The sequence below is a fragment of the Pomacea canaliculata genome, linkage group LG1 (genome assembly GCF_003073045.1).
Source record: "Pomacea canaliculata isolate SZHN2017 linkage group LG1, ASM307304v1, whole genome shotgun sequence".
NCBI classification, from domain to species: domain Eukaryota; kingdom Metazoa; phylum Mollusca; class Gastropoda; order Architaenioglossa; family Ampullariidae; genus Pomacea; species Pomacea canaliculata.
Window position 1 is genome coordinate 38,729,232 of NC_037590.1, and position 123,978 is coordinate 38,853,209.

General features: G+C 41.8%; 8 protein-coding genes, 1 long non-coding RNA gene and 4 other non-coding genes across 23 annotated transcripts; 8 read left to right on the plus strand and 5 right to left on the minus strand.

The window, feature by feature from the left end:
* Positions 1-10,907: 10,907 nt before the first annotated feature.
* Positions 10,908-19,137, minus strand: LOC112563528. 2 transcript variants are annotated; one of them, XM_025237485.1, is made up of 4 exons: positions 18,834-19,137; positions 18,147-18,292; positions 17,104-17,208; positions 10,908-16,920 (listed from the first exon to the last, which is right to left on the minus strand). In XM_025237485.1, exons 2-4 carry the CDS (start codon positions 18,279-18,281, stop codon positions 16,048-16,050), a joined length of 1,113 nt encoding a protein of 370 aa, XP_025093270.1. In that variant the 5' UTR covers positions 18,282-18,292; positions 18,834-19,137; the 3' UTR covers positions 10,908-16,047. The 2 variants fall into 2 exon arrangements, with proteins under 2 accessions (XP_025093270.1, XP_025093259.1); XM_025237474.1 differs by having other exon boundaries at positions 18,141-18,292.
* Positions 19,138-19,603: 466 nt separating this feature from the next.
* On the plus strand, positions 19,604-25,659 carry LOC112556730. The gene is made up of 4 exons (XM_025226008.1): positions 19,604-19,773; positions 20,541-20,828; positions 21,174-21,281; positions 21,719-25,659. The coding sequence occupies exons 2-4, from the start codon at positions 20,718-20,720 to the stop codon at positions 22,505-22,507; spliced, it is 1,008 nt and encodes a 335-aa protein (XP_025081793.1). The 5' UTR covers positions 19,604-19,773; positions 20,541-20,717; the 3' UTR covers positions 22,508-25,659.
* Positions 25,660-27,809: 2,150 nt separating this feature from the next.
* On the minus strand, positions 27,810-35,794 carry LOC112556736. 8 transcript variants are annotated; one of them, XR_003097814.1, is made up of 5 exons: positions 35,229-35,246; positions 34,754-34,792; positions 31,233-31,488; positions 30,972-31,064; positions 27,810-30,670 (listed from the first exon to the last, which is right to left on the minus strand). XR_003097814.1 is itself a non-coding variant. In XM_025226061.1 (4 exons), the coding sequence occupies exons 2-4, from the start codon at positions 31,461-31,463 to the stop codon at positions 30,536-30,538; spliced, it is 459 nt and encodes a 152-aa protein (XP_025081846.1). In that variant the 5' UTR covers positions 31,464-31,488; positions 35,684-35,794; the 3' UTR covers positions 27,810-30,535. The 8 variants fall into 8 exon arrangements, 7 of the variants coding, with proteins under 7 accessions (XP_025081846.1, XP_025081815.1, XP_025081826.1 ...); XM_025226061.1 differs by lacking the exons at positions 34,754-34,792; positions 35,229-35,246 and adding an exon at positions 35,684-35,794; XM_025226030.1 differs by lacking the exon at positions 34,754-34,792 and having other exon boundaries at positions 35,229-35,332.
* A 535-nt stretch (positions 35,795-36,329) lies between these two features.
* On the plus strand, positions 36,330-40,028 carry LOC112566400. Its single transcript, XR_003099582.1, has 2 exons — positions 36,330-36,868; positions 38,629-40,028. It is a non-coding gene; the product is annotated as an uncharacterized LOC112566400 (long non-coding RNA).
* Positions 40,029-40,363: 335 nt separating this feature from the next.
* LOC112566391 (mastermind-like protein 3) lies at positions 40,364-45,293 on the minus strand. Its single transcript, XM_025242557.1, has 4 exons — positions 45,128-45,293; positions 43,350-43,489; positions 43,076-43,177; positions 40,364-42,723 (listed from the first exon to the last, which is right to left on the minus strand). Exons 1-4 carry the CDS (start codon positions 45,129-45,131, stop codon positions 40,618-40,620), a joined length of 2,352 nt encoding a protein of 783 aa, XP_025098342.1. The 5' UTR covers positions 45,132-45,293; the 3' UTR covers positions 40,364-40,617.
* A 637-nt stretch (positions 45,294-45,930) lies between these two features.
* LOC112566059 lies at positions 45,931-52,704 on the plus strand. Its single transcript, XM_025241993.1, has 4 exons — positions 45,931-46,078; positions 46,874-47,097; positions 47,515-47,622; positions 48,659-52,704. Exons 2-4 carry the CDS (start codon positions 46,990-46,992, stop codon positions 49,760-49,762), a joined length of 1,320 nt encoding a protein of 439 aa, XP_025097778.1. The 5' UTR covers positions 45,931-46,078; positions 46,874-46,989; the 3' UTR covers positions 49,763-52,704.
* Positions 52,705-53,700: 996 nt separating this feature from the next.
* On the plus strand, positions 53,701-62,619 carry LOC112570164. 2 transcript variants are annotated; one of them, XM_025248466.1, is made up of 6 exons: positions 53,701-53,840; positions 57,188-57,393; positions 59,563-59,739; positions 60,124-60,292; positions 60,562-60,669; positions 61,373-62,619. In XM_025248466.1, the coding sequence occupies exons 3-6, from the start codon at positions 59,579-59,581 to the stop codon at positions 61,616-61,618; spliced, it is 684 nt and encodes a 227-aa protein (XP_025104251.1). In that variant the 5' UTR covers positions 53,701-53,840; positions 57,188-57,393; positions 59,563-59,578; the 3' UTR covers positions 61,619-62,619. The 2 variants fall into 2 exon arrangements, with proteins under 2 accessions (XP_025104251.1, XP_025104243.1); XM_025248458.1 differs by having other exon boundaries at positions 57,188-57,322.
* Positions 62,620-63,231: 612 nt separating this feature from the next.
* LOC112568903 lies at positions 63,232-71,039 on the plus strand. 2 transcript variants are annotated; one of them, XM_025246459.1, is made up of 2 exons: positions 63,232-63,854; positions 68,833-71,039. In XM_025246459.1, exon 2 carries the CDS (start codon positions 68,924-68,926, stop codon positions 70,289-70,291), a length of 1,368 nt encoding a protein of 455 aa, XP_025102244.1. In that variant the 5' UTR covers positions 63,232-63,854; positions 68,833-68,923; the 3' UTR covers positions 70,292-71,039. The 2 variants fall into 2 exon arrangements, with proteins under 2 accessions (XP_025102244.1, XP_025102238.1); XM_025246453.1 differs by having other exon boundaries at positions 63,232-63,743.
* A 12,954-nt stretch (positions 71,040-83,993) lies between these two features.
* On the minus strand, positions 83,994-84,065 carry Trnad-guc. Its single transcript has one exon. It is a non-coding gene; the product is annotated as a tRNA-Asp (tRNA).
* A 7,712-nt stretch (positions 84,066-91,777) lies between these two features.
* LOC112571040 (serine/threonine-protein phosphatase 6 catalytic subunit) lies at positions 91,778-98,271 on the plus strand. The gene is made up of 10 exons (XM_025249833.1): positions 91,778-91,890; positions 92,597-92,692; positions 93,032-93,097; positions 93,451-93,518; positions 94,251-94,324; positions 94,555-94,634; positions 94,861-94,978; positions 95,352-95,443; positions 96,268-96,325; positions 97,092-98,271. Exons 1-10 carry the CDS (start codon positions 91,822-91,824, stop codon positions 97,280-97,282), a joined length of 912 nt encoding a protein of 303 aa, XP_025105618.1. The 5' UTR covers positions 91,778-91,821; the 3' UTR covers positions 97,283-98,271.
* Positions 98,272-100,350: 2,079 nt separating this feature from the next.
* On the plus strand, positions 100,351-100,423 carry Trnak-uuu. Its single transcript has one exon. It is a non-coding gene; the product is annotated as a tRNA-Lys (tRNA).
* Positions 100,424-101,098: 675 nt separating this feature from the next.
* On the plus strand, positions 101,099-101,219 carry LOC112553849. Its single transcript, XR_003097130.1, has one exon. It is a non-coding gene; the product is annotated as a U5 spliceosomal RNA (small nuclear RNA).
* Positions 101,220-103,591: 2,372 nt separating this feature from the next.
* Positions 103,592-103,712, minus strand: LOC112553845. Its single transcript, XR_003097129.1, has one exon. It is a non-coding gene; the product is annotated as a U5 spliceosomal RNA (small nuclear RNA).
* Between the last annotated feature and the right edge of the window lie 20,266 nt (positions 103,713-123,978).

Genomic DNA, 123,978 nt, shown 5'->3' on the forward strand with positions numbered 1-123,978 from the left:
TACGTATTTTGACAGTGTTCCAGCATGTTAATTCACTCTAGATTAGGTTATATGTGCTCAGCAATATAAATCCACACTCTCGCCGATTCTTAACGAAACTTCAAGTGTTTTTCTTTATTACGATGTTTTCACTATATGGCTTCTTAACACGAAAACTCGAGACTGAGAGAAAATGACTATAAACACTGGGTCTATCAATTTTTTTCCACTTCATACCACTCAGCAGATATTCAATAAACATGATTTCAGCCAAGTCGATTTTATTGTTCTTTAAAATCGCATAAATTATCTAAACAAAACTAGTTGGGTTTTTTAAAATTTATGCATAGTCAGCTCATCTATCCTTCAAATTAAATTGTATCTCCCGCTTATCCTTGTTTCATTCTTTCGTTCGTTTGTTGTTTTTTTTTTCCTTAACAGCGCATACTATTTGCCTACAGTTTTATTTATGTTTTGTTATTGTTTTACGTCTTTTACTTGGTGCTCAAAAATCACTTTTTGTATTGTAAATGTTTTGCATCTCATAAAGGAAGCCAATATAGTTCACGGAATATCTTTCTGCTGATTGGATGACCGTACCTCGAAATGGAGAGAACACTTCCACAGTAATCAAACGACTAACAAGCAGTGAAAAGGCAAAGATGAAGGTTTACAATCGGGAATTCCGTGATACAAATATAGAATGGTTTTCCCACTGCTGGTGTAGGCGTTCTTCGCAGTTCTCTTCGCGCTCGGATCATTTTCATTGGTCTGAAGTGGAATCCCGTCGCACACGTTGTGCAATACATCCGATTCGCAATCGATTTGAATGTCGGAAGGATTCAAAGGCGTCAAATATACTTTGCTCCCGGGTACTACCCCAGCAGCAAAGGAATATTGGCTACAGGTGGGGACATGTCTTGAGTATCCGGGGGCCATGTGGCAAAATGGCGTCCGACCCATAGCGAAAGTGAAACCGGGCCGTAACAACGGGGTCATGTCGGTTTTACCTGTGAAACAAGCGTGGGACGCTTCTCTCCCCCTTGTGACCGCTAGTCAACCCTGATGGCTCATGGGTACGTCCCATTTTTTTTTTTTTTTATATATCCCACTATTTATATCTTCAGATTATTGGTATTTTTAGGGATTTCGGCATATCCTGATTTACATATTTCTAAATCAAGACATGCCAAAATTCCTAAAAAATACCAATATCAAATGGATTAATAATTTGTGCATTTTGCAATAATTATATATATATAACAAGCAGCAAAAGAGTGCACAAAAGTGCAAAATGTTATAAAAAAACAAACAAACATGATTTGTTATTTATTGGCGTTTATTGAGGTAAAATAAGGATAAAAAGCAAACTAAAAAAATTTTTTTTATAAAATTTTTTTAAAGCATTGTCTCATTTGTATACATAAACAATTTATCATTTATCAAGGTAAAAATATTATCACAAATAAGGATAAAAAGCAAACTAATAAAAAAATAATGTTAAAAATATACAATTTTTTTTTAAAGCATTGTCTCATTTGTATACATAAACAATTTATCATTTATCAAGGTAAAAATGTTATCATAAATAAGGATAAAAAGCAAACTGATAAAAAAAAATAATTTTAAAAATATATAAAATTTTTTTAAAGCATTGTCTGTTTGCATACATAAAAGATGTTTCCTCTTGATATATTAATGCAACATTCGTTATTTAATTATAAGTTGTAGAACGATGCAAAACCATGTATCCATTGACAAAACAATTAAAATTAAATTGCAGTTTCCTTAACACATTACATTTTCCCAAAGAAAAGGTTCAAAGATCTATGACAATATATCAAATGATAAGTATGAACTGAATTGCTGTCAAAAAAGAGTGATGCTTTAATAGACATTTCTAAAAATAAATCAAAGTCATGAAATTAACTATAAAAGGTTCTAGGTTGGATTGCAGCTTATGGTATTAACTACAATCTTTTAAAACAGATTAAAATTTTAAATTGCACCTTTATCACTAAGAAAAGGAAACCATCAAACACATGTTTGAAACACAATTATGTTCAAGAATTTTAGAAGGTATTAGAAAAGAACTGTAAACATATAAATGATTCTGAATTTACCACAACACATCTCTTATTGGATCGGGTGAAAATATCCTCATTGATAAATTAATGGGTTAGAGTAAATAATAATCACAGCACAGTTTTATATAATTATATAAATCCAGATTTAGTATATGCAGGTTTATGTACAAGAATTTTACAACTGTAGGTAGAAAGTTGCACAGCTTTACTTGTCCTCCACCCCAGAACAATTAACTGACGTATAGGCTGTGCTCAACCCTTTCCCTTCTGCCATTCTCTTGATCCCTAGCACCAGCTAACCAAGTTGATGCATGCAAGTCAGCATCCGTAGCTTCAGGATAACTTTTTCTTGCAGCATCTAAAAATAGAACAAATATAAGAATATGAGGTCTGCATAAAAAAGTAATCACTTAATTGTAGGTTACTGACCCTAAAATCCAGAATATAATGTGAAACAAAAAGAGGTACAAGCAAATTATACTGATATGTAAAGTGGCATAAAAATTTAAAGCGTTATAAACAGAAAGGAACTACAAGTGGAACTGCATTTGAATTTCAGTTAGAATTTCTATAGGCAGAAAAACTCTGGAAATTCTAATTTCAAAAACAATCCCAATACATGGGAACTGTAAAGATGTCTATAAACTGTCATTTTAATTCCTTTCTACACAGTGTTAACCAGCTGATTAAAGGACTACAGTCACTAGAAATTGCGTAAACATGTGTCCATATTTTATTTTGGCAATGTAATTCAATCACAATAAAATGAGGTAGGGACAGTTCTCCAGGCCTGATTTATCTTCCTGTCATGTTTTTTTTTTTTATGACTCATGAAAATTCTTGTCTGCACCTAGCAGAGTCAAAGGTTAAGGTTCATAACTAAAAGATAAAGAAACAATCCAAACAGTCCTATTTTATGACAGGCATGTATTAATGTACCGTATATACACACACACACAGAGTCAAATATTTAAATCCTTACCCTGAACTGTTTGTAAAATGAAGGGGTGGTTCTTGAGTCCCATTGAAGTTGTAAGATCAGGCCAACTCAGTTGAAAATAGCACAGATAGAATGCCCCTCACTACATGCTTTAATGTGAAGCCCGACGCATCACCGAATGGCATTCCTGAAAACAGACAAAAATAAATACACATCATTTAAAAAAAAAATTGCAGTGGGCAACATTATAATACCTGTTATGACAACTAGTATTTAAAGATACCCCCCCCCCCAAAAAAAAAAGACAGCAACAATTCAGGAAGTTTCATACAACCAAGCAAAAGTGGGTACAGAAAATTTACTATCTGCTCTAATCAATGCCACCATAACAATGCCTTTATTACTTTTTAGTACTGCAAACATGTCATTAGTTTTATACAATGAATGGTATGGTATGGAAACCTTTAAAGGGAATCAGATAAAAAGATTTGACTCCTCCTACTAACAAATCAGAATAAAGCACATACCAAGCATGTCCTTTTTTATGGGTCTGTCTTCATATCTCCCTCAAGACTCTCTACATCTTCTGCTGATTGTTAAGCGAGACTGGAACCCCTCTGGCAGATTTCCCGTGTCATTTGCCTTTCCTGTTCTTGTTCCTCCATCCATGTAAACATCCTTTTAAGGTTGTTTGTATCATTCTTCATCTCTTCCAGAAGAGACAGTTGTTGCATCCCAACTTTCTCTAGTTTAGTTCTAACCTAAGAACACAATAGCAGAAAACATGTAAAATACTGATCTTTGCTAGCTTTGCTATAGTTCACAATGCCTGGAAAATACCATTAATTTTGGTTAATCTTTACCATTTGTCATATCTATCTGATATGTGATCCATATTTGTTTCAAATTTTTTCACTATGGCAAAAGGCTGGGATTTTCCGCTTCCAGTTTAACTCATAAAAGCACTGTTCATAACTCTTGGCCAAGGGTAAGAAGAAAAAAAAGCTAAAATGATTATAAACAAAATGGCTTTAAATTACCTTCCAAGGGTTATGGGTCTTTATGCTGGCAGGCTGAAAACCAGACAATGGAATCGGAAGGCGCTGGGGGTGTGAAGGCAAAGGTGAAACAGTCCTTTTTTGAAAGCTGCTACTTGGGGACACCCTTGAGATGGTGCCAACCACTAGTGGCAAAGAGTATGGCAATGGTGGTGGACATTGCTGCATAACTGAATGGTCAGCATATAGTGATTCCTCGGCATCCTTCTCTCCTTCGCTGTTAGCTGTGCATCCCTGTGTCAAATGAATACATTTGCATAAACTTTTTTCAGCTTAGTACATTTAAAACTGTCAGCTGCTGATAGGTTGTTAAAATTTTTTTAAAGAACATTTTATTGTTATTGTACAAAACTTGTTTATCACTGTATGCTATTTTACCAGAAAGAGGACACAGCCTTGTGTCCCTACATGATGTCCACCAAAAAAATTCCCTAAAATTAAGCAGAGGAAATGAAAACAGACCGAAATCTAATCGGAGTTATCCGTATCCTTTTTGGTTGAGTGGGAGCATTTTTGTCATCACTCTCCACCTCCGACATTTTTGTCCCTTGCAGATTCAGCTAGATTCTTGGTAGTTACCTGCATGGAAATAAATATAGAAGGCAAATAAGATTTCACAAATCAAGATCAAAAGTATAATAATAACACACTCTTATAGTGCAGCATCACAACAAAAGCTACACTATCTGTGGTGTAATGACTGTGTTCAAACAGTTCAGGTATTATCTTTTTCTCCTTCCTTAAATCTGCAGCACACAATAACATAGAAGTCATTTTGACCATTAATGGTCACATGCTTCATAAATTTTCTTTCTGCACAAGGATTATGAATATTATGAATCAAAAAGTAAATTGCACTTACTTAATGACTTGTGCAGGAGAACTGGAAGCATAGGACATGAGGAATCAGCTTTATAGTTCTAATTAATGAAGCTTGCATCTGGTTCAATAGATTGTGTGGGAAGTTGCACACCCTGTGACCACTTTCATCTTAAAATGCCAGCAGCCAGCTATCTAGAATAACAGTAAAATAAATTATTGACCATTATGCAGTTATTATGATTTGTTGTTGAAAAAAGACCATTAAAGTTGTCTGAAATGATACTTCCAGTCACAATCAGTTGTCAATGGGCTATCTATATAAGTTTTTTTTTTGGTTCACCACTGGGAACACAATCCTTATGCTGCTCTTTGACAAATATTCTTAATTAGCTGCTGCAGTGGAAAGTTTGGTGTTTGAAAAAGTCGTTTAAGCTGGCCTAAAAAGTTATAAAATTGAGAGGCAGAGTTAAGAGTCCAAAGGACCAAATCTGTCAACATTATCAGCAATATGTGACAAAGCAAGTACATTTTACACCAAAAATCCTTTACCATACAAACACTGCTTCTTGAACAAATAAACATGAAAGGTTATGAGCCTAATAATCAGCATAGTTCACACACAGCCCAGGACTTGCAAGACAAAAAAAAAACAAACCCACAATAAATAAGAGAAAAAATATTATACTGCCCGAAGAAACCTGGCATTTTAACGCTATCGTACCAGTAAACAGACGGAACTGCGAAGCTCTGTTACGTTCCACTTTCGTAATCGCAATTTGAGGAAATTCTGACAGCTCCAAATTCTCTCCATTGCTAACGGCTAAAGAATTATCAAATACAAGCGTTCAGAACTGCTGAGCACGATTTCTACCTCTGTCTGGAAAACTTGTGCATTTATTGCGTTAATGTGTACTCTTAATCTTTTTCTCTTAGAATGATATTCTGCATTAAATTTGGACATTTCTGTAGTTAAAATCTCAATAACTATGTTAATATAGAGTATAAAAATTATACGTACTGTTATCGAAGCGTCGAACACATGTATCAGTATAGAAATTGACCGCTTGAGAAGCTTTTCTGTTGGGAAACGTATAGACTCACACAATTTGAAAATGGCGGCTTTGCCTGGCATGTGGTCGTATGTAGCACGCCATGGCAAAAAGGTCATTGCCATTGTTAGGGTCACGACCCTATATGTGGGGTGATCTCCCGCACTCTGGTTTTCGCCTCGGCGAGCGTGAGCTTGGCTTATGTGCGCATGCGCTGACAGCGACATGCAAGACGAGTCAAGCATTGCGATAGATTGACCCCCTGTATCACAGTCGGATCAAGACAAACTTGGTGGACCCCTTGAGCTTATGGTTTCCGATGCTGCTAGGGTAGTTATATGACTGGTCCCGTTTTGCAACACCGTGACAAGATCCAGTGGAGCGAGGAGAAGTGACGCAAAGACATGAAAGTCGGATCGGAGTGGGGACTTCCTCGCCCACGCGAGGTCAGGATTCTGCGCCAGTTTTTCTCTTTGGTCTGCCCGCACTGTCGTCTGCAAATGCTTACTCAGCTGAATAGTGGGCTGAAGTATATTTAAACTATTTCTTGTTGCGGGATGCAAGCTTCACAAATAAACTATTAAAGCCATAATTTTAGCATAGTATACAGTAAAATATTCACATTATAACAGAGAATTCCGGAGAGGTTGGAATCAAAATGATGATGATAATGATGATGATTAGGATGAGGATTATGATGCACTTCTTTCAAAACACCCAAATCTTACACAGCAGTTAAGTCAAAAGTTAAGGTTTAGTGAAAAAAAAAAAAAAAAAAAGCTAAACGATCAGTCATGAATTTTACCTGTGGGTCTGGTAATTTCTTTTATTGTATACTAACAGGTATCAAAAGTTACACTGCACGTTTGTGAAAAACATCAAGTAAGGATCGCTACGTTTTTGGATGATTCACAGCCTCTCCCTAATGACAACATGCGCGCGACCAGTGTCTATGTTCATACTTTTAAACGTTGTCTCATTTTGAAAATGTTCGTCCATCCCTTTACCCCTCCTGTTTATCTTCCGAAGAATTTCTGCCAACACTTCAATAATCGTAAAGCAAACAGAAATTTGACAAACGAGCTAGGATTTCGTCTATGAAAAGAAGGCGTGTACAAAAAAATGCGCAGTTAGATATTCAGATCCTAGCTTCCACTTTATTTTTAGACGTGGTGCCTTCATTGATGAGATCGGCTCTGAAATGTGAAAGGAAAAAGTGTAGTCAATGTAATTTCCTGGGCTTTGGGGAGATCCACTCGCTCGAGTGAACTATTTCTGAGCAAGATTTAATTCATCCACCTTACGTAAAGCAGTAACCCAACATCAACTTGCAAAGTCAATTAAACAAAAGCTGATTTGTTTTCATTTGCGAAAAGGAGATATTTGCGTTTTACTCTTCTTAGTTCCGCCGCTCTTCTCATATGTGTGTGTCATGTGAGCACAACATAAAGGTTCTTTTACTCAACGCTTGCAATTACGATACTGGTTCTGTGTAGACGAGTAAAGAAGCTAACCCCTTCTTAACTGACTTGGAGATTTCTTTCTTCCGCAGTTTTAAAACTTTTTTTCTCTTCCTTTTCGCCCGAACACTATTATAAACAAGCTTACTTTCTACCCAGGAAGAAAAAACGAATAACGACAAAGGACCAACCGACAGTTAGACATGAGGAGTATAAAAGGTTAAAGCACGGACAAAAAGGTGAGATGGACGAGGAAATAATTTTTGCGTGTGTCGTCTACTTTCGAGACTAACAAAACTGAATCGTTCGGTCTGACTGCATTGCTTTGTGATCTCATTAGTCTACCCGAGTAATTCCAAATTATCTGTTACTTGGTTAACTTGATATTTTTTAAAATCTCTTATGCTCTCACCCATCTAATTTCAACAGCGGAAACAAAAATCTACACACATCAGATTCAAATGATGAAATGAAATCGTTTTTGAAAAATATTTTTTGATGTTTTTTTGATGTTTGGTGTTTTGATACGGATATATTAGCTCGATAGCGATGGACACAGAATGAAATGTCACATACGTTTTTAGTAAACTGTAGCAAACGAAAGCTTAGCTCTTCCTGTTTAACTGTTTGGAAAAGAAAACCAAAAGGCAAATCGCACACTTATACACTCGATCCCCTCTGCTCTCCCCTCCACACACACACATACTCAAATGTATACACAAATATACAGGCACACATAGAACCACGTCAAACCCATAGTCGACACACATGTGCACCACAAGGCACGTACGAATTGATTACAATGTTTGGTTCTATATGTTTTCAAATGTAAAATTTAAAAAAAAATGTGCCCTGGAAGAGGGGTGGGGAATGTTGTTTCACCTACAAAGTCAGTCACGTGGAAAAGCCGGATATAGCCGCAACACGATCCAGGAAGGCTTTTGCCGGATTGTAAACCGGAACATGGAACCGCTAAGTATATACATTCGTGGAAGGTAGGTGTAAGAAGATCCTTTTCAAAAAAGCTGTTTACTGTCGGGTTACCGTTGAAGATAGAGGTACGTTTTTAGATAGGTCGGTATAGAATGACGGACGGAAGGACGGACGACGTGATAATTTTATTGGATCAGTTCATCTCTTATTGTGATGGTGACCCAGACTGTAAGCCAGGATACACGTTTCCACACATACAAAAAGACATGAAACATTTTCGCCAGTATCTGTCCTTTAGCTTCCCTGTGGTTGCTTATGGTACAGGTAATGATTAACCATTCTTTCAATATATGTTCATGTTTGCCATGGTGTCGTCCATTTGCTGACGCTTTTGTGTGTGTGTGTGGGGGGGGGGTTTGTTGTTGTTGTTGGTTGTTTTGTTTTTTTTTGTTTGTTTTTTGTTTTTTGTTGCTTTAATGGTTCGTTAGTCTTTCGTCCTCCGCACCGGAAAATAATTCTCTCGGTTTACTTTTATGTGACAGAACTTGGGAGACAGATGAGGGAAGAATGGTTGAACTGGTCGAATGTCTCAAATATGCACTCAGGACAGATTTTGTTAATTTGATAGTACGTACTTAAGTGTCAGGCAGTATTAATATTAAAAAAAAAACAAAAACACAGAGATAAAAGTTCCAATAATTTGTTGAAAAGGAAATCAGAATATTTTCAATTTTAATGGAAAGTTAAGTCTTGAAATGAATGAAATTCCAAGTTTCAATAGAACTTCGCCCCCAACATGTACGCCACAGGACAACATCTGCGAAGACGTGAATGATCATGGACACTGCAATAAATGCATTTTCAGGCTTCAATGCATACACAAAATATCCAGTTCTCCTCTGTGCATACCACTGAGCAGAAGCACTCTCCCATGCATGAACATCAGAAGGAAACTACTTCCTGCGACTTCATGCACTGGCAAAAGCCACAAAGACGTGTGACAAGGGAGACAACAAAAAATTAAATTTACCTTGCTGCTACTTCCCTTGTTTCCAGTCGCTCAGTGCTTAGACGTCACTTTTTATTATTTTTATTTAGAGAAAATATTACATCAAATAAAATACCGTGAAATTAGATTAAAAACCTGTAGAAACTATAATTTGATAATGTTTTGATTTCTTTATACCGTTTTGAGCATATTTCGTGTCATCAAAAGATGCGTGGAAGTTACCCACCGATCGATCAATTAACTGGTGCTGCAATTCGTGAGAAGTGTCTATGATAATACTGACAGCTTTTAACCTCACAGCCCTGGTGTATAGGTTTTTTAGTGGTCTTTGTGAAAAGCCAGTGACCTTGCTACAGTCTTGACCATCCTCATTAAGCAAACTTAAATGTCTTTGATTGATAGAATACTGAACCACACTGACAAGTTAAATTTGAGAGTGCTTTTGATAAGGCTGCAAAACACTGCGTTACTCTCTCTCACACTACTTGTTGTACCATGTGTAAATAATTTGTGCTACATGAAACAGTGCCACTGTGATCACAGACTTGTATGCATTTGTGATAATTACTTAATCATTCCATAAAAGATTATATTCCATCAGAGAATGGCGCTGTATGCATCACATTTATATTTTTTCAACTACAGTTTAGGGTGTTTCTTTCCTAGCAATGTGTGCATGGTTCCTCTTAATGGGACCAGTTTTAACACCCTACAACATGCCCATAATTACTGACACGGAAGTAATTAAATACCAGCAACATGAAATCAGTGTTCTGGCAGTTTAAAATCATGCTATTAAAATCATTTCCTACACTTGAGTATTGATGATCATATCGGTAAAAAGAGGTAAGCTCAGACTAAGATGCTCTTTCATTGATCAATGAGAACATGACCATAACTTTTAAAACTATAACAAACCAAACAAAACCTTTGCTCAGTGATATGAGGTGATTTACCAGAAAGATTACAACCTTCATTTGTATATTGTGATACAGAGTGAAGAATATCTTTGTGTTTCTAGAGGATGGTGCAGCATTTGTTTGATACTTCATTAGCACTGGTGTTTTTTTTTTTTTTAAGACAACTCCCCAATACCCGGGTTTATGCAAAAGAAATAAAATATTAGTATTACAAATTACAAGCAGTTAGATCAGTTTGCTCTATTCTTTTTTTATTGCAGTAAGTAAAAAGCAGCTATAGAAGCAGATATCGAGAGTGAAACTAAAGTGATCCAAGTAGTGATAGACATTCTGAACAGTTAATCTTACCTGGAATAAGCTGAAGCATCTCCAAATTTAATAGTTGTTATCTTTTCGGCTTTCAGTTTTTGAATGCTTTAGGTTTGCTTCCAAATGTTCTCATGTGGCATACCCTTGAGATGATGCAAAAAAAAACAACCAAAAGGACTATGGTGACAGTCACTTTTTAAAATGTAATGTTGTGTATTATAATGATGATGTTCATAAAGAGAAACAGAAGCTGCCAAATCTAACATGAGCAAGTTTTGTTTATGAAAACTATAGACCAACCACTTTCTTCTGATTTCCTTTCAAAGCTTTCAGTTGAATGCTTTAGTATATATTATATATTCATTACTGGTCAGTGACAAGAAGCACAGTAGATTTAATAACATGCTAAATTATATTGATGCTTGACAACCTTTTGTTTGGCATGGTAAACAAATATCCTTATAAAGAGGAAAAGATGTCGATCACAATGTACCCATCCTTACACCACCAGAAACCACAAGAAAAACCTGCCTAAAATTTCATAACAAATTTCATCTGTGAAGATATGATAAAATTTATTTAAAGTTTTTAACTTTAATGCATAGAACATCTTTTTTCTTTTGTTATACTGCTTGATACTGACTATTGTATCAATGAACAGTGTGCATGTCAACCATACTCAATAGCATGATTAAGTTACAAACTCCTCGAGTCACTCGTGTACCAGGTGATACAGACACCTGTATATGACTAATGAATTGGGATCCTTGAAACTGTGTATTCAAACTAATTAAACAAAACTAATACACTATAAACATGGTATACAGTAGCTGGTATTTTGTTTATTTATCGGATGAACATATCGCAACCCCTGACTTAAATGTCGACATACATTCATGATATTAACCATGAAAAGTGCAGGCAGGAGCTAGTGATAACTCTGCTCCCTGCAAGATTGAAAGTTGATCTTATATGTACAGGAAATAAGTACCTGTACACTACTGATGGAAAAACTGTACAATAATATTGGCGTTTTGAAGTGCTCTCTAAAACCCTTATTTACAATAGAAATTGTACAATTTCACCATGATTTTAGCTCATTTGTTACATAAATTGTAGCTTTATTACCTGAGCGTGATACTGCATTTGGAACACTTGTTCTTGCTTCACAACTAGTAATGACATTATAAAGATGGAGAAATATTCATCCACTGAAACTTACGTCATTGAAACTTTCTAAGTTTTCTATTTAATTCATTTTTCAGTTAAAAGCTTTGGCATAAGCATTTAAGTTCCCACACAAAATACCTTCAACTATAGTTATTCAGAAATTTGTAAAATGCAATGTACTTTTTCCTTCCCTACAAGCAATTCATAAGAAAAGCAAATAAGGGCAGCAATGGTAAAAAAGAAAATATTTTTATTAAAATATTGAACTTATGTCTTTCTAACAGCTGTATTTATACATTCACAGATTATGGTGTTCCCATATTTTGCTATCCATGCATTCTATCACTTATTTAGCCACTACTTGTGTAAAATCAGAGATCTCGCAAATGAAATCAAAGAGCAATTAACGCCTTATAGCTCAGAATTTCCTTCATGTCTTCCCAGTAAATTTTTGTTTTCAACTATTTGTGCTTCACCAAACTGTTGAGTTAAAGCAGCAGACCAAACTAGCTTGTAATACTTCCTTGGAAATTAGTGCCCTTTCCCTCCAAATTAAGCACTCGTTAAAGCATAAACTAGAGTAACAACTGTTATATACAAATTCAATTTATTTCATGTACTTACTGGCTTTAATTTCTTTTTAAAGAAATTCCTACCAAAGGCATAACGTGCTAAATTAGCTCTTGCTTCCTGCTTCAGAATATCATGTGCCATCTATGTGTGCATGCAAGGATTTGTCCAATATACATACCTGGTGTGATGTTGCATCAAATTTTCCAGCACAACACCAAAACAAGGTTACATAAAAGACACAGCAAAAAGGTAGGCATCTTAAATTTAACACTTGTTAAATAAGTCAAAAATCAACATGATCTTGTCTGCAGTTGGCAAGGACTGCTAAGACTGAATTATATGAAGCCAGCTGGAAACTACACTCAATGCTCTGCACAATAAACACTATCCAGTTTGAAAACAGCTTTAAATTATATATCCACTGAATCAGTCTCACCTCACTTACACCCTTCATTATTTCAACATCAACATCAGCTGTTTAATATACCAGACAATACTTCTATAGAGTTAATAAATCACCTGAAAAGTTAGGATCATATATAACAGGTAAAAAAAAAAAAAGTATCCCTGCAAGTGTTTGTTTATGTATTGCCAAAGAATGCCAAGGGAATGCTAAAAAAATTTTAACTATTTTTGTAGCAAAAAGAATTTATTTTTTACTTCTGGAATAAACGTAAATATGAGAACACTGAGATAATCAGAAGAGTTATCAAAGTCACTCAAAAGTTAAACTGAAACTAAATCTATTCTACTTTGTTTCTATGCCTATCATTTCACACTTACAGTACTGTAATTTTCAGCACATGAAACTTGGCATGATGATCAGTGCATGATCATGTACCTCTTGCAGAACATCTACAATAGATCTGTGCTGTGGCTGAAGTTTGTGCATGTCCAAAGAATCAATCAGAATGCACAAAATATGTTTCTTGATAAAATTGTGTAAAGCCAGAACTAAATAGTAGTACTTTAAAAGAAAAATCATATCCTCTGTGTAACACTAGTACCTATGTTATTTATCTCCATCCACACCCCACCTCAAACAGGCAAATATGCTGATGCAGCTGCAGCTGCACACAGCCGCATGCAAGCTGCAACATATAAGTTCACACTGAGCAAAGTACTTTTCAATGAAGAAGGTTTATGGGGTTTAAATTCAAATTTGAATTGTGTTTTCTTCTTTTCCATTATTATCCTCTTTCTGAAAATCTTTGAATAAATCAATAAAAACAAAAAGTAGAAAATGAATAAATAATGAAAATAAAGTTTTCAACAAAGTGTTTCTTCACCAACAGCAGTATGCATTCATATGCGTGTGTCCACTTGTATATTCAAATGTTTGCATATGTTTTCATGCAAATCCCCAAAAGTATATGCATTTACAGATTAATAGCTACTGCTTATGCAGACACTGTACCTCAACATGCTCAACCACTTTACCTTGTGCACCTACAACAGAGAGAAGATTGACAGCAGCACATTTTCTGGACTATGCAAACAGATCCAAGAAATTATGCTACAGTACTCTGAAAAAAAAGGGGGGACTGTACTTCCAGACAGTGATGCCTCTTCACGTCAATGTTAATTGTGAATGGATGTTACATTAAGTGAACCCAACATTACATTGGAATTCCACCCCTACACACACATTCTGAAAAGAAGGTACAGGTACTACCTTAAAAAAAAAGGGTCAGAATTACAAACCAGTTGTGATCTGGTTCCAAAGAATAATGCTAGGATGACTATATGTTAATCAACAATTGGCCTTTTGTTGAGAATGAAGGTCAGACCTTTCTTAGAAATATGGAAGCTCATGAATCACCTGTCCTGCACAATAGGCCGCTTAGCATATTGGCAGTACAGGTAGCATCACATGTTCCACTCACTAGAAAACATCTGTAATTTCCACCCTAAAAGAATTTTTACAAGAAGAAATAAACTAAGGGACACAACTCAATACCAAGGAGAAAATAAGCTATAATTTCTATTTGTACCCAGTGTAGCTATTTTTAAATTACATAAAGTGCAGGTGGGAGAGAATGTCATTAAAGAGGCAAAGGTAATGTTCCTTTTTGTAAATAAAACCATGACATATTCAACCACTGTGGTATTTTTACTGGGACAGAACATCAAATATCAGGAAACAGTCACTAAACCAATGAAAAATGTTTGAACTTATAAAACTACTTTTTAAAAAAAATCTACTGTTGCAAGATGAGTTCATTTTCTATAAGCAAAATTAGGTCTCATGTTTGATTCGCAGAAAGCAGCTACGTACTTCATAACTGGTCTTGACAAGCTAGATAACGGTCCTGTAACAGAGTTCACATGCAGCCATTGCAATGGCAACATAATACATTCCCATATTCATACCTGTAATTACCTGTACTAAGTACCTAGATACAATTGGCTAAACTGTGTCCTTGCGATAAACTTCGTTCCTAATTGAACACTACTAATCAACAGAATGACCAGCACATGTTTAGGCTGTAGTCTATGTTTGTACATGATGATATTCCTCTCATTTGTTTTCTGGTGTATTACTGGCAGGTAAAGAAAAAAAATTATAATTGAAATAAAAGTCACATTTTTTTCATTAAATAGAACTAAAGTCTACAACTGTCAACAGAAACCTAAAATGGTTTTTATTAACAACTATGTATTCAACACTAAAGGTTGATGGTTATGTTTCAAATATTGCTTAAACCTGACATCATCCTCTTATACAGCTTGCAACAGCACACTACATGTTATGTGTTTTAAAATTAAGATGATGATTGTTGTTAGCCTTTCATGCTTGGTATAAAGATGAGCCAAATTACAGTGAAAATGAAGAAGACATTTTCAATGCTATGTACAAAATGAGAATGAACAATGGGATAAATTAAATAAAGGTATAAATGCTTTTTACGTAGAGGCAGGTCTCTTCGCCTGAAGCTGGGAACACTGATCCCAAGTCACCAAACAATGTTGGGTTAAGTCATACTACACTGCTTGACGGTCTATTTGCGAAACAACACTTGCAGACATCAGACCTACCTAAACTGGGCCACTGCCAGATTTATCTAAGGTGTGAACTGCTATAAAGTAGTCGACCTGATAGAAAATGCAAAAACATGGGTCGACTGACCAAGATTCAAACATAACATTACAAAGATGTAATCCCATACTTACCGGCTGGTGTTAAAAAGACCAATAAGTGTCTTTGAATCAGAGGTAGTAAATCTGATTTCATACATTAGGGCAGCGGTTCTCAACCTTTTACTAGTGATGCCCCCCTGACGAACAAAGGTACATCCGCGCGCCCCCCTTAGCCAGCAATGTAAGCTAATTTTATTAATACCGGTTTAAGAAACTAAAAAAATGACCACCTTCGCACCCCCTTTTTAAGCACGTCACGCCCACCCCAGGGGGGCGCGCCCCACAGGTTGAGAACCGCTGCATTAGGGGACATGATACACCACTGGCATATGGTGCAACAGTAAGCCAAAACCTGAAAATTCCATGAATGTTCTAATGTTTCAACTCTTAAAGAGTGTATCAAAATTTTTAAGACTACTTCCAAAAAATCAAAGGTAAAGATGCTTGTTTCCTCAACTGGAATCATGCATAGCTGGCAACTATCTTCAATCTTTAAAACTTGGAGAAGATTACTCAGTGCTAACTGTTTCAGTGCCAGTGTCATCTGGAAGCATGCTGGAAAAAGTTATCTGAAAAATGTCACACCTTACTGCAGTCTTATAGAAGAAAAGTAATATCACAGTCGACTACATTCTGACTTCCTTCACTACTCTCATGTATGACAGAAGCCAACTCCAGGTTGCTAAAAGTTTGTCCTTGGAAAGCATGAGTCATGCCCCCTTCCAGCAACACAGCAGCCTGAGTCATGTTCACATTTTCACGGTGCTGAGGATGAAATACTTGAGGCAACTGGGATACACTGTTGTGATGTGGCACAGTAGCATTTGTCAGCATGGTTCTGGTATAGTAACTTGATGGAGATGTTGTAATTACTTCTGGTCTGCAGATATCCACTCCTTGTTGGTGTGGGTGCTTGTTGGCAGCAATCTGATTCATCAGTTCAGCATACTGGGCACGCCTTATAGCCAAATGTTTAATGGATCCATCCTTTGTTCGAACCGTGATGTAATGAATATCTGGGTCCTTAGAGGAAAGTTTTTGTGGTAGATCTTCTGCGTTGGGACTAACAGATTTCATGTTATAAGGACTATCTGAAACTCCAAAATCGAAACACTGATTTGAGGCTATTGTTTTATTTCCTGAAACCTGCCCTGTTAATGCAGTAAGAGATTCATTTCCATTTCCAGCCAAAATGGAAGAACTTGCCGTTGGCAATGGGCTCATGGATTCAGACCCAGTGCTGTCTTCAGAGCTTAAACTGATAGAAGAGCTAGAAGTATATTCCTCTGAAGGCATCTGAAGCAAGGCATCCATGAATTTATCCAAATCAGCGACTGTATTTCTTTGCTCCACAACACAGCCTTGGCGCTTGTGTTCCTCAATTTCCTTCTTGTAGCGCTTGCATTTTTTGATCAACTTCATTTTCTCGTCTGCAAGCCTTCTGTTGTCATCTTGCAGCTCCTGATTTTTCTGTGCAAACGGGACATTGTGTATACAATGAAAAAAAATTCAATATTACCAACAAAACTTTTCAACATGCATCAATAAATGCAGATTTCAAATAGGAAAAGATGACAAAAATGATAAATTTATTAAAATGTATCATCACTAGAAGAAGCAGAATCTAACTGTATCTAGAATTTTCTTCTTTACCTTCTGAAGTTCCTCTGTCAAATGCAGCTTCTTATCACGACATCGTTTTGCTGCCTCACGGTTTTTTAGTCGCCTCAGGTTTTTGTCTTCACTAGAGCATTCCTCCTAAAGATAAAGAATTTCTTTTTAATGGTCAAATTCCAGCCCAGATAAAATTTTTCTGCCTCATGTTGGCCATCTTGTACTGTGTTTTGAAACAATGAAAACTAAAATAAAATAGATGGCTTAAGGGATCAGTAAACGTTCACCAATTTTTACATGGGCATAATCATATTGTTGTAAAACAAATCAAGAGTAGTCTCCCCTGTTCAACAAAACCTACATCAATGGATATGGTCAAGCTTGTAAAGCCATAAGGAGATTGCAATATACTTCCACAGTTTTAATGAAGTGAAACTAATGCACATGCTTTAAAAAGTGGGGGGAAACAGACAATAACATTAAGAATGGCAGCTTGAATCGTGTTGTATACACCTGCTGCAAAGTTAATGGAACAGCCTAGAGTGACCTTAGACATTAACAGTCACTTTTGAAAGTGTCTGCAATTCTATCTGATGAGAGGCATGTTTTGTGGACAGAGTTTCATCAACTTTCATCAGACCGCTGATTCTGTATACCTACAAGCAGGACCACCACAATGAGGCTGTCCTTCGACTTCTGAACTCTACTGTGTGCAAATGAATGTAGATCATATGCAAGCCTGAACCATAATTGTATGAGGGTCTATATGGAACAGATATTAATGTGTTGTTTCTTGATTCTGCTTCTCACTGGCCCTCATTTGTGGTTCCAATAATAAAAATTAAATATGCTTTAAAAGACTAGCATCAGGCTTCCTCTAAAGCCGTTTGGAACAAGATTTTTTTTAAATGCACACAAGGACTGTTATCAATGGTGGTCAAAGTAAAAGGACCACAGCATTTACAATGAAAACCAGGTACTGATGCATGCACACACACACACACAATGCACAGGCATATCTAATTATATCTGCATATACAATTAACTAGAAGTTGAAATACAACCCAGATACAAACATCTACCATTGTGTGGTTTAGGTTGGCAGATGTCTGAGTACTGCTGCTTGATGCAAGATTGCCTTTATGGTCAGTGGCCTTGAATATGTTTGAAGATCCCATGGTAGAATTTTTGCTTCTCAAATTTCTCTTCGATGACATTCTACCTGTAGCTATATACACATATGACAATTATGATAATGTGTGGCAAATGATCTTCAAAGGCACCATCATGTCCATCCAAAGCACTTATAAATCAAAGTACACTTTTATGGAAACCTTTATGTCAACGGGATAATTTAACTTAAGGGCACACTGCATTACCTATGCCTATGGAAATTCCCAATACAGTTAAAACACGCTAATGGACAAAATGCACAAAAAAAATGTTAACTGCACAATGTAATAAAATCAGTGACAACAATAAAAAGGATTACAATTATAAATACGAATTTATGGCTTAAATATGTTTTACAGTACATGATTATTACAGTTTACTGCACCTGGGGAAAATGAGATTATTTTCACTCTTACACTTACAGTACAAAAAGCAAGCTTGAAAATTGCATCACGTGAACTTTTTTAAAATCGAGAACGCCCAAGTATATATATTTCTTACTCTCAATGCACTACTATATATATATATCACATTAGATGGTACTTCCATATGCAATAACGTGTATTTTAACAATACGGTAGAGCAAATATACTTACCTACTGCATGCAGCTCTCCCAGTTGTCACAGTTGCACGCTGTGGAGAGTGCAGCGCCTCTCCGTGAAGAGAACACACCGGGGGTTCAACGTTCAGTTTTAGACTGAAGCACTCACCTTCATCCTTTTGATCCTGTCTTCAATTTTCTTTTACATAAACAATTATTAATTAAAGTTCAAATGCATCTCTGTCTTTAATTTTATTACTAACGCAGGTCGGTTTTGGTTGCCTTCTCACCCCTTAGGCTTGCGGTCTGCATAACGGTAGCTGCCAGCGAAAAATGGCCAATATTTTTTTTTAATTTTCAGATTAGTAGATCGGAGAATTCCCGAAAGCACGTCACAGCAAGCAGACGAGGGAACGCGCGATGTGTGTGTACGTGAAGCCGACCAATCAGCTTGACCAACATTTGCATAATTTATGTAACTGGCATTCTAGGTGGAATATTTTCAAATCTCTTTTTTGTGTGAATCTTTAATATTCGTAGTATACTAAGTTCCTTTCTCAATATAAAATATGTACAAGTATGCCTGTTTTGAGTATGATTTTAATAAATGTTCGGTCACCTCGTATCTGACCCTTATAACATCCAAGATACCAAATAGGTGATTTGCATAAAAGTGGAAATCCCCTCTTATCCCAAACCGAAACTGTTACACCTAATCTGGCATTCGGGAAATTCCGTTCTCACACAGATTCAATGTAAAGGTACGTCACACCACTTGCCGTATCTCTAGAATGTTGACCGCTCAATTACTAGATTATAAATATAGCGAAAAGGCTTAGGCTCTTTTAGTTTGACGTCAGTTGTGCGCGAATTCCCGACATTAGGAAACCCTGACGCACGCTTAGGTGTCGCTTTGGGTCGAGTAAAAAGAGCCTGAGCCCTTCTGACCAGGAGCTAGCTATAGGCTGTCAGAAGCCAGGAGCCTTCAATACTGGTAGGTGTTGTCGTTTTCTTCTCCACCCCTTCCTTAAATAAACAATTACTTTAGTTTAAATGTTCATTTTAAAGTCAAATCTTTTTCTGATTTATATAACTATTATAACTTCTTTCGTAACAACTAAATTGCTTGAGGTTCCCTGACGTTGATATATATCGATCCTTGAAAGTGTATACATAATAGTCTATCACTTTAGCTTTTTATTATTCAATTACAACAATTATAGTCTTTGGCATAAGAATTAAGATTCTATGTTGCTTTCAATATTTGACATTTTGTCACAGGGATTCCAAACTTTTAAATAATTTGTAAAAATAATTCATTATGCCCTGTTATATGTGTGTCAGGAGAATCACAACCTTGTACAAGTATTACACTTCCGCGGGAGGATTAAGATATTAAGAACATTCGTCTTATTGACTATTGAAATAATAAATTTCTCTGTACCACTCTTAATTATAGGCTATAGTGACAGACATCTTTTTTTTTGAAAAAAGCTTTCATAGACATCAATAATCCAAAAGTTTATGTTGATCTTTAATTTATTGGTTGTGCTTGATTAGCTGCATGTCCTTTAATTGTCATGAGGCTTACTTCGATCAGCATGAAACTGGTTCAATGTGGATTTAGAATTCTTGTCATTGATGTGTAGGTGGCATACCTTACTATTGTCACAATGTTTATAGTACCGACATGCAGCATTTAGAACAAGAAAGTTACCCTATTATCACTCTGGCTGTTTTTTTTTTCTCCCCCCTATCAAGGGTTACCTGCCCTGCTGTCAGCACTATAAAGAGATAATTTCGTAATCTTTCGAGACCACGAGTGAAAAGTCTCTTTTGTGAGACAAGCGAGACGAGAGAAGAGAGAAAAAGAAGCAAAGGCAAACCAAGAAGGAAAAAAACTCTCATGTGTAGTCTAGAAGACAACACCTGACAACAATGGACGACGGGAAAAATGGGCTGCTCTCAGTACTTCGGGAGAAGAGAAAAAGTGAAGAATCAGAAGAAGACCTGCCTGAAGACCTCTCCCTAAAAAAACAATGCACTGAGGTATGTTCCCAAGACTGAGCATGATCTTTGACTTTGCTTCATTCTTAATGTAGTGTTAGTCACACTTTGCTCTAATGTTTCCATTGGCAGGCACAAAAAATTCCCAAAAAGGATTAATAAAGTTGTTTTGTATTTGTAATTTTTGTGTTTGTAACTATTTCTCATTATTTGGTATCATGTTGTTGTTGCTGTTGAGTAGGAGAGAAAGAAGTGCTTCTACCTAAAGGCAACTATTTCGTGTTATGTGTGCTCAAAGTGCACATTCCTTTTAGAAAAAAAGGGGAGATGATTATGTGGGATAGGCTTAATGGAAGTCTAAGTGTCAGATTAATCTGTCATTTGCAGATGAGCGACGAGGAAACTTCAAGACAATTGGAGAGGCGCCGAAGAAACAAAGAAGCAGCAGAAAAAAGCAGGAAGAAAAGGAAGGAAGAGTTTGAAAAGCTGCAGTCAGTAAGTACCAATGAACAGACTCATTACATTAAAATCAAAAGAGTATAATAATAAATGCAAAATTTGTAAAGCGCATACTCACACTCCTACGGAGCATGCTTTTAGCACCTAAGAACAAGAACAAAATATCAACAGCATACAAGGGACAGGAAACAAACAATATATGAACTATAACAGAATAAAATCAAATACAGAAAATGCAAAGAGGAACCAAATAACAAGAACAAGTAGACACTTCTTCAAAAAGCAATTTCATGGCGATGAAAGAGTCTTGACTTTGTCTTTCTTGACACATAAACTTAAAACCTTTAAACATAAAAAGGAAAAACCCTGTTCTCTGATTTGGAGATTTTTATCTAGAGGAAGTGGTTTATAAAAATTTTATTCCAGAGAATTATGACACTTTTGTAAATTAACGACTTTTTAAATTATAACAGGAAAATGTCAGGCTGAGTCAAGAAAAATGTGAACTGGCAGCGATGATATCGGCATTGAAAGAAATGCTGGCAAAGGAGCATCAAGATAACAAGGAACTGCAAATGAAAAATGACACCCTTAAGCGCTGGATAGCCAAAAGAGCTCAAGAACTGGGCCTCAACAAGCACAGCATCATGCAGCGCAAAGAAACTCAGCCTCAGAGAAATGGAGACAATGAGACATGCTATTCTAGTGATGAAGCATCACTTGATGAAGCTCCAACACCGAGCAGCAAAGAAGCCAGCCCACTAAAGGAAAATGCCCAGAGTTTGCCCAGAGTTGCACAAAAGGTTGAAAGAAATGTTCCAGTGTTGACCACCACAGCAACCAAAGTGAAACCAATGCTGCATACACCATGGATTGTTGGAGAGAATGATATGGCAGTTCCTGAAAAGCAAACAAGGCTGAAGATGAAACAGGATGAAAATCAAGAAAATATGACTGCTCATAAAGTACAGTCCCAAGAGCACATTAATGTTCCAGGAGATAAATATTTATACCTACCTGATGGTCGAGTCCTCATTGTGCAGGGTAGTGTACTGCAAACACCCTCCCCACCACCCAGCCCTCCTCAGCCTCAGAGCATGCCATTCTATATGCCTTATAATATTGGCAGCCAGAAGCCTGTTTTGGGTGGAGACACCCAAGAAAGTCTGATGGGCTCGCCAAATGTCCTTGACTCTAACTCCAAGGCTGCCATCGAGGCTTTGCTGAAACTTGGCTATGAGGTTAAAATATCACATGGCTAAAGTGCTGCTATTTTCCTACTTAGTCCACTCCTACATCCAGCACATTGATGACTGTTCATCAAGTCAGATATAAAATATGAATGCATGTCCCTGATAAATAAAAATGATGGTCTCTATTTATTGTATTAAAATCAAAACACTTTGCTCTACTGGATTAACATTAAACTCATGTTACAGTGAAGCAAACTTCTTTGTGAGAGATCACAAACAAGAAGTTCTGCTTAATACATGCTTTCCAACAAACATTTCCATTTTCCCTTCTCACTCTCTTGACTGATGGCTAACACTGTTTTATTTTGATGTTATTACTTCTGTGTGATTGATAAATATTTTAAGAGCATTGTTTTTGCTATATAAGGGCATACTTGTTCTATTTTACTTTAAATTTTCTTGGCTGTTTTTGGTTAGATCTTAACTGTTGACCAATATTGTAAATATTGTCTTGTAAACTGTAAACATATTGCAGCACATAGTGTCCTTTGGAAGAGCAGGTGGGCTGTCTCAGTTGACAGTCATGTGACCCAAATGTATAAGCCCTTGATAATTCTGTAATTGAGAAATAATAAATCATAAAGAGTATAGCATCAGTTTTTTAAGATGTGCTCAGCACGTTAGGTGTTAGATAATTATGATCGTGGTGTTTGGCATTTGGCTTGGCGACTGGTGTTCTTGATGAGTCTCACATTACAGTCACTTTGCTGGAGACAGCAGACTTAGTGGGATTTAGTCAAGGGCATAATTTTGAACTGGAAAATGTCTATTGTGGACCAGAAATTTTGTTATTTCGTAAAACTAATTTAGTTCCTAGGAGTATTTCATTTTAGCAAGACTAGTGTAGGTATCAATCTGGGCTGACATTTTGGGATAAGATGGTCTACTGCTCATAGTTTTTTGCTTATTTAACCAAACCCCAACCCAAATGGATATCAGCTGACAGCTTCGCCTGTTCCATGTTTCTTTCTTTTGATACAAAATCAAACAATGCTGCATGGTTCTTATGATTTTTTTATTTTTAAATGTTCATGGGAACCTCTGATGCTCCAAATATACTTCAAATGTCTTATGAATGCAGATACATATACAGAGATGTATATTTGTCTTGCATTAGAAAATGCTTTAATAAATAAGTTTTAAGAGTATTGCGATGATGTGCTTGGTAGTGGATAGAAATGGCCATAGCATGAAGAAAGGGTCACGGTGTCTGCCTTCGTGAGAGATCACATTTTGACAGACATCATAAACCTAACTTCAAGATTATATAGCAGTTTTTTTATGTAACTAATTTTATCTACACTACAGCAATTTTTATGGGTTTTTTGTTGGTATAAATGATCAAGTGTAGCTTGTGTATTACTGACTTCATTGAAAATTCTTTTTAAAAAAAAATTAACACTATTCTTAATAGATTTTGTGTTTGTAGGTCTCTTGTAATTTTTAATAACATAAGGTTTAAAAAAATTGTACTTTAGATTGTTTAATTGCATTTATGATACACGTCCTCATTATTGTTTGCTAAAAAGATCTGAGAGGTGCAGGGTGTTGACTAACTGCATGTGTGCGCATAGGTGTCAAGTCTTCTGTGGCACAACTGCCCATTTTGAGGCTACCTTTATGGTGTCACAGCTGACAGGTGTCTCTGCATACACTCAAGAAAAACTCTGTACCCTTTAGCTGCTGAGATTAGTGCTGGAGACAGTCAACTTTTTTTAAGCAGTTGTGGTTTGAGTTGAGAGTGTATGAATTAACAGATACAAAATGCTTCACACTTTATGCAAATGTGCTGATTCCTCCCTCTCTGATCTTAATTCAGATTAGAATAAGCATAATAATTAAAAATCAATATTTCTTTCTGCCAATGTAAAGATGATTCTTAAGATAAGACATATTTTTTGTATTAGAGTATCCATTAGAGTTTTTGTCTAATTTTTTATGAAGCACAAATACAAAAAATGAAAGTTAAAAGTGTCGAGCAAATAGTGTATCTGTTGATCTCTTAAACAAGAACTGTTCAGGAATCAACTGTGTATATCCTATGGAAATGATAATAATTGAAAACTATTGACAAGACAATTAGAATAGTGTTTTATATATAATTTCCATCAAGGATTTGGGAGATTCTAGCATACCTACTGGTAGCCATACCACGTAATTTTGAGAGCATAACTCCTGTTTCATTTGTTGCTAATAACTGCTTGATCATTTCCATTTTCCACTGTTGCTGTTGCTCATATTGACTTTACTGCTAAGGTGAGCACTGATGTCTGCCTAGTGAGAGATCACCTCGGGCAAGCACAGTCACCACCTATGCATACATCCTTCATTCTTAAATGTTATCATAATTTCCTCTTTCCCTAAAGAATACCACACCATAACACTACGCAATGCATGGATTAAAAAGCCAGATGTCATTTATGTAGTTTAAGGATCTATTTATCATTTAATGTGTCTAAAGTAATATTTACAGTCTGAAACTGTTTTAGAGGATCTGCACCATCTAAGGAGACATTTATCTCTTTAAAAAACTAATGCTAAAACTAAGAAGACTTAAACATTCACAACTATCAATTGATGAATGGTAAAGCTCAGATACTTTACATAAAGTTTTTTTTTTAAATAGTCTTTTTGGCTACATTTCTGGAATCTGAATTCTATGTCAAATCTTTTTAGAACAATAAACATGGAAATATACTATTTTCTGTTGCACAATTGTTTAAATCATATAAAAGTCCATGGCAAGAGGCATTGTATGTATTGAGCTACACTTTTTATATAGAAATTGTATATTGCATGCATTTCAGTGCTTTGTAGTGTACATAGCAAAATAATAATGCCCTATATCAAGACAATATAGTACCAATGTATTGAATTTGAATCATTTCCTGAATCAGAATTCAAAGATAGTGTCTTCATCAGTCCTGATTTACTTATGCATTTGACAGATTATATTTTGTTTTTAGACTATTGATTCCCGTGTAAGTATATATACAAGTTTTTTTTAATCCTTTAGTGCCATATTCAGAAGTTTTCTTGATGTTATTAACCTACCGGTGCAGTGAACTGTAGCTTGATATCTTTTTTTAAAATTGATACATTTTGCACACAATGTTTGCTTCTTTCTTTATGGTGTTATAAATAAAGCAGAGTGTAGTGAAGATTGTGTCCGTGTGATCAAATCCACACTGTTTTGTCTGATTCTCACCAAATTTGGCAGGATATTCCTTTTGACTATGACTTTCAGTCATGGGCTATATTTGGTTGCTCAAGAACGTTTTTATTTTTAATGCTTATGTTCTCCACTATGTTTTAAGACACGTTACCAGTGGCTTCAGATGAAAAAAATGAATGACTGCAACACACACATATATATATGCATTTAACAAACGTTGACAATGTTGTTATTTGAAACGGCACCAATAACCACACACACAGGTACACAGTCATATATAGTGATAGTTTCTGCAACTCTGCAGTTATTTTCCCCTTATTGTTGTGCCCCAGTTGCCCAAAACTGGCTGTTAGCTGTAGACGGACATATCATCAGTATGAGTGTTTCAGTATTGTGCTACACAGAAGCTGCGAATAAATAAGCTTGGGGCAAATTTGATAACAGCAGTCCACTCTCCATTCAACCAATGTCGAGCACCAAAACTAGGTGGAACTACACATTATTTTAGTCACATTCCCTTATAACCCCAGGCTGCGTAATTTTTTTTTAAGTCCCTGTCATCTGGTTCACTAAAGACAGTTATTAACAGCACACAACTCCCCAAACCATGTAATGGAACAAAATGGACTTATGGAGAAGCTGTCGATCATTTAAATTGCTGCATTTTTGCACCACTTGTAGTGGGGAGCAGTTGACACAGGCCTCCAGCATGATGAAATATGCTCATCCTTTACATTTCTATTCCATAGATTTTGTTTTTATTTCTAAGGTTATGATTTTTTTTATCACATAAAGAGAGAATTCAAGGCCCCTTAAGTTTTCAGTTGTGACTATATAGTTTGAAAAGTTATTTTCACTAGCTGCACAGAATAATGGGTGACCTCTGGGTCCTGTGTCACGGGAGGAGGGTGGGGGGGCAGATAAACAAGAGTAAAATGGTTTTACTGAGGCCCTAACTGCTTTACCTTGGAATGTGATATGGGACTCCTATACCCATGTATTACTATCAACAGTGTCATATGACAGTCTATGGAATAAACACCAGCACTAATATGAATAAAGTCTCGGCTACTGGCAACGATAAAGCAGATATCTGTATGTATGGAGTACAGTTAAAAGAGATAAAAAACTGTAAGTACTTGTAAGCCACACTATGACAGCTACGCAACACAGATATCTTTATCAGTATCATGATAAAAACATCAATGGACAGGGTCACAGTATAACATCAGCTTTATTACAAAGCACAATATGTACAAGTCCCTTGTACCAGTCCTGCTTTATGGATGTAAATCATGACTGCTCACCAATACAGAGGAGACAGTACTGTTAAAAACAGAACTCAACATATGGACAGCTGTACAGCTTTCTGAAGATGGTTGTCTGGAGAGGGCGGAAATACAAGGTCTGTAGAAAAGTGCAAGAAGAAATTGGACAGGGAAGTCTTCATGTAAAAGGACCATGAAAATATGAAGTACACTGAAGACTTTAAAAAAATCATGAAACTTGGCCTTGAAAAAGATGCTAAAATTTATGTAGAAATTACAGGTAGGAAGGAATGTGTTGCAATTTGCTTTTATCATGATAACACGTCACACCTGGGTGCATCTGATTGGAAGACGACTCCTCTTCACAGCCTTGATTCGGTCTTCTGGAAATAAAGTGCCCAGGAGACCAGCCTTGCACAACATGCCACTTTCTAAAATGCCAGCCTGATAGAGCATTTGTATCAAGAAAGTCCCACAAATATTACCATCAGAACATGGGACAAATGGGTGCCAAAGGGTTGGTCTGGTTAGACTTAATCGTCCTTTTCCAGGAGTGCTTTAGATTTGATGCTCCAGTGAAATGAAATGAAGAAAAGCTGGACCACTTATTTTTCTGCTACTTTTTGAAAGCAGTAACTTTGGATTGAACACATCTTCATGCACTTTTAAACATATTTGGTTCTGTGTCATCGACTCGAATAATGTACTTTGCTCCTTATCCTTTGTGTATATTTTATTCAGTGTTTACATTTTTATCATTTGCATTTGTCTGCCACCAACCTCTAAAATTTATGAGTATATTGAACTCATTGTATTTATTTGTTGTCATGTGCTGCATTCAGCAATCAAACACTTTGACGCTGAAGTGTTCCAAACAAGTTGTATTTGGCAAAAACACAGAGATCAATCATGGATGACAGAAGTGACCCTCAGCCAGAAAACCTAAAACATGAAAGCACTGGATCTTTTCTGCGAAGCGTAACACATGATAACTCGCTAATCACTATATCAACTAGTTTCATTTGCTTTTCTGCATGTGTATTTCATCCTGTATATATTGCTTGCATGTGTTATCAAGCTGCTTTACTCTATGTATATATTTTGTGTACTCTATATTTACATGCCATGAATTTGTATATGTTGCTTTGCCCTATGTATGTGCATACACAGCAACTTTTGGCGTTTTTTCTAGGCCAACTTTCATAGCCTTTGAATGTTTTTCTTGTCTGGCCTTCAGTGTCATTGCCCACTTTGGATTTATGTCACAGATCTGTACAGTTTGCTGAATATATGCTAATATATTGCACATTGAAAACATGTTTGCATCGGTTTTTTGCACTGCTCTTTTGTTTAAGTGTATAGAGTTCACTACCAAGCAGAGAAATCTGCCAGTACAATACAGTGCATTTTTGACAAAAACTGTATCCAAGCTGTAATGAATTTATTACCTATGAAAGAAAAACAATTTTATCAAAATGAAAAACAAATGAAGTAATGATCGAAGGACTATTTACAATCAACTGTCATTGTTAGTGTCTTTGTTTTTTTCCATAAATTATATCCTCCAGTTTTTAGCATTTTCTGCAGGAACATTAATTTAAAAAAATATTACTAATTATGAAAACTGCCAACATTCTGCAACGTAGGAAATATGTTTCAACATAAACAAGCCTGGATACTGGTGAAAAATGTTGCAATTGCACTTTGATGAACAAGCAAATTAAATGATTCTCTTAATGTATCCTTATATGTTCAACAGTAATCCCGTTATAGACATTTCAAGCATCCCAGTAATTTTATACCCAACACATTCAGCTAATATTTAAAAAATCCTTTTTAATAACAACACTCATTATGAAAAGCAGTTCGAATAACATCACTTTGCAATGAAGTTGAAGCAAATAGGAAGTCATCAATGTGGGGAAAAATGAGACGCAACCAACATGTGTTTAAGAATTAAATTTTGCACAGATTATTTAAATTTTAGAACATGTATTTCAAATTACTAAAGCATTTTCAATTTCTCTTTTTTTTTCTGTGGCAATATATAATGGCTTATCGTGCATATTTATGGACAGGTTGAACCCCGATGCCCCTCTCGGGGATAAGGATACAACCAGTATGTCCAATGCACAAGTAAATGGAAGAATTGAAAGCAGGAACCCAATATAAGCTTTTTCATCTGAATGGATTAGAATGCATCAGCTTTCTTAGGAAGGCCAAACTGATTTACCAAGTTTCTGTAGGAACTGGTGTCTACACAAACAAAAAACTTTCTGCATTATATGACTACTTTTCACAAATTTTACTTGTTTTAACCACTCAGTCTGGCAATGAGAAATGCACTGCCTGTATCTGGATTTCCCTATGATACTTTCTCAGAAAGTTTCTCTGCTCTCAATACTTTTCCGGTTTGCAATTTTTCAACATTAACCCTTGCTCTTCTTTTCATAACAGTATATTTACCATAAAGAATTTCTTCATGCTTTTCTCAGAAGAATCACATTTTAAGCAAGAATATTTCTTACTGCTGCAAGGAGTATCAGGTGAAACTGACAAACTTTGACTATAAAAACAGAGAATCACATTCTTATGATTTACTTTGAAAGAAGTAGCCAGTTTGACAAGTTCATTACAAATAAAAATCTTTCAAATAAGCAATGCACATGCAATAGGAAATTAATTCAAGTGTGAAAAAAAACACTTTATATATGTCACTCAAATACATCTCAAAAACACCATCAGGTCATCTTTCTTGGCATTTCTTTAGAGTGAATGGGGGAAGGGATCCCAAATAAAATCCACCTAGGACATTTTGTGGTAAAAAAGATTAAATAATAAAATGCTGTTGCTCTGTAATCTCATTCCTATAATTCTGCAAGAAGAACAGGTTTTTTTCTCACTATACAGTTATTCTGAACTTGTGTTTTGCTACTGAGAGACTGCCGTCAAGTCTTTGACAAGCTAGATATCTTGACTTCTTTGGTTGATAAATTAGCTGTTTTGATAAAGTATATAACTTACTGCTATAAACAGCAAGACGCTACATCAGCACTACAAGGCACTGTCAACTTGCTGACACACTTAATGACATCTCTGTCTAAAAAAGTGCATTTGCCAGCATTATGAAGCACCTTTAGTACTGCAGGTAATGTCTGCTTTCATATGACTCTGACCTATCACCAATCTGTATTTTTGAACAAGCTGAAACTACTTATGTATACAGTTTTGATACTAAAAATGAAATGTCATGAATCCAGACAAAGCATTCCATGTAGTTTTTTTTTTCTATAAACACAAGGTTATCTAAATCGATTCTCTTTGGCTTAGTAGAATTTTAAAATAACTGAGTACCCCCAACCTCACTCTAAACAAAATTTGTTCCAAGAAATCAGAACAGAAAATCTCTTTGAAACATTATTTTTACAGTTAGGTCTCATCAAGAAAAACAAAAATTTCATTTTTCATCAAGTGCCATCTACTCTCAGACTTTTTGCAAAGCCACATTTTGCAGCCAGCAAAAACTAAACAGGAAAAAACTGAAACTAAAATGAGATAGAAGACAGCAAAAGCATGCCCATATTGACACCCATTTTAGGCATCTTCATCTGGAAGGCAGCAAACATGTGTCATGCAAGAGTACATCTGGTGGTAGAGACGCAGGCAGTTGTTCAGAGTACGGATATCTTGTTCCAATTGAAGTTTCTCCTCGTACAGTTCCATGGACTTCTGTAAAGAAAGAATATGTAAGAATGAGAACCTCCGGCACTCAAAGAGCTAAAATAGTCTCTAGCAATAAGAATGTACACACTAGGCATGCACAATATTTTTCACATTTTAGTGAGGTTCTAAATCAGTTGTGGAAGAAAAAAACTTAAAGCTAGAAAATCTGTTTGCAAGATGATAATATGAAGAGGTCAAATGAATAGCAATCATTATCATCGTGTAGTCTGCAGCTATATATATGTATCCTAACTGATGCTAATTATGTAAATATATAAGAACCTTAAAAGTAACATTCTTCAACAACCTTCAAAAGAGTCTCCTTTCTCTTTTTCTTGGCAAGGTGAGACTTTTTAGCTGCTTCTTTGTTGTGAAGTTTTCTAATGGCAACCTTCATTTCCTGTTAACACACAAACATATGCAAAACTGAAAGGAAAAAAAACCTGTAAAATAACAGAATAGTCCTATTTTCCTTTTTTTCAACCTTTTTGCATTGGTCATATTTCACCCAAAAATGCTTAAATAGCATAAAAAAGCAGACAGTCAACTTAAATTGGATCCCACCTACCTTGGCTTTTTCTTTTCTACTAGTAACAGTTGGTGGTGGATGGTGGTTCACAAAATTGTGAGCAGTTTTGTTTGACTTTTGATTGCTGGGATGAGAATCAGGTCTCGTCTGTGAAAACGGTTTGGCAGTGTCTCCACTGCTTGTTATGAAGCTAAACAGTGTTTGTGTGGTAAATGCTTCTGAGTTTGGATGGCTGGTCACATACTGCACATGTTCACTGTACATTGGCATGTCCTCAAACTGTCATTTCTTCCTCCTAACAAAAACAGATACATATAGTACAAATTATAACTTGTAGATTAAAATGTTCAATATCAGGATGTGAAGCCTGTTAATATTTAACATAGTGTTGTCAAAAGTCAGCATGTCATTTATTTCTGTGTGTATTTGTGGCTAGCAAACATTTAATGTCAAAACATTTTTAGATGACTGTCATGTTGGTTGAAAATACATGTACATTACAGAAGGCAAAGGCTATCAATTGATTTTAGATTAATATTTTTCAAACATATTTATAACAATAAATAATAAACGCACAATTTATACAGTGCATAATCACACTCAAAAAGAAGTATGCTCTCAGCCCCTAAGAAAAGTAGGAGACATGGACAGCAAACAAAGGACTAAAGGAGAAACAACTATGCAAGCATAAAAAAACAAAGAAGACACAAAGAGGAACTAGCTAACAATGATGTAGAGTGTCATAAATCTGCAGAAGTCATAAATCATAAAACAAGCAGATGGATTAGTCAATTGACAATAATCACAACTACAATCTATTGACAGCCATGTTGATTGATGTAAGGAGTGATGCTTGTGGAACAGATGTGTTTTAAGTGCACCTTTAAAGGTGTTTGATGGTGTGTAGATGGCGGATATGGAAGGGAAGAGAATTTCAATGTTCTGCAGTAACTAAAAATCTGACGACCATATATGCATTTCAGTATAAAGTAATATCTATGACAGTTGACAAATCAGTCATAAGGTCAGGATGTCTTTATTTTGAAATGAAAGTCCCACATAGAAAGATGCATATTCACATTCTGTTGTCGAAAGATTTTAGCAGTGCCTCTACTGATCAGTGCAAGGTGATAATTATGCAGAATAATTAATGAAAAAAAGTCTTTTTTGTTATGCAATGGCTGACGTCAGACACAACTGAAAGTCGTATTACGAGCTGATCGTATGTTGAATGTTTGTGAAGTTGGCAGAATTACCCTCTAATGAAACAGAATCATGTATTGTAAGCAGATCAAGAATGGGCCAAGACTCAAACTTGTAAATGTTTACAATTCTACGTCTTTGTAATAAAATTGATATTTGGATAAATTCCTCATAAGAAAACTTTTATTTAGCTCACATCTTTCTACAATAAACTAACAAAACCAAGGATAGCCGAGAAGAGAGGAATAATAAAACACTAAACTTTCGTTTCGGTTCAACAATATGTACGCACAAAATTACTACATGATTATGTCTGTTTAGTGCGCTAAGTCAACTGCTATCATTTAAAAGCATTTGATTGACTATTCCTCAGAACATGTAGCAAGTAATTATCAAATCTTAGCATTCGTTTTACTCGCCAACTGTTTCTCGGAAACCAAGAACCGGAAACAGGAAGTTGTTCGAAGGGGAGTAACTGCTCTCAGAGTGGCTGTTGGGGGTGGGGAGATGCCATTATAGGTTTCATATGCCAAGGTTCAGCATGACAAGGACTTTTGACGTGTTGAGGAGGGTCGAATACACAGCCATAAAATAAGCAGTTTTATAATTTTATGGTTTTATACGAATTCATTTTTGAATACTCACTAAAAGGCAGACGATTTCAAGACTTCGTCTAAACATAAAATATTTTATATAGTCGATCATCGGCTCCACGATAATGATCTGATGCACTAAACAGTTTTTTTTCCTTTGTGTGTGTGTGTGGGGGGTAATCGTTGCTTTTTTTCTTTTAAGTGTAGGATGTTTACAAGACCTCACAATCAGGGATTTTCTGACTTTCTGGAGGAGTTTTATTTTGCTTTAAAGGGGGTGACGGAGTGCGTGAGTAAAAGCTAAACTGAAGCCCGTCAGATAATGTATGGCACGTATACATGACAGCGAATAACAGTGACTACAGATAAATCTAATTCATGAAAATCGAGCGCTGTTTCCATTTTTAGGGCACGCACACATATGGATGCAGGTATACACAATGACAGTGCAAAAACACGAACGTATGCACACCTCAAAAGACCAATTAAACAGACCCTGATCACAAGAAGACATAACTATTTCAAGCTAATGAGAATAAGACCAATAATACCAACCATGAGAAACTAAGGACCTAACACATAAATGCGTGTACAGACTATATTATAGTTGTTTCATGACGGAAAGACAATACTCCTTGCAAACCAATGAGAGCAAATGCTGGTACTGGCAATCTTCCTTAGCTGTTTCGAACAAATCCTGTAAGTAATACTTAGCGTATAATATCTAAATAGTGATACATGTACTGACAAGTTAGCTACTTAAAATAAGTGGCGTATGTCATACTTACGACAAACCATTTAGCGCATTTACCTAAATTGAAGTTCGTGTTAACATCATTTCAAATAATTAGGGACGTGCTTAACACTGATGACAAACTAGTTAGTGCCTGATGTATAAATGTATAACAACCTAAGCTGTTTCAAAACTGGTGACAATTATGCCTAACATGCATCATGGCAAACGGACAATTTTTGTTTCAGCTAAAGCCAACAATACGCAACACCAATGGTAAACAAGTTGTACTGGGCCTGACACATTGTTATACTGACAACTTCAGTTTGTTTCAAAAAAAAAAAAATGCTTAAGCCAGTAGTACGTAACATAACGAGTCAATCATACTAACCAACAGGTGATGTTAATGTGTAACAAACTACAAAATGGTGAACAGTTAGCTGACAGATCGAAAGGCTGCAATAACTTCCAGCTTAAAAAGACGCCATCTTTAAGCACATTTTAAATACTATAAAGTGCTTACATACATAGTATACATACCAACACAGTACAAGTTGTCGATCTAACCAGCGTCACTTGCACACTAGACGATGGAATGACTACCGGGATAACATCATTTAGTTCATGACTAATCGAAATCAGGTATTACTAAAACTGCCGAGGCCTACGCCAGCAACGTACGCTGTTCCAGGGATTACGCGCTGGAGCGTGGGCTGGTTCGCGACCTTAAGAAAGTATTCACGAGTGCTCTATGCGTCATCAAAAGTAGACCCACTACAGCAAATACACACGACTATTTTGCAACATTACACCGTCCTTCTGAACATAAGGACGTACATTAGTACAATCTGGGAAAACCGATCGACGTTGTCAGGACGTACCATTACGTCATTAGCGTAGTATTTCTTGTTCAGTAGATACAAACAACGATGATAAAATTGTTGATTTAAGCTATGTAAATAAAGGTTTTATCTTTAAAAAATTTTCATCGCTGACGTGAAGAAGATCCGAAAGAGGAAAGTTGTACTCACAGGAGTGGGTGTTCCAAATTTTCCACCACCACCACCAACCTATACAAGAAAGTGTTCATGCATTTGGCAGACAGGATTAACCGATGATTTAACTATAAGAAAAGTCAACAAGAGAGCTTTTCCAATACGGAAACTATAATATAGTAATTATGCATCTCAGCCGAGGTTTTCGTTTTCCTGTGCGGGTGAAGAAAGTGCGTGTGCGTGTGTGTGTGCGTGTGTGTGAGGGGGGGGGGGCGAATAACACGGATTCTATTGACAAGTCATCTGTTACACTAGAATTTAAGGAGTTTAATTCTACATAATCTATTGACATGCAATACTTTTAGTGTCAGAAGAGACGGAAAGGGAAGCTCGATATCGTCCAAAAAACAATGACCGTGACAGTGACCGCATGTCAAAATGCGGATTTTTCTCCATTTGCCGATCACGACTGTAAATTAGTGAAAAGCAATTCACAAACAAAAGACCTTACATTTTTCCCCCACAAAGACAGCAGTATCGAGAAGTTGACAAGTTTTATTGGCGATGATGCAGCAAGTTGAGCTAGCAAGTTATTACTCATTTCGGCAAGTCCCAATCTTGTCTGTAGAGGGACTCAATTTCCACGACTTAAGCCGATTTGGCAGGCAGCCAATGACTCATTTATCAGCACTGATAATACACTTTGCTTCTGAAAAATTGACCTATGATCTTCTGGTAATAAAACATAGGTCATCGATTATCTCAATCCTATTTTCGGGTCAGTTTAATAATACAGAAGTTTTCTACCTTCATTTTCTTTCTCTAGGCTCATTTTTTCTTCAATAAAAAACGTTCGGCATGTAAATCATTTTCAAAGTTAAAACATTAAATTGAAAAGGACAAATAAATTTAGCATCCAAAATTTATTATCTTATTGCTGATTGTAGGGTGTGTAGGTACGAGTACCTGGAGGTACGACGGCCGAGTCGCTGTCGAGGTTATAGGTATTTACAGGGTGTCCATCATATTCTAACGAGTTTCTAAGTTCCAGCATGTTCAAGTGGCTTGTCTAGCGATTCTAGTCTTTCGGAACTTACCGTAATTCGTAAACATTACAAGCGAAGTCAAAAATAGCTAATGACACAAATAGACACACCGAAGATCGACATATGCGGGCTCACGCATTTCTCAGAATATTCAAGTATTTTTTTTTTCAGATAAAAGGAAGAATTACCGATTCGACATCACCCTACGAAAGCAATGGTATTGCCTCTAGTACAACAGAATTTTCATGCCTATCCCATTGAGCTGCCACTTCATCTGTCAAGCTTATGCTTTTCTATTTATTCCAGAAAATCTAATCTTAACGGTTACTGAAATCTTACAAATTATGTGGGACGTTGTTTTGGTGCCTCAGCTTCCTGCCATGTGTTCTGAGTATAGTTAGCGTGGGTCAGTTATCGTTTTCCTGCAAAGATTTTATGACAGTGACTTTGTAATATGTAGATCTCTGCATTTCTGGCTGAATAATAGTAATTAAAAGAAGAAGTACATTTCCCCACCCGAATATGTATGCGCGATATGTTTCCCAAGTACAGATGTGGTGGGGGAAGAGGTATGAGACAGACATCACAATTGAGCACAAACAAGCACAACACGTGAACGTATATAAGCTTTACCACCCAGACATCTGTTTACATATTTCTACATGGTTGTGTAGGACATGACCTCGTCACACGTGGTTCACCTCTAAGGTAACGATCTCCACGCAATCAGATGCCGTTACTCTTCGCCAGGTGATATCTGGTCTTCCCTGTATGCTCCTTCTTTGTGGCAGTGTCCCTCCAAACTTAGTCATGCATCTCTTTCCCGTGAGACATGTTCTGTTCTTATCTAGTGAACGCTCCTTACAAGTCTGAGTATGTGCTATATAAATCTCGCATTTTCTATTATGATTATTGGACAATGCTTCATGGAAGGATGACAACTTTCTTAGATCATTGTGTATCGTCAGCCTCAGGCCGTTTAAAACACAGCTACAATATCAAATGAATGTTCATATAAATTCAAACTGCTCAAGGCTCTAGAGGTAATTTCAGTCTTCTTGTCGGTCCTGGCTATTCCGCCCAGCATCTACTTGTCTTCTTGCAGGTAAGCGACATTGCCCGAAATAATGAGGTTTCGGCAGATTTTCATCACTAGACTAGGCTGTCCAAAGTTCAGTACCATCACGTTTATATTTCTTTCTTTCTTCCTTCCTTGGACTAAGAGAGACGCGCAATCGTCTCGATCGATCCACTCTGCAAAAGTTACAAGTAGCTTTTTGTTAAAACTTGATTTTGCGACGTTGGAAGTGATTCCTTTTTATCCATTCCCTGCTGTCTGTCGTATAACCCAGTCTATGCGAGGCTGCTGGAAGCTGATGGAGTGGAACGGTTGTTTCATGTTCTCGGTTTTTACCTTGAAAATATTGGTCGCCACTGTACGGGGGTTGTTTGTTGTGTTTTGATTTGTGATTTTTTTAAATCTTAGTTCTTGAGTTCTTGTTCACTCTCCAGATGGCGAGGTTTAATTTGTTCTTCTTTTACATACTACTCCCTTCCTCTCTGGGGCGCAGGCCAATCACAAGTGCTCCTTTAGTTCGACTTTGCTTTTCTTTCTCGCTCTATTGGTAGCCTATCGTGTTTGTTTTTTGTCCTCGTCTCTAATAAGTCTTCCTTTGCTTCTTTATTTTCTATAACCATGTTCTGTGATGCTAGATGCAAGTTTTTGTAAAGTGTGACCAATGTCAATTTCTCCTTCCATGGGCTCTTGGCTCGTGTTTTACCTGAGGTCTTCAAAACTGATAGTGTCTGTCTAGTTGATCCACAGTATTTCGTGTATTAATAAAGGTCTGCAGTCCTTTCATATTTGTCTTCCGCCATGTCCCTGGCCCAGACAAAAGAAGTGAACCATGGGATTTGAACCGGTGGCCGTAGTTATAAAGGGGTCGCAAAAGGTGCTTAGGGTGAAGAAAACCTGAACAGTGTCGGATGGGTGTGATGATTTCAAAAAAAAAAAAAAAATACTCCTTTGCTTGAGTTCCCAATTTTTCCCAGGGGTAAACAACTCACCTTCGCTTCATAACTACCACCACTATTCCCTGGAACAGCTGTCGGCTGTTTTCTCCGGACACTCACACGGTTTTTCCTTTTCATCATAAGTAGTATAAGCTTGTGCTATCCATCCCCCTTTTGGAAAGCCAGAATGGGGAGCCGTGACGTTACAGCGGGAAGCGGCCATCTTGGCGAAAGTCTCTATGGGGAAGGTTATCTTGGTGAGGTCACATCCGTTGTGGCTATTTTGGTGATGTAATATCCGTGCCCCCTAATGACCTTATCTTACCAAAAAATGACTCGCCCCTTGTTATCCCACGTGTGGTTGTTGCTGAGACCCCCTTTAGTGTGGGAAAATGTCTGCATTGAAAGAGCCCGTTTCGTCAAAGCTTAGAAAAGTGTATACTTTAATCAACTTTGTCCACCAGTCGCCACGAGGAGGCAGGGCTCTGTTTGACTGGTAAAAATATTTTTGAGGCATAGAGAACAAGAAAACTGTTATCACAGTTTTGAAGATATATCACAGTCTAAACGGGAGCAGCACTCTCAAATGTCTAACGGGACGGTAGTCACCTCATCGTCGAGCACCTTTTGCTTGATGTACAGATATGACAATAAATTTCTATGTTGCTGGTAGGTAGACATAGATTTACCATCTGTTTTAAAACCAGTGTTGCATCCACCACTGGTTTATTGTGTTTATAAAACGTGTTTGAAATTGTTGTGATCAAGTTGATTTTGGTGTTTGTTTAGACTTTAGACCCTTGGTGCTAAGTTTTTGCGTGTAAACCGAAACAAATGTAAGTTTTGCTGCAGAGGAGCCACCACCAAAATGGCCGCAACGGATGTGACCTTTTCAAAATGGCCGCTCCGGATATGACATCACCAAAATGGCCGCAACGGATGCGTTCTCATCAAGATGGCCGCCCCCATAGAGACTTCCGCCAATATAGCCGCTTCTGGCTGTTACGTCACCGCTCCCAAATGGGGGATGGATAGCACATGCCTATACTATTATCATTCTATTCCTCTCAAAGCGGGAAATAGTCATTTCTCTAGTGTGTATTTGGTTACTTTATTTAGGGTGACGAACCTTTAAAACTTGAGACAGCTTACACATGTAAAGTACCATATATTAGCATACTACGCGCGTTCGTGTGTGTGTGTGTGTTTGCATGCGCTCACACATGTGAGTGTATGAGTGTATGCTTCTGAGAGAAAGAGAGCAGTTATTTTAGTAAAGAGTCGCTCTGTTTTTGTAACATCTATTGTTTTGTTTTTTTAATTTTAAAAAATGGGATGCGAGAAATGAAAGAAGAGGGAGAGAGTATGTAATGTACTGATATGCTATCTTATAATATCGAGCTGAGAGGAGAGATGGAAGAGAGTATAAAAACCAAAAGTATGTTCCTTCATCGCAATCCTTGGGAAAAGAAATATTTCTCTCAAAGTGCTTCACTTCCTTTCAATTATATATTTATTTTGAGACTTGGTTTTGGAGTAAAGAGTTACTCTTTCGCGCTGCCTACCATTTATTTATGAAGCTTCAGTATATTTGTTTACAGCCAAGATGTGTATGTACATATTTATTTACCTGAAGCTTAGCAATACAACAAATAATCCTGCTTCAGCGTGTGTTGAAAACTTATAAAAAATGCAACACAAGAAATAGTAAGATATATTCACACACACACACCTTTTTAAAAATGAATTTCTGTCACTATCACACATTTGATGAATACATTTAGTCCACATGCACACACTGCGGAATCTTTCTCTGTCCTCCATATCTCTCACACATACGCACAGGCAAACATACACCAGGCACCATCCTCACTCCACCTCCACCCCTAGACCCCCCTTCCTATTTACTTCACAGCCTTGGCACAAAATAATAATAAGCACAGTACACAGCTAATTCTAACCGACATCGAACTGCACTACATTATATGTAACAATCCAAATCTCTAGACTTTCTTTACTTTTTCTGCGATGTGAATTGTTTGAGGAAGTATTGTTAAAGATTTTAAACTTTACTACAATAACCGAAATTATTTGGAGGACTATACTAACACACCCTGTCTACCACCGACATAAGGTGAACCAGGAACATAACAAGGCAAGGGAGACAATCGCTATGCTAGTTATTGAACTATCATGGCGATGGTAAAATCACTTCCTAGGTAGCAAAAAAAAAAAAAAGAAAAAAAAAAAAAGAAATGGAGGTTGATGTGCTAATCGACGATTGTCTTAGAGGTAATGGGCAACATTGAATGAAGAGGCTCAACCGCTCATACGAAGAGTACAAAAATATCTGTGCTTCCTGATATTGTAGCTTTACATGATAAAGGCAGAAGAGACAGACTTGAGTGTAGTGCGCAGCTTAGCTTAGTTAAATCTTAGAGATGGCTATACTTAGCTAAAATTTTGCCTTTAAGAAGGGAGTGCTAGAGTAGGTGAGGTGTCACGTGACAAAAATGGTTGCAGTGAGATGTATTTCACGTACGTGCAACCGTACAACGAGTAAGAAGTTTTTTTTTTTTTTTTTTTTAAGTTTGCCTGTGCTTAAGAGCACTTATCAGCGGTGTTAAACTGCTTTTTGAGTTTTCATTTCGGGAAGAAAAACACTTTGTCCAGTTTTTCGTCTCTATCAACTATCTACAAGTCCATGGTTTTTGTTGTTTTTTTGTTTTGTTTTGTTTTGTTTTTTTTTTTTTGTTTTTTTTTTTTGCTAATTCGGCCTGCAAGGTCCCTTTAGTTTTACTAACTGTCCAAATTTATCTTCTCAGTAGCCCCATTGACTCGCTATGAGATGGACGCTGAGTCGAGGACCTCCATGCTGTTGTACTTCAAGTATTCCATTATCTGTGTCGTGCTCATGGACATCAGCACCTCTCCCGACTCAGTCTCTGTTCCTCCAAGTAACCCCATGCTCGGTTCGTCTGAACCCCAGCCATTGCTGTTCGTCTGGTCAACGGGCTGCAGGTTGACAGGGGTGTCGCTTTGGGTTGCAAAGTGTACCCCGGGAACATGCTGCATCGGGATGTTCACCAGAGTCGTGAAAGTCTTCGGCAACGGCAAGGATGTTTGTCGGGTCACTTCAGTGGAAGGCGAAGCGGTCGCACTTAGGTCACCAGGGGTGTCCTGCTTGGTCGACCGCTGTGAGTGTAGAAGGGTGCCAAAGGGTTGTCCAGTCGTCGTCATGCTTACGTCATCCTGCGAAACGGGTTTGCTAAAGGATTGAATGCTCTCGTTGGCGAAGAGCGTGGCAGGAGTCTCGCGCTGACTCGCGCAAGCAGTACGAGAGAATGTGGACTTTGTGGACCCGAACGCTGCTTCCCGCAACTTCACGGCAGGTAAGATGTCGTCATATGATGGAACTCTCACTTCCGTTGGTGCACGCGGCCCGTTGGAAAGGTTTAGATCACACTGTTGTTGTTTTGGCTGCTGGTGGTGGTGGTGCTGCTGCTGCGGATAGCCCACCATCCTTGAGGTCACATCAGCTGAAGACGTCTGAGCAAAAACGGACTGTGATGTTTGAGGTGGCCTGCTCATTGGATTCTTCATCAGCGAACCCACCTTGGCACTGGAAGTCACAAAGGTCGAGCTTGTGCTGTTCGCTTCAATTAGCCCAGGCGCCCCAGGCCGAATTTTCAGCTGGGTCTGTCCTGGAAGACTGTCAGAACTGCGAACACCAGATCGTTCTACGGTTTGCAGGTATGCCATTAAAGCCCTGATCTTTGCCTCGCTTTGCTTCTCGCCAGCTACCTTTTCTTGGGTTTCCCACATCTGTCTCGAGCTGCCAGCGACCTTCTCAACATTGCACGTAACTTTCGCTGGCACCTCCTTCTTGACGAGGGGATCGTTCGACAGGTTGCAGGAGGGCAGGACCTGAAAGTCCTGTGGCTCAGTCTTGATCGACCGAGAGACTGCATCTACGGCAAGGAACTGCAGGTTGCTCTGCAAGCTTTTGCCTTGAAGCATATTCATGAGATCTTTCTTCACGCGCTGCACGTGCTCTTCCTCGGCATCCTCCTCGGTTTTGATGGTGATGTGGGTATCAGCCTCATCTTTTGTTACATTTTTCATGACGCTGAGAATGTCATCCATGGTGTCCAGCCTCTGGCAGTTGTCGTCTTCCAGTGTGGGATCCGAAACGAAGTTGCTACTCTCAGTGTTCGTAGAAGAATTGTGGAACAATGGGGCTACGATGTTCTGTTTGATACCAGAAACTACCGGCTGCTGCTGCTGCTGAGGAGGATGTAGTTGCTCCTGCATTAGGTATTGTGGCAGCGGTTGTTGTTGTTGTTGTTGCGGCTGCTGCTGTTGGTGCTGTTGTTGTTTCTTTTGCTGCTGCTGGACAAGCTCGATCTTTTGCATGAGCGTTACATACTGGCTGTGTTCCAAGGCCAGGGTCTTAATAGACCCATCCTTATTTCTCACCCTGATGTGGTGAATCTCTGAAGCCTGCTTTGTCACGTTGGTATGGTTTACTTTTGGACAGCACATGCCGTGTGCTGTAGACCTTTCAGTAGAAGCACACTGCCAGGCAGCGTCAACATGCAAGCCAGGAGTGGGCACTGGGGGGAGAGTTAAAGCCTGCTCACCACCATAAGAGGTGGGAAGAGAAGCAGGTGGGGGGCGAGGACTGACACTAGGAGCCGGACTGGTGCTGGGGGCAGGGCTAGTGCTGGAGGCTGAGCTCGGCGCTGGGGAAGAGACCTGCGGCGGTGGGTGGGATGCTTCAGCATGCAGGACATCCTCGAGGTCGTACGGGGTTTGAAAGTGGGGCACGGAGCAGCCGTGGAGTTTGTGCTGCTCGATCTCCTGCTGGTAAGTGCGACACTTTTGAATCAGCTCCTCCTTCTCTTCTGCCAGCTGCCGATTCTCCTGCTCCAGCTGTTCGTTCCTCTGATCACACCACAGACATTGAAACGTGAGTCATTAACAGTTACTTTCCATGATACAGCGTCTTAACGAAAACACACACACACACACACACAAAATAAAAACAAACGAAAACAAACAAACAAACCGACGTACATATGTCAGTATACAACGAAACATATATTTTTCCATTTTCTAATCTTGAGACCTGGGGAATCGTGTCGTTGACCAGAACAGTTGTATTTCCATCAGCCAGTAACAAATTAACTCTAGTCATTGAAGGTCTTACTATGGTCATCTTCAATTCGATCTTGTCATAGACAAGTTTGCAATTGTTACATGCAAATTTATTCAGGTCATTAATAACAAACCATACCTTGGTCAATTCTTCCGTTTGTTGCAATTTCTTTTCACGACATCTTTTAGCAGCTTCTCGGTTTTTCTGGCGCTTCAGTTCTTGCTGGTCATCGAGAGGTTCCTGAACAAACCATAATTTTTGTCAATATTTGTTCATGGATCAACCTGTCTGTTTATTATCCCTCTGCTTGTTCGCCTCTCCCTTCTCTCGTTCTGTGTGGGTGTGTGTTATATTATACATGTGTGTGTGGTGGTGGATGTCAGACGAGCACACAAGTCACACACCCACATACCTCTTTGATCTTCCGCTTCCGTGATGAGGTTTGTTTGCTGGAGCTGCTGCTGCTGCTGTCGTCGTCGCTAGGCTCATTTCCCCACTGAGGTAATCCTGTCGTGGTGCTCTGATCCGACATTTGCGTCGGCTCGGTGATCACTGCAAGAACAAATACGATAACTAAAGAACCAGAAAAATTATGATATGGTTCCTTGTGATCATGACCTGTTGATACCGCTACCCTCTCTTCCGTAAATTCTTGGTCAATAATTTCTAGAACACTTCTTTATCCAGTTCACTCTTTAACAGGTCGCATGTATAAACACGAAAACGAAAATGAAATCGCATACATTTTTCGTTTTGTCGAAACCAAAACTAAAAAAAAAACGCAGGATAAATTTCCGGTATTGCAGTGAGGAAAAAAAACCCGGAAATGATATTATAAAATATAAAGGTAAGTTAGGGAGGGAATCAATACCGGAGACCTATCTGACCCTGTTTGACCACATGTCATTCCCTGTCCCAGGTGTAACTGGGGATTTTTATATTCTGTACTTCTTCTCCACCTAACACCCTAGAAAATTAACATGTCCATAATTATATGCATTGTATATTTGTGTATAGATTAATATGTATATGTTATTGTCCCGGTAGAGAGAGACCGAAAAAAGAGTAAAAAGTGTGAAAATTTGTCGAAGGTTAATGGAGACCGGAGACGTACAGGTGTGTAGAAGGAGGCTACTATAAAAACGACGGAAAATGACCGAAATTCTGCTTCTTTTGAAAACTTGTTTTTATTAAATTTGTTGATCTGTGTCCGCAAGGACGTGTATATAATGCGAATTAGTGATGTCTGCGAGGATGAGATGCCGAGAGAAACTAAGGGAAATAACCGCGTCACCAACATCCAACAACAGTACAGAGCACTGCGGACTCTCCCTCTTCCGCGAATAGGTGGAAAACCCACAATCTATTTATAGTAACAGAGTGACTAGACTAATCTACTCCTCCATAGTTCCGTTACGATTAGAATAAAATATCTACATAAGCCTATAAATAGTAAATAATTTACATTTATTTGCATATTACTTATTTACTTACAAGAGACGTGAGTGCTATCTCATACAAATAAAGATTAACTCCTTATATATTTACAACAAAATAGCGTAGATAGAGATAAAAGACTTATTTTCTTTTGATGTCTGAACAAAGAAGATAACCTCGGTTTGACGTTTCAAACGCTTACTTTTTATCTGCTAAACCCGTCTCATACAGTAAAGATAGTGATTGACACTAATATATAGACTACATTTGTTATTGATTGAGCATAATTGACGATACTGAGAAGAACAACTAATATATGCATATATATATAGTTCTTGTCCCTATCGAAGGAATTAGTGAATAATGTCGCTGAGTAGAATTTGTTTCGGTAAAAGCAAAACAGCAAACCTATAACTGCTTTGTAGTTGTTCGTGGTAAATTACATAAAGTTGATAGGTGTATTAGTTTCGTAATGTAATTTTAGGTAGTGGTGTCCTTTTATGTCTTGGTATAACTTTGTTATATTTTAGTTTAGTACCTCATACTTGAGTCCCATTCTGTAGTCAGTCCCCAGTTTTTTGTTACAAAACTGTAAATGATTCAATACTTGTTACAGGAGAATCTATACGAATTAATACATACGTTACATAGTTCATGACGGACATATACCACAAACATGGATATGCATAGTAAGATGATGAAGTCTCAGGCACATTAACAAGTGAATTAAAACAAATATCAAAGACAACTTACCCATTCTTAGGTCCACCCAATTTGCCAGAGTTAATTACAGCTGTGGTGTGTCTGTGTGGAAATAAGTTAATGACCTTGTTGATGCAATGACTTATTAAGTAGAATGAGACCACATCTGCTCAAGAGGCAACTACGGTTTCGACTGTGGAAAGATCATCACAGGCGTCGACGTAGTTAAATCGAAGTGTGTTATATTTAGTAAGGGATTTCTCCGATTCTATTCCAAGAATAAGATCCGCCTCCCTTATATCGTCTACTCAACGGAAGTATGAGGCAGTGAGCTAAATTTAGCATTTTTCTCGTTTACTTTCCCTTTCTTCCTAAAACAATGAAGAGAACAACGAATATCTAAAAAAGGTAGGGCTACTGGGAATGCCCGAATGAGCGGAGATTTCCGCAGACAGAAAACGTAAATTCCTGTTGAAATATCACCTACTGTCTAGAAGATTTGCCTTGAAAATGTGGGTGCACATTCGATTCGTTTATTACACATATATTTTCTTACCTTTGAGAAATGTTTATCGTCTGTTGTTTATGCATTATAGACTCCATCCATCCTTAATTTGGTTTACTTTGTTTCGTCACCTTGAACGAAATTTTTTAATAAAAGCTCTAAAATACCACAAATAATACAAACTAAATTTCTCATTGTTTAAGAGAAAAAAAGTGTTTATAAATTGTTTTCATCCAGTAACAAATTATTACAGCTATAATAAATTAATGTATAAATTATTTCGAGCATGAATGTTTCCTGTTTCCAGAAATAGAACTACTTATGACACGACAGTGGAAATCCCCTCGGGCTAAAAATGATTCTGTAGCTGCCAAGGCATGCAAGAATTTCCGATATTACAAATGCATGACTCGACTCTATTCTTGTCTATGATTCGACTCTTTACATTGCATCTCCAGTCGGCTTGAGAATCAGTTTGGCAGAAGGCTCAAAGCAAGGTAGACATTCGTTTTACCTCTTTTTTTCCTTCTTTTGCACCTGAATTTTGTATGCACTAGAATCACACACGATTTAGATAACACGTATGTTTTGATTTTAATAAATATTAATATATTTTTCCTCTACCTTTGATGAGCAATGGCGTATAGCACGACAGCCATGTTGCCGTTGTCCCTCCTCTGTAAACCTCATGTCCCCGCTAGGCATAACAACAAGAAATCAACATGTATGAATAGACTATTTTTACTGTATTCTCTTATTAATCCCGTTTTCACATTTGGAAGCAATGGTTTATTTCTGAGAGTGCTTCCAAGAGTAACCCTTATCTCTGGAACGATATTAATTCATAAAACCTTATTAGGTAGAGATGTTCTTGACATGAAAATATTTAGAAAAACGTTCTCTGCTAAACAACAGAATGTGTCAAGACAACAAGAGTCCCATAAAATACAAGTTTGTCAAACTCAAAAGATAATAGCTTAAAGCATGGAAACATGAAAATCAGACAGATTTTCCAAGTGATTGACTTATAAAAAGGTGATTTCTTTTTTAAGGAAGCCCCCATGTGTAAAAGCAATTAAGTTGATAGTTTTCGCAACATTTTGATAGTTGGTAATAAAGCAGACATGTTTACAATTATATTTTCATTTCTATACAATCATTGCAGTATCATTCTCAACATTCCTCCCACTGCTGTTTTGACTGAATACCTGTAGCTATATATCATACACAGATTTCCTCCCCAGTTCAATTCTGTACAAACTTGCAGACAAATATTTTCTTTCTTGGTTTAGAGTTCCACTGGCGTCTGAAGCGATTCATCAAAAGGTTAAAGTCACAAACTTCTTGTTGTTGTGAAAGAAACTACTAAAGACTACAGATTACACAACAGTTTTGTGTCTACGCCACCATGTGTGACGGAAAAGACAAACTTCGACAGAGACTGAAAGAAAAGAGGGTCAACGAAGGTTTGGGAGATATACCGGATGATCTATTCGAGAAGAAACCTCGTCACGAAGTAAGTCAAACAAAAAGCTTTAAAGTCTTCGATCTTGAATTTCTGTCATGTGACTGGGCAGTGGTCAAAACGAGATTTAATTTGTTCAAAAGGATGTGTCTGAATAACAGTAATTTGTATAAAACTAATCACAATATTGGTCACTTAAAAAATGTTTATTCTAATAGAATTATATCGTTCGTAAACACACAGATTTTTCTTTTTGCGTTTGGTCTGTTCCTTTTGATTTCTGTAGTTATGCAAAAAAAAAGTTTCAGTTTAATGCGGTCTATAATGACAGCAAATAAAGAAAGATCAAAGCATGTGCTTGGCACTGCCATATATACAGTCATATAACATACAATTGCTAGGTAACACTGCCACACTACTCACACACACACTCTACTCATTTACTCACCTTTTGGCTAAATGTTTCAGATGACCCAAGAAGAGAAAACCAAGACTGCAGAAAGACGAAAGAAAAACAAAGAAGCTGCAGAAAAAAGCCGAAAGAGGAAAAAGGAGGAATTTGAACGACTTCAGCTGGTATGTATTCGCAAGAAATATCTTTTAATAACGAGGTTGTAATGCTGCGGTGTTTTTTTCCCAGACACCGATCGCATCTTCTGTCTTTATGGTTAACATATGTCCTCTGGATGAAGTAATATATATGATGACAATTAGGACTTTCATATATGTCAGTAAAGATAACTCTCAGAAATTTTACTCTTGTGCAAATGCGTCAATAATAGGTAATGTCCTCCAGAAAAAAAAAGAAAAATTCTATAAGGGAAAAAAAAGGAAACAAATGCTAAACAAATATGTGGAAAATAATGATTTTGCATACACGACACTTCTTGAAAAAGCACGAACTTGTGACTTGTTTTGTATTTTAATAATAATAAATAATAATATTTTTATTTTTATTGCTCTTTTGTCAACCATTAAAGGTGGGCTCAAAGCTCTTTACTAAAATACACACAAATATAATAAGAATGGATGCTGGTCTAAAAGACAGTTGTAGAATCGCTGTATATTTGTGACCTTCCCCTATCACAGTCTGTAGTCAGTCAGATTAGTCTGAGCGGCAAATATTTCACTGAGCTTCCTGGAGGAACATGATGTCAATTATTGCAGACTGGTCTTTACTCCAAGCAAAGCTTGCTGTGATAGGTCGACATTGTGAAGCAGCTGTAGGAAGGCAATCAGAGTTTGAGGTCGACACTGCCGATACACAGACCTCACATCTAAGTAATGAGAAGATGGCGCAGATGTGACAGTAGAAATAAAACGGCAGAGGAAAAAGATGAAAAGTGGCGCAGACACAGAAATCCATTCACGAACGTAGCAAATATCGTAACAGATGTACTGATGAACACTAGACACAAAACTTCACGCAGATCAACTGACAAGTAAGAAAAGTGAGTGAGAGGAGTCACCCTCCAGCCAGTTAGGCGAAATGACATCATTCCCTTCATTTTAAACTGAGAACATTTCTGCTAGAAAATATTAAATTGATAAACCCAGAAAATAATATAAAGGAAAAATAGGAGAGTAACTAAAATAATATTTTTTTTTCCAGGAGAACGACCAGTTGACGCAAGATAAATGCGATCTAACAGCACTAATCCAATCACTGAAGGATAAACTGCAAGAGCAGAGACAGACTAACGAGAGACTGCAGCTGACCAACGAGAGCCTGAAGCGATGGATCGCCAAGAGGGCAAACGAACTGGGACTGGGGAAGCATTTCTACAAAGACCTCAAGAACAAACAACAGAAGCACCAGCACAGTACAGCGCACGACGCCGGCGACAGCATGGACTCCAGCGACTCCGTCCTTCGCGGGGATCCGTCCTTTGGAAGCCACAGTTTACAATCCGACAAAGACAATGGCAATACGAGGCTGCAGGCGTCTCCTAGGACAATGAGCTCAACCGATGCTCTTCCTGCTTCGCCGGGAAACGCGGAAAGCCCTACCCACGTAAGCTCCGCCTCCGCGCGAGATCTCCCAGCATCCTGTATCACAGAGCCGTCTGACGTGTCGTCCACGTACAACAACGTCCCGCACGAACCAAGATCCCCCGACCAAACTTGCGATGGTGAGCAGATTGTGGTGAGCGGCCACGTAGAGCATGGTGAGCAAGGCGATGTATACTATGAACATGTAGGCGAAGAAGAAGTGGTGTACCTGACACCTGGCACCATACTAGTAGTGCACGACGATCCACAGGTGCCGTCGGTGACCAGCAGCTCCTCTCCGCAACACCCGGAGGGGTCAGAGGTCGTCAGCAGCATCTCGAAGGCCATGGCAGTTCTCAACGGGGACGTTGGTGACGCCGTGGCCAGCACCGTTAATGTCAGCAGCGCCAGTCACGTTGACACAGAGGTCGCCATCGAGACTCTACTAAGGCAAGGCTATAAAGTCGAGATGCCGAGTGCAGGAGTTCTTAGGAAGAGCGGGAAGAGAGAAGCCCACGGTGAGGAGAATGTCGTCCAGGTGGAGCTGGACCACAACTACAGGACTGTCCCAGTGGGCCTGGCTCCCCAGCTTCCTGCCACCACAGGCGTGGGGGCTGCTCCCCCCGGGACCGGGGTGCAAGTGACGGCTGGTTCTCAACAGTTTCGCATGATTCCGATCAGTGAGAGCCAGTACTTAACTCTCAACATGCCGGTCACAGTGTGAGGTCAAGCAGATGAACCGTGCGCCTGACCTGACCAGGACCATAATTAAAGCTGTTTGTAGTAGAATCTGAAAACTTTTTATCATCTTATATCTTGGCTATCACATCGACTGCCATTGACCTGTACCTAAAGGCAGTCTTAATTATTTTACTAAAGTTCGGAAACTGTTTGAAGGCATCAGCTGCCTCAGTAATCTTATTTTAAAGAAATCAAGGTGGAGAAAACTTTGAGTCAGTTTGTACTTGTAAACATGTATCGTTGTGAGTGGAGTGAGAGGTAATGCATTTTGTTTTAATTTTGGAGTTTCAGAAGAAAATGATTTGTTTCATTGGTGGCCAAGGCTTTCCCTCTTGTGTAGTTTATTGAGAGATAATACTCCAAGAGAAGGTAAGCCAAGAAGGCCTACAACTTTTCTGAACGCCTTCAACTGCTTTTGAGACCAAAATGGTTGTCATTTGATCAAAAATTGACCTGAACCTTCATTATCAATTGTCTTGTTTGACATTACATCCTTTGACATGAACTTTCTTTCTCTCTGTCTTTACTTTTTCCTTTCTTTCTACCTTCTTTTATTCCCTCCTTTTTTCTATGTGGTGTTTTATCAGCTCCTATTTCCCGTTACAATTTTTTAATCTGTCATTTGACTTAAATGTTAACATATTAAATTATGTACCTAGTGTTCATATTTGAATATCTGTACTTGTAATGTTTTCTCTGTGTAATGTTTTATTTTCTTTCGATGCTGACAGATTTTTAAATGTCAAATATTTTTTGTTAACTGTGTGTTTTGTTTTCGGAAAGTTACTAGCATATGTTACATCATGCTTAGGGATAAATGTATTTTGACATAATGTAAATGGCATAAGAAAATAAGAAAATAAGTGAATAGTTTAAGTGTAGTACAGACCTTCCTCTTTGTTGACACTGAGCTGGTGCAGAGAGAAGACAGAAAGCATCTAGCTGCATTGACTTGAATATGAAGATGAAATTTGTTCAGGATAGCATTGCCATGAAATAGTTGAAATGCTAATGTTATGAAGTATCTTTTATAAATAACCTCGACAAGATGTTTAAAAGGGAGATTTAAAATTTAATAATAAAATTACTGATTACCTGCGCACATTCCTACGGATTATATACATGTATTTTTATGTAAACATTTCTATAGAAATCTTTGAATGTTATTTCTCAGTTAGAAAGTAATGTAGTTCAAATGGTTTTTTTTTTTAAATTTATGTTTACATATCTTTTGTCAGCATCGGATTTAAACGTTTTCGCTTTTTTTCCGATGACTGTTGGCCTGCTGTAGGTTGGCCTCACTTTTCTAGCAGGCCAGACAGTAAAAATTTCACAATATCTAGGCAATGGCAAGCATGGTCTTATCTGCCCCGGGGACGGGGTGAAAGAGAGAGACAAAGAAAAGAAAGAGTAGGAAAGAAACAGCTGGAGAGTTATAGCTGGCGAGGTACTTTTTTTTCATAGTTAAATTTTTAAACATTGTGAATAGATGAGATAAGTAATTATCCCTGCTTTGAGTACAGTATTGTTATAGCATACAACTGTTTGTGTTGTTAAGTAGTTAGTGTGTTTGTCTTTTTCTGGATGCGTGAAATTGTCTGCCTTGCTCATTTTATAATCAAATCGACCCGCCGTAGAGATAATGAGCTTAGAGCAATGTTTTCACTTTATGTGCATTACCTATGATCTAGTTCTGTGATGATAGCTCTTGAAAAATGTACCCTTTCCACTTACACCTAGAAATAGCTGGCTTTGTCCAGTATAGATACAAAGAGAGAAGTTAACCAGTTTTCTCGCAATTCAGATATGTGTAAAAGATTATTGTATCTCCGCAACAAAATTTGAATTTCTTCTTTACGCTTCTGTAAACATGAGTTATCCGTGGATATGGCCTAAACCATATTTTGCACCACTCTTTTTTTTTTTTTTTTTTGCCGCTTGCTGTGTCTCCCACCCAACCCCAGCCACCACCCTTTTCCCCTCGCGGAGATAAAGAAGGTGATATGGAATGTTAACAGAGTAGTCTCCTCACGCTCATTCATCTGCTTTCTAGTTGGCTAGGGGGCGTCGTCTGTGACATACACTAAGAGCACCCGGACGTAGGTCCTCTTCCTTTCATCAAGTTTTGCCAAACAGGGATTTCCCCCAGCAGTGTGTCACGTGTCACTGTGTGTGGGGAGGGTTGGGGGACGGGAATGTTGGTGCGAGAGACGTTTGAAAACTGAGAAGTTTTTAGCATAACGTCTCATCGCACCGATGTTAAGATGTAAAAAAATTTAAAGTATGGTTCAAATCTGGATTTTAAAATGTGTTTTTCCGTACCAACGTATCTGATTACATTGCCAAAAAACTGCACAGCGTTGTTAAACTTTGTTAGCAATGTAAAGTAAGGGGTGTGTCTTAACTCTTATCTTTTTATTCATCTTTACTGGCCGGTGCACCATTACCTTCTGCGCCGGGGACATGGCTATAAGTGCTTCTTGATAAGATGACTTGCTTGAGTGAAAATATATATATAACATACTCTGCAGATATGTCGTTCACAACTTATCGTCCTCACCCAGGCATGGCTTAAGGGGATCTTAGAAAGTTGTGCTTGATAGGCACCTTTGCTAACAGTGCCGGAAGTATGGACAACAAATAAGCGATATTTTCCACACATTGGAGTGGTACAACTGAGTCATTTTCCTGATACATTAAATAATTCATCCTCCTGCACAAGGGAACCACCTGTTATTTTAGGAATTAAAATTGCTGTGATGCAAAAAATATGGTTATAATTATACATATGAAGAGTGAATGTCTTAGTAGAACCCTATATGATGGAAGCAAATGGATGGTGATATAATTGTTGTCAAGGTGCTGTGTGTACTCAAGGAAACCAGCACACCTTGTCCTAGAGGAAAATAAAGAATACAAAAAGTTCACAATACTTTTGAGTTTGTAGTGCGCGAGCAGGTGTGTCTCTTTGTGCCTGTGTTAGTGTATGTGTTTTGATTATTTCACTTGAATGTTATTTCTTCTCCCAACGCCATCTTATTTAGTAACTCTTCTGTCTCTTTGAGGGCTTGTCTGTATTTCTGCGCTTGTGTGAACGCACTGCCCATACTAACTCCCACGCTTCATCAGGTGCTGGTAAACAATCGTTCACTCAGCTAAACAATCCGTTTATCCGATCAAACACACCTACGTAGAAATACATAATTATTCAACAAACTCATCACACACACACACACAGAGAAACATTTTCAAGTAGTGAATATGAACAGTGACTCGAACTGTACTTCACCGATTTATGGCGTCTCTCTTATCTTGAAGCTTAAAAAATATATATAAATAAATAATGGGGAGAATAGATGGTGATTTCCCGTCATATGAAACCGGAAGTCGGGGTAGAAAGCCCGTTGACCGACCTTGACGTCACTGTTGCCAGGGCCACCTTCGCCGTCTCGCATGCACACGACACAGACTGCGACAACATGAGGGGAATCCCCTATGTAATGACACATAAAGCCCGGTACATACACACTGCGCGTGTTGCATCATAACACGGGTTTTAAAAATGTCGGCGACAGAGAAGAATTAACAAGGAATAATATAATAAAGCTCACACACAGGTGTGGGCTGTTACCTTATAGCCACTACCGATATTTTAACATAAAAATGAAAAGCTAAATGTTAATACATTGCTGTACGGTGTCCGCCCACTTACAAAGTCTCCTTTAGTGACAGCCATGAATTTGCCCTCGGCTATATCTAACTTGTTTGCTGACTTGAAATGAAAAAAAATTATGCACATAGATCTTCGAATAATGAATATTATTTTCTACATGATGCTGAAATTTGTGCACTTTGCTGTTTTGCAAAAATTGAGAATGATATAGCGATATCTTTACAAAGGCGGAGCCGTGGTGAGTGCGACTATTTTCATGCCATGGGAATCCCATCTCGCTATTTTTCGATTGTTATTATAGAAGACATTTTTCTGCACCGATTCTTGCTGGATAGTAGAGAGGGACATCTTCTTTCAGATTCTGTCGGATTCTACTGTTTCGGAAACGGTAAGAACTCTTATCTAAAGCTTACATTGTTGTATGTAGGTGCGCTCGCACCTTGCTGTCAGGTGGTGGATGGATGGGTAGCAAGCGGTGGTGGTCTGAGGGACAAGAGAGGTTATTTTTGAGGTTACGAATTACAGTCGCGGAATGTTGTAAATTTATGAACGAAGAAATAAATAATCGGAAATTTTTTTTGTAGGAGACATGACAGATGTTGATTGTGACAGAGAATAACTAGTAAGTCTTAACAGAACGGAGGAAAATGGTACGTAGGAAGAAACAAGTTGCGAATGAGAAAGAAATCATGAAGTTAGAATTGTAAGTTTTGTTTTGGCTTCATCGTTTGTGTCTGTGCATCATAATTTAATTAATACGCGTGCACAGTCCGTCACCATTTGGCTACATGATCTTGTGTTTTACGAAAGCTTGAGGTTTAAAGTGCATCCTCTTTGACATTTTTAGAGTAAAAATATAACACCAGGAAAGAAAAACTGCAGCTCTGACGCCGGTCGTGCATTCCTACCATGCACATGTAAACTCACACTCATGCATAATGACCTCGCATATTCTGAGACAACTCTTCCACAGACTAGAGATGTAGGGAGGGACAAAAACAAAACAATCTTCAACTCGAACTTTTTATTGAGGTAACAGCAACCATCATCATCGTCCTCATTAATAATCATCAATCATCACACAATCATCATCATTAGAACAGTAAGCAGTTCTTTCGCCTCTAAGTAGTAAAACAAAAAAAAAAATTAAGCGTATATTTGTATAGCGATACTTACATATAAAGGAAATAAGAAAGAGTGTATACGAGAGAGAAAGAGAGAGATTACTGAAGGTAGAAGAATGTAAAGACATACTGATAAACAAATGCATAGCCCGATAACAGACATATCTCAGAAGCTGATAACATTAAAGAACATTATTGAGAACAATACAAGTCATTGTTGGTAAAGTCAAAACGGAGTGCTAAAGAGAAAGGAGAACCTTTTTAAATAAGAAAAAAATCAAAGCGAGATGAGTTCTATGCTTACAGAAACTTAGCCAGAATTGTGACGAGAAGTCTTAAATGTAAAATATTATCAACTGGAGTAGAACAAGATATCTCCTATTGGTTCACAATACGGAAGAGACAATGACTATAACCATACATGACAATTCGTATTCTACAGCAAGACCGCGAGAGGGAATCCACCTGCCACATACGGTCAGCTATAGTGGGGAGACGGGGTGGCTGTCTAGGAATGTGCTGATTGAGTAGGACAGCGAGGTCCCTTGAATCCTGCGATATTAAAACAGATGTAACAACAATACCCTGTTTATGTGTCTTAGGGAGGCAAGAATAAAACCAGACTCTCTAATTAAAAATGAGATTGCATTGTGCAAAAAGTAGCCTGGAACTAGACTTTTCTACGTGTGATTATAATGAGTGTTGAGCACGAACTACTTAACATCTTCCTCACTTCTTCCCAGTTTACAAAGCTGCTTTGCCTTGATATGGCCTTAGCTGCTGGCTCCGATCCTCACTCCTCATCACTTTTTTCAGCTCTGTACGCCAATGTACGCAGTGGATCAAGATATTTGTCAACAACAGTCATAACTTTAAACAATTTTTAAAAGCTTTTTCATTAGTGACATAAGTGCAAATACTCATTATCTGTAACTAACCCTGCTCTCTGTCTCTCTCTTTCTCTCTCTCTCACACACACTTTTTTTTTAAATGGCTGTGCCAAATGTCTTTATATCATAGTTAAAAGATTTATTTATCACATTATAAAAACTAATAGGTGTTGAAAGCTTTCATTCACTCGTGTTTCATTTTGTGAGACTAGGACTCGCACTAGCAGCATCCCTCACGTAAAGGTTGTTCATGGTCAGAAATTTATAATGAAATTCAAAGAAATTCGTTTGGAGCTCTAACCTTGAGGGATGTTGTCTTTCTATTGTTCTATTACCGGTATTCTTTTGGGGGATTTCTGACATTCCGATATACGTTCATATTAGCCAAGTCCGATAGCGGGCATACTAACAGAGCTTATTTACATGTGCTCTAAGACAACAGTGGAACACAATATAATTGACAAACCGATAAAGTTATCTCTTTCATAAATTAATTAAAAGTAATGTTTTACACAATTTGATAAAGAATGCAATAAAAAGAAATTACATACTCAGCAAGTACTGCTTATTGATAGTAGGAATATCATGATCATTAAAATTAAACTTAATCCGGAACAAGGTAGTTTGTTTCTTTGGAAAGACATTGTCATGCAAATGGTTCCACCTCTGTCCAGTGCAAAGTTTTCAGGCTGATCAAACTCTTAAAAAAAAAAAAAAAAAAAAAAAAAAAAAGCAACCGATGGTGTGCATGTGGGTCTCGCGGTTTCCTGCGACACATTTATTAAGATATGAATCTCTTTAATAGTATCCTGTCTGCATTCAGCAACAGTTAATACCATCACGCTGTTACTGACAATTTTCCAAACGGCAAATGTCGAGCGCTTAGTCTAAGAAGAGAAACTTTCCCCTGACTTTAGTGAGGGTGGGCCACTCTCCTTCAGTGTTTTGAAAAATAATTTAAATTTGTTCACGCTTAGAAGGTGTCGTCTGAACTATGAAAGGAAAGGATCTTTTGATAAGGAAAATTCATATTGACATTTTCCAGCGAAATGTGAAAAAATATCCATTGTGGAAAGATAAGTAGTTAAATAATATTGTATAACAATGTTATACATAAAATATGAAATACTCATAAAATAAAACCATAAACTGAAAGCATACAACCGAAAATTTCGGCACACTTTTTAATGAGCAAAACTTTGTTCGTGGTTCTTTAAGGAAACAAAACTAAAGATTCGATATCGTATCACCCAGCTTACACTCTAGCGAATGCCATCAAAACAGGATCATTAAAACTAGTGCTCAAAATTAGAATTCCGGTTTTGGTCGAAATATCTTGTCATGAATGTATTAAATACTGTATATATATATATGCTTTAGTTAATGGTGCAGATTAAGTGATAGCTTATGACAATGATCTTCTTTCTTACTCTTTTTCTTATCTTCTATTCTTTCTCTTTTTGTTCGGGTGTCGTCAGTGCTATAGTTGCCTAGTTGTACTGCCTTGCTTTGCATTTCTTCATTACAAATGTTACAACAACAAAACAGAATCTTCATCATTATCGTCGTCATGGCCATTTATGATGTGCATTATTATAAATTTAATGCGGAGTTCATCATTGTTTAAAATAGCAACATGATGGAGCTACTGCGCTTACTTGTCAGACAGACAAGAGGTTATTCCCCTCCCAAACAGTTAATTAACTGTACTTTTTTTTTAGGTTGATGTCAGCGGGAATTTCCGGTCACATGCATCAGACTGCGCCGGATGGGAGTTCTCGTGTGCTGGATGCTTTTGTGCTTTGGGAACTCTTCTGCGCTGTCTAGGCAGCCTGCCATTGGTCATCAACACTGAGGTACTCATTCCTTATACGGATACACATATGCAATGATGTGGCATATTTGTATATTTTTGTTTGTTTGAGAGGTAAGGATAGGAGGCGGAAAGAAACACAAAGAAATAAAAAAATGACTTCTAGAACATGTAAAGTAGGCATGCAAGATGTAAAAAAAAAAATTAGATCCTGTAACTTTTAAGACGTCAGCTGTTAGAATATATTTTTTAAATGTGAATGATAACGCTTACATCTTGTCTAGCTTTGGTTAATAATAAGGATAAGTATAGTTATATAGCGCATTTCTCCACTATAGAGCAGACTCAACCCGCTTTACAAAATAATAGCGAATGATCATCAGTAGATCACATGATATTGAAGTAGAGAGGATACAGCGGACAGCAACAACTGTACGTGTGACCTCACAGCGAATGGCGCGAAGAAACTTATGGCGAGATAAATGAGCTTGACAGTCGAAGGGACAATAGAAACCCGTAGTTGAAACCAAAAATTTCGCAGACAAGCAGATCGTTGAACCCTGTGTCAAATAATATGCCCGAAACTCACAACAGGTCGACGAAGGCAACCTCAAAAATCTAGGAGCTCGGCCCAACAGCCGGTCATGCAAAGGGACATCACTCTACATTAGAAGACAACTGCGGTCTGACTGTATGAATGCACGCAATGCCGATCTCGTGTTTATCGCTGTTAACCTGGCTGAATCCTGTCGGTGATGAGGCTGCCATGTCCGATCTAACATCTAACAGAATTTATCCTGTAGTTTTACCCTAGGGTATCGCGCTGACAGGATTGCTGGCCTATTCAGAGATTCTCTGAAGGAGTGTGTCTTACAATCTTACAGTGACTTTGAAGTTGGTACATTGAAAGTAAACCACTATTAACAGTGCGTGACTTTCCAGTGCTTCTATCCTCCTCCTCCCAGTTATAAAAATAAACAAGCAAAAACATAACGGGCTTTGTAGTTCCGACTTCCTCGACCAGTTTAATCTCCTTGAGCGGCATACATCAGCTAACACCAACTGTTAACTTTCAGTATGACCCATCCTCATCCCACTTTGACATGAACATGAGATGAGGCAACTGATTCATCAACCTACACGTAACTGACACCCCCACTTGACGAAGACCGCTCTGATACGGGTAGCAAACGACTTACTATCTGTTTGAGATAATGGTCAGATATCAATCCTGTCTACTCTTGATCTTTCGGCTGCTTTTGACACTTTGAACCACCACATTCTCTTCCAGAGGATTCGTTCAACCTTTGGCCTCTCCCGCGCAGTTCTAGGTTGGTTCGCCTCCTATCTGTTCCCACCCAGTCGGTTAGTGTCCCCTGCTTCCGCAGCTCAACATGCTGCTGTGCAATACGAAGTACCTCAGAGTTGACGAACAAATTAAAGCACAACGACGAAAAATGGTCACCCGATAGCCCCTGAACATATGCTTAAACATACTACGTCCACACCATTCCATTTCTCTGGATCCCTTAGTACTTTTTCCCAGTCTGCCGGAAATCTAGGAGTAATTTTCGACACTTCATTGTCTTTCGAGAATCATGTTAAAACGGTCTCATGTCTATCTTTCTTGAACTGTCGCATTCGACATATCTTCGCTGTTGCTTTCCCCAAGCAGCTTATGCCGGCATTTGTATTGTCCAGGCTCAGCTCTTTGTTCAAGCATCTCACTGATCACCTTTCGACAAGCTCCAGAGAGCTCAGAACAATGCTATTCACATTGTACTCGGCAAAGTGGAAGGCCGATCATGTCACACCACTACTGCGTGATCTGACCGGCTGCCAGTTCGTGTTCGAATCGAATTCAAGATCGCCATTCTTTGCTATCGTGTTGTTTATGTCCTTGCTCCAATCTGAGCTAGTGTCATCCTACCAACCTGACAGCTCTGCTCTGCCCACTTCGGATTTTTGACTTTCCAACTTATCAGTTGAAGAAGTTCAGCCGTCACTCCCTGTCGATCTCTGGCCCCAGTATCTGGAATGTCATGTCTCTATCTTTGCGTACAACGGACCCACTACATGCTTTCCTGTCTCGATTATAAGAATATTAACACCAACTGTAATTGTTCTGTCCTGGCTGTCATTTTCCCCATACTCTTATCTCTGTTATCCTTCATATTCCGGGCATTGTTAACGGTTCGTGTGAGTGTACGTTAACTGAACAGGTGAGTGATATGTATGTCGTACCTAACTGAACCGTCTGTCTTATGGATCGGTTGATTCCAGGTTCGTCGTTTCTGCCATGGATCCGGTGCTTCAGTATCCTTCCTCGCCGGTCGTCGATTACATCTTTAACAGCGACAGCGACAGCGACAGCGATAATGACAGCGAGTCAGATTTGCTGTTTCCAGAGTTTGATCTTGAACTGTCCTGCGGAGATTGCACTGATCCTATCTCCAAAGGGTTAGGAAAAATAACTCAGGCGATGATGATGATGATGATTATTATTATTATTATTATTATTATTATTATTATTATTATTATTATTATTTATTATTATTATTATTATTATAGCAACAATAATACATTTTGAGAAGTATCACAGCAGCTTATTCACAACTGTATAGATTTTGAATTCACTAAATAAACCTACTTAGTCTCATAAAAAAATCAACCCATTCCTTACCTTGATTTCACCTAGCCACCCTTAAATAAATAAATGAGCATATAAGAATATTTCTGCCTGCTGCTGCTTTCGTCGGGCTGTGTATACAAACCCATGCATTCTTTATATTCTCTTTTGTCTATCATGGCATCAGTCGAACGCCCTGTGTGTTGCTCCGGCAGGTCGGATGCGGGCATCTCACAGGAGGTGCAGTCCGCCCTGGCGACCGCGCTGTCCAGCCAGTCACTGACTCCCATTCTGAAGGAGGAGCTGCGCTGTAAGATCCAGCTGAATCGCCTGCTGCACGGCCAGGAGGAGATCACTGCAGATTTTTCCGAAAAATCGAGTTCGGTTAGAGAACTTGAGTCGACGTTCTCGTGTTTTCTACATGTTTGCCTTTAAACCCATGTTCGAAAGTCTTGTGGTCAAATGACCAAACCAAATGAGAAGAAAAAGAAGGGTTTTGGTGGTGGTGGTGTGGTGGTGGTGGTGGTGGTGGTGGTGGTGTGGTGGTGGTGGTAGTGGTGGTGGTGCATGATTATGGTGATGGTGGTAGTGCATGATGATGGTGAAAGGGGTGGTGCATGATAATGATGAATTTCTTAAGCTTATTGCCACAGATGTCAGTGGAAGAGATAGTGAAGAAAAACCGAAAACTGGAGCAGAACAGAATGTCAGCCCACAAATCGCGACTGAAACAGAAAACTCTTGAAGAAAACATTAAATCTGTGCGTACAGTATAATGTCTGTCTGTCTGTCTGTCTGTCTGTCTGTCTGTCTGTCTGTCTGTCTGTCTCACCTACGTGCTGCGACTTTCACTGAATGGCTGCAGTTTGTGTATGTGTGCGCGTGCATGAATACACTCGAAAGCAAACGCAAAGCGAGAATTGTGTTTTCAAACAACATATTGCATTATCATATTCATTCTTAAGCTTACATCAACATATACCATTGGCATTTCAACTGCAAGACCTTATAGTAAGGAATTTGGAGGATGGTTATTAAGGTCGAGTCTCCCCCTAAACCTATTGAAACAGTTCATGTATCTTATCGGCCAATGGTGATGAGTGGATAAGTAAGAGAGACCGCTGAGAGAAAAAAAAACAAAAACAAAAAAACAAAAAAAAAAAAAACAACAACAACAACCGAAAACCCGGTTCTGTCTTTTTCAGCTTGATTCACATCTTACCTAAACGTTCTTTCAGCAGAAAAAAATCTACACAAGTAGTTCTTTGTGTTACCCGTTGGGCTGATACCTTGAAAGAAAGATAATCCCAGAAATAATTTCTTTTTTTAACAGATAAGACAACTTGTTGTTGGGACTTTTAGATTCACTGTTTCTTTTATTAATCTACGGTTTTGTTTACGGGTTTTCTTGTTTGTTTGTATTTTTTGTTTTTTTCACGTTTTGTGACCACTGTGCTGTTGCAGCGACTGGCGTCCCTGGAGCGACACAATGCCTGGCTGGGTGAGCAAGTGAAGTCGCTACGGCATGCCTGCAGCTTGGCGCGCCAGTGGCTGGGCCAACATGAAGAATGTCTGCAGCACACAGCAAAACTGGTTTATGCAGGAAGAGATCAACCATCCTCGCCGTCATTGTCGTCGACAGATGCGCAGAGTGTAGGAGTGCAGCACCTACTGTGTGCCGCGACAAACGGTCAGGGGTCAAACGTGTAAAGAAAGGTTGCAACGCACAGGAGACAGTTGTGTCAACAATAACATTTCGAAAACCGCTGTATCGGGGTGTGCACGAGCATTATTCGGAGACTTTTGCTAATGTAGGGGGAACAACCGTTTAACATTTAGCATGGCGAACGCATAGGAGAGACCTTATTTTATCTTTTTTCAGTTTTCTTACTCTTTACAGTTATATTCTCCATTTTTCTGACCCCCACCACCACCCCCGCCACCTCCACTTAACCTCCTCACATTATATATTTTGTGTTAGTAGTAACGTGCACTAACATACACAGACGAGAGAGCGAGCGAGGGTGGAATCCTGAGAGCTGTCTTCTCTTACTGCTATTTTGTAAATAAAGATGATCATGTGATAGCATGTCGCTGGTTAAGAATGGAATACCCTTCTCATCAGCGGAGTTTGTTTGTCTGTCTGTTTCTGTTACTTTATCTCTGTCGGTCGTTTGGTTGGTCGGTTTTTCTTCTGTTATTTTCTTTTCCCTTTGTTTTTTGTGTGCGTGTTTTTTTTTAATAGATGATATCATAATTGAGAGAAGGAAATTGTTTTCAGTCTTTCAACACCGTTTGGGCTCCTTGTCATTGCATGGTATTTTCAATTGCTTGATTTCCAACTTTTTCTTTTACAACACAATGGAGGCAGTAGACACATGTAATCACCGATATCTTCGTGCACTGAAGTATGACAATCTCTTGAACGTATCCCACAGTTCATAAGCAACCTTTTTCTAATAGTATAAATAACAAGAACTATTCAACTGATTTAATTATCTTTCTGTAGGAAAGTTAATTTGCTTTAAAATTACACTAACATTAAAAATTTTATTTCACAAAACATTTTTGTGGAGAAACGTATAATCGGATAACATTGAAAAATTGGATTAATTACTAAAACCAATCATGTGTGCATAACAATTAAATAAAATGTACACACTATTACTGAAATTATTATCGCTGTTTCATTAAACTTTCATGATCCATGAGCTGTTGCTTTTATTCAATGCATGGGATATTTTGTCTGTCAGGTATTTTTTTATGTTAATTTCGTATATATACAACAACTTATAAAATTAGAAGTGAAAATGACCGAAAAAAGATTATTAGAAGAAAGGAAGAATTAAAAAATGAATGAGTAGCAGTAATAATCGTCACAATTATAAATTACCCGCTAAAGACACATGCAGTTGCTTATAATAAAAATGACATTAAAAAGATAATCGTCTCTTATGCGACTGTTAAAACTTCTTTTTAAAAGTGCTCGAAATTTAAATTACAAGTTTATTTCGGTCGTATTTTTGTACTTTTTTCTGCATTGTGAAATTCTTATCGTATTATGTTTGTGCTGTCTAGTATCGAAATAATTCGCCGTACTAGAAAACAATAGATCGTCGTCACTGACAGTGAGCGATGCTATAAAATGACATTTTTAAAAAAAGCTTTTAAAAATGTTTATAAAGGAAAAAAAATCTGTCTTCAAAATAATTTTACGAGAAAATAACCATACAAAGTTAAAGGAAGAAGACCAAGGGAAGGAAGTCTGGTCTGATGCGCTTTTCTCATCTCTTGAGTTATTTGCCCCTTGTTTGATACATGGCCTCGAGAGGTCACTACAATTTATAACGTGAACGACAGTTTGACTTTCGTCGTGAGAAGCCGAGTGTGCGAGCGGTTATGTTCAGGAGCGACTGTTTGTCATGTGTCCACGAGGCTTGGTTATTTAGCAACGATGCTAGCCACGAAAGGGCTGTTGTGTGCGCGAGCGAGCCCTTGCGAGATCGAGCTCTCGCGCCAAGCCGCCTGAGTGGCGACAAGAGGCAGACGAGCTGGCTAGCTGAGACTGGAGAGGTGGGATTGCAAGGGTGTCCCACTTGAAACTTTTTAACCTCTCCGCCTTCGTTCAAGTACTGCCTGTGCTTCATAGACTTGAACGTATTCAACCCTTTCTGCAGATCCCTTGTGCATGGCGAGCTTTGTGAAGCGAATCAAGAGGCACTACTCTCAGCTCGCCAAAGCAAACTACAACCACTGAATCCACTGCAAGGGTTGCTCGCGATCTTTCAGCGGTGCTCATGCTCCGATGGTTGGCTGTCAGCATTAACCGCAGCAGGTAGGCAAGGCATGCTAATTCCCCCGAGTGTTTACCAAGCCAGCAGGTAGTAGTCAACTTCTGCGCCATACAACACTGAGGTGACTCGTCCACGCCGAATGACATTCACAAGTATCTATTATTTTTATCCCGTTATGCAGGATAAATAAGAAAGATTTTCATTTCTTTTAACTGTTGATTTGTTTCCTCAGGCGGAATTATTTACCAGTCTTTGTGAGAAAATAGAATTATACAAGAATGTGCATTATGGATCCATGAATCATAATGTTACTGATGTGCTGTTATCATGTGTAACTTGATCATTCATATACAATCCTGGATAAAACTATGTGATTTGAATGTGCCAAATCGCTGCAATCTGTTGTGAGCAAAGTAGTAAGTGTTATTAACACTCTCTGGAATAGAAGCAAGTGAGGACAGTTTAATAGAAGGCCTCTGAGTTTTAAGATCTAATCTTCTGATTCAAGTTATCTTCTGATTTAATATCAAATTAATATATCATAACTAGGAGATGTACAAAAATCCTGTATTCCTGAAATACTGAGATTGTGTTGATATAGGCAGTATATCCAGTAAGGGTAGTGTTTAAGTGATATTTCCTTTCATATTCTTTTCAGGATATGTTACATGCTTTGTTTTATAATTGCTTTGAATATTTATTATTTTGTGTAGTTTGTGTTTGTTCTGATGCTATATGCTAAATACATAATTTAACGTAGATTGCTACTCATTCATATTATATATATATCTGTAAGTACTTGTGTAGACATGCAACTCTGCAGACACATAATCATGCATGTCCTGATATCCACATGTAAAGAGAAAAATTTATGTTCACCAAATCATACATTCATTAATGTAAAAAGTTATTTTTTATTTTAATCTAGATATAAAAAAAAATGGTTAAGATCTACAACTACTCTTTTTTAAATTTCTGGAAAACTAAAAGAAGGTAGTTTAAATGCATTTTATGTTTTTTTAAAGTATCGTGATATCAGAGCCCTTTTAGTGAGATGGATGGTGGATTTCTTGGCTGCTTCCATTTTAATCTCATTTATTTTAAAGCATTCTGTGTCGGTGTCAGAGTATTGTATCTGGTAACTGTTGGCTGTCTGGTACTTACTACATACCAGCAAATTGTTACTAATCAAAACATAAATAACTAAAGGGTCTTTCTCTGTACTTTTCATATAATCATTTTCATAAGAACATAACCAACAGTTGTATGGTATCTTCATCTTTGTGTATATTATTGTCTCCAAATTATAGCAGTAGTGACAATGACCATGTTCAGCGAGAGCTGTGTTGATCATCCCCTCCCTCATTACACCAATTTATAAATTAGTTGTTAATTTTTTCAGGATGCTGGGCTCTGGTCTAGTTCTTTAGTCATTCACATGAGTCATTTAGCTACCGAGGTATTTCTTGTTTGTGCTTGTCAGAAAACCAGCCAAGTTCTACCTTCCTTCATCATTGGCTAGGCGGTTGCCAGACTGATCATAACTATAGATGTGGGCAGCTAAGCTCCTGCAAAACTGATCACTTGCAGGTCAAATACTTTCTGTACACAGCACGGGAGTAATGCCGCAAGAGCAGTCCCTTTCTAAATTCGCCCGTTCACATTATAATGGTAATGAGTGATGTCTCCGCCTGTGCCTTCGGGACCGCTGGCTATCAGTATCATTTTTGTCTCGTCTAAGGGTTTATGTTGACTTTTACTGTCTTCTGTTGATCTGTGCTTTTATTGCTGCATTTCCCTCTTTTCTGGATTGTTCTTTGATGCCTGTGCCAAGTCATTTCTACATAGAGACATCGTCCACAAACGGTCTCTGCAGCCCGTTTTTCGTTTGGCCATCTTGTCTGCAGTTTTTCGTTTTGCGGGATTCATCGTTTCAAGTTCAGTGCAAACGTGATTTGTTCTGCTCAACGGACCATGCAGTCTTTTCTGATCCACGAACCATGTGGTAACGTGGACATTTTCTGCAGATTACGTTTCGGAGCTATGAACAATGACTGAACTGGGTTTTTGTCATTCAACATCGTGCTCCAGACAACTAGTGTTCACAAAATCTTCGGTGCCTGTATTATGCTCTATTCTATAATCAACTGTTTCCCCAAGATGCTTATTGAAAACAAAACTTCCAACGAAGTGTTCACATTTTAACCTTTCTCCTTTTCGTCCTGACTGCAGGACCTTGCTGCTTTTGATGGTGTGTTGTGTATTTTTAATATTTGCTGTTGATATACTTCGGTCTAAGTATGTGTATTCAATTAATTACGAGTCTGTGATCGTTTTTTTTTTTTTTTTTTTTGTTTTGCTTTGTTTTCTTATTGTGTACTTTCAAGTGTGCTATAACAATTCTAATCATTATCATATCCTTCTCTCAGTCTTGCAACATCACATAAAAATCTAATTATTATTTATTATATCCTTCTATCTGCCTTACAACATCACACACAAACTGCTGAAACCTAGGTGAACAGTCAGTTCATTCAAGCGATTCCAGTTACAGAGCTTGTACGGGCGCTAGCTTCAATACAGAAAGAGTTCAGGTGTGTTTTGTCCTCGCAAAGAAGCAAGACCCTCCGATGCAGCAGGGGTAGGGGGGGGGTGGGATAGACAGCGCGTGGGTGACAGAATTGCAGTGGTTTATCGCCAGAAATTAGCATTCAGCTTGCTCTTTAAAAACGAGGAGCAAAATACGTCACTTCACTGGAGTCGGCACCTGCACAGATGAACTCCCTGGCGCAGAGGTAGGCTTTTCGTGTGTACGCGTGGTTAGCTCACATGAAAGATGTGTCGGCTGCTTATCGAAGGAAAGGAGAGGCCATGTGCCGAGGTCTGGCAAACGCGATCGCCAAAACATGAGTGACTACATGAACGCTGAGTGGTTGCAGTGCTGGTATAAACTATTATAGAGAAACTTGCCCCTTCATTTTGAATGACTGCGGTATAATGGTTTGCGTGGATAAAAAAAAGGGAATGATAATAAAAATGATGTTGATGATGATGTAAAAGTTTTAAGGGAAGTGAACTGATTTTGTGTACTTAGCACACTCAAGTTGAACCTGCAAAGTTCAGCTTGGTAGATTCTCATTTTGCATTGCTTTATCCATTTAACTCTTGACCCGATCAAATAATAATTAAAAAATTGCATTTCGTATTTCATTTTGACAGGATGGTAGCAGTAACGAAGACAGCGGTCATCCTTATTAACAAGAACGATTGTGGAAAAAGGTCGTGACACCAGCTGTGTACTTGCTCCTCAGATGACCCAGCACGAGCTGATACTAGTGCTCTTGTAAAAGTCTAAATGTCATGACAGCAATTTCCAGAGCAGATAAAGTTAGCAGAGGTGCCGCTCCGTTTGAAAATGACGGCCTTATCGCGCTGCTGTGTCCTGGAGTGCTTCAGAATGAAGTTTTCCTAATTGCTTGGCAGCGTTACCTGCCACTTAACCTGGACAGCAAAATTTATCTTCTTTAATGCAGAACATTCTGGGACCATAAAAATTAAACGATAACTTCCGGTCCTGGATGTCCAGTCCCGCGAAAAGTGAAGGCTTTTGATGGTAATCGTAGTGTTCTGTGGCGACTTTAACAACATAATCGTTGTATTAACCTTTTCCGAGCAGCATTTGTGTGTGTGTGTGGTCACACGGCGCCGGAACATTCAAAGATTTCATTTACATAACCAGTGCAAATATGCCAGACAGGTTGGAGTCCCGATGGTTAGGATACAGATCTGGATGTGGCCATAGGCTGCGTCCTTAAGCAGACGCGTGTTGGGGGAGGGGAGGACGGAGGAAGAGTCTACTGCCTAAATAATGCTGACAAGGAATGGCTGATGTTGATGAATGGGCTCGCCATGTAGACTACGCCGAGTTTTGATGTTGGACTTGTAGTCGAGGCGGTGACACAGAAATGAATGAGTGCGTGATATCTGCGGTCTGGCTTTCTGAAATGAACCGATGAATCATCAGAAGGGCCAGATTAAGAGAAATGTGTTTGCTGTTGGTAAGCTGCGGATTCAAAAGAAGCGGCAGTGCCGAGGTTCTTCGTGCTTGTTTAATAACGGAAGCAGAATATGTTTGCATCTCCTCGTCAATGTACAGTTTAAAATGCGTTGGGATGCCTTTAATGATGCGTAGACAGTTGTGCGCACATACACGTATATAACTAGAAATAGTTCACATACGAACTTGCTGCTTTTAATTTAAATATTGAAGAGATCGAGGATGGTAATATCCAACTTCACATTCACTCCCCTTTCAGCTAACCTTTCTCTGTGTTCTTGTTTCGTTGAGTGCAGAAGTCTACCCTCACTGCACGTGCTGTCGTTTATAGACAATCTTAATTTTACATTTTTACCCCCGGGAACCTCTCTGGCTCTAAGAGCCAAAGGGCCGCTGAGATTGGTTGCCGGTGTTTTGTCTTGTAAACGAACGCATTTCCGTTTTGGAGGGAGAGCCTGCGCACTCACACGGTCCGCGGGAACGTGGGTCTCTGGGAGTGGGGATGTGTCGGTGTCCGCGCTTGTAACTCGGTGTGGATGGAGATGGCAAACATATGTTCGCATCTGAATATTCGTACTCGTAACATGGAGATGGCGAAAGTGTTTAAATGTCATTTGATGTCCACATATGTGTTTATATATCTTGCAGAGCAAACGGGGGTTTCGATACGTATGGACTCATTTTAAATATGTTTCAAAACTAATGTGTAATGATGGATTTATACTCGTTGATGAAATCATGTGAAGTCGTGCAAGAGACATGCTGAAGTTATATATTGATACAAGTTTGTATAAGCATAAGATAATGTATTGCTTGAAAATATAACACGTACGCACGCGCGAGCGATTTGCTGTCTTGTAATATTTAAAAAGTATATTTAATCGCAGTTCTCGTTTCTTTTGATGTGTTTCATAGCCCTGCTCATATCTTGATCTACGTGCGGTTTTCACTGACCATACAGTGTATACATGCACATTGATATTTGATACCTACTCATCGGTTAAGAAGTTATCGTGATAGCGATTGTGAAATTTCATTTCTTATTTAACTTTTTCTTTATTATTATTTTGCAGGTAGTTCGGATTACCAGGTGTGCGAGCCTTGGCCTCTGACAGCAGCTGCCGTTGTTTTGGGAGACTTTTATCATGTCCCTTGCGCAGGGAGATGAAGCGATTCAGTGCCCCTCCCGCCTTGTACCCACCTCCCAGTCAGCCGCCCAGCACCAGCAGCGAGGCCCCCGCTGGCATCGACGCCACCGCAACCTCCGGCAACGGCAACGGCCTGGGGCCACCCCCTTCCCTGCAGCAGCAGCACCACCCCCACGACCCTTCCGGCAAACGCGTTAAGACCGAGCAGACGTTCGAATCACTTTTCGACGTAGAGAACCACAGTGACGTCATCGTCAGAGTGAATGGCGACCAGTTCGTGTTCCACGCACACCGCGTCATCCTGGAGATGAAGAGTGACGTCATGGCTCGGCTGCTGGCGGGGCTGGTGGAGAAGCAGCACGAGGACGATGAGGAGGAGGGAGGCGTGACGTCAGTGGGGAGCCGCTTCGTGCCGGTGTTGCGCGTGACAGAGGACCCGGAGTGCAGCCAGGTCTTCTCTCGCTTCCTGTACTTCCTGTACAGCGGAGCCGTGTGGCTGCATCAAGACTACGTCCTGCCGCTGTTTCGGCTAGCCCACAAGTACAATGTCAGGCCGCTGTTGGCTCACTGCGAGACCTATATCCTGCAGGTGCTAGCCAAGTCGTGCTCCGGTCCCCACCATTCCGACCCACGTCCCATGCACCCGCATGGACACCACCAACACAACTTCAGCTATAGCTACAGCCACCACCATCCTCATCATCACAGCCTGCACCACAGTCATTCACCTTCTTCAGCCCCTACCACCGCCAACCTGAACTGCCCGCCGTACACCGGCTCGGGGTTCCCACTGGAAGTGATCTGTGATCTTTACGAGGACGACGTGTTTGCTGGGGACGTCGGTCAGACGTGTTTCCGGGTGTTGTGCTGCCAGTTTCGGCAGCTGGTAAGGTTGCCACGTTGGACCAGATGCCGGGTGCAGACGGTATGTGAGCTCATCTCCAGCGACCAGTGCAGCGTAGAAGAGAATCTCATCCTGGTCTCGGCCACCGACTACATGAAGCAGAACAACCTGTCGGACAAGAAGCAGATCGAAAGCATCTTGGCCAACATCCGTTACCCCTGCCTGAACCGCCGCCTGCTGTACCACCTGCACAAAAACGGCAGCTTTAAGAACTTTCCCTACATTCAGGAGCTAATGCTGAACGCCATGAAGTACCACTGTTTTAAGGACCTAGCCGAGGCCAAAGAGGATTTTGTCGGGGTGCAGTTCACTCCTCGCATCGGCGGGGGACAGCCCCTGCGGCGAGCCTCCATGCAGATGGCAGTGGCAGCACCCACAACGGACTGCTACCCAGAACACATGGCGTTTCCTGAGTCGGCGTTCTCGCTGGAATCTGAGTTACCCGTTGTTTTGACCCGGTCTAGGCATTCTCAAGTGTAAAAGCGACTCTATACGTGTGTGTGAGCGTGTGTGCGTGGAGTCAGAAGTTTCATGTGATGAGCTGCTATTATTGTGGATGAAACTATTTTCACTGGTGTACGAGAACCAGCACACTAGCGACGTTATTAAGAATGCATAGCGGTGCTTAGAAAGTGTTGCATGGTTCGTCTTTCTCTTGGCCAAGTCGAGTAGACAGCAGTTTAGTACTTCATGTGGGCCTTGCCACGCATAGCTCTCGCGCTTAAACAGATACGGATTTTTTTTAAAGCCATAAAATCACTAGTTTCTCTTGACAAGCTTACTTTGTACTAGTTTTTGTTTTTTCCAGTGGCTTTCACCTTTATTACAGCCGAAGATTTTGCTAGATGCACCTATTACGCGGGAGGTGCAGTAGTGTTAAGAATGCATATGATTATATATTGATATAAATGTTAAGCTTTCGTTATCTCAAGACCGTCTTTCTCAATAATGGGATCACTTAGAAAGAACTTAATAAAAGATAGCGATGTTGTATTAAGAAGGGAAAATGCCAAATAGGAAAGAGAGAACTGATTTTTGTGTGCGTGGAAAGCGATACGTGGGCCAGAAAGACTTTTTTCTAATTTTCTGGACAGCTGCTTGGTAACAAGTTGAAATCAGAAGTTTAGAGAATTTAATTAGGAACTACGGTGATGTCGTATGACTCAGCACTAAAACGCCTTTCTGAACGCTTATGTTGTATAGTCAATAAAATCTAGTTTACTATGCCGACGGACATTGTATCTGACACAAACTCTTAATTTTAAGTCATTTAAAGTGAAAAGTATCGACACAATGTGACTAAGATAAACTTATTTTAACAGCTGAGACAGTGAAATACACTTATTTTAGTATCTGTCTCCTAACATGAAAATACGAATTCAGCAGGACAGTGACAAGAGCTCCTTGTTACTCTGTTAGGATTGGAGTAAACAGTTATGAACGGCCTGCATCTGCCAGTGTGACTATTCGCTGAACTGCCGTCCCTTATGGAAACACGTCTTCGGTCATAATCTCTTTTTTTTTTTTTAACTTCTGACAATTGTGTTTTTCGATAGCTGCGCAACTCTACCGGACGCTGAGCGAACACACACAAGCTGGGCTAATAGGGGTGAGATATCAGAACTAGAGATATAACTCTTATAGCTTGAACTAGTGACGCAGATTAGAGATTGAATAAATGCTTCAGTGGTTATCTGCAAACCTCGTACAGCCCCGCCTGTGTCAAGATGGCGATCCCTCAGTTCCGCAGCACTGATAAAAGCTTTACTGCAGTCGTCAGGCAGGCGCCGGCGGCTTTAATATGCCAAATAAAAACGACACGCGATTGCTGCTGATCAATCCCATCCTGCAGCCGCTGCTGGTCTGTGACAGGTCTCTAGCTTCTGCCAGCCATCATTGTTTGGGGGGTAGGATGCAGGTTAGTAAGGGGGGGGGGGGGGGGCGAGTTTGAGGCACAACTCGCCGCCTCCCTTGCGTGATCGGTTATCCGGGTTCCTCGACCATCATTCTCTGTGCGGCTGTCATCTCCGCCCACCTGCTTTCTGTTGGCTTTTAATTGGTAACGCCCTTCGCGAGGTGATTGGGATGTCGTGCTGGTTATGAGCATCATCGACCTGTGCGTGTGTGTGCGCGCACGCACATAATCACTCACGCATCGTGCCACGTGACGCTGGTGTGCAGCGAAGTGAATGCGTGACGTACAGACGGTTGGTGGATTTAACACCTCATTGCTACTCTTCTCCGAGCTTTGGTGCAAACGTTTTATCGTTTTTTTGGAGGGAGATGGTGTGGGGTGGGGTCGTATGAATGTAGTGAAAGGCGTTTTATGCAGCAGTTTGGAGCATACAAATCTAAAGTTTACCATAGAAGATGAGATAGGCTTCGATGCCATATGCGCTTGACATGGTGAAGCAGTTCATTGCGCCACCGGCTATGAGGCCCGTTATATTTGGTGTGAAATAAATGAATAAAAAGCGTGAACGTGCGCAAACACACGCACACACAGATTTGACAACGTCTTCATAAGAGCGTGTGATAAAGCGAGACACCCGATAACACAATGATATACATGTAATGGGAACTAGTGAGGGGAGGGGCAGAACGAGGGATAACTTGGCAGCGCTGCGCCCAGATTTTAGTCTGAAAATTCAGGTCCTGGTAGGCGCAAAGACGTTTAACGCCCCGACCCCTCATTTTTTACGGTGGGGTCCCTACCCCCTATACCATCCCTGGTACCGTTGTGTAGCGGTACGCATGCATCATAATTCTGTGCGTGATCTGAAGAACTCTTCCTCCCCTCCCGTCACTATCTTTTTCTCTCTCAATCTCTCTCACACACACCACTTTCTTTCTAGAACAGCTGAAGATAGTGCGGGTTCACCGGCTGTGTACTTTGTTAATTAGGACACGCGTTACAAGACAGTCTCAGAAATATTTCCTTTTGCCTGGAATGAAATTTTTACCTGCGCAAAAACTACATGCACCCTCTCGTGATATGGGAGATTATTAGAATACCGCTACCACCAGGTCTCCCCATCCATGGGGTAAAGGATAAGGAGCGCACCGATCTCCATCGCCTGTCTCTCATCCCCCTTCTCTCTCTCTATTCCCCCCATACCCCACCGACAGAGCATGCTAGCAAGGTTTTCGTGCAGATAGTTGAGGCCGCAATATTACCTGCCCTTGCCCGCAGCGGTTGCCTGGCGCTTTGCTGTCTACGTGTACTCGACTACCTACTCCACTGTCTACACGTACTCCACTGTCTACACTCTGTACGCTCTACTGGCCTCGTGTCGATGATAGACGATTTGCTTTCAGCTATTGGCCTGCGTGCTTCGCGATGCGGATCGAAATTGTTGCTTTGACGCTTAATTAAGCTTCGGGCACACGACAATCCAAAAACATTTTTCTTTTTTTAAGTTTGAGGAAACAGCTTCTCAGTTGTTGACAAACCGATTTTGGGGGATTGCTAGTCACACGAGCGAACTTTTAAGTAAGCTTTTTTTTCTGGAAACTGTGCGTGACAGCAGAGTCTCCTTATTAATTACTTTGGTGGAGTTTATGGATGCTGAAATGCTCATGCTTGCATCATATAATATAGGCAATGAAACAGGATGGGAGCGGGTGAGACTCAGGGTTGAAAAAAGAAGGTAGCGTGTAGAAGTGAGAAGCCTTGGTGGTCTTATCACTGAGGGCACTAACGTTTCAGTCCAATGTCCCATTTCTATCTGTATGCTGCATTTTTTCAACACTTCTTAAAAAAAAAAAAGCCTGACCATCTAATTGCGGGTTAATGTATCTTTTTTGTGGTTGTATTTGTAGACCAGGGTATGATTAATCTGTAAATTCACCACACATTTTTAGTGATCAAATCATCCCATATGTTAATACATAACTTTAATTAATGACAGACTCATAGGAGTATGATTTTCTTTCTTTTACACGCCGATGGTGCGGGACACGCAGATATTCTTCAGTAAACAGTATATTCATCATTAAAAAAAAAATCTACGATAAACTTTCGAAGCGATGTCGCCGTGACATACCGTGTGAAAAACAAGCATTTTGTCTTTCTCGTGTGCCCGAAGCTTTAGCCTACCTGTTTCGCGATACAGATCGAAAATAATTGCGTTTGTCAGTCTGGACGGACTATGCCTTATTTTCCTTTCAGGCTGCCGGGTGGGGACGTGTGAGATGTTCTCCTCGAGTACAAGACTTTTATCACTCTACAACGCTTTCCAGTGCTTATCCCGTTGTACAATTTTGTTGGGGCGGGGGTTGCATTTTTTTTAGGTGGGTTGGTGGAATAGGAGGTGGTCGATGTAGAACTTGTTGACTTATGCTCAAGTCTGAATTGTTAAGAAGTGCGAGTAGGCTGTTTTGTGATTCTGGCAACATTTTCTGTGTTCCTAAGCTGCCGTTACGCATGGCCGTGGTTTTAATTGTTATTAAAGTTAAAGTGAAGTATTACATTTTGCAGTGTGCGTTTTTTGTTTGTTTGTTTTGTCTGTCACTGTCATCCTTATCACATTCATCATCATTGCGTTTGTTGAATATGACTTGTAGAAGAAAAGGTCTTTGTGTTGACGTGATCATGCATCCAAAAATTTTACAGATAACGGAGGCATTAGAAGCCACATGTTTTTTTGTTTTTTTTTAAACAGCACTCTTTATGTTTATTTATTAAACAATTTGAGTGTTGCTCTTTTGACAGGCTTTTGAGATCGAAGCCATTCTATTTGACGGATCTCTCTCTTACACACATACAATAAATAAAAAGGAAAACTAACAAGACATAGCCAGCTAGAAGGATGCGTTATTAAGTTATTTTGAAACTCCGAGTCCATTATACTGGCCTAACGCCAAACCCTTTCTTAAAGCCTCGGATGATCTACGGCCTCCTGTAATTTGATGCAAGTGAAATGTGAAAAGTTGAGTTAGGGCTCAAGACTTTTAAATAGAAGGTAGGTAGCAACATGATTTATTAGGAAAGTTAAAAGCGTCGGAAGAAAAGAGTTCGACTCCGCCTGAACACAATGAACCACTCACAGTTCTTAACCACGGTGAACCAACCACCTACTGAAATCGTTACTGAACTAAAGAAATTATTAGAGATCGGAGTTCCTCTACACAAGTCATTATTATGATCAAGTAGTTTAAGAAAGTTATAAACTATATTAATGAAGAAAATCCCGTGAAGTTGTTTACGAAAACAAACAAGAAAACTGTCTAGCGAGAAGCACCAAAGATTTACTGGTGTGAGTCCTGCATGAGCGTGGGCAGCAGTGAAAATGCTGCGAACCTGAGCAGACAATGCAACAGGTGTAAAACAGCGGGTATGCACAGAGACCCACAAAAAAGACCAGTGCATTGCATTGAAAAGAGCGACTTCCGAAATAAAAACTGGTTTTTTGCATTAACATTTTTTGGGAGAAAGTATGTTTTTTTTTATTTTTTATGGTCATGGTGTTGCGCAGGAAGTAACGACATTGGCCACGTCTGTGGCCGTCTCTCTGTTTTTCTCATTCTCAGCTTCACTTTCCCCTATTCCCCTCAGGGTGAGCAAAACACGAAGAAGAGTTCAACAATGTCTCAACATCAAAAAAAAAAAAAAAAAGAAGGCTGTGGTGAGAGTGGGCAGGCGGGTAAAACCATTTGAGAGACAAAAATAAAGAGGAATTTTAGCCTTATAAAATTGTGACTGGTGACTTCAAATGCATCGCCTCTTTGTTTCTGAGATAAAAATTGATTAAGAATTCTCCTGAGTCCTTAACATTTTTACGCGGGTTCTATAGACTTCTTGTTCTTATTATTATCATATTTATGAGTATAATCATCGTTCATGGACATATATTCAAGCAAATATTTGTCTCTTCTGTTGTCCTCGCTGGATATTACAAATTGAGACAAGGCCACAAGAAAGAAGGTGTTTTAGACATCAAGTGTGTTTCTTTTTCTCTTCTCTTTTCCCCCTTTATAATGCCTTCCATTCTTAGTGCATTCTTGAGACATGAGAAACTCCACCGGAGGGGGACCACCCCGGAGGTGAATGTGAGTCTGGAAAGTGCTAGCAGCAGAGCCGCTGCGGGAAAGTTTTTTTTTCAGAGCAAACACAATGTCCGCAATTCTCGTTGCTTGTAGGCGAGAAGGAAGCAAACCTCATTGTCAAGATCCTCCTGGGGCTGCCGCACGAATCAACGATAACTAACAAGGAAGATTGTCAACAACGAAGAGGTTTGGGAGCGACAAACAGGCCCCCATGCCGCCGCAGGAATGATGCCCCAGTAAAGCAGCTGGAATCGCTTCAAATTACAGCAACCTAAGTGAGAAGCATTTGTACTTTAAAAGAAAAAAAGTAAGCTCAAAAATTGATTTTGCAGGTGCAAATTACATCCAGTGCTCCTCGTTTCGCTATTCGCACGGTAGTCACATTCGAGGGTCTTAAGGACGGCTTGAGACTTTATATAGCTCTGTCGATCGTTAACAGTCGAAAAAAAAAATCACATTTGTTAAGTGGTTAGAAAGGAGACTCTAAACTGTAAAAGAGTTAAGACCCACCTCTTTCAGCCATTTCATCCGTAGTTGGTGGTCTCCCTTTCTCGCATGCATTCTCTCCCTTTCCCCTCCTTATGTCACTGTATTGAGAAAATTGTTTCTCGTGCTGCTTTTCGTTTAAGTGCATGTAAGAGAAATGCGCTATATACCTGTTTTAAATAGTATTATTATTTTATTATGAGGTTATTATATAAAAATTATGAGCTCCTATATAATAGACAATTAGCCAAACCTGGAAACTCATACAACTTGCATGGATCTTGGAATAGCTTGCACTAATTTTTCTTTGAGGATGTCCGGCAGTGTAATAGCTAACACACTCGCTGGTTATCTATTTAGTAACAGGCCTTTTGTTCAGATTTCGTCTCGGGACCCTCTGTATGTGACACCTATTAGTATCTAGGGCTGGTCATCGGGGTTTTTCTCCGAGTATTCCGATTTCCTCTGACTCTTCCTTCATAATGCGAAATCACTCTAGGCGAAAGCACATTCCTGCTAATCCAACCAACCAATCAAGTTACTGTTTACTTTTAAACACTAATTCCTTTTACATTTCTTTAATTCTCGAATGCGCAAATACTCGGGCATGAGAGAATGAGAGGTCTCTTCGCGTAAAGGTAAACCCAGTGATATTGAAATTGAAAGTCCAGGAGTGAAGTATATAGACACCAACAGCACTGTCAGCACAGAGAAGCTAGGACATATATACCTGTATTTAAAAAGTTAGTAAAAAAAACAGCAACAAATATAGTTTATAGCGTGGGGTGTTTTTTTTTCGAGTTTGCAAAACAAACTTAACAATACCTGGTCAAAAAAAAAATAAAAATCTCAGAAAAAAGTACGGCAGGCAAGACAGACGAGAACTAAGTCATAAGCTTTGCAAAGCTCGGCTCCAGCTTTTGTAATTACTCATCGGAACACCTAATGTCGGTGATAGGAGAGCGCCGTGCGGTAATAATGCAGGGTTAATGGACTGCTGTAGCGGCGCCACACCATTGCAGTTAACTGTCGTCCCGTCAGCGGCTACCGTCGGCACGGCAACCGCGTTATGGGCCGTTAAAGGTGTATGTGCCTCACCAAAAGGAGCCTTCGGCTATGAGGCAGAACGCGAGCGACAGGTTCCAACCACTTTACCACACCGCTGATCTTTTGTATACAGGCCATTTGCTTCAGAGAAGGATCCGACGGCTTTTCTTTTGACAGCCGGTCGTTAAAAAAGCCGCCAATCTGCTCAACGTGCTTGTAGACAGTTATTAATAGCTTAAATGTTACTGCAGAGGTAGATACATCACAGGTGAGCGAAGGCAGGAGGGTTGTTCAGGTTGCTGCCCGTGGGCCAAAAAAAAAAAAAAAAAAAACTTTGCCGAAAAGTTCGCTGTGAGGTAGGAGAGAGAGAAGGTGGTACTCCTTTTGCACTTTTCGCTCCGTCCTTTGAATCCATGGCAGCTCGCGACAAGCAGATATGAACGAGCTTCGCTTGCGAGAGCTTATGTCACCTGGTTGTGCTGTCACCGTGATGTCACCTTCATTTTCTCGCTGCCAAGTCGTCTTGTCAGTCCCTTTTGTGCAAGTCGCCTTTCCGTATTGTCCCCATGGGTGACAAGTTCATCTCTGTGTGTAATTACCCTCGTTTGCGAGAACTTTCGTGGCTGCCCTGTCCCATGATGTCAGATTTGTCCTCTGTTTACCTTTGCTCGTGATAGTCGGCTGGCTGCGCTAGCTGTCGTCATGCCACCATTGACAACCTGTCGTGACCCCAGGTCGTTACAGACGTCACGAAGGACGCCACCGCAGGCAGGTCTCTTAATGACGTCACATGCGCTTGGCTGGAGGGTCGTGATGAACGTGACGGCTCGAGTGGTCCGTGCACATGGCGTAGGACCCGTATCACCCCTATTTTGCCTTTCTGAGATGGACTGTATTGTACACAGCCAAACTGTTGTGTAAGTTGTCTAAAAATAGGATCTGTTACGTTCAGGTGCGTCACATGGCCAGAACAAAGCATTAGCGACTCCAGTGAAAACCTTACTGTGAAACGACTCACTTAGGTTACCATGCCATAGAGGGTAGAGAGATATAACCCCACAGTTCACCCCACGAACTAGTATTACTGGACTGATGGCAGACAATTTTTTTCCAGTTAACTACTAAAACGAGGCATGAGACTACAAAGCTTCCGGTTTATTCACATTCTTTGTTTAGGCTCGCCGAGACTAACAGTGGAGAACTTTGCAAGAGGCTAAGCGCTGGTCTTGGCAGACAGACAGCAGTCCACCTATACACGTCCATGGTTCACCTGGAGGTCTTTTGTTAGACAGGAAGGTCTATAGACTCTAGAAGGTATTCATCACTCTCCTGTAGGACAAGAAGACTTTAAAGATACAGGCCAGTTTGACCTGACTGTAGGTGAGTAAGCTCAAGCCATTTCTGAGTTAAAATAATCTGAAACTGTCTCTAGCATGATCTCAAAGCCTCTCTGACATCGTCTTAGAACATCTCAATGTGGTTTCACAGCGCACTCGCGAGTGTGGTCTCGTGGATTACGGGGATTTAACACGCAGCAACTCGATCGAGACTACACAACGAGTGTCTGCTCCACGTAGCCGGTCACGTGGGCTGTAAATGTAAAGGATCCTTGCGCGTGTCATTGATCTGCCGGTGGGATCTGTTTCTCTGGTGTATACACAGGTCGCTGAGGTTAGGGTTTAGACGAGGGAGGAAACCGACCCATACCCCCGCGAGGTGGAGCCACTGGGAAGAGTTTCTTTTTGGCTCTGTTTTATCATCAGGAGGTTCAACGCTGCGGATCAGTGATCGTATTAATGCTCACAGGCTTGTCGCCACTTGTAGTCTTTCTGAACTGAATGCCCGCTGCCTGTCATCACCTAGATGTCACGCACGTACGCACGCACGCACACACACACAAACATCTATCTACTGTCTGACAATTCGGTTAGGAGAAGAGCCAGGATGGCTCGATCTGCGTACACATCTCACACACAAGAGAAGATAACTTGATTGAAAAGGCTTTGGCGGGTTGTGATGGAGGAGAGAGATAAAGATCGCCTTCAGAACGAAGCACAAGCGGGCCTAGACCACCATACTACTTCCCCTTCTGTACTGGGTTATCGCAGTCGCACGCTGGGAGCTAAAGAATGTGAGATGAGAAGCAAAATTAGAACAAGGGGAGGGGGTGATGAACAGTCACCTCCTTCCAGCAAGTTTGTCCTGTAAAATGACAGGAATTGGTGTATTTTTATCCATCAACTCTTGAGAATGTATCATGTGAAATATGTAGGGTATTTACTTCATGAATACATTCCTCAGAGATTGTTGTTATGACATTAACAGAACTTTGATGTGATCGGAAAAAAATCTAAGAATGAAATAAGGAATATTAGGAGCAGATGAAGAAAAGTAACTATTAGAGGCTCACTCCCTCACGGATCGTGCGAGAGAGACTAATGTACCCGTCAACGAGACACCCAACCCAAGCAGGTTTCTGGTACAGACGAAGCATGCCACTGGCCAGACGGACTAATCAGTCTGCACTGGGTGCTTATCAAAGGTCACTGTCATCCCGCTAGGGCCAACCTGGGTGAGCACTATAGTGTCTGCTGAACGGCCGCCCACCCCGTTCTTGGTGACTAGGAGTGTGCTTGACACGAGTTTCAAAAGAGCGATCTCTTCTGTGATTAGGAAGCTTTTTAAGTGATTCTCAAGATGGCAGCCAGCGATATTAGTACCCTTCTAAAACATAAAGGTCGAAAAAAAACTGTCTTTATCTCCAGTAAGTCTAATGACACGTTGCACAGCAAAGGAATATAACACTGAAAGACTTTTTTGAGTTCAATAAGTGTCAACCTCTTACCAGTGAATTCTCTGTGTCAACAAGCTTTGTATTTTGTTTGTTTGTTTGTTTGTTTGTTTGTTTGTTTGTTGCACTTTCATAAATGTTAGTCGTTTTACAATAAAGTAAATAGACAATCACATTAGGAACACTTAGAGCAATATTAACAATGAAGCTTTGCGATACCAGATAAGCTGGAATATATTACTGATGGCTGTAAAAGATTCTCGCTTAGCAGTTACAAAAATAATTGCAGGGTACAGTCATGAAGAAAGAAATGCAGTCTTTGATCTCCTTTACTCGTTTGCTTCGGAATGTAGCAGGCAGTGCTGTCTACTATAATTACACGGGACAGAAACTTAGTTCCTTTATACTCTAGCCAATAGAAGGACATGGAGGGAGAGAGAGGTGGGGAGACCCGGTGACAGTTTCTATGCATGTCCATGGTTGTCTCCGTCAAAATGGTCAACGGAGTGTCTGTGTCATATTTGTGTCTGGTTGGTTGGCTGTCTTCACGCCTTCAGTCACTCTCTTGTCACACATTATCTTTGTCAGTCACATTACCTGTCAGGTAGTCTGCCGGTTACTCGATTTACACACCTAACAGGGCAAGGACGATGCTTGCTCCGTCATCTGGATGTACCCAGGGTGGTTCTGTGTGTAATTACCCTCGTTTGCCGTGTAATTACCCTCGTTTGTAATTTACATGCATTCACGTAAATTCTCGTAAGAATCAAGTCTACATCGAAGAAAATAATAGGACATGGAACTGGAGGTGGGGCACAACAATTGCCCTACACATGCACGTGCATGATTTATCAGGACTTGCAGACATGTCTGCAGGTGGTAGAGCTCCACATCTTTATTGCAGAATATTTCGGAATTAATAATGCTTGCTCAGAAAAACTAAAACTGGGAATATCAAACAGGCCTAAGGAGAACTATATGCATCTGCTGAAAATTCCTCAAACAGTTCAAACACAACTGTTCTCAATTAACAGGCAAAGTAAATTCTAGCGTATAGATATAAATGGCTCGTTTCATCCATTTAAACATCCCAAAACTTTCATACACTCTCACTATAAAAACATTGATACATTTGTACTGTCCAACAGGTAAGGTTCACTTTTATTGATACAAACGATTAGATTAAGACCTGATTAACTTTTACTATTAAAACAAACACTCTGAGCAAGGTGAGATATTGAAACTGCTTGTCCTCTAGAATGGATATATAATTTGCATATCACGTGATACTCAATGTGAAATAGCTCAATACACTACATAGTCGGAGTGGGGTGACGGGGGCAACAATAAAGAGAGCAGAGTGGCCTGCCACAGGCGAGGATGGTTACACCTGCGATCTGTATCCGACCGGCAGAAGTCGATGGGGAGGGCAAGGGTCATCCTAGATGCGGAGCAATAACGCACATCTACATATTGTCTACGTGGGAGGACCACAGCACCACTTCAGGTGGTCACGACGACCGGTCGCTGAGAAACATTTTTTTTTCCTCCCGAGGTCAGCAGATCGAAGAACAACTGTGTTGTTCTCGTCCCGCACTGCACATTGTCTGAGGTTTGTTGGTGAAGGCAGTCTACAATGCTCACACCTTCTGTACTTTTATCCGTCCTTACGTCCATCTGCTCGTCGATCTGTCTTGGTTTGGATTGTGCATGGCGCGATGTCTTTCGGTTTCCTTCCTTCTCTGTCTGTCAACCTCACGCGTACCCACTTTACCCGCAGGTTTTGCATTCGTTCTTTCCTCAATTGCTGTCTTTCTTTCTTTTTTATTTTTTGTCTTGTATATAAATGAAGACACCCTAAACGTACTCATTCAACCACCCCACTCGCAACACCCAGACGTGTAGACATCTCAACAAATAAGCTCTCACAGCCACTCCTTGAACACCATTACATATTTTGAGAGATCATGTTCCACAACCTTTCCTTCACCCTTTCCTCTGCACTCCTCACATGCATGCCTACGTAGCCCAGCGCCAGCCGAGCACGCGCGATCTTGAGTGACATTAATCACATTTATTATGCTGTCAGTGGTCAGGCTTTCTTCATCCGCGGCGCCATTAAGTCGGCTACGCATGCGCACAGCAAGTTACTCCGCAGCGTTTGTTTGTGTGTTAACTGTTTCGTGTCACGCTATTCAATGCGGCCAGAGGGCGCAACCAACGCCGTGTTTGCGAGGTGAAAGAGATAAACAGATCTTAAATCACTCGGCAGGGCGGAGGATCACAGGGGCCCCGGGGCCACGCAACCTGCAGCAACCTTTGGGTTGAAACTTCCTTCTCGTCTTTTGGTGCGTCGACGTCGGTGCACTGAAGATGTGGGTGTTAAAGGTACACCAGACGACTACATTTTCTTTTTAATGACTGAGCTGTGTTCATTGCATGATATATATTATTATATACTTCCCAAGTTCTGTTACAAAAAAAATCGTGCTTTTCCTCAGTCTCAACATGTAGCACCTAACCATCATCATACACAGAAAGAAGTCTGATCACTAACATCTAGTACGCACGTGGAACTCTTTCGTTGTTAAGAAGACAGCCAATGGGAGAGCTGGAACCACGTGTTAATTAGTCGTCTTCATTGACATTTGTGACTTTAAGAGTATTACTTCTTTTTTATTCATGGTGATTTTTGTAGGCTTGAACCTCGATAGTGAAGAGATAGGGAATTCGCTCGTGTTTTATTTTAAAATTTGAATTATAAACAAAACTCGCGAACCACCTAAAAATGTCAACACACTTAGGTAATCATAATCGTGAAAAGCAAGCTAGACACTTACATCTAATTTTTATTTAGACATCCGAGTGAAAAAAAAATTAGGCTTATATATATGTCAGATAGAAAAGAAAACCCACTAAACATATTTTGTACCATTTTTTTTTTTTTCCTTTCCAACTTTGACGCTTGGATGCTGAAAGTGTCCTTTCTTATGATCCAATGAATTAAATTAAAAAGAGAACTTCGTGGCTATACGATCATATTGACCATTGGGGTTTACTGTCAGCTTTTCTGATAATATAATACCCGGTCTAAAAAAGAGAACACCATATTCCCCACCCGAAAGCTATAGACGCTAGAGTGCACTGTAAACTGTCAGAACAGGTCCGTCCGCGACTTTAAATGGAGCTCACAGAGAGAGCGAAGAAGAAAGGATTGGAAGGGAGAGAAATAGGGGGGGGGGGAATCCGCAAACATGTGGAGGTGCTCAAGTTAAAGATGTCATTGTCCAGATCACTCTACGCCCTACCATGGGGGACTCAGGTAACACCCAACACTGAGTGGAATTAACTTATTAAAGCTTCCTCACTGCTCCAGAGTTGTCTCAGTCCTGACGTGACCGCCAATCGCAAACTACTGACAGGTAAACATGACCTGGCGCTGGTATCCTGCTCAAGCTGTAACCTGAGCTGAAATAAATTGAAAAATTACACAAGCACACGAAAAGGAAGAGCATTTCGGCAGGACACATAATAGGATTGGATTTTGAGTTTAGCAGCACATTTAACGAAGCCACACTTCTAAAAGCTATTTCGTAATCGTTCATTATATCGACGAGAAAAATAGCGTCCGAATGAAAAAAAACATTACGCCTATGTTCATGTATGTCAGACTGAAAAACCCCACAAAACATATTTGGACTTTATATATATACTGAGCATGAGGCAGTTCAAAAATCTTAATCTTGAATTATTACCTGACTTTACAGAGAAGCAACCTCCTCTGACAATTGATTAAAAAAAAATAAAGCTCTCCCCGGCGGGGAATTGAACCCCGGTCTCCCGCGTGACAGGCGGGGATACTAACCACTATACTACCGAGGAGCTGTTGTAGGAGTGCTCTAATCAGCATCTGTAAACATCTTACAGATACATCTTGAAGCCAAATCCCAGATGCAGCTGAGCGAGGATTTAAAAAAACAAAACAAAACGAACACAGATGTCAATACTTGTAACCTGCAGCTTTTGCAGTCACATCAGTTAAATATGTCTGTGCGTAATACAAAAATGTAGCCTGTAGCCCTTTCATCTGGTGTTTCTTGTGGTTTCAAACATTTCGAAGTGTGCAGAACCTGTTTTTGAAACTGAAGAGAACATATATTGTCAGCACTAAATTACATTACACTACATTACATTAGAGAATAGAGGTTTCTCTATAATTTTGATTAGATTCATCTTCATCATCCTCTTCACCATCATCTATCTTACGAAAGTCAAATGCTACATGAATAGGGTTTTAGTACAGGACCTATCTCGATCACTATCTTCCAAAACAGGTGTAAGTGGCGGGATTTGTCAGCTACCGTGTATGTCTATCAGTGTATGTACTACCCCCAACGACAGGTACCAATCATGCAAGGGACGACTGAAAGACATATGATATATATATATGTGTATATGGACATAATGTAAATTATACACCTTCAATGCCTGCTGGTCTTTTTGGTCAGCAAAATCGATCTCTCTTCGCTCTTCCTCTGTTTGCTCCCCTTTAACTGTGTTTTATGTTTTACGTTCATTCCCTCCCCAAGTTCTGACGATAGGGGGAGCAGCAAACCTACTGCGGCCCTAGACAAACGTACGGTCTCGGGTTGTATACTGCTCTAGCAGTCAATACAAACAGCTCTGTTTGCTCTCGTCTCAAGCAAAAGCCGCAGCAACGGACTTTTACGTGATTTCTACCCCCTCCCCTGCCAAACACACACACACACAGATCGTCGGGTTTGCAGTTTGCATCAGATGGCAAAGAAAACAAAGTTCAACCTGGTCCACACAGATCGACGAAATGAATGGACTACACGAAAGGTTGTCATAAAAGACCGGCCGCTGAAAAGAAATCGTTGTCTGTTATTGTCTGCCCCTCTGGAGGAACCATGTAGGAGACCCGAGGCTGGAAGTTAGGTCCCTGGAAGATCACATCCTTCTCAGTCTGCATAAAAACAGCTCAGCTGCTTATATCGGAATACAAACACGATACTCTTCCTCTCGCCTATAATAAAGAAAACAAAAATGTACATCGCCGGGACGGGGATAAAACTTTTACTGGTCACAAACTGCAAATCGCAATGAACATTTAATGTTGCAGCCTGGGAGTCTTGACGCCTTGGGCTCGGTTGCATTGGCCTTTGGGAAGCCATCGGTCTGCGTGTGACAGTAAAACAGTTTGATGCTGCTCTCCTTGCGTGGGCTTCTAACACTCTTCTGACAGCCCTCCATCGATTTCTGTGGCACTGATATGATTGTCTTTCCCCTTCCCTCTTTCCTCTATGCAAACCGATAACAGCGCCAGCAACAAGAAGAGGTCCTGCACTCTGCCAAGGATGTTGTATTGGTCTGCAGCATGTGCCGGTGTTATTAGCTCCACTCGGCATCGCCAACCGAAACGACCGCAAGAAAGAGAAAGTCGATCGCATTAAAACCCACAAGTCACCCTTGACTCCTGTTCCTAGCAAGTACAAAACCAATTTCAGGTTTATGCATTCTTCTCTATTGTTTTCTACAGACTTTTTCTATCTTCTGTCTTGTACATTACTGGGTGCGTATGAAATGTTACAGAGAGGCTTATCTATCTCTACATTATCTTGAATATTATTGCGTGCTCCAATTTCTTTAAGAAATATGCATTTTAATTAATCAAATAGCACAGGACTGCATTTTCCTGTATTAAATTCAATAGTTTCGGATCAGCTGGTACGACTAAATTAAAACTTTTTTTTAACGACCTCAAATACTATAAGGAGGTAAGCTTTCAGTAAGCTTTATTTATATGTCCCACACCTGACAGCAAACGGCAAGGTCGCTGAGGGGTGTAGGAGGAGGGCTGTAATTATGGAACAAAAGAGGCCTTTATTCACTGTGAGTCGTACGTGGTGACAGTGTCAGGCAAGAGTTAAGCTCTACCCCGGAGGCCTGTAGACCCATAAAGCCGGAGTTAATAAATAATTTACATGCCAGTGCCCGGCGTCTTTCACAGACAGAACAGAATCCTCCGAGCATGCGCAATAAAACACTGTCAGTGGGCACACCGACCGTTACCGTACTCACTCGTAACGAGTCCCTGAGCAATTAATTTGAATATTTGTAAACATTATTTGTTGCTAAGTTGGTCAAACACTCACGTATTATAAATCAACAAATTTGTATAAATGTGTACATTTGTGGCTTTAATACCGTCAATCTCTCCCAGAATTGTTGATGCCACCCTTTCCTATCCTATTCCTAAAATTTCTTGTTGTCGATCACATGGAATTTATACTATTTTACATTCACAGATATAGAACTATGCTATTTTTATTAGTACTGAAAATAAATCAAAGCTGCGAAATGTTATACTCAGCCATTACAGTTTATATTTTTGCTGCAGAACACAGGTTTCTGAACAGTGTGGTTTTTTTCTTTTTAAACAGTGTATTGAACGCTTCTTAACAAATAGTCGTTGATCTTACTCTCTTACCCACGAGAATATTTTACACAGTATTCACTCTATAATACACAAGAGGATGTTCGTACACGCTAGCAACCTTATTTCTGACGATTTTTTTCTTGGACAACTTTCCATTTTTTAACACTTCTTTTCAGATGAATTTAGTTTGTCTTATCCTTCTAAAGAGGACTGACTTTTGGAGCGTCTCCTTCAACTTAAAATGACCACTAAACATAATAACTGATGCTCATAGAGGTTGGCTGTTTCCGACACGAATAAAAGCAAAAATCTCTCCATGAGGACGATCTTCGGATATATTAAGCCTGTCTCCCTTTTCTCATCAATATTTCATTTGTTGCTGTCTTTCCGCTTGGGCTAACGTATAATGTAATCTTTCATTGTCGATTGCTTACTGATCCTGCGAACCAATCCTTATTGCCGTCGCAATCAGCATCAGGCAGGGAGTCGATCCCCGCAGGAATAAATTAATTATTGCTGTCTGGATGAAAGCCTTCGAGCAACGACATCCTACACAAGTCATCGATCATCACGAGGTTATCATTGTAGAATGCACCACGTATCCTGTTCCACGTTGTTCTGGTATCCTGTAGCTAGCAAATGATCCTGGCAAATAAAATGTTCTTTTTCGCCTGTTGCATCCTGTCGGCGGAGGCGCCATGATTTCTTATGTATCATGAAACCAACAGGTAGTAACTTTATATAGCACAAACAATCAAACAAGAATAAATAAATTAAAGACAAACACAACAAAAGAAACAAAAATAAATCCACAGCTACAAAGGGAGAACAAAGAAACAAGTGAGCCGAGAGGGATAATAAAGAGAGAACTTCCATCTGTCTCCTAGTAACCATGCCACAGAACCATGCTGTGTCACAAATGCTCTACACAGGAAACCAAGGGACTCACCACACAGTTTAAACAACCTTTCTTAAGTGCTAACAAATGCATGTGCAAAATGTAGAACACAATTAGGCAACTTATAGTAGTAAATGAATATATTCAGCACTTCAAAACGTAAATGAACAACTTCATTACCTCTAGAAACAGTGACATAGGAACCAGGGTAGTGGGAGGGCATGGGGGTGGGTGGAAAGGGGGGCATTCCCCCTAAAAAAAAATACCCAGGAGGCAATAATGTAAATGTTGTTTGAATATATTTAACACGTCAAGTAGTAATTAAACACCTTCACCACTACCAGTAGTAAATGAACATCTCCAACACGATATCTGTTCGCCGCTTCCTGTCTCCGCCATCTTTTCCTCGCTCTCCCAATTTATGCTTTATATTTATATTCGAGTAAACATAAACCATAATTTTCTCCAGGCAGGGGGAATATACTATAAAAGTGCTTTAATTATTCATTAAAATTCGAAGAAGAGTACACAGCTGATTTAGCAATTCTTAGCAATTCACTCACTGCTTTCTACACACTATAAGCCAATAAGGCATCTATGGTTTTTTTCTTCTTGTTTTTACATACTGGAAAACAATCCTACACCTTTATATTGCAATAAACTGAAGGCTGTACATCAAAATGCCGTTATTTATTTATTTTTTGTTGTTAAATCTTTCTATGCCCACAGCCAGCAACGGCGGTAATGTACGGGAAAGATCTACTGGAAAGAAACAATTCTTTGTGTACAGCTCAGTGCAAAGATGTTATTTCCCCATATGTTGGTGGATACACCCTTTACCGCTCTCAAGTATCGGGCCAACAAAGATCATCAAGCACTGATAGAGGACAATAATACATATATCAAAACAATATATTAATAATGTACGCTTACGTTGTCAAGGCTACAGCCAATGAGAGAAAAGACGAGAGTTTGCCATTTCAGCAAGGTGATGTTTGTTACCATTTTTATTTTTTTGAAGACTGAAGGGGATGTTTTTAACCAACATTTTGGGAAATAGTACTTTACACTAGACTTAGTCAGGTGATTTAAATGTTGCACTGTACGAAACCTTCAAAGTCTTTTCCTTTCTATGGAACATCTATTTTGTTGCCAGTCTAAAGGAAAGGGAAAGTAGCTAAAAATGCAATATGGATGTATCTGCATCTAGTCTGAGGGCAACCAATAAAGATCTTCCAAGGGTGTGACAGATGAGGCAGTCGAGTCAACACACATTTAAAATCCATGCATACTGACAAGTTACAGCTGCAGACAATAAAGATTGCACGGTTACATTTCTTATTTTTATTGTATATTCACAGCCTCACATTTGGGCTAGTCTGCCTTTTCATCCAAGACGCTTTAAGGTTCCTTTTGTTTTCTTCATAACTTGAAAGATTGACCGGCTTCCGTGAAGTGGCGTTGTCAGTTGTTACATCGTGGAAGTGACCCGAAAATTTCCCGAGGCTTTGGCAGCATCTTTGCGGACGGTCAGCTCTTAATACGTTCAACAAGCCGCCACGTCACACGGCCTCCCATTAAGCCATCTATCTCAATAACAGATAGGGAGGCTGGAAGGCTGTATTCATGGAAATGGCTTATATGAACATCTATGGCTTCGTGTGAATGTTTGGGAGGGGGAGGGTTGTACAGCCTACATGGTGAAATAAATATTGGCTTTTGATCATTCTTGTTTACCAAGTCAACAGACAGGGAATCAATCTCTGCTATTACCTTCTTCGTCTTTCTTCTCGCATGAAGTATAAAGGAGAATCAGACTGAAAAAGGGTTCTTTTTGAAAATGTTACCGCCAGAGCTGAACAAACCATGAAGACATATTTTCCTGTTTTCCCTGACCAGAGCAAATTGGAGTGAATCTCGGATGACCCCAGACAGGCGCCACTGTGCCTCATACAGGCTGATGCACATAGATGCCAGGGTCTGTAGCTGATTAGGAGTCGCGCCGAGGGATCTGTTAATTATTGCATGGCTATCCCCGCAGAAAGTAGCAGACAGATCGTCTGAACCTAGATGCCCTCCGGAAGTTGATACCTTTATAATGATGTTCACGCATGACCTTTGTTTCGCCGGCTCGATTGGCATAACGAGCAGCGCTGCGGAGAGTGGCTTTTTATGGAGTATTCGCTCAGTCGACTGGGGGTGTGGGGGTTTGCAGGCGCACACACACACAAAACCCCATGTACGGACACACGGGCTCAGAGCTAGGCTTAAATGACTACGAGGGTAACTCTAAGCAAAGATTATGGGTTTTTTTTACATCTAGCCCTCGATCTAAGGAAAAACTGAAACACTACATTGCTACAAACAAAGGCATTAAAATAAAAGAAAATTGAAATATTTACAAATTTCATAATTAGTAATGGATGAGAAGCCTTTGCAAGCGATTAAAGATTTTGATATTTGATATAGATTTCCTATGAGTCCTGAGAGACAATAAAGACATATCTGTCATTGCTTTAAGCACATTGGCTACAAGAGGGTGAAAAAAACTACTCAGAATTGACTATATACCCATATCTATGCAATTTTCCTCCTCAATTCACCTGTATTCTCACACACTTATGCACAAACAATTATACAGCAAAGACATAGTAGAAAAAGATTATAAGGTTGCACACCTATTTGTACACACCTATAATATCATTCACCTCCCTCCTACCACCAGTCAGCGGTCTGGTGGCGCAACGGTTAGCGCCTGTCACCAATACAATGAAGGTTGGCTGCTCAGAGTTCATTTCTCGTCTTGGGCATGCTGTTCTTTCTCTGCATGTGGCATCTGTTTGCCTTGCCGTAATATAGCCTCAATTGCTGGCACGACGTAAAACACCAGTTGTCATCCTCCATCCCCTTTCCAAGTATCTAGCAGATATCATATGCTTCTTATTTTGGAATAAAAAGTATCTGGGAGTTTCAGCAATCACAAGCATTTAATCGATTTAATGAGAAAATGTAATCGGGAAACCTGCCTGTCTCTCCATACATCAGCTTGTTTGATGCTTTTACTGAAACATAGATTATAGATAGGGGTGGAGGTGGAATGTTGCTTTGGAGAAAAAAATTTGAGAAAAAGGTGCAGATTTAATTTTTTTTAAATTATCCAAATTTGTGATATTGAACAGTGAAAATTTGGTATGCTTTATCTTTTACTCTGATTACACTGTAATAAAAGAATGAATGAATAAAGACCTCATTAAAGAAAATATTTTTAAAATAATGGTGCTGAAAGAAATCAAATCTTTTCAGACCTTGATAATTTTGTTTCTCGTACACATGCAAAACGTTTCATCTTACAACGTCTTATAAGATATGTTTGCTGTCTTTCTCAAGGCTGCATGTAGACAGATATGCTGTGTTACCAACAGCTTTCTCAATGGATAACTCAATTATTTTGCTGGATGTCTATTGTGATACATGTACAAAATTGATATTCCAGAGCAGAGTAACACCAGCAGAATCCCTATTTTAGCCTAAATCTAAGCATATTTCCTCATTGTTTATGTTTTATCTAAAAACTTTATCTGTCATGAGCGTTGTGAAATGGTTCCATAATAGCATGGGCTCTACCCCCAGAAATTATGTTAGAGCATGGAATAAACATAACTTTTTGGTTACAGCTAGTTGTAGCTTTCCATGTAGGCCTGTGAAGCCATATTATTTAAAAGCTGTAACACATATCTGATAAAACTCACAAAAAGGAATATATCTTACATGATGATGATGATGATGTAGTTTTATAGCGCGCTAGTATCCGCATCACAATGATCACAATGTGTGTGTATTATTAGTTCTTTGTAAGCCACCATCCATGTTTTTGGTGGCTTATCCGATCCACAGCATAACTTAAGATTGGTGTGAATTGCACGTAGAATAACTAGGTAAATAGAAAGTGATACCCTCTAAATTAATGCAAAACCTTGATTATTTGTTTCCATAGCAATTAGTTTTTTGGAGAAAAAAGATTTTAAAAAACTTAGCCTCTAAATCGCTACATCTGTAAAAATATGCCATTAAGATATAAAATTAAAACATTTTAAAATGTATTCAGTTTTTTAACGCCTATCGGGAACTTGGAAAGACAAAAACATTCTTTGATGCAAGTATTCGAAACGAAGGGAGAAAACCAAGTCTACAAGCGAAAAGGCACTTTCGAATTGTCTGTCCTTGCCAGTTTTAGCCAATCGACATAAAGCTTTTGGCGACGCTTTGGAACTGTGTTCAAAATGTCGGACATTGACAAGTGGATTGTGCTGGCAAAACAATGCAAATATTTGCCCGAAAATGATCTTAAGGTTTGCACATTTTGAAACCCAATGAACGGAGACAAAATATGTGATACATTAATGACATTTAAATTGCTTATGCTACGTTCACTACCCTTGAAAAAACTGGAACTCAGAAATGAACTTTTTTTGCTACGGCACTTAATTTACTCTATAGGGACGAGACATCTTGCCGTCTAGTGTCTTTAGATGGATCAAGCGGTCATGTTTGTTCAATGCATTATAACTTAATAGAAATGCCGGTCTTATAAGTTACTTTTTAGTTCATGACAAAGGAGACATCGACTAACACAAACGGTTTTATTAGTATTTTCATGGAGTTTCATAAACGCACACCCCCACCCCCTACATCCGCATCTCTCTGTCCCCCTAAAGTACTCACGCTTTCGAATTATCACTCAATAGTAGCATATAGATGCCCAGGACCGTGTCCGATGGCGGGGTGTGGTTGCGGCCCTATGCTCCACTGGGGGCGTATAGGAAAAAAGAAGAAGTAGCATATATATATATGTATTTTTTTATGGATGATCGTTTATCAGTTTTGAAATGGACAAAATCACGTTTAGACATTAATATGCAAGGATTTGAATGAAAATTAGTGTTTGTTCTTTGCAGTTTATTTTTGTTTTGTTCAGTTATGAGATTTTGTAAATGGTGTTCAGCAGTTTATTAAAATGATTGATATAGTTGCACATCTTAATTTTTTGTTGCACAGAAACTCTGTGACATGGTTTGTGAGCTGCTTTTAGAAGAGTCCAATGTACAACCTGTCAACACACCTGTCACAGTTTGTGGTGATATACATGGGCAGGTAGTTTGATTTAAGTCTTTCTTGCCCATGAGCACTCATTGTGTGGTCATGCACATAACATGCCCTCCATATTTTTAATAAATGAGTTTTTATAGTGAAATTAGAATTTTATTTGCCAAGTCACATTGCACAAGTAACATCCTTTCAGGAACATGCTTGTGTAATGAATTTAACAATTGTAATTCCGGCACATAACTGTATGTAAGCAAGTGTAGAATACTTAACAAAAAGGCAAATAGTTTAGTAAAGTGCCTTATAACTGCTGAAGGTAATATATTTTTAAAAGATTAATAAATATATACTGCCTAAAAGGCTAAGAATATTTTTCTTTCTGCGTAGTTTTATGACTTGATGGAGCTGTTCAGGACAGGTGGAGAGATGCCAGATACAAATTACATATTTATGGTGAGTTGCCACCAAGGTCTTTTTTAAGAACTAATTTCCTATAATACAATTTTAAGAGAAAGTCAAGGCAAAAGTATAGATATAAAAGAAATGTCCCTGTTCTTATCCTGCATACCATCAGGCCTCTTGAAAAATATTTTCAGATCAAATAAAACTTAATTTTCTGTCCAAGAAAGTCCAAGAGAAATGCTTCTTTTGCTCACAAGCCCATTTTAACATCAGGTCTGTATTATTCCCAAATAGATGACACCTGTGTATTTTCAATACTTATTAGTTTTCTTTTTGTATCAGTTCGATGATCACTTTTTCTTTGTGACATCTTTACCTACCTAACATTTGCTTTCCTTTTCCAGGGTGACTTTGTAGATAGAGGTTATTACAGCTTGGAGACTTTTACACTCCTCCTTACTCTTAAAGCCAAGTAAGTACTATTCATATTTTTTTTAACACAGGAAAGAAGAAACTTTTTCATCCAGCTCTCCCAATCCATTTGCTCCATGGTTTTTACAATTAATAAGGACTTGTCTTGAAGATGGGGGGGGGGGGGGAATTGGTGTTTTACGCCGTGTCAGCAGCTAAGGCTATATCACGGCAAGCAGCCAGCCCTGTAAACAGATGCCACGTGCAGAGAAAGAACAACGTGCCCGAGACGAGAAATGAACTCAGGGCAGCCAACCTTCACTGTATTGGTGACAGGCGCTAACAGCGCTAACCGTTGCGCCACCGGACCGCTCTCTTGAAGATGGCATGGCTCAATGGTTGAGTGCAAGCGTGCATAGATATTTTTCAACCCCTTGCTGTCATAATGTTCAACCATTTTTCAATTATAAACTACCTCACAAAAAACTGTAGATGCAATTACTTATGATGACATTTTTACTTTCTCATAGCAAAATGTTACATAGCATATTTGTTAAAAGATACAATCAAAGATTCATATAATTAAATTTACATATTTTCCAATGTTAAGAATGATAATATATCATCACAAAGAAAATGATAACAAAATATAGTTTTGTGTTAGCCAAAAAAATTAAATCAGTGTTCATGTTTTTTTATAGGACTTTTGAATGGATTTTATATACAAGGCAGAGATAATGGTTTATGACTAAAGCTTATTTAATAATGCTAATACTCTGCATGCATTTTTCAGATGGCCAGACAAAATTGTTCTTCTAAGAGGAAACCATGAAAGTCGACAGATCACACAGATTTATGGCTTTTACGGTCTGATTGGTTTTTCCTATGTAAACTTTTACACCATCTGTATGCTTGTCAAATATTCTTGTATATTTATGTATGTTTAAACATTGATGTTGAAGCATGGGTTCATTTGAGGAAAGCAAAATGAGGGGACTTGGGCAAGAAAAACCTGTAAAATTAACTTGTGCAGATGAATGTACTGATGGCTTAGTTTAAATCATTTCATGTGATATCCCTTGTTAAATATTTTGCAGATGAATGTCAGACAAAGTATGGCAATGCTAATGCATGGAGATACTGCTGTAGAGTGTTTGATCTTCTTACCATTGCTGCGGTAATTGTGCACTCTTACTGGATTTGAAAACATTGTTGATATGTGGGTAATTAGGTTATTATGAGTAACTTGAGAAGAATTTACTGATCTCTCAGTCTTGTTTCTTTTTATTTTTTTGTCAAGGATTTTTTTAACTTTTTTCCCCCTGGATGTGAAGTCTAAATTTGCAATTGTTGCTGTTTGTTCTGTGACCATCAGCATGACTAAAAGATGTTTCTGTCTCCAGATTATTGATGAGTGTATTCTGTGTGTCCATGGAGGATTATCACCAGACATCAAGACTATCGATCAGATCCGAACCATTGAGCGAAATCAGGAGATACCTCATAAGGGTGCCTTCTGTGGTTAGTGCAGTGGTGCATGTGCCAACACACGCACACACCCCATTCATTCTTATAAATATATTTATGCCCCAAAAGGCACGTTTCACAGCAACATACAAAGTAGCTTTGTGTTCATTCAACTGGTAGTCAAAGGACAGTTCACATTATTTCTGTGCACTTAGGTTAGAGCATAAGCTCCCTTAAAATTCCCAAGCGACAACAGGTCATCCACAAGGATAAGGCTGATAATTTTATTTGTATCCTATTGTTCAGTGGTAGCAGCTGCAAAACGGAGGCAGTACTTTGTGGTGGAAGTGTATCCCTGTGCCTTAAGTTCTTATTTTGTTAAGTAAATTATTATTATGATGATGAAACTGAAAATCTTTCTTTGTAGATTTAGTTTGGTCTGACCCAGAGGATGTGGACACTTGGGCTATGAGTCCAAGAGGAGCAGGGTGGCTGTTTGGAGCTAAAGTCACTAGTGAGGTATGACTCCTGATGATTGATTGCATTGAAAATTGCAGAAACCTTGAAGCTATAGTTTTAAAAAAGTATTTTAAATTTTATAGAAATAACTTTTCAAAGTATCCTGTTGCTGGTCTGTGATGCTTTCAATAAGTATCCTCCACTCCATTTCATAAAAGTGACGAAGGTATAATAGAAAACGAAGGCCATTTGGAAATGTGTTTGTACTTCTGTGAACAGAAGTCCTCTGTAGAAATCATTTTTTGATACTCAGGTCACATGTAACATGATTTTGACCATAAATTATTATGCCAGTAATACCAAGGTAAATTTGAGATTTAAATTAAACCCGATTGAATAAAAAATATTCAGACATTATTTTTTTTACTTGTGTCTATGCCTGCTGTGTCTAGAGAAGTCAATAAATATTTATAGTAAAGTTATTAAGGGGTAGATCTACGAGTTGGACCAGAATGAAAGTTATCAGTTACAAAATCCAACTTTTTGGATGGCTTTTTTAACAAAAGCTATGTGGTAAGGGAGATAATCCTAATGCTATGGGAACAAAAGATTATGGCAGTGAAAATCTTTGATAACGTTGCATCTTAGTTTGAAGTGAATAAATAAAAATGTAATCATCTGTAGTCTTAATTTTCATCAATTTGTGCTGAGTTATTAAACAAATTAGTATCAAAAATTAATTTCAAATTTCATGCAACGAGAAGTGGATCTCAGATATGAACATATCTCTTTCAGGAACTGGTTTGTAAGTAGAAAATGAGAGTTGGTGAGAAACTCATATGCTGTTAAAAAATAACTGCCTAACTTTTTTATTTTATTTTCAGTTTGTAGCCATCAACAACTTGAAACTTATCTGTCGAGCACATCAGCTAGTCCATGAGGGTAAAACTCTTCCTTTTTAAGTGTGTGCCTTTATATGGATGCATGCATGTGCATGTGTGTATACAAAAGTTTTTAAAAAGTTAGAGTAGCTTTTTTTATAGTGCTTATGAAATTTTCACTTCTTCATGGAAATGCAACATGGGTGGCAAATTTTAATAATCATAAGAATACAGTGCATTTATATGGCGCCTTTACCCTGCACCAAAGTCAGGCTCAAAGCACTTACATACAGGCGCACAAATATACATAACACAATTTACAGCATACATACACTGGGTGGAGGAAACCAGGTTACTCAGAAAAAAGACATGGTCAACCGTGTAAACAGGTTTTACTTTTAAAGAGAAGAATGTTGAAGTTGAAATTGGAACCAATGATGCCTGGTTATCACTGTTGTGACGGGAGCTTAACCCGTATAGCACAATGAGGCATGACCGTGGCTTTGCCGGGCAAGCATGGGGAAGGCAATTACTTTTATTGCAAAGTTCAAACTTTCTCTTTCCAAAAAATGTATAGGTTTCTTGGACTAATGTTTACCTGAGAACAGCATTAATAAATAACTAACATCACCTGCTGTCATCTTCACAGTCTTCGATTATTAGCCAGTCTTTGTAATACTTATCCTTCTATGCCGTGCTAAGAGGGTTAAGCCACGGCATCACCAAGCAGCTCAGAAAATCCAGAATCTAGTATGGGTGATCAAATACCTAACAGCTTAAAATTATTAAATTGATGACTACTGAGTTTCTGAAATTTGTGTTTACAGGTTACAAGTTCATGTTTGATGACAAGCTGGTGACGGTATGGTCAGCACCAAATTACTGCTACCGTTGTGGCAACATTGCAGCTGTGCTGTCCTTTACTGATTCTGATCACCATGAGGCCAAACTTTTCAAAGCAGTTCCTGACAGTGAAAGAGTTATCCCTCCTCGTACACAGACCCCATACTTCCTTTGATCACAGTTCATGACTCTTATAGACTGTATATAAAATGCTGTCCTTTGATACACAGCAGATTTATGATATTGTAGATCAAATGGTTTAGCAAAGACATTGGCAGTGAGTGAGTTGACTTAAAAAAAATTTATGTGAGGAAATACCTGTGTATGATTGCCCAATTAGAGTGTTCACCTAATGAAGGTTGAACTGATTTTAAGTTTTTTGTAGCAGCTTCAGGAAATGTATTTTGACAGAGCAGTACAGTAGGTGATTTATAAATGAATTTTAGGAGATGTTTTCTTGAAAATACTGCATCAAATGATAAAGGTTTTCTTGAAAGAGCATTAGCTCATTAAAGGTTGATTTTCGTAGTCCTTGTTTTAATATGTGAGCCTTTCATTTTATATGCATCTAATCCTTTCTCAATCACAATAGTTATTAAAGATTTGAGTCATTAGCTTTGGTCCACATCATCTTAACAGAAACTAAGACAAATATTTTTTCACCTTAAGTAAGTTAAATTCACCTGCTTATCTAAGAGGTTGCAAAAAATAATTTTATATTCGGATATTTTGCCTTAGGGCCCTCTTATCAATAGCCAGACAATTTGATGTCTGTTTCATTTATTTGGAAAAAATCTAAATGTTCTGAACATTGATTGTCATGAAAAAGTTTTGATTCGAGTGATTGTATGATGCTGGGAAATTGTTATTATAATGAAAGATTGCTATTTTTTCCTAATATTTATAAAATTGAATGTCACAAGCTAGTTTTTAAAACTTGATGGGTCCAAGGGATTACAGCAAAAATGCAGTGTGATGAACTCCAATGCAATGCTCAAGTCCAAAGCTTCATGTTTGGCTGCAGATTTGATAATCATTGTACTTCCAATCATACCATCTGTTCCTATAGAACAGTCTGAATTCTGTGCTCTTAGCAGTTAACATTTCTGTTGGTTTATGCTATTCTTACAGAGGTGAATAAATTGTAAATATCTAAAATAAAGATTTTGAAGCTTTCAGATGTGGTTTTTTCCCAAACAAATGACCGTTTAGGTCAGAAGTATGATAGCAACACTAGGAATGTACTGGGCAGAGTTTAGTCTACTTGAATAATTTTTTATTTGATAAATTCTCCACTGCCAGAGGGTCATGATTTATACTCTGCTTGCAGAGATATCGGTTAAAATGTATAACAAAATTTCAAGATATACAGTGATCCCTCATCTATCGCGCGGCCAGGTTACATACCAGAGACCCCTGCAATAGGTGAAAATCCTCAAAGGAGTTGCCTTATATTTTTTTTTTTTTTAAACATTTATTTTGTCTCACAAATATATGAAATAAAAAATACAGTATCTTGCAGTATAATACAAGCATATACACATAAGGTAACAGTCATTCGTTCGTTCCAGAAATTGAAAAGAAATTGCCTGCAGGCAGTCCATTAGTACAAGTTACACATAGTGATGATGATGAATGAATGATTGATTTACTGGCTGAAGGGCTAGCAAAACAAGTATTTAGATTATAATAAAAGCTTGGAGGACTCACAGTGCAGACTCAATCATGCTGTTGTGATTGCAAAATTTTTTAACAAAGAACCTCCATCTTCATTGGTTGCATACCACAGACTGCAAAACACTTTCCAGAAATGTGCAGTTTATTGCCTTATATTAATTTTGTTATTTATATATATTTTAAGCCCTTCTCATACTCCTATAAACCTTTCCTACTCTGTTGTTATTAATCTCACATTCGCAAACAGTAGTAGCATACTACAATACTGCATTTATATTGTGTACAGTACAGCATTTTTTTTTTTAAGTGATAAGGTGAAGCTGCAAAAAGTGAACTGCTATATATAGTGAGTGACGACTATAAACACTTGTATACATGTTCTTGAACTGCACAAATCTTTTATCTTTTTTTTTTTCAAAGTTATTGAAGCCGACAATCTTACTAAGATTAAACAAAGCAAGTTTAGACACCAGCAGAAAAAGGAGGGGTCCGGGTACAGCTGTGGTCAGGACAGTATACCCATCTGCTCCATTGTCCCAGTCAGTAACCAAACATATGTGTGTGTTTGTGCCTGTAAATAGGCCGTTTTGAGACAATTAAATTTTGGTTTAAAAAAAATTAAGTGTATATTAAAACCGGCCGACAAATTGAATCTATAAAATTTTTAAGGGGAACTGTATGAAGTAGCATCCATAAAGCTATAACTGTCCCCAGAAAACGGGGACGGATGTACGTCACCTTATCATGGGTATCGATCGAATCTGTGGCCTCGATATCGATCGGACCAGTGTTTCATATTCGCGTGAAATTAAACGTTATTTGTAAATCAACACAGGGCTTCTGCTAAGGCTAAATTCTTTGGGCCCCTTCTTCAGATTTTTAAGGGGTCCCTGTTCTTTGCCCAAATTTGAAGGGGACCCCATTGACGAAAATTGAAGGGGTCCTCCGAACTTTTAATGAGTACTGTACGCAAATTTTTGCGTAAGCAGAAGCCCTGCAAGAAAAAGAAACACAAATCACGTAAAGACAATTTCCCTATCACTCTGATAAAGTAACAATTTGGTGTCGGTAGTTGCAAAACATAAATAAGTTTACATCGGAGCTTCAGCTTAATATTTTTTGCATCTCGATCCTTATCTAAGATAGTCCAGAGGGAAAAACGGCATGCATTTGGACAAGCTAATCGATCATTGCTGTTAAACATCTGACATACTTGTTCGAGAAAGATAATTTCTCCTATTTGCCGATAAAACCTCCAAATAACATTTTTATAGTCTAAAATCCCCATCAATGTTAACTGCATGAGGGCCTATTTATATTTATAAAAAGTCCCCAAATTACCTGGAAGTCAGAAAATACCCTTGCGTTTACCACTCGGCTATCCGCTTCTCATCCAGTCCAAAGGCATAAGTTAAATCCATAAAATAAACTAAAAATGATCTTGCTAGACGAAGTTATGGTGACTGCTAATTACATGTCCAGAGTTGAGTAGTATAAAAAGGACGATTTGGATGAAAAGCAGAACTTAAATACTATTAACAGAAATTAACACTACTAGTACCAAGAGCCCGGTTAGCTCAGTCGGTAGAGCATCAGACTTTTAATCTGAGGGTCAAGGGTTCAAGTCCCTTATCGGGCGGTAAAATTTTTTTCCCTCTCCTTGAACTACGCATTTGAAGGTTGTTACAGATCCAAGGCCTTGTTTTTATACTACAGGTTAATTCATTCTCCTGGGTAATTATGCAAGGAAATATTTTGATTCTTTCTCTCAGAAATTCGCTAGTCTCTCTGCTTCGACGACTGGCATGGGGAATCATCAAACTCAGTGAACCTTTCTCTCAGTCATGCACGCTTTTCTCGTAAAGCCCTCTGCCACGCATTTCCAACTAGAAGACATCTAAGGGCGATAATCTATGCTTCCCAACAGACAAAGGTGACAACACCCCCCCCCCCGTTCCTAACAGTACTATTCTGGCGCTCCTTTGGCTGGCTTGATGATTAGGTTTAATTCTTGTCTCGCAGGAGAGTGCTGGAACCTAGAAACTTCTGACTATAGTTTGAGACTGTTAATGTCACAGAGTGATTTCCCTTTAAATCGCACTGTTATTAAAATTAATTTTTGAACTTTGTCTGCTAAGGAAAGTTACAAACTTAACGTTTACAATGAGAATATACAATATTTATAAACACAGAGTATTTAGATAAATTTGCTTATCAATTTGCAAAATTTTAATAATTATTCAGCATTTATTGATACACACCTCTAAGAAAACAGTAGCTTTTTTCAGTTGCTCTGACCAACGTGCTTGTTCCAGTACTCTGGTTTCTCTTCAACTCACGAGAAAATCTTTCGCCTTTTACTAAAGATTTCCGTGGAGAGGAACAACTTAATGAGTCTAATGACTTATTTTTCTCAGCCCTGCTCCTGCAGGGTAACAATCAAAATGTCAAAACATTTGCAAACTTTAAGCAACAAAGGAGATTCACGATTTACAAGTGAATGGTAATCTCTTGCCGCTCATTCATGATAATACGTATGACTTTAAAAAAATTGTACAGAAAATAGGCAAAAGGCTAGCGTTTTTAAATGTCAGCCGACAATGGAAGGATACATTACAAAATACATTCTCGAAAAACTGACCATTGTACTTCTGGTGTAGGGATAGAGTGGATACAGATTCCCTGCTTTCTGTCGATGAAGAATTAGATGTTCTCGACCACTCTTATTTTTCAAACGGTAGCATCCACCCGTATATATTATAAGTGATAGAAGACAGCAACGCCACACGAGTACAGAAATGGCTAGAGTGCGCGCCTCTGGCTGGCTCGTTGACTGGCTAGGTTTTGATCTACTGTGGCAGGAGAGTGCTTCCAAAGTTCCACCCATGGACATATGTAAATTCGTGACTCCACCTAGAAACAATTACTTCGGACTATGGTTTGAGACTCTAGAGCAGGGGTGGGCAATTAATTTTCCCAAGGGGCCGCATATGAGAAATTGGGATGGTTTTAGAGGGCCGGACTAATATAGTTAACTCAGTTTTACCCAGTACTGTATGTATAGTATATATACTATCCTTCGCCAGCGGGCGGGCCGGTCAGAGACAGGAGGGGGGCCGGATCCGGCACGCGGGCCGGCCTTTGCCCAGGTCTGCTCTAGAGTCTAAATTACTATACAGGGTAATTCCCCTTTTCACTACGCCTTATAAAAATCAATTTTAATAATTTCCTGCTAATTGAATTTAAAATCATTACATTTTAAATGAGAATATATATATATAGTGTTTAGAGAGACTTCAGAAAATTTCCTTATTAATTTAACAATTTTTAAGCATTCAGCAAACTGTAGTAGCGTACAGTACTGTAATTTCATTGTGTACAGTACAGTAATCACACGCTAATGAAATACCTGTACATACTGTGTTTTGTTTCAATCTTTTAATATGTTTGAATTAAAATTTTTTTGTATTTTATGTATTTGTACACATATTCTTGAATCGCACGAGTCTTTTTTTTTTTTTTAAAGCCCACTATTGGTGTAGGTAGTTGGAAAATATTAAATAAGTTTACATCGGAGCTTTTATTTCGTTGTCTAAGGTTTTCTAGGGGGGGAAAATGCATGCATATGGACAAAGCTGATCGATCATTGCTGTTAAACATCTGAGATACTTGTTCGAGCAAAAATACTAATATTAATAAAAGTACATTACTGCGGATATATGTACCTTTTCTCCTATTTGCTGATATGACCTTAAAATAATATTTTTATAATCCAAAATCCCTAACAATTTTTACTGAGGCCCTAAAAAGTCCCCAAATTACCTGTAAGTCAGGAAATACCTTTGCATTTACCACTGGATCGGATATCCGCTTCTCATCCAGTCCAAAGGCATAAGTTAAATCCATGAAAAAAAAACAACAAAAAAAACAACTGAGTTTGGTGGACCACAAACTTGTATTACTGAACTGCTGGAAGAAGATTTTTTTTCCAGTTAACTACTAAAACGAGGCATGAGACTACAAAGCTTCCAGTTTAGTCGCATTCTTTGTTTAGGCTCGCCGAGAATAACAGCAGAGAACTTCACAAGAGAATAAGCATTGGTCTTGGCAGATAGCAATCCACCTATACACATACATGGCTGGACGAAGTTATGGTGACTACTAACCAATCTAGAGTTGAGTAGTCTAAAAAGCACGACTGGGATGGAAAATATACCGGTCGCTCGAGCATCAGACTTTTAATCTGAGCGTCATGGGTTCAAGTCCCATATCGGGCTTCTAATTTTTTTTTCCTCTCCTTGAACTACGCAGGTTGTTCCAGATCGAATGCGTTCTTTTATACCAATTCACATTTACAAAACATTTTCCCGTAAAACGTTTATTAAAACTACAATAATCTAAAAACTTTTTAAAATTATATATTGTTTTTTTAATTTAATTACTGTACTATGTATTATGGCAGAATTGTGTATCTAAGTTTCCTCATTGAGATTTGGTGTGTTGATTCGCTGTATTTTATGCATTTTTGGAAAATCGTGATGTATTATCCAGTCTTCTTGCTGCACTGTGTACTACAAGACTGTGAGCGCTGATCAACTAAGTCATCACCTATCTTCTCATGACAAAAAAAGAGTCTTTAAAGAAACTGAAATTAAAAACTATGACACCGTTATTATCTTCATCTTAGATATAAGAATCCCAGACTATATCAATAACATTCTATCATGATGAATGTGTGCACCACTTTCAGAAAATTAGGAAACATTCTCTGATGAAACATTCTCATTATTATTTACATTTTGATTGTTACCCTGCAGGAGCAGGGCTGAGAAAAATAAGTCATTAGACTCATTAAGTTGTTCCTCTCCACGGAAATCTTTAGTAAAAGGCGAAAGATTTTCTCGTGAGTTGAAGAGAAACCAGAGTAAGCGATAGAGGCTGTCATCTGAGCCACTGAAAATTGCTACTTTGTTTTTAAAGGTGTGTATCAATAAATGCTAGAAAATTGTTAGTATCTTGCAAATTACTAAGCAATGTCATCTGAATACTCTAAATTTATAAATGTTGTATATTCTCATTGTAAATGTTAAGCTTGTAACATTCATTAACAATTGTTTTAACATGAAATTTTATAACAGTGCAATTGAAAGGGAAACTACTCTGTGTATATATAAACCGTCTCGGCTGCTGCCTTGTGTGTACCACGCAGTAAGAGAGGGATTCAAAGCGAGACGCTTCCCTACGGAACACATTCATTAGCCTAATACGTATGATTTTTAAAATATGTTATAGAAAATAGGCAAAAAGTTCGCGTTACCAGTTAGTTTTTCACCTTTTTAACTGTCAACAGGCAAAGATACTTTTCAAAATACATCCTCGAAAAAGTTACCATTTACTTCTGTTGTAGGGATAGAACTTCTGTCCAAAAGAAGTTTTCTCGACCGCTCTTTTTTCAGGCCCATCTTTTTTTAAACGGTAGCATCCACCCTATGTATACGTGAGGGAGGGCCTGATGCTGATGTTTTTTTTTTTTGTCTTTTTTTTTGGTAAAGGTCTCAGTGAAGGGAAAAAGTTTGGGAGCCTTCGGAAGCGTGACTTCAGCGACCTTGACAGTTCCACGCTAAGAGGAACCATCCGCTTCACTCGAGTGATCATTGATCATTGCCAGCCACGAAACTTGTTCTGGGGCTATTTCAACAACTTAATTTTAAGCACTATGAAGGGCTGCGTAAAGTTTATTGCGACATTGCAAAATGACTCAAGGCCTAAAACTGATGACAGCTAAAGGTAAAATAAATGAGTGACCAAAACAACCGAGACCATGTTCAACTACAAGTAGGTTAGATAAGTGAAGATCGCGACGACCGTCTCCGTAGCGTAGTGGTTATCTTGCAAAAGAAAGCAAAAACAGGCCGATTACAATGAACAATTTCAGTAAGGGAGTAAATATTGATTTCTTCTTTCTTCTTTAAAAGACTTGATTTTATACATATCTTGAGAAAACAATTTTTCAGTGCGGATCAGGTAACAAACAAAACACTGAACAATGGGAGATAACAAGCGAAACTTTTTATGTGTCTTACGTCCCTTTGATTAGTTTATCCTCTGTCAGTTTGAGTTGTTTAGTGTGAAGTCTATGCACATAGTCAAAATGTTCAGGTTATTAGCTTGAGTATTATTTTAATAGCTTAACTAAGTAATAAACAACATCTTAATTCAGGTGGACCTTTGAAAATGTTATCAAAGAGACTGGTATAAACTTTACACCAAAATTTGTTTGATTGTTTGATGGTTAATTTATGATTATTCGTTTGCGCTCAGCGCATTGAGATCACCTCCACACAATGAATGTGTTTTACAAATCTGATTATTAATATTTAAGGAAGAGAAAGACAGAGATAGAAAGATATTTAGAAAAAGTTGCATTTAATTACTGCTATTTCCAGCAAATTATTGTTATTCTTATTAGTTGAAGATGAACGATTAAGTCTGCATGCCTAAACATTCTTTTGGCTGTCGCTCGGGAGTTGACGTCTGACGACGAAATCATTTTTATTAGACACAATGTTACAGTTCATGTCTTGGAAAATAAAGGACTTGTGAACCAATCCAATTTCGCTTTTGTTTTCCATTGAAAGAATATTATTATGCTGTGTGATCCTCATAAAGATTTCAGAGAAACGAAAATCTTTTAACTCGTGGTCTGTCTCCCGTTTCTGTCTATCTATTCTTTCTGTTTGTGTGCGTGCGTGTGTAGGTATGTGTGTATTATAACTAAGAACCTGGGTTGTCGGTAACGGTTATCCCACACACTGTCACTGCTAATCAAATATCAAAAATGTAAATTATAATTAAAGACATCGTTGTATCTGGTGTAAACGTAACTTCATCTTTCAACAGAAGAGCGTCAGAATGTAAAAGGAAAGACTAGGAGGAATAAATGAACAGAAAAAGTCAACTTGTGCATGCTTCCTTTGCCAATGTGATTTACTTGTAAACAAAAGTTTCCTCAGGATGCATTTTGATAAAGAAAACAGAAATTAAGACAAATTAAAATAAACAGTTTAAAACAGTGAGAGACTAACAATTTTTTCTTCTGTTTTAATATATTTTATTTTTATATCTGTATTTTGGAATGACAACATGCCTTAAACGCTGTTCATCTTGCAGGGATACTAACATGTGTGCTCACAAACAAAAATAAACAAAAGAGTAAAAAGTAAACTAAGCAAACAAGTGCTAGTGACAAGAGGATTACAAGATAAAGATAATGTTGTGTGTCAGAGATATGCTTTATTTCCCGTGTAAGCGTAGTTCGTGAGTGTGTGTGAGTGTGTGTACCGCGTGAGAATAAAAGAAAAAAAAAGGTCTAATTCGTACACTGCGTGCAGGAGCATAACTGATGACACGTGACACTAGAGACGACAGTTCACCTCCACGTTTTTCGCTCAGTGAACAGTGTGTGACATTCCCAATGCAGGCGCCGAGACGGTTGGTCTTACCTGTACAGGTGTAAACACAGACAGGGGAATCTGTGCTTTTAGTTCCTCTCCCAGTCAAGGTAAACAAATATGTTTTTATATTGTCCTGAATTCTAAATTCTGATTTCACGGCAAAAGTTTTGTTAAATTGTTTCATGAGAAAAATCTTAACGTTCAATAAGAAATCACGTGATGAGTTTAACTCAGGGAGACTAATAGTAGCAGTGAATCAGTGAATGATAGAGTCTCATTAGTAATTATGTTACAGGAACTAATGTGGAGGAACAGCTAAGGAGGACCCGCTGAACGGATCCTAACTACAGGAGGGTCTGAGAACCTTCTTCCTACACCGGACCCACCCAGGGTGACTGTCAACCGAGGGAGGACTGGGTGGCTCGATTTTATCCGGGTAGCCCTGGAGTTTCTTCCCTTGTGGGTCGTCGAGGAATCGAGCATCCTGTCGACGTTTCCACTAATGTCCTGGCCAAAGAGTCTGGAAGCGTCTACCAGCATTGGTGTTTCCACGGAAACATGTGCAGTGGTGTGTTCGTGTAGTTGCTAGTGTGACAGCTCACCTCACGTGCCTGGCAGTGATAGGGTGGGAGAAGAGCATTCCTGGCGCTGAGGTTCGTGAGAGTATCCTACATCGGGACTGCAGATGACGGGAATTGTAAGTGTTATCTTCGACTTACTCTAAGTTTTCAATTTTTCACAATATTTTAATTTGACCACTAGTCATCGGACATAGTTCCATGACGATATCCCATTCTTCTAATCAGCAAGTAGACAGACGTGAGGACAAATATAAGAAACTTTTCATTTTTGGCGTGGAGCTAAGAATTGCGAGATGGTAAAGTTAGCTTTGAGTTTTCTCTGTGTGAGAGTTATTTGGTGTTTGACCGTGTATTGGGGCAGAGGATTTGTGTTATTGTGATCTGACCTGAACGAGCTTAAAAAACATTTGTCATCTTCCATCATCTACCATCATCTGCCATCATCTACCATCATGTGCCATCAGCTATCTGCTAACTTCTATCTGCCATTATCTACCTACCATCATCTATCTGCCGTCATCTGTGATTGTCCGTGACAATTGGTGACCCGACGAGATTGCGGGGCTGTCTGTCTTGTAAACAGTTGTTGTGTGGAAGGATTGTCCTTTGAGGAGTCACGTGGTCTTTCTGTTGATGTTTATGGTTAATTTTAACATTTTATTCCCCGTCTCCAGCTCCAGAGGTCTACGGGTCTGTTGTTCTACCCGTAGTAAGGGCATAGCCTCTGTCGCTACTGTATTCTGTCTTTCTTTCCCTGCTACCTTCACCTTACCCCTGAGTGTTGCTTTTATTGGAAGTAGCTTGGTAGTGTCTGAGCGTGTGATTATCTCCCCTTTAGCTACTCTATTTTATTGTTTTAAGACTGTTCCTCAAACCTATATTGAACTTTAAATCTTGATGATTAGTAGTGTTCACATTATTACATGTAAACAATTGGATTGCTCTTTGTTTGCTCGTTAGGATTGCTTGTGTGTTTATTGCATCTCTAGAGAGAAATTGCCATTGTGGGCTTTATTGTGTTTACTGATATTAGATTTGAGATGTGTGTACACCCACTACTTTGTTTGATGATTGTGTAGCTGTTTCCTGACGAGCCTTGATTGAACGAGCGCTTACACCTTGAAGTGTTTACAACTGTAGTTGACTTAGGGATTTTTATTCCTTCTTTCATTTTGCGAATCATTGTGAAGACACATTTTAATGCTGTGATTACATTTCTATCCCGACTGTATTTGTGAGATAATTTTAGGTGATTTTATTTTTGTATTATTTGCAATCTTTGTGTGCAACATGGACTCCACTAATATTTGATGTGATCTCATGTAAGAAAGAAGGCGAAATGACAGGATTAGAAGGTAAAGCTGTGACTACAAACATAATACAGAGTATCCATCGTTATGACAGACATGGGGAAAGTAGAGCAAAGAAACAAGCGGACAGCCGAGACATTGCCAAGAAAGGGGAAGCTGATAGAATTGTTTGAAAATAAATGTTGTTAATTGTTGTAAGTTGTTCATAGTTGTTGATGATAGCTGTTGATGATAGTTGCTGATAGTTGTTGTTGATGGTTGATGATGATTGTTCTTGATGATTGATGATGAGGATGATGACGATGATGATGACTGTTGTTGATGATGATGATGATGATGATGATGATGATGATGATGATGATGATGATGATGATGATGATGATTGGTGATGAGTGATGTTTGTTGTTGAGTGATGTTTGTTGTTGATGGTTGTTGTTGATGATGATGATGATTGTTGTTGAGTGATGTTTGTTGTTGATGCTGTTGATTAATGGTGGTTGTGGTTGGTGCTTATTGTTGATGGTTCTTGATGATAAGTGTTAATGCTAATTGTTGTAAGTTGTTAATACTTAATGATGATGATGGTTGATGTTGATGATTGTTGTTGATGCTTGATGATGATACTTGATGATGATGATTGCTGATGATTGCTGTTGATAATTGATGATGATTGTTGTTCATGAGTGGTGATTATTACTGACGGTTGTTGGTAGTTATTGATATGTGTTGATGGATATTGATAGTTGTTGATCGTTGTTGATGACTGATGATAATTGTGGAACAGCGAACAGCGAACAGCCAACAGCCAACAGCCAACAGCCAACAGCGAACAGCGAACAGCGAACAGCGAACAGCGAACAGCCAACAGCCAACAGCCAACAGCCAACAGCCAACAGCGAACAGCGAACAGCGAACAGCGAACAGCGAACAGCGAACAGCGAACAGCGAACAGCCAACAGCCAACAGCCAACAGCCAACAGCCAACAGCCAACAGCCAACAGCCAACAGCCAACAGCAACAGCCAACAGCCAACAGCCAACAGCCAACAGCCAACAGCAACAGCCAACAGCCAACAGCCAACAGCCAACAGCCAACACAGCCAACAGCCAACAGCCAACAGCCAACAGCCAACAGCCAACAGCCAACAGCCCAACAGCCAACAGCCAACAGCCAACAGCCAACAGCCAACAGCCAACAGCCAACAGCCAACAGCCACAGCCAACAGCCAACAGCCACAGCAACAGCCAACAGCCAGCAACAGCCAACAGCCAACAGCCAACAGCCAACAGCCAACAGCCAACAGCCAACAGCCAACAGCCAACAGCAACAGCCAACAGCCAACAGCCAACAGCCACAGCCAACAGCCAACAGCCAACAGCCAACAGCCAACAGCCAACAGCCAACAGCCAACAGCCAACAGCAACAGCCAACAGCCAACAGCCAACAGCCAACAGCCAACAGCCAACAGCCAACAGCCAACAGCCAACAGCCAACAGCCACAGCCAACAGCCAAGCAGCAACAGCCAACAGCCACAGCCAACAGCCAACAGCCAACAGCAACAGCCAACAGCCAACAGCCAACAGCCAACAGCCAACAGCCAACAGCCAACAGCCAACAGCCAACAGCCAACAGCCAACAGCCAACAGCAACAGCCAACAGCCAACAGCCAACAGCCAACAGCCAACAGCCAACAGCCAACAGCCAACAGCCAACAGCCAACAGCCAACAGCCAACAGCCAACAGCCAACAGCCAACAGCCAACAGCCAACAGCCACAGCCAACAGCCAACAGCCAACAGCCAACAGCCAACAGCCAACAGCCAACAGCCAACAGCCAACAGCCAACAGCCAACAGCCAACAGCCAACAGCCAACAGCCAACAGCCAACAGCCAACAGCCAACAGCCAACAGCCAACAGCCAACAGCCAACAGCCAACAGCCAACAGCCAACAGCCAACAGCCAACAGCCAACAGCCAACAGCCAACAGCCAACAGCCAACAGCCAACAGCCAACAGCCAACAGCCAACAGCCAACAGCCAACAGCCAACAGCCAACAGCCAACAGCCAACAGCCAACAGCCAACAGCCAACAGCCAACAGCCAACAGCCAACAGCCAACAGCCAACAGCCAACAGCCAACAGCCAACAGCCAACAGCCAACAGCCAACAGCCAACAGCCAACAGCCAACAGCCAACAGCCAACAGCCAACAGCCAACAGCCAACAGCCAACAGCCAACAGCCAACAGCCAACAGCCAACAGCCAACAGCCAACAGCCAACAGCCAACAGCCAACAGCCAACAGCCAACAGCCAACAGCCAACAGCCAACAGCCAACAGCCAACAGCCAACAGCCAACAGCCAACAGCAACAGCCAACAGCCAACAGCCAAACAGCCAACAGCCAACAGCCAACAGCCAACAGCCAACAGCCAACAGCCAACAGCCAACAGCCAACAGCCAACAGCCAACAGCCAACAGCCAACAGCAGGCCAACAGCCAACAGCCAACAGCCAACAGCCAACAGCAAGCCAGCCAACAGCCAACCAGCCCAACAGCAACAGCAACAGCCAACAGCCAACAGCCAACAGCCAACAGCAACAGCCAACAGCCACACAGCCAACAGCCAACAGCCAACAGCCACAGCCAACAGCCAACAGCCAACAGCCAACAGCCAACAGCCAACAGCCAACAGCCAACAGCCAACAGCCAACAGCCAACAGCCAACAGCCAACAGCCAACAGCCAACAGCCAACAGCCAGCCAACAGCCAACAGCCAACAGCCAAGCAACGCCACAGCCAACAGCCAACAGCCAACAGCAACAGCCAACAGCCACAGCCAAACCCCCAACCCACCCACCCCGCCTTGCAGCCGACCTTGCCCAGTGGTGGTAAGCACTGTGCCACCACCCCCGCCTTGCAGCCGGGGTGGTGCTCTCTGCCCAGTGGTAAAGCTGGTGCCGACCCACCCACACCCGCCTTGCAGCGGGGTGGTGCTCTGCCCAGTAAGAGCTGGTGCCGACCACCCCCGCCTTGCAGCCGGGGTGGTGCTCCCCTGCCCAGTGAAAGCTGGTGCCGACCCACCCACCCGCCTTGCAGCCCAGGGTGGTGTTCAGTGGTAAGCTGGTGCCGACCCACCCACCCCGCCTTGCAGCGGGTGGTGCTCTGCCAGTGGTAAAGCTGGTGCGACCCACCCACCCCGCCTTGCAGCCGGGGTGGTGCTCTGCCAGTGGTAAAGCTGGTGCCGACCCACCCACCCCGCCTTGCAGCCGGGGTGGTGCTCTGCCCAGTGGTAAAGCTGGTGCCGACCCACCACACCCGCCTTGCAGCCGGGGTGGTGCTCTTGCCCAGTGGTAAAGCTGGTGCCGACCCACCCACCCCGCCTTGCAGCCGGGGTGGTGCTCTGCCCAGTGGTAAAGCTGGTGCCGACCCACCCACCCCGCCTTGCAGCCGGGGTGGTGCTCCGCCCAGTGGTAAAGCTGGTGCCGACCCACCCACCCCGCCTTGCAGCCGGGTGGTGCTCTTGCCCAGTGGTAAAGCTGGTGCCGACCCACCCACCCCGCCTTGCAGCCGGGGTGGTGCTCCTGCCCAGTGGTAAAGCTGGTGCCGACCCACCCACCCCGCCTTGCAGCCGGGGTGGTGCTCCTGCCCAGTGGTAAAGCTGGTGCCGACCCACCCACCCCGCCTTGCAGCCGGGGTGGTGCTCCTGCCCAGTGGTAAAGCTGGTGCCGACCCACCCACCCCGCCTTGCAGCCGGGGTGGTGCTCCTGCCCAGTGGTAAAGCTGGTGCCGACCCACCCACCCGCCTTGCAGCCGGGGTGGTGCTCTGCCCAGTGGTAAAGCTGGTGCCGACCCACCCACCCCGCCTTGCAGCCGGGGTGGTGCTCTTGCCCAGTGGTAAAAGCTGGTGCCGACCCACCCACCCCGCCTTGCAGCCGGGGTGGTGCTCCTGCCCAGTGGTAAAGCTGGTGCCGACCCACCCACCCCGCCTTGCAGCCGGGGTGGTGCTCTGCCCAGTGGTAAAGCTGGTGCCGACCCACCCACCCCGCCTTGCAGCCGGGGTGGTGCTCTTGCCCAGTGGTAAAGCTGGTGCCGACCCACCCACCCCGCCTTGCAGCCGGGGTGGTGCTCTGCCCAGTGGTAAAGCTGGTGCCGACCCACCCACCCCGCCTTGCAGCGGGGTGGTGCTCTTGCCCAGTGGTAAAGCTGGTGCCGACCCACCCACCCCGCCTTGCAGCCGGGGTGGTGCTCTTGCCAGTGGTAAAGCTGGTGCCGACCCACCCACCCCGCCTTGCAGCCGGGGTGGTGCTCTTGCCCAGTGGTAAAGCTGGTGCCGACCCACCCACCCCGCCTTGCAGCCGGGGTGGTGCTCTTGCCCAGTGGTAAAGCTGGTGCCGACCCACCCACCCCGCCTTGCAGCCGGGGTGGTGCTCTTGCCCAGTGGTAAAGCTGGTGCCGACCCACCCACCCGCCTTGCAGCCGGGGTGGTGCTCTTGCCCAGTGGTAAAGCTGGTGCCGACCCACCCACCCCGCCTTGGCAGCCGGGGTGGTGCTCTTGCCCAGTGGTAAAAGCTGGTGCCGACCCACCCACCGCCTTGCAGCCGGGTGGTGCTCTTGCCCAGTGGTAAAGCTGGTGCCGACCCACCCACCCCGCCTTGCAGCCGGGGTGGTGCTCTTGCCCAGTGGTAAAGCTGGTGCCGACCCACCCACCCCGCTTGCAGCCGGGGTGGTGCTCCTGCCCAGTGGTAAAGCTGGTGCCGACCCACCCACCCCGCCTTGCAGCCGGGGTGGTGCTCTTGCCAGTGGTAAAGCTGGTGCCGACCCACCCACCCCGCCTTGCAGCCGGGGTGGTGCTCTTGCCCAGTGGTAAAGCTGGTGCCGACCCACCCACCCCGCCTTGCAGCCGGGGTGGTGCTCTTGCCCAGTGGTAAAGCTGGTGCCGACCCACCCACCCCGCCTTGCAGCCGGGGTGGTGCTCTTGCCCAGTGGTAAAGCTGGTGCCGACCCACCCACCCCGCCTTGCAGCCGGGGTGGTGCTCTTGCCCAGTGGTAAAGCTGGTGCGACCCACCCACCCCGCCTTGCAGCCGGGGTGGTGCTCTTGCCCAGTGGTAAAGCTGGTGCCGACCCACCCACCCCGCCTTGCAGCCGGGGTGGTGCTCTTGCCCAGTGGTAAAGCTGGTGCCGACCCACCCACCCCGCCTTGCAGCCGGGGTGGTGCTCTTGCCCAGTGGTAAAGCTGGTGCCGACCCACCCACCCCGCCTTGCAGCCGGGGTGGTGCTCTTGCCCAGTGGTAAAGCTGGTGCCGACCCACCCACCCCGCCTTTGCAGCCGGGGTGGTGCTCTTGCCCAGTGGTAAAGCTGGTGCCGACCCACCCACCCCGCCTTGCAGCCGGGGTGGTGCTCTTGCCCAGTGGTAAAGCTGGTGCCGACCCACCCACCCCGCCTTGCAGCCGGGGTGGTGCTCTTGCCAGTGTAAAGCTGGTGCCGACCCACCCACCCCGCCTTGCAGCCGGGGTGGTGCTCCTGCCCAGTGGTAAAGCTGGTGCCGACCCACCCACCCCGCCTTGCAGCCGGGGTGGTGCTCCTGCCCAGTGGTAAAGCTGGTGCCGACCCACCCACCCCGCCTTGCAGCCGGGGTGGTGCTCCTGCCCAGTGGTAAAGCTGGTGCCGACCCACCCACCCCGCCTTGCAGCCGGGGTGGTGCTCCTGCCCAGTGGTAAAGCTGGTGCCGACCCACCCACCCCGCCTTGCAGCCGGGGTGGTGCTCCTGCCCAGTGGTAAAGCTGGTGCCGACCCACCCACCCCGCCTTGCAGCCGGGGTGGTGCTCCTGCCCAGTGGTAAAGCTGGTGCCGACCCACCCACCCCGCCTTGCAGCCGGGGTGGTGCTCCTGCCCAGTGGTAAAGCTGGTGCCGACCCACCCACCCCGCCTTGCAGCCGGGGTGGTGCTCCTGCCCAGTGGTAAAGCTGGTGCCGACCCACCCACCCCGCCTTGCAGCCGGGGTGGTGCTCCTGCCCAGTGGTAAAGCTGGTGCCGACCCACCCACCCCGCCTTGCAGCCGGGGTGGTGCTCCTGCCCAGTGGTAAAGCTGGTGCCGACCCACCCACCCCGCCTTGCAGCCGGGGTGGTGCTCCTGCCCAGTGGTAAAGCTGGTGCGACCCACCCACCCCGCCTTGCAGCCGGGGTGGTGCTCCTGCCCAGTGGTAAAGCTGGTGCCGACCCACCCACCCCGCCTTGCAGCCGGGGTGGTGCTCCTGCCCAGTGGTAAAGCTGGTGCCGACCCACCCACCCCGCCTTGCAGCCGGGGTGGTGCTCCTGCCCAGTGGTAAAGCTGGTGCCGACACCCACCCCGCCTTGCAGCCGGGGTGGTGCTCTTGCCCAGTGGTAAAGCTGGTGCCGACCACCCACCCGCCTTGCAGCCGGGGTGGTGCTCTTGCCCAGTGGTAAAGCTGGTGCCGACCCACCCACCCCGCCTTGCAGCCGGGGTGGTGCTCTTGCCCAGTGGTAAAGCTGGTGCCGACCCACCCACCCGCCTTGCAGCCGGGGTGGTGCTCTTGCCCAGTGGTAAAGCTGGTGCCGACCCACCCACCCCGCCTTGCAGCCGGGGTGGTGCTCTTGCCCAGTGGTAAAGCTGGTGCCGACCCACCCACCCCGCCTTGCAGCCGGGGTGGTGCTCTTGCCCAGTGGTAAAGCTGGTGCCGACCCACCCACCCCGCCTTGCAGCCGGGGTGGTGCTTCTTGCCCAGTGGTAAAGCTGGTGCCGACCCACCCACCCCGCCTTGCAGCCGGGGTGGTGCTCTTGCCCAGTGGTAAAGCTGGTGCCGACCCACCCACCCCGCCTTGCAGCCGGGTGGTGCTCTTGCCCAGTGGTAAAGCTGGTGCCGACCCACCCACCCCGCCTTGCAGCCGGGGTGGTGCTCTTGCCCAGTGGTAAAGCTGGTGCCGACCCACCCACCCCGCCTTGCAGCCGGGGTGGTGCTCTTGCCCAGTGGTAAAAGCTGGTGCCGACCCACCCACCCGCCTTGCAGCCGGGGTGGTGCTCTTGCCCAGTGGTAAAGCTGGTGCCGACCCACCCACCCCGCCTTGCAGCCGGGTGGTGCTCTTGCCAGTGGTAAAGCTGGTGCCGACCCACCCACCCCGCCTTGCAGCCGGGTGGTGCTCTTGCCCAGTGGTAAAGCTGGTGCCGACCCACCCACCCCGCCTTGCAGCCGGGGGTGGTGCTCTTGCCCAGTGGTAAAGCTGGTGCCGACCCACCCACCCCGCCTTGCAGCCGGGGTGGTGCTCTGCCCAGTGGTAAAGCTGGTGCCGACCCACCCACCCCGCCTTGCAGCCGGGGTGGTGCTCTTGCCCAGTGGTAAAGCTGGTGCCGACCCACCCACCCCGCCTTGCAGCCGGGTGGTGCTCTTGCCCAGTGGTAAAGCTGGTGCCGACCCACCACCCCGCCTTGCAGCCGGGGTGGTGCTCTTGCCCAGTGGTAAAGCTGGTGCCGACCCACCCACCCCGCCTTGCAGCCGGGGTGGTGCTCGTTGCCAGTGGTAAAGCTGGTGCCGACCCACCCACCGCCTTGCAGCCGGGTGGTGCTCTTGCCCAGTGGTAAAGCTGGTGCCGACCCACCCACCCCGCCTTGCAGCCGGGGGTGGTGCTCCTCCAGTGGTAAAGCTGGTGCCGACCCACCCACCCCGCCTTGCAGCCGGGGTGGTGCTCTGCCCAGTGGTAAAGCTGGTGCCGACCCACCCACCCCGCCTTGCAGCCGGGGTGGTGCTCCTGCCCAGTGGTAAAGCTGGTGCCGACCCACCCACCCCGCCTTGCAGCCGGGGTGGTGCTCCTGCCCAGTGGTAAAGCTGGTGCCGACCCACCCACCCCGCCTTGCAGCCGGGGTGGTGCTCCTGCCCAGTGGTAAAGCTGGTGCCGACCCACCCACCCCGCCTTGCAGCCGGGGTGGTGCTCCTGCCCAGTGGTAAAGCTGGTGCCGACCCACCCACCCCGCCTTGCAGCCGGGGTGGTGCTCTTGCCCAGTGGTAAAGCTGGTGCCGACCCACCCACCCGCCTTGCAGCCGGGGTGGTGCTCTTGCCCAGTGGTAAAGCTGGTGCCGACCCACCCACCCCGCCTTGCAGCCAGGGTGGTGCTCTTGCCCAGTGGTAAGCTGGTGCCGACCCACCCACCCCGCCTTGCAGCCGGGGTGGTGCTCCTGCCCTGGTAAAGCTGGTGCCGACCCACCCACCCCGCCTTGCAGCCGGGTGGTGCTCTTGCCCCAGTGGTAAAGCTGGTGCCGACCCACCCACCCCGCCTTGCAGCCGGGGTGGTGCTCTTGCCCAGTGGTAAAGCTGGTGCCGACCCACCCACCCCGCCTTGCAGCGGGTGGTGCTCTTGCCCAGTGGTAAAGCTGGTGCGACCCACCCACCCCGCCTTGCAGCCGGGGTGGTGCTCTTGCCCAGTGGTAAAGCTGGTGCCGACCCACCCACCCCGCCTTGCAGCCGGGGTGGTGCTCGCCCAGTGGTAAAGCTGGTGCCGACCCACCCACCCCGCCTTGCAGCCGGGGTGGTGCTCCTGCCCAGTGGTAAAGCTGGTGCCGACCCACCCACCCCGCCTTGCAGCCGGGGTGGTGCTCCTGCCCCAGTGGTAAAGCTGGTGCCGACCCACCCACCCCGCCTTGCAGCCAGGTAGTGGTAAAGCTGGTGCCGACCCACCCACCCCGCCTTGCAGCCGGGGTGGTGCTCCTTGCCAGTGTAAGCTGGTGCCGACCCACCACCCCGCCTTGCAGCCGGCGGTGGTGCTCTTGCCCAGTGGTAAAGCTGGTGCCGACCCACCCCCCGCCTTGCAGCCGGGTGGTGGCCCAGTGGTAAAGCTGGTGCCGACCCACCCACCCGCCTTGCAGCCGGGGTGGTGCTCCTGCCCAGTGGTAAAGCTGGTGCCGACCCACCACCCGCCTTGCAGCCGGGTGGTGCACTGGTGCCGACCCACCCACCCCGCCTTGCAGCCGGCCCAGGCTGGTGCCGTTGCAAAGTGGTAAAGCTGGTGCCGACCCACCACCCCGCCTGCAGCCGGGGTGGTGCTCCTGCCAGTGGTAAAGCTGGTGCCGACCCACCCACCCGCCTTGCAGCCGGGGTGGTTCTTGCCCACTGTGCCGACCGCCTTGCAGCCGGAGCTGGTGCCGACCCACCCACCCCGCCTTGCAGCCCTCTTGCCCAGTGGTAAAGCTGGTGCCGACCCACCCACCCCGCCTTGCAGCCGGGGTGGTGCTCCTGCCCAGTGGTAAAGCTGGTGCCGACCCACCCACCCCGCCTTGCAGCCGGGGTGGTGCTCCTGCCCAGTGGTTAAAGCTGGTGCCGACCCACCCACCGCCTTGCAGCCGGGGTGGTGCTCTTGCCAGTGGTAAAGCTGGTGCCGACCCACCCACCCCGCCTTGCAGCCGGGGTGGTGCTCTTGCCAGTGGTTAAAGCTGGTGCCGACCCACCCACCCCGCCTTGCAGCCGGGTGGTGCTCTTGCCCAGTGGTAAAGCTGTGCCGACCCACCCACCCCGCCTTGCAGCCGGGGTGGTGCTCTTGCCCAGTGGTAAAGCTGGTGCCGACCCACCCACCCCGCCTTGCAGCCGGGGTGGTGCTCCTGCCCAGTGGTAAAGCTGGTGCCGACCCACCCACCCCGCCTTGCAGCCGGGGTGGTGCTCCTGCCCAGTGGTAAAGCTGGTGCCGACCCACCCACCCCGCCTTGCAGCCGGGGTGGTGCTCCTGCCCAGTGGTAAAGCTGGTGCCGACCCACCCACCCCGCCTTGCAGCCGGGGTGGTGCTCCTGCCCAGTGGTAAAGCTGGTGCCGACCCACCCACCCCGCCTTGCAGCCGGGGTGGTGCTCCTGCCCAGTGGTAAAGCTGGTGCCGACCCACCCACCCCGCCTTGCAGCCGGGGTGGTGCTCCCCAGTGGTAAAGCTGGTGCCGACCCACCCACCCCGCCTTGCAGCCGGGGTGGTGCTCTTGCCCAGTGGTAAAGCTGGTGCCGACCCACCCACCCCGCCTTGCAGCCGGTGGTGCTCTTGCCCAGTGGTAAAGCTGGTGCCGACCACCACCCCGCCTTGCAGCGGGGTGGTGCTCCTGCCCAGTGGTAAAGCTGGTGCCGACCCACCCACCCCGCCTTGCAGCCGGGGTGGTGCTCCTGCCCAGTGGTAAAGCTGGTGCCGACCCACCCACCCCGCCTTGCAGCCGGGGTGGTGCTCTTGCCCAGTGGTAAAGCTGGTGCCGACCCACCCACCCCGCCTTGCAGCCGGGGTGGTGCTCCTGCCCAGTGGTAAAGCTGGTGCCGACCCACCCACCCCGCCTTGCAGCCGGGGTGGTGCTCCTGCCCAGTGGTAAAGCTGGTGCCGACCACCCACCCGCCTTGCAGCCGGGGTGGTGCTCTTGCCCAGTGGTAAGCTGGTGCCGACCACCCACCCCGCCTTGCAGCCGGGGTGGTGCTCTTGCCCAGTGGTAAAGCTGGTGCGACCACCCACCCCGCCTTGCAGCCGGGGTGGTGCTCTTGCCCAGTGGTAAAGCTGGTGCCGACCCACCCACCCCGCCTTGCAGCCGGGGTGGTGCTCTTGCCCAGTGGTAAAGCTGGTGCCGACCACCCACCCCGCCTTGCAGCCGGGGTGGTGCTCTTGCCCAGTGGTAAAGCTGGTGCCGACCCACCCACCCCGCCTTGCAGCCGGGGTGGTGCTCTTGCCCAGTGGTAAAGCTGGTGCCGACCACCCACCCGCCTTGCAGCCGGGGTGGTGCTCTTGCCCAGTGGTAAAGCTGGTGCCGACCCACCCACCCCGCCTTGCAGCCGGGGTGGTGCTCTTGCCCAGTGGTAAAGCTGGTGCCGACCCACCCACCCCGCCTTTGCAGCCGGGGTGGTGCTCTTGCCCAGTGGTAAAGCTGGTGCCGACCACCCACCCCGCCTTGCAGCCGGGGGTGGTGCTCTTGCCCAGTGGTAAAGCTGGTGCCGACCCACCCACCCCGCCTTGCAGCCGGGGTGGTGCTCTTGCCCAGTGGTAAAGCTGGTGCCGACCCACCCACCCGCCTTGCAGCCGGGGTGGTGCTCTTGCCCAGTGGTAAAGCTGGTGCCGACCACCCACCCCGCCTTGCAGCCGGGGTGGTGCTCTTGCCCAGTGGTAAAGCTGGTGCCGACCCACCCACCCCGCCTTGCAGCCGGGGTGGTGCTCTTGCCCAGTGGTAAAGCTGGTGCCGACCCACCCACCCCGCCTTGCAGCCGGGGTGGTGCTCTTGCCAGTGGTAAAGCTGGTGCCGACCCACCCACCCCGCCTTGCAGCCGGGGTGGTGCTCTTGCCCAGTGGTAAAGCTGGTGCCGACCCACCCACCCCGCCTTGCAGCCGGGGTGGTGCTCTTGCCCAGTGGTAAAGCTGGTGCCGACCCACCCACCCCGCCTTGCAGCCGGGGTGGTGCTCTTGCCCAGTGGTAAAGCTGGTGCCGACCCACCCACCCCGCCTTGCAGCCGGGGTGGTGCTCTTGCCCAGTGGTAAAGCTGGTGCCGACCCACCCACCCCGCCTTGCAGCCGGGGTGGTGCTCTTGCCCAGTGGTAAAGCTGGTGCCGACCCACCCACCCCGCCTTGCAGCCGGGGTGGTGCTCTTGCCCAGTGGTAAAGCTGGTGCCGACCCACCCACCCCGCCTTTGCAGCCGGGGTGGTGCTCTTGCCAGTGGTAAAGCTGGTGCCGACCCACCCACCCCGCCTTGCAGCCGGGGTGGTGCTCTTGCCCAGTGGTAAAGCTGGTGCCGACCCACCCACCCCGCCTTGCAGCCGGGGTGGTGCTCTTGCCCAGTGGTAAAGCTGGTGCCGACCCACCCACCCGCCTTGCAGCCGGGGTGGTGCTCTTGCCCAGTGGTAAAGCTGGTGCCGACCCACCCACCCCGCCTTGCAGCCGGGGTGGTGCTCTTGCCCAGTGGTAAAGCTGGTGCCGACCCACCCACCCCGCCTTGCAGCCGGGGTGGTGCTCTTGCCCAGTGGTAAGCTGGTGCCGACCCACCCACCCGCCTTGCAGCCGGGGTGGTGCTCTTGCCCAGTGGTAAAGCTGGTGCCGACCCACCCACCCCGCCTTGCAGCCGGGGTGGTGCTCTTGCCCAGTGGTAAAGCTGGTGCCGACCCACCCACCCCGCCTTTGCAGCCGGGGTGGTGCTCTTGCCCAGTGGTAAAGCTGGTGCCGACCCACCCACCCCGCCTTGCAGCCGGGGTGGTGCTCTTGCCCAGTGGTAAAGCTGGTGCCGACCCACCCACCCCGCCTTGCAGCCGGGGTGGTGCTCTTGCCCAGTGGTAAAGCTGGTGCCGACCCACCCACCCCGCCTTGCAGCCGGGGTGGTGCTCTTGCCCCAGTGGTAAAGCTGGTGCCGACCCACCCACCCCGCCTTGCAGCCGGGGTGGTGCTCTTGCCCAGTGGTAAAGCTGGTGCCGACCCACCCACCCCGCCTTGCAGCCGGGGTGGTGCTTCTTGCCCAGTGGTAAAGCTGGTGCGACCCACCCACCCCCCGCCTTGCAGCCGGGGTGGTGCTCTTGCCCAGTGGTAAAGCTGGTGCCGACCCACCCACCCCGCCTTGCAGCCGGGTGGTGCTCTTGCCAGTGGTAAAGCTGGTGCCGACCCACCCACCCCGCCTTGCAGCCGGGGTGGTGCTCTTGCCCAGTGGTAAAGCTGGTGCCGACCCACCCACCCCGCCTTGCAGCCGGGGTGGTGCTCTTGCCCAGTGGTAAAGCTGGTGCGACCCACCCACCCCGCCTTGCAGCCGGGGTGGTGCTCTTGCCCAGTGGTAAAGCTGGTGCCGACCCACCCACCCGCCTTGCAGCCGGGGTGGTGCTCTTGCCCAGTGGTAAAGCTGGTGCCGACCCACCCACCCCGCCTTGCAGCCCGGGGTGGTGCTCTTGCCAGTGGTAAAGCTGGTGCCGACCCACCCACCCGCTTGCAGCCGGGTGGTGCTCTTGCCCAGTGGTAAAGCTGGTGCCGACCCACCCACCCCGCCTTGCAGCCGGGGTGGTGCTCTTGCCCAGTGGTAAAGCTGGTGCCGACCCACCCACCCTGCCTTGCAGCCGGGGTGGTGCTCTTGCCCAGTGGTAAAGCTGGTGCCGACCCACCCACCCCGCCTTGCAGCCGGGGTGGTGCTCTGCCCAGTGGTAAAGCTGGTGCCGACCCACCCACCCGCCTTTGCAGCCGGGGGTGGTGCTCTTGCCCAGTGGTAAAGCTGGTGCCGACCCACCCACCCGCCTTGCAGCCGGGGTGGTGCTCTTGCCCAGTGGTAAAGCTGGTGCCGACCCACCCACCGCCTTGCAGCCGGGGTGGTGCTCTTTGCCCAGTGGTAAGCTGGTGCGACCCACCCACCCCGCCTTGCAGCGGGGTGGTGCTCTTTGCCCAGCCGAACCCCCCCGCTTGCAGCGCGGTGCTTTGCAGAGTGGTAAAGCTGGTTTGCAGCATGCTGATTCATGCAGAAAGCTAGGCCGACCCACCACCCGCCTGCAGCCGGGTGCCATTGCAGCGGTGTGGCGTGTGCGGCGGTTGTGTATTACAACTGAAAACCAGTGTTGGCGGAGAACGGTCTTCCCTTGCACAATCATTGGCTAGTGATCGATTAGATATCGAAAATAGAAAAAAATTATGAATAAAGACATCATTGTATCTGGTGTAAACGCTACTTCTTCATTCAGTAGAAAAGCTTCAGAATTAAAACGAAACGACTAGAAGACTAAATGAACAGAAAAGTCATCTCGTCCATTCTTTAACTTTCCTGTGTGATATACTTGTGTAGTAAAAGTTACATCCTGATGCATCTTGTTAAAGATAACAAAACAGACACATTAAAAATAATTAATTTAAAAGTAAGAGACTTACAATTTTTTTCTTCTTTTTATAGATTTAATTGTTTACATCTGTATCGAGAAAACCTTTGATTGCAGACAACATAACTACCGAAGTCTAGATAGAACTGTGAAGACCATAAACCAAAGACAGCCTGTATTTTCAATGACAACATACTTTAAACGCTTTTTATCTTGCAGGGATGTTATCAAGTATTCTATAATGAAACTACAATGTATTGCACAGTTTAATAGTTTTTATCACACTGTCTCGTGCGGCCCGCAGCACCTGGACTACAGTGATTTACACTGTACAACTCCTGTGTGTATTGTTATCGTCACGATGAAGAATCTTCGTCGTACAGGCTCGCCCACTGTCAGGTAGAACTCCCTGAGTAGAGGAGATGGAGAGGTGGCACTAGAAAGCTCGGCACAGCAATCAAGTGGTCAGATTGCTTAAAGTTCTATAAAACAAGACCTTCCGCCATACACTCCATTACGAATAATGAACCGTTACAGTCCGCTAGTCTTTATCACGTGACAGAGACGCTAGGTGTGGTCTGTAGTAGGGCAAGGGGTAAAAATCTGCTTAGTGTTGAAAGTAGGAATTTTCACACGCTGGTACGTGTTAATTTGTCATTAAAAAGTTTCTTTTAAAAGCGATTGCATTGTCGCCCTGACTTCCGTATGACTGCTAACTGTTTTTGGCTGCATGTGTGCTGGGGGAATGTCCGTCCGAGGCAGAGCACGACAAACATGTAATTATGGTAATATGGCCTGCCTGAACGTTGTGTGTTTAAATTTCGTTAAAAAGAGACTGAGCTTAACCGTGCAATATTTTTGTTTTATAAATAGTTCACTTTTGAGAAAGGAGAAAGGGGGGCGTAGTATTCTGTCTGTAGCCAAAAAGGTGCAGGAAACTGATCAGATCACAAAGAATTCAACAATTATTAACACCATGGTAGGGTGCTTAGACTTACCTGATTTGGAGCACGCCGGGTCGGTTAGAGAACTGACTGTAGTTGCGGCCAAAAAAAAAAAAAAAAAAAAAAAAAAAAAAAAACCCCCCCCCCCCCAAAATTTTTTGTTTTTTTTGTTAAAAAAAAAAAAAAAAAAGGGGGGGGGGTTTTTTTTTTATTTTTGGGGGGGGATAAAAAAAAATTTTTTTTTTGGGGGGTTATTTTTTTTTTTTTGCTACAAGTATCTCAGAGAGAGAAGCGGCCACATTTGACAATTTGGTCAACGCTCGGTTGGATCGCACTGAAAGATGTTCCATCCTGGGAAAAATGTTTCAGAAAAGCCTTCAATTATTTGGGTCAAAACTCCCTTGCCTATAGAGATAACGATAATGAGTTATTTGTACGAGATTAATTATGCGGCAAAGTTCGCTTCCTCAGACAAGATTTCGGATTGGAATCCCAGAGAGACTAACATCGATGCTCAATGGTTGAATTTTTTTTTTTTTTTAATTTTAGAAGAATTTTGTGGCCCTATGGACAAATACAAAGATTGTTGAGTTTTTTCTTGTGTCTAACCAGGAACTAACGGCTGTTACTGAAAGGATATTTCTGCAATGAACGCATGTGGATCCATGAAAAGACACAGTTAAAGGTGGAACACTGAAAAAGGACTTTTAATTGTGAAGTGCAATTTTGATCAGCGAACGATAGCAAAGACGATGAGGTGCCGGACCATAGTTCGCATGGTCATTTGTAGCAAGACCTCACCACGCACGTCCGCAAAGTTAGCTGAGCGGCGAGATAAGGTAGGAATATTTCTATTTGAAATTTTAAAAGCCGTTTTCTTTTTTTTTTTTCCTTTCAAATGGATACTGTATCGGCCGTGGACAGATCTGCCGTTGAAAGCATCACCAACTCGGCCAGTCAGATTTTTCGGCTTTCATTGTCGGTGACGACACCATCATCGGCACGCGTCCCGCTTTCGCTTCGAAACGTCTGGTCACCTTAATTTAAGAAATCCGTTAGTTGAATAATAATGAGATGTAGAACTGTAAAAACAAAAGTTCGTAGCAGGGTTAATCAGTA

What these genes read in the sequence shown, in the direction of transcription:
- LOC112568903 (XM_025246459.1), top strand. Translation starts at nt 68,924, where the DNA reads ATGAAGCGATTCAGTGCCCCTCCCGCCTTGTACCCACCTCCCAGTCAG.
- LOC112556736 (XM_025226061.1), bottom strand. Translation starts at nt 31,463, where the DNA reads ATGCCAATGTACAGTGAACATGTGCAGTATGTGACCAGCCATCCAAAC. An exon ending in GTAGAAAAGAAAAAGCCAAG is followed by an intron (nt 31,065 to 31,232) that starts GTAGGTGGGATC and finishes GTGTGTTAACAG; the next exon opens with GAAATGAAGGTTGCCATTAG. An exon ending in GAAAGGAGACTCTTTTGAAG is followed by an intron (nt 30,671 to 30,971) that starts GTTGTTGAAGAA and finishes CTTTCTTTACAG; the next exon opens with AAGTCCATGGAACTGTACGA.
- LOC112563528 (XM_025237474.1), bottom strand. Translation starts at nt 18,281, where the DNA reads ATGTCATCGAAGAGAAATTTGAGAAGCAAAAATTCTACCATGGGATCT. An exon ending in TAAACCACACAATGGTAGAT is followed by an intron (nt 17,209 to 18,140) that starts GTTTGTATCTGG and finishes CTTTATCTTTAG; the next exon opens with GAGGAATGCTCTAGTGAAGA. An exon ending in TGACAGAGGAACTTCAGAAG is followed by an intron (nt 16,921 to 17,103) that starts GTAAAGAAGAAA and finishes CCGTTTGCACAG; the next exon opens with AAAAATCAGGAGCTGCAAGA.
- LOC112556730 (XM_025226008.1), top strand. Translation starts at nt 20,718, where the DNA reads ATGGACGACGGGAAAAATGGGCTGCTCTCAGTACTTCGGGAGAAGAGA. An exon ending in TAAAAAAACAATGCACTGAG is followed by an intron (nt 20,829 to 21,173) that starts GTATGTTCCCAA and finishes TGTCATTTGCAG; the next exon opens with ATGAGCGACGAGGAAACTTC. An exon ending in AGTTTGAAAAGCTGCAGTCA is followed by an intron (nt 21,282 to 21,718) that starts GTAAGTACCAAT and finishes AAATTATAACAG; the next exon opens with GAAAATGTCAGGCTGAGTCA.
- LOC112570164 (XM_025248466.1), top strand. Translation starts at nt 59,579, where the DNA reads ATGGATCCGGTGCTTCAGTATCCTTCCTCGCCGGTCGTCGATTACATC. An exon ending in ACTGATCCTATCTCCAAAGG is followed by an intron (nt 59,740 to 60,123) that starts GTTAGGAAAAAT and finishes TTGCTCCGGCAG; the next exon opens with GTCGGATGCGGGCATCTCAC. An exon ending in TTGAAGAAAACATTAAATCT is followed by an intron (nt 60,670 to 61,372) that starts GTGCGTACAGTA and finishes GTGCTGTTGCAG; the next exon opens with CGACTGGCGTCCCTGGAGCG.
- LOC112566391 (XM_025242557.1), bottom strand. An exon ending in GGAAGCGGAAGATCAAAGAG is followed by an intron (nt 43,178 to 43,349) that starts GTATGTGGGTGT and finishes TGGTTTGTTCAG; the next exon opens with GAACCTCTCGATGACCAGCA. An exon ending in AAACGGAAGAATTGACCAAG is followed by an intron (nt 42,724 to 43,075) that starts GTATGGTTTGTT and finishes TGGTGTGATCAG; the next exon opens with AGGAACGAACAGCTGGAGCA.
- LOC112566059 (XM_025241993.1), top strand. Translation starts at nt 46,990, where the DNA reads ATGTGTGACGGAAAAGACAAACTTCGACAGAGACTGAAAGAAAAGAGG. An exon ending in AGAAGAAACCTCGTCACGAA is followed by an intron (nt 47,098 to 47,514) that starts GTAAGTCAAACA and finishes TAAATGTTTCAG; the next exon opens with ATGACCCAAGAAGAGAAAAC. An exon ending in AATTTGAACGACTTCAGCTG is followed by an intron (nt 47,623 to 48,658) that starts GTATGTATTCGC and finishes TTTTTTTTCCAG; the next exon opens with GAGAACGACCAGTTGACGCA.
- LOC112571040 (XM_025249833.1), top strand. Translation starts at nt 91,822, where the DNA reads ATGTCGGACATTGACAAGTGGATTGTGCTGGCAAAACAATGCAAATAT. An exon ending in TGCCCGAAAATGATCTTAAG is followed by an intron (nt 91,891 to 92,596) that starts GTTTGCACATTT and finishes TTTGTTGCACAG; the next exon opens with AAACTCTGTGACATGGTTTG. An exon ending in CTCCTTACTCTTAAAGCCAA is followed by an intron (nt 93,519 to 94,250) that starts GTAAGTACTATT and finishes TGCATTTTTCAG; the next exon opens with ATGGCCAGACAAAATTGTTC.